General features: G+C 38.0%; 9 protein-coding genes across 21 annotated transcripts in view; 6 read left to right on the top strand and 3 right to left on the bottom strand.

Annotated features, from left to right (window-relative positions):
- Positions 1-8,300, top strand: part of lima1a (LIM domain and actin binding 1a) — a 21,492-nt gene extending 13,192 nt beyond the window's left edge. For all 3 annotated transcript variants that reach the window (XM_084428840.1, XM_084428842.1, XM_084428841.1), the window contains 7 exons: positions 466-529; positions 825-931; positions 2,399-2,476; positions 3,566-3,611; positions 3,968-4,011; positions 4,153-4,286; positions 6,723-8,300. In XM_084428840.1, coding sequence (XP_084284966.1) covers positions 466-529; positions 825-931; positions 2,399-2,476; positions 3,566-3,611; positions 3,968-4,011; positions 4,153-4,286; positions 6,723-7,662 — 1,413 coding nt within the window. In that variant the 3' untranslated portion in view covers positions 7,663-8,300. The remainder of the gene's footprint in view (positions 1-465; positions 530-824; positions 932-2,398; positions 2,477-3,565; positions 3,612-3,967; positions 4,012-4,152; positions 4,287-6,722) is intronic.
- A 308-nt stretch (positions 8,301-8,608) lies between these two features.
- Positions 8,609-57,991, bottom strand: spryd3 (SPRY domain containing 3). The gene is made up of 11 exons (XM_084428852.1): positions 57,843-57,991; positions 56,489-56,625; positions 51,288-51,363; positions 47,343-47,467; positions 46,966-47,101; positions 43,632-43,820; positions 27,031-27,180; positions 20,169-20,226; positions 13,011-13,130; positions 12,731-12,864; positions 8,609-10,822 (listed from the first exon to the last, which is right to left on the bottom strand). The coding sequence occupies exons 2-11, from the start codon at positions 56,614-56,616 to the stop codon at positions 10,688-10,690; spliced, it is 1,251 nt and encodes a 416-aa protein (XP_084284978.1). The 5' UTR covers positions 56,617-56,625; positions 57,843-57,991; the 3' UTR covers positions 8,609-10,687.
- A 3,030-nt stretch (positions 57,992-61,021) lies between these two features.
- On the top strand, positions 61,022-63,732 carry igfbp6b (insulin-like growth factor binding protein 6b). Its single transcript, XM_084428864.1, has 4 exons — positions 61,022-61,540; positions 62,359-62,393; positions 62,772-62,891; positions 63,413-63,732. The coding sequence occupies exons 1-4, from the start codon at positions 61,171-61,173 to the stop codon at positions 63,524-63,526; spliced, it is 639 nt and encodes a 212-aa protein (XP_084284990.1). The 5' UTR covers positions 61,022-61,170; the 3' UTR covers positions 63,527-63,732.
- A 3,966-nt stretch (positions 63,733-67,698) lies between these two features.
- On the top strand, positions 67,699-80,013 carry pip4k2ca (phosphatidylinositol-5-phosphate 4-kinase, type II, gamma a). 2 transcript variants are annotated; one of them, XM_084428848.1, is made up of 11 exons: positions 67,699-68,098; positions 69,280-69,377; positions 69,608-69,704; positions 70,964-71,110; positions 73,315-73,461; positions 75,806-75,844; positions 75,931-76,044; positions 77,967-78,231; positions 78,349-78,452; positions 78,549-78,665; positions 79,130-80,013. In XM_084428848.1, exons 1-10 carry the CDS (start codon positions 67,937-67,939, stop codon positions 78,627-78,629), a joined length of 1,254 nt encoding a protein of 417 aa, XP_084284974.1. In that variant the 5' UTR covers positions 67,699-67,936; the 3' UTR covers positions 78,630-78,665; positions 79,130-80,013. The 2 variants fall into 2 exon arrangements, with proteins under 2 accessions (XP_084284974.1, XP_084284973.1); XM_084428847.1 differs by having other exon boundaries at positions 67,702-68,098; positions 77,967-78,452.
- Positions 80,014-84,042: 4,029 nt separating this feature from the next.
- ackr5 (atypical chemokine receptor 5) lies at positions 84,043-86,749 on the top strand. The gene is made up of 2 exons (XM_084428855.1): positions 84,043-84,561; positions 85,112-86,749. Exon 2 carries the CDS (start codon positions 85,115-85,117, stop codon positions 86,189-86,191), a length of 1,077 nt encoding a protein of 358 aa, XP_084284981.1. The 5' UTR covers positions 84,043-84,561; positions 85,112-85,114; the 3' UTR covers positions 86,192-86,749.
- A 73-nt stretch (positions 86,750-86,822) lies between these two features.
- Positions 86,823-94,313, bottom strand: zbtb39 (zinc finger and BTB domain containing 39). Its single transcript, XM_084428839.1, has 4 exons — positions 94,083-94,313; positions 90,644-92,158; positions 88,348-89,765; positions 86,823-88,141 (listed from the first exon to the last, which is right to left on the bottom strand). The coding sequence occupies exons 2-3, from the start codon at positions 92,123-92,125 to the stop codon at positions 88,872-88,874; spliced, it is 2,376 nt and encodes a 791-aa protein (XP_084284965.1). The 5' UTR covers positions 92,126-92,158; positions 94,083-94,313; the 3' UTR covers positions 86,823-88,141; positions 88,348-88,871.
- A 987-nt stretch (positions 94,314-95,300) lies between these two features.
- On the bottom strand, positions 95,301-118,382 carry agap2 (ArfGAP with GTPase domain, ankyrin repeat and PH domain 2). 10 transcript variants are annotated; one of them, XM_084427264.1, is made up of 19 exons: positions 118,036-118,378; positions 109,394-109,452; positions 108,751-108,838; positions 108,551-108,636; positions 106,104-106,245; positions 105,894-106,028; positions 105,700-105,815; positions 104,602-104,745; positions 104,066-104,146; positions 103,816-103,920; positions 101,778-101,961; positions 101,585-101,692; positions 100,581-100,718; positions 100,175-100,234; positions 99,773-99,921; positions 98,664-98,754; positions 98,333-98,555; positions 97,975-98,242; positions 95,301-96,050 (listed from the first exon to the last, which is right to left on the bottom strand). In XM_084427264.1, the coding sequence occupies exons 1-19, from the start codon at positions 118,196-118,198 to the stop codon at positions 95,844-95,846; spliced, it is 2,547 nt and encodes an 848-aa protein (XP_084283390.1). In that variant the 5' UTR covers positions 118,199-118,378; the 3' UTR covers positions 95,301-95,843. The 10 variants fall into 10 exon arrangements, with proteins under 10 accessions (XP_084283390.1, XP_084283391.1, XP_084283383.1 ...); XM_084427265.1 differs by having other exon boundaries at positions 101,778-101,949; XM_084427257.1 differs by lacking the exon at positions 118,036-118,378 and adding an exon at positions 113,018-114,992.
- Positions 118,383-120,314: 1,932 nt separating this feature from the next.
- tspan31 (tetraspanin 31) lies at positions 120,315-129,976 on the top strand. Its single transcript, XM_084427174.1, has 6 exons — positions 120,315-120,506; positions 124,232-124,399; positions 124,533-124,613; positions 124,718-124,858; positions 127,268-127,378; positions 128,278-129,976. The coding sequence occupies exons 1-6, from the start codon at positions 120,444-120,446 to the stop codon at positions 128,350-128,352; spliced, it is 639 nt and encodes a 212-aa protein (XP_084283300.1). The 5' UTR covers positions 120,315-120,443; the 3' UTR covers positions 128,353-129,976.
- A 7,995-nt stretch (positions 129,977-137,971) lies between these two features.
- marchf9 (membrane-associated ring finger (C3HC4) 9) overlaps positions 137,972-144,179 on the top strand; it is a 10,637-nt gene continuing 4,429 nt past the window's right edge. The window contains exon 1 of the mRNA XM_084429044.1: positions 137,972-138,434. Within this exon, the coding sequence (XP_084285170.1) occupies positions 138,090-138,434 (345 nt within the window). The 5' untranslated portion in view covers positions 137,972-138,089. The remainder of the gene's footprint in view (positions 138,435-144,179) is intronic.

Genomic DNA, 144,179 nt, shown 5'->3' with positions numbered 1-144,179 from the left:
ATAGGCTACATAAAATGATAATGAGAACATTATAATTGTGTGTTTGGGACATGGCTTTTAATGGTGAGACCTTTGTTTTTGTAACCAGACTCTCAAAATTATATAAAAATTTGGATTTCAATTTATCGGCCAATATGTGGGTTATCGGCTTTCAAATCTAAAAAAGTATTAGTAATCGTATCGGCAAAAAAAAATTGAATATGTATTGAATAAAAAAAGTCAATTATTAGACTTGACAGTATAGAGAAACAGGAAATTATTGGGGAGAGAGAGGGGGGAATGGGATCAAATCTTTCTCATTGAATATCCGGGTTTATTCTGAAATGAAATACATCACAGTAAAGAAGTAAAATAGCTGGTGAATGGCACGTTAACTTTTTTAAAAGTTAGGACTTTTTAACGCTCTCTTTGTCTTTGTTCTGTGATCAGAACTCCTCATTAACACATGTTTCTTTGTCTGTTTAGGTGTCCAGAGAACCAGGGAAAACAGGAGACAGTGGATCTGAGAATATGGAACCAGGAGACAAAGGTACAGAATCAAACGCAACACTAAACACAAACATGCCAGTCTAATAGTTTGTGCAATATGTTTTCAGTTAAATGATTTCACATCTTGAACATCCTGCTTCCTTTTTGCAACACTGTAAGAATGAGCTTTCAGCAAAAGTGCTGATGGCAGTTCTGTGGAAATTCCTGTTTCCCATTCCCACTTTGACCTTGTGGCTCTCATTTTCTCTTGCGCATATGCTTTCTTTTTTTTTTTTTTTTTATTGTATGAGTTATCAGAAACCCCACTGACTCTCTTTTTCTTTCTTAATTCACAGAAAGTCTTGACTCTGGAGTCAAAATGGTGGAGTCAACCCCTCTCAGGGACAGAATGGCCATGTACCAGGCAGCTGTGACTAAGCACGATTTCCCTTCCTCCCCCACCGTGAGTTTCACCAGCCCGCCCCCCCTTTCACAATAAAACACTCCCTCAATTACTGTCACTTCTTATGATTTCATCAGATGCAATATGTCTGCTGACCCGACACTCTTTGTTTCTGGTTTAAAGGCATAGATCGCCCAAAACATGAAACGGATGTCATTAGCCGTTTTCCGACCGTAGGAACCTTTTCACAGTTCCCAGAACTATTGGCTAAAGTACTCGGATGTCGGCGTGTTCGCACCGCAGGAACTAAGAAAGATTTTAGTTCTAGGAACTCCATTTTGAGGAACTAATTTAGGTCCTACTTCAGAGTAGGGTCTAAACCAGCACTATAGGAACTACCCGTGACGTTAGTGTACGCTGATGACCCGAACGCACGCGGAACACCAGCACCCGCCATTTTTAAAACAGTTAACGTTATATGTAAATACACAGATTATAGCCTTTATATTTACTCCAGAAACTAACTATACAAACATGGAAAACAGTGATAGATGGGTCTCTAAACCTTTATGCTGAAGAGAAAATCCAACGCTTTGAGGGGACCATGCCAAACATGATTATCTTTATCTGTCCAGCTAGCAACACTGGACATCAACCACACGGCATAGGCTAATAACCTTTTTTTTCATATACTGTCTACTTTAACATAACATATTAAACAGTACTGTTAGACAGATCGCTAACTAATAAACACAGAGAATGCGAGCATTGTTTGCTCTGGCGTTCTCAGCGCCGCCAAAATAAAAGTCGCTGTGCTTGCGTCACTCCCTTACCCCTCCTACCAGTTCCTATGGCCACTTGGCCAGTGCAAACGCAAACAGCAAAACCGAGTTTGGGGGAGAGTAGTTCATAGAACTGTTTAGAAGTGGACAGTTCCTATAACTAAGTTCCTGTAACTACTTGGTCGGAAAGCGGCTATTTACTCGCTCTGATTTAGTTCCAAACCAAAATTACTTTATTGCTTAATTCAGTGGAAAACTCGATTTTTAAAATGATCAGGGACTGAAGCTTTTCAAACAAGTCATACGGACTACTTTTAAGTCGCTAAAAATCTCTGTAAAAATCCCTAGTTCTTCTTTTGGAGCTGTTACAAGTAGGGACGTACAATATGTGAATGAAAAAAAATTGAAAAGAATGAATCAATTCAGTTCACAAATCCCATCTGAATAATTTATTCATGGTTTGAGAGTGGGAGGGGAGGATGTCATGATCATCAATTATGTAAATTTCCGTCCATTTACATCTGTCATATGACTTTATCATTTCATTATATTTTAATAGTAATAATTTTGCAAACTTTTCTGAAGTTTGATGTCTTTTGTCCTCATTAATAAAAATGTTTTGCATGAGGAGCAAGTCATGGGATTGGAATGACTTCAAGATGCATAAATTATGACAGAATGTTCATTTTAGGGAGCACATGCTCACTGATAACCTTTTCCCTCTTTGTGTTCCTGGTTTTGGTAGAGTGAACCAGCAGACAATGAAGTGCGGAGTCACAGTGGGAAGCAGAAGGAAAATGTGCCACCAGTGTGTGCTGATGTGGTAAGAACTGTTAGGCTCTTTGTTACGTGAAATCCTGTGACTGAATTCACAATACATTTACATTTTTAAAGTGCCCCTACTATGCTTTTTCAAATATTACCTTTCGTGCAGTGTGTAAAAGCTGTTTGCGAATGTAAAAGGTCTGCAAAGTTTTAAAGATCAGAGTGCACGACAAATAAAGAATCGATTCTGAACTGCCGAATCGAGTCGTCAGCAATTCCAGTCTCACTTTCGTATAATTTCTACGTAAGTTTGTAACAAACAGGCCTATGGTCTTCATTGGCTGCCCGTGAGCAATGTCTACTTAGCTACAACTACAGTGTTTGAGGGCAGGTCAGAGTACTGAGAAGCAACATGTCGTGTCTTCGAAATGTGGAGAAGATGGTATTTTCTGTGCTGCGAATCGCGCTGGAAAACCCGGTGGTAAAACCAACGCCATTGTTGCTGTTCGTTTCACTGTGTATCAAGTGCTGAGGAAGATCCGGAGCTGAAATTCAGATATGCTAATTGGAGTCTTGTTTCCGACACGTGCTGTAAGCAGTAGACCAATCACAACAGACTGGGTCATCTGACCAATCAGAGCAGAGCAGGGGCGTGGAAAGGAGGAGTTTATAGAGACCGAATCCTTTATCGAACCATTTCAGACACTGTGAGGAAAAAAAGGTGATATGCAATGCATTTTATTTTTTTTTACCTTGGATGCATATAAACCTATTGTAGGAGAGCGCCAAAACAAAATTAGGAATGTTTAAAATAGCATAAAGTGGCACTTCAATACATGATTATTGTATTATTGTATTGTCTCTATAAACTTTCATTGAATAACTTGCTCCACGTCAACTTTTTTTATTTCTGGCTGACTTCCTGAATGCCTTTTATTTTTCAACCTGACTCTTTCACTCACTTTTCATGATTCAATCCATTTTTCTGTTGACAAAATCAGTTTTTATTTTTAATATCTGGTTTCACTCTGATATGTCACATTATGAAAGCAAAAAGGGTTGAAATGCAGTTTCATGTTAACACAATAACAGATTGTATACAGTTCTTTTTAGTAGTCACTTGCCTTACTATTCTTTGTATCTGCAGGGCTCTGAATCCAACACTTTGAAAAGTCCCACTACAGACAGGAATGGTGAGTTTCTGCTTGTGGTTGCTTGCATCCATAATGACATACTGTACAAATCATGAGTGAACAATTTGTACTTTTCACCCAAAAATGAAACTTCTGTCATTAATTAACCCTCATGTCTACCAAACACGCAAGACCTTTGTTCATCTTCGGAACACAAATGAAGAGCTTTTTGATAATGAATGAAAGTCTTTGGAACAACATGAGGACGAGTAATTAATGACAGAATTTTCATTTTGGGGTGAGGTATCCCTTTAAGTATTTTGACACAGTTTGTACAGTTAGTTACTTTGAATCCCAGCGCCACCTAGAGGTTATTTTGCTGCAATGTCAAAAATCACTGTTCTCTCCATTTACAGGCTCTGTTATAAGTCCGGATCAAAACCAGTCTAAAGCTGTTAGGGTGAGAATTCAGTTATTCAATAAATATCTATTACTTTATTTACCATATAGTTTTATCTCTATTTTTGCATTTTGTGAAGTGTCATTGAAAAATACAGACATGGCTTGTCACTTTGGCTAAAACATTTTTGTGCACTTGTAGAAGTTCCGTTTGCCTGTCCGTGAAACCTGTGTGGCGTGCCTTAAGACTGTGTACCCGCTAGAGAAACTTGTAGCGAATCAGCAGATTTACCACAACACCTGCTTCCGCTGTGCCTACTGCAACACTAAACTCAGGTGAGGGCAAGAGACTACCATGGCTCAGTAGTACACAAGACTGTTGGGTCTCACATTTGTCAATCTGTGGGGTGTTCATGAGTGTCCCCTTTTTGCTTGCCCAACAGCCAGTGTTACTTTTTTTTTTTTTTTTTTTTACTGGAGAAATTTAGTTGGTTTCATCATATTAATTTATTTTAGTCGTCTTCTTTTTTTAATGGTATCAAATTTTACCCCGCATAAGTAACATTTTAGTTGATGAGATGCAGAATTAAATGAATATTTCAAGCATTTTATATAATAAACATGTAAAACCTGTTGTTATAAAAACACTATCTTATTAAATAACATTGAGTAGGCCTACACAACTTAAAGCATGAAGTTTTCATAGCATTGCATTTAAATAAACTTAAAAATTCACTTGCGCATTTGTGATATTTTGTGCAGACGTAGTTGTTTGTTGAATATCCGATTATTGCATATATATATATATATATATATATATATGTGTGTGTGTATGTGATAAGGCTCTCTTTTTTACATTTCTCCTTTCCCTGTGCAATGTTTTACTTGAATATGTTGGAGTGTTTAGAGTAGTCCAATAAATGATTACATTTATGAGATCAGTGATCATTTTATTTAATATTTCTTCTGTGGTACACACTATATACTATCTCAACATCAATGTCAAATCAGTTTTTAACTTTCAAATCAGTGGTTAAACCGAATGACTATTTTGGTGACAAATTGTTTCCATCTTGTAAAAAATTACAAAAAACAGTGTTAATTGATTGTACAAACCACAAAATCTTATTGTTAACACTTAGGTAAACTAAAAAATGGTTTCAAATATAGGTATATGTCCATTCTTTTTTTTTTTTTTTTTTTTACACTTTTAAAAACCTTATTCGTCAATGACCCATATAAATATATATAAAAATATATATAAAAAGTGTTTGGTTTAGGCTAATTAACATGCTAACAAAGTGTAAATTCAATTATTTGAAGCAATAATAGGCTATTGGTTACGTCCATAACATCAGAATACGGTTGTCAGTTATGTATTTTAGTGCTTAATATGTTGACATAAAGTTACAGTTATACATGACATATAATTATTTACGAAATTGAGTCGACATAACCGTATTCTGCAACCAAACTCACAACCGTAAATTTTCAGCGAACCCCTGCTGTGTGAACAGAACAGTAACGTTACTGCACAACTTAGTTGTCGAGAGAGCCACTTCTAGTGGGCCTATGTTTATTTCATGTGTGTTCAGTAACTTACAGATAGAGATGGAGATCATCATTTGAAGGCTTCATATTCAGTCATTGTCGTCGTCCACAGATTAACCTCTCGCAAAAGCGCTTCACCTTCCCGCGAGCTTCTCCCGCCAGTTTTGTGGTCTGCGCGCGAAACCAAGCTCGTTCTCCAGTCAGGAATAAAACTCAAACTGCTGTCGGTTAATTTAAATTATATTGAGACTTGTGAAGAGTCAGCTGTGATGAGACTGTCTTATGGGGGCATCGGAATCTTTAGACTGTATTAGTCACAGCCGTTACTAATCACGCTTAGCGCGAGAATAAAATAGGGTTGACGTCGGTTACTCGTGTTGAGGCTCGAATACAGCATTTAACCTGTTGTAATGAATGAAAATCACAGTTTGAGAGTCACGCCTGTTACTAAAATACTATTAATAACAATAAATTGTTAAAAATATAGCTTATTTTAGGCTAACCCAGTAAGTTAGAATGACCCATGGTTCCCTAAACCATAGGATTTTCTATTGGCTTTTGGATTAATGGAGAAAATAAGCTCTGTGACCATCAAAATGATTTTTACCAGTTAACAGCATTTTTAAAAATCTGTCAAAATACAATCGGCAGAAGTAAAAAGCTAAATGTAGGCTATAAACGAACTACTGTGGTCGCATGACTTCAACCTCACCAACATTAAGCTTTCGTTTTGACAACTCTTTCAGTCATGTAAAAAAAAATTGTTTGGAAGAGTGTGATTTATAGACGCAATGAGGCTGTTAAAGCAACTAGTCATGAGTTTACCTGTTCAGTGTGATGATGTTTAATGTCTCTGTAGTAGACCCATTTAGCCACTTGTTGGCAGACACCTTCTTCAAGAGCTTAAAATAATCACTAGGGTGCATTGCTTTTGTATATTATGTTGTGGAATAAAAATTAAAATATCTTGAACTTGTTTTATACCACCAGCCATATTTCAGGCATTTAACCAAATACCCATTCAAAATCCCATTGACTTCAGGACGATGGAACCTGCTAAAATGCTAACTCATTTCCTGGTTTTGGCCTACAAAAATACGTCATCCCTGCAGCACTAAGATGGTTTAATTTAGGACATTTATGGCATTTAGGACAGGATTGATGCTCAGTTTGGTTTGTTTTCTAATCTCTCACTCTGTTTTGCCGCCCTCTTTTGGACAGTTTGGTGAACTATGCTTCTTTGCACAACAACGTCTACTGCAAGCCACACTACTGCCAGCTGTTTAAAGCCAAGGGCAACTATGACGAGGGTTTCGGCCACCGACCCCATAAGGAGCTTTGGGAGACTCGAGGAGAAGGAGCCGAGGAGCAGGTGAAGCTCTCGCCTCAAGAAACAACCTCCAGCCCAACAGTAGAGGAGTCTCCTCTGGTAAAGGTTAATGTGCTTGCGGCCACTTTAGAGACCCGAAAACAGGTCGACTCTGAGAGGGCGGAGAAGCCGCTGGAGACGGGACGACTCAAGATATCCTGGCCTCCACAGTCAGAAGGGGACGAGAGCGCGACCCATGTGTGTGGAGCTACTGACGGCAGTGGCATCAAACCCATCCGCCCGAAATGGCCTCCAGAGGGCGACTCTGTATCAAGCAACTCGGACCAATCTGATTTTCCAAAGCTTCGCAGGAGCGTCTCTCTCAAGGAGAGAAGCAAACCGTTTTCCATCTTCAGCTCTCCACCGGTCACTCAACCCAACATGAGATTCCAAAGATCTCCTTCAAATGAGAAGCCAGACTCCACGGAGGAAATGTCACCCGTCTCTTCCACCACAGACACGCTGATCTCTTCCGAGGACATGACTGAACACAACCAATCAGAAGAGGAGGAGGAACAGGGTGAGACCAATGAGGAAAGGATGGAACAGGAGGAGAAAGTGGATGTCCAGGAAGAGGAACTTTCCTCTCTGAAATGCAGCTCACCAGAGATCAGTCCTCCATCGTCGCCCGAGAGCGAGTCCGGGCTGGATCCCGAGGAGAACAAGGCCTCACAAGACGTCGGCTTCTGGGATGGAGAAGAAGCTGAGGAAGACAAAGCTGATGTCTCTGTGGAGGACCTCATTAAGAGGAACCGGCATTATGACGATGAGGACGAGGATGATGTGGTCTGACTGAGCGATAGATTAGATGTCCGTGGACTTTGATTTCCCAGAAGCACCAGCGTATTTTCACGTAGTCTGCGTTGTGGGTCTCCGTCTGTCTTTTGTGCAATTTTTCATGTCTTCAGCTTTTACATGTGCCTATAAATGTAAATGAACTAAAAACCAAGTAGTTGTCAGGTTATTCAGAAGGCTTCTCTAGTCTAGACGATACACTAGAGCTCTTAGTCATTTCAAGCCTAGGTTTATGATATTTTAATTTGGTACTTTTTCTATATTTTATATATTAATAGACTAGAATATTTTATTCTGATGCTGTTCAATTTCAAAATATTTGCATTTCCTTTTTTTTTTTTTTTTTTTACTTGATATTGCTTTGAGTTTAAATGTGATTCTTAGGCCAATTTTAGTATGTTTAGTTCAAGCACCCATCTTTTTGTTGTTTTTATCACTACTGTAATGCACTTGGATGTACTTTATATGTTAAACACGCCCTGGCTGTACCACATTTGATTGAATTGGCAACCTTTGAATGTTTTATTGCAAAATTGTATTTAACTATTTTAAATGTCACTTTTTTTTTTTATCATGGGACCAAATATCCTGAAATACTTTTGTTTTCAAATAAATATACTATTACAAAATCTTCAGCAAGTGAGCTTTGTTTTCTTACAATGACCCTACAATTAATTCAATATTTGTTCCCAGCAAAGTTGAGGATATGTATTGGCTAATGGCAAGCCTTTTATTAAAGATTTTTTTTTTTTTTTTGGTAGCAATTGTAAGAAGTGTGGAAACTACAGTGAAAATCAGTCTCGTAAAACTGCACATATGCATTTCATGATAGTAAAATGTGTGTTTATATGTACACAATACTGGTGGGCTCAAATGGGTTTAAGTTTATTTGAAATGTGCTAACATGAAAATGTATAAAAAGGAATTGCACAGCAACCCGAGTACAGTTTGTGTGGAAATAATTATGTCTTTATTATTTACACATTAGCAAAAGAGTGCATGCTACAAGTAAAACAACATATCAACATCTTCAACGCAAATCTCCATTTAGTAAGACTGTGAACCCAAAACGATCATCACCTATTTATGAGCCAAGCAACCACATTCCAGTCGAAGAATTCAGATGATCTTGGAGAGGACAACCGCTTGGCTTTTTGAATAAGCTTAACTGATAGAGGTATTTGGTTTTGGCTTCCCTGTGCTGTCAATTTATGTCTGGAACACAAGCAATTCTTTATGTTAAATGATCTGATCTGGAATATTCATTTCACCACTAAATGGAAGAGCTTTACTTCACTGCGAGTTTCTTCTTTTCATTAACAAACCTCATGATTCTCACAGAATAGATTTCCAAACAAATTTTGCAGAATAGTCCATGATAAACATGCAGGATTATAAACCACTGATAAATCTTTCGAATGAATAAACCAAAGCCCATTATTCAACGGTGCCCTTTGAAAACCAATGTGTCAGATATGATTATGGCTATATTCAGAATAGCATACTATTTCCATTTCTGCAGTATACTGTGCATAGCATTAACATTTATGCATAGAACACCCCTAGAAATGGCAAAACGTGCACACTGCACTGGGTGCTGTGTCCCATAATGCAATGCACTCATCTTGGCCTTCCATTTCCAGCACCCAATGAACACAATCACTTAATTATAAACAGAGTACACACTGCAGCAAGCAAACACAACCATTGTCCTGACATTCAGCTAGTGAACTGTAGGATGCAACTTAAGAAACCGAGGCACCTAAATTAGGGCAATATAGAGAAAAGTTTAATATCACGGAAAGATTCCATTTATATAAAACAAGAAGGAAAACCCATACTGAAAGGGACACAATTAAGATATTAAATTTGGCAACGCATGTAATATGAAAGCTTTTTGTTCCATAAGTGATATGTAACAGAACAGAAGAGGAAGCGCATTATTGCAACAGCGAGGTGTGCAAAATGCAACAAGTCTGGAGGGCAGCATCATGGCCGCTCGCCCATCCGACTACCAGCTTAAGTTGACATCTCTAAAGTGCTTGTGGCATTTGTGAACCGGACGAGTTCACATTACAGTGGACTGTGCCTGAATAAACAGCTCCATTGTTTTAAACCTGACTCCGACGTGGCGTCTGCCCTGAAACATCTGATAAAACGTCCACAAACTAAAGTAAAATTCTACATTTACTGATTTGTAAAGATGCATTCACAGACAGATACACAAAAAGTAGCCGATGCGGTGTGTTGTCTTCCGCTCTCTGGTCTGGAGCTTCTGTATGGCGTTTCCTGATGACCGTGTAAGATATACAACCGGAGACAATACAACTTGCCTCCGCTGACATCGCAATTAGCAATTAATTCATGCTATTTACTGGCAAGCTCATTCCCCTCAACCGCTCATTTTCAGACAGAAATTACAGCAAAAAATGGCACTTGATTAAATATGACATTCAGACAAATCACAATAAGAAAAGAAACGACCTTTCATCACCTTCACAAGTCATTTGTGAGAGGGAGTGCTTGTGGAAAACTGTGAAGTTATTTTAACAATATTATAATAATTCATAATTATGAACCCCCTCATGCCTAATCTTTAACTTTCTCTACGGTGTCCTTCTGTTTATTAATATTCATGATTGATTTAGCAAAATAAATGTTTGTGTAGCAGCCAATACATACATTTACATATGTACAAGTACATTAAAAATATATAATTCAATATTTTCTATGCGTTTTTAATAAACTAAATGTATCTTCGTACAATATTCTTTCAGTCACCATTTAAACAGTTCTTTTGAGGCCAAATATTAAACATTTGTGGTTTCACAGTAAACCGTTTTTAAGCCGAGGTGAACGCTGTAGATATGTTCTACCGTGAGACATGCACTGGAGTGAACGTGTTAGACAGGTTAAACTTTTTTTGAAGTGCCTTCAGAGATAAAGAAATAACAGAAATCTCAGCATAAGTTTCTAGCTCTTTTGTGGGCGAGTCTGGCTGATGTGCGAAGTTCCTGGTTTATTATCCGCTGAGTGGATGGAGGTCCACCTTCACCTTTTCCCCGCTGCTGAGCATCCCGATGGTGGGGTAGAACCCTCCGACCGGGACCACCACCTCCCTCCTGCCGATTATCTTGCCGTTCCGGGTGAAGAACACCTAGATGAGCACAGAGGGGCGACAGTGAGTCAGCATTTCCACAGCTGGAGAGGGAAGAGAGTGAGTCAGCATTTCCATAGGTACAGGGCTGAGACAGGGTATCAGACAGTCCTGGTACACACTAGTGCCAAAACTCTGGCTACTTCAGGACACGACATGAGCACAAGAAAACACTTAGCAAACATCTGTTTTTTTGAGGGTATCCTGTGTTCTTTTATTTCCAATAAGCCTTTCCAGGCGAGTGACTGAAATATCTACGAGCTAATTCGTCTTGACCACATCTGGGATATCCTGTACCCTCAAAAGACAGCTCTCATGAGAGAGTTTGACAGCGAGGTCATCCATAATCTTGCACAAGCATGGAAGCAAGCCTCACCCATTGGGGTGAAAACTGACCAGACGACGGCCGGAAACTGGGTGATTACAGAGTCGTGCGGTGCAATTTTTGGCACCTAGCGGTTTTAATCGTTTAACGTCCCACTGGGAGACCTTGGCCCTGTCTACACCTGGTATTAACATGTGTTTTGGTCGATCGGATCACAAGTAGACGAGGGAGACACATTCCCATTTACACACCTGGTGTTTTGATCCATCTCTTTTGTCCACTTTCAACCACTTCTGTCTTGATTTCTTCAATTTACATATGAACGTGCCCAGAGACGACAGAAAAATATACGGAGAGAAGCAGTTTTAGTTACTTCTCTGACAGCCACAAGACCAGCTGAACAGCTGAGTGTGTGTTAGAAATCAGGAATGGTGAGAGAACATTGTGCTTGGTTCGTTTTTCATCTTCAAACCAAATTTGGGTCTCCAGCCGACAAAGTTTAAATCCCGTCTGGCTAGCGCACTTCCCATAATGTTTAGCGTTAGCTCAGTAGGCGGAGAGTAGACAGTCTTTTGTGGCTGTTCGAACACATTCGACCACATGAGCTTTTACACTACGAAAGTATAATCCGGTCGAATGTGTTTTTGACTACTTCTGGAAGTGGTCAAAAGTGGACAAGATTAAACCGGTTTAGACCCCGTTTACACCTGTATTTAGCGCCATCCAATTGTGATTGGACTGATGAAAATGCTTCTTAATACCAATGTAAACAGGGCCCTTGATGCATAAATCTTCTTCGAGGTTAAAACACTGATGATAATTGAGCACCAAATCAGAATATAAGAATTTCTGAAGGATCATGTGACACTAGCCGCGTTTCCATTACCCTTCAAATTGCGCAAATTGAAATTGCGAATTGAAAATACGCTCAATGGAAACACGTCAATTTCGCAAAAACTCCCATTTATCGCAAAAAAGTTTTTGCGCTCGCATGAGGTGGTTTTTCAGGCGATTCGAAAAAGGAATATTTCGCAAACCTGCAATGGAAACAGTTTTTGCGCATTTACAGTTACCTGACTTAGAAGGCGCGGTGTGTTTGGACAGAATACGAGACAGTTCTTGAGAAGAAAGAATGACAGAAATACTGGATTCTAAACCTCAAAGAAATGCCACAATCAAGACCTCGGAGCAGAAATGAGTGAGAAAAACCCAGAAACACCTCATATGTGCCGCTCACAGTATAAGGGTCTTTCCTTGCCATTAATGCTTGGGTAACACGCCTACGTTTCCTTCCATTAATAATAATAACGTCTAGTGTGGTGCGTGGCTGTGATATATATAAACTTACCAAAGTCCGTTGCCATGATTTTTGGAATGACTTATCGCGAGAGAAAAAATGACGTTTTAGTCGCATAACATCGGTTAATGGAAACGGCGTCATTTCGCAATAGTTTTTTGTCGATATTAAAAAAAAAAGAAAAAAGTTTTGCGCAAATCTTTAATGGAAACGCACCTACTGCTGAAAATCCAGCTTTGCCATCAAAGGAATAAATATATTTTTTTAAATATAAAAAAATGCTCACCATAACCTTCCGGCCCTCATGTTCTTGTTCTGGGTCATCTCCCTCTTCCTCATCTTCATCATTCAAATACAGTAAGTTTTCGACACGCCCATGCTTTGGTCGTACATCAGCAGCATCCCAGTCGTCAATTTCATCTAACAGAGAAACACGTTGAGCTGGATGGACATCTAAAAAACTTGGACTACAGTCTTGACAAGCATGCTAAATGGATCAAAGTATGAATTGGCAGTAGGAAATTTCTTCTCATCTCCTTTATTGAGCACCACATGTGTATTCTCACCTTCACAGTCCAGCACGTAGTCGCGAGGAAACATAATTCCACAGCCCATGATGTCCCCTTCGAAACAGCGAGGGCCAAACTGGTCACCTACTCCACTTCCATGGAAGATCTTCCCATCATCTATGGCGCAGATAAGATGGACATTTAAAATGCGTCTCCTTTCATTAGTAAACCATGACCTTGCTTAAAATCTGATATGCAAATCAACTTTTAATATCCTGGGCATTAATACTATGAATATTTGGCATTCACTCTTTAGCAAAGTACAGGAACTGGACTATATATTTACACTACTGTTCAAAAGTTTGTGTTCAGTAAGATTCTTTTTTTTTTTTTTTTAAGTCATACTAGACATTTATAGTGTTACACAAGATTTCTATAAGTCACATGAATGCTGTTCTTCTGAACTTCTTATTTTTCAATGAATCCTGAGAAAAACACATCACCGTTTCCACAAAAGTACTACACAGCAAACAGTTTTCAACACTAATAATAAGAAATGCTTCTTGAGCAGCAAATCAGCATATTAGAATGATTTCTGAAGGATCATGTGACACTGAAGACTGGAGTAATGATGCTGAAAACTCAGCTTTGATCACAGGAATAAATTAGATTTGAAAATGTATCCAAATAGAAAGCAGTTATATTATATTGCAATAATATTTCACAATAATACAGTTGTTACTGTTTTGGTGAGCAAGAGACTTCTTTCAAGAACTTTCAAGACTTTTGAACGGTAGTATGAATAGTAGTATGCATGTGTATATACATAGAAATATATATATATACACACACACACACGTGTATATACATATCTTTTCAGACCATTAAATAAACAAATCCATGGTAAACACAGATGTCATGAGTCACAGGTCCAAAGGTGCCCTATTAATTTGAGTCCCACCTCCACCAGAAACATCATCTGCTGGTGTCGCTGTTGGACAAGCATCACTGTAGGTAAAATGAGTGCTTGAGCTCATATTTCATAATATTTGTTCCTGTATCTCATCTGATTATCTTTTTAAAGCCTCTTTTTTGGGTGATTCATTTATAGTCATTGACAGAGCTAACAACTCAACACCTGAATGAATTTTAGGACATAAAGAAGCAATGCTAAAGTTAGTGCTTGGCATCAGAGCACTGTGAAGACCTGAAGTGAATCTGAATAAGCAAGCACTAATGCTGCATTCCTCACACATTTGCTCTTAATGATCCAGAGAAGACTTATACTCTTCATCCAGACACTGACAGGATTGAAAGGAGATGTGCTTTCATGCCTCTGTACGTTTCTTTCTCCTAAGTCAAAGTTCTCCTTATATAAGAAGATAACAAAACAAAGAGACAACAACAATCAAGAGCAAGTGAAAGAAAAACACGGAAAGGTAGCCTGCAGACAAAAAAAAACCTTATTGCAGTGTGTGGCTGGTAAATATTTGTAGAGTTGTCATGGGACCCGTTCCCAGCTCAGGATACTGTTTAAACAATCCCTATCTGAACATGCGGAGGGAGATGAAAACACTGCATCATTATGATTCCCATGTGGGCCTCGGTCCCAACACCACACTCCGCAAACACCACGACCACTGTGGGAGAAGAAGGCGACTAAAAATAGACGGGGGCTTGGGCACACGCTCTCACCAAGCCAGAGCTTTCAGGCTCTCTGGCAGGAAACGCTACACCGGAGTGCAGAGAGGGCTTTCCTCGAATGTCAGAGCTGTTCTCTGGAAAAGACCGGGAATGTAGACTTGCTTCCGCAAACAAGAAGGCAGTTTTATGAGCCTGGGGGGCTCAGAAAGGAAAAACTATTTGCTTGTTCATGTCACAACATTTTAAAGTAACCTAAACAGGGAAAGGTCACGTACCCTATTGCATTACCAAACGTGAACTGAAAATGAACTGAAACCTGAAAATAGTGATTTGGGGTAAAGCGACTCTGCCAACTATTTTGACCCACTTGGCACGGTCAGCAGATTAATTAAAACAGGAATGGGGAACATATACGGCATAAAATCATTGTTCCAAACTAAAAAAAACAAAACAAAAAAAAACGTATCACACGACTTCCGACTTCATTTCTCAATCCAAATGAGATTATAATAGCCCTTCTGTCCTTGGCTATGATGCGCGTGAGGACACTGACCCTCAGAGCGACATATCAGAGGCCGTAACGCGTCTCTACGTGATGATTAACTGGATTATGAGTCATAGATGTGGGCCTCTTATAGATCAGGGCAGGACAATGAGTCATGCCCCCCTAATCTGACCCGCTTCTGTGGCAATGCCAGACCTCCATCAGCGGGTGCCGCAATGAGGCGCAGAAAAGATATGCCCCATAAATGCAGCTCCGCAAAAGCTGACAAGAGGGCTTGACAAACTGCATCGCCCTGATGCGAGTGATGATATGGCTGAATTCTTCACAGTAGAGAAGAACACGGGGCCTGGGTGAATTCGCTAGCAAATAAACAAACTTCAATCACTTCCAAACTTCCATCACTAGGGATGCACCCTTATGAAAATTTTGGATCGGAAGAATAATTGTTGTCATGTTATGGTCAACCAATAAATAGAGGATACTAATGCTAAGAAAAATGTGCTTATATATATATATATATATATATATATATATATATATATATATATATATATATATATATATATATATATATATACACACACACACACACACACACACACAGTTATTTTGATATGAAGTATAATATTTGTATTTCAAGTTTTATATCTTTTTATCCATCTATCTATATATATCCAAATTTAAAATGTATTTTAAACTAATTGAATTGAACGAATTTAGGCATCATGTCATTACAATGTGCTATGAAACTGGATATTTATTTTACGATTTGCTAAATACTATATTTAACAATGTTTTTATATTATTAGAGTCATTAAAGATTAATTAAGCATTAGATGCAAATAGGGATGTGCTCTAAGCCTAATTATGAATTCAGAAAGGCACGGAAAATGAGTAACACACTCTACGGAGCCCCTAAAGGGACAGGGTTAGGCTTGCTGCGGTAGTCGCTTATATTACAGTACATCAGATTTCACTTATCACGCAAAGATAGTAAGGAGAGATGACTGACTGGACGCTGTCAGAGGATTTAATGTGCAGCAGATCCTGAGCGTCATTGAGAAATATCTTATCTTGTAAAATGTGTGGTCAGTACTGACGCTCCCTATACACAGAGTATGAGTGATCGCGCATTTGAAAGTGAAAGTAAAAAGCAAGCGTGCATTCAAAAGCAATTTCAATATCCTGCATATTGATAGTGGCTGCCTGATACCCGCAGATTCTATACAATATACCCAATTATATAATTGCGAGAAAACGCAAAATCATTGAAATATAATTTTTCTTCCCCATCTCATATTTTTTTTCCATCACCCTGTTCCTTTAGGCCGGGGCTCCATACAATGCGTCATTTCCTTCCCGAACACAGTATTCGGCTTCAAGCACATCCCTAATGGCAAATGTAATCTAAACGTAAAAATATAAGGAATGGTAATGCACAATTAAATATTGAATATCGGTTGTTATAAATAGATACATACATAAAATGTATGTATATCCAGTATATCCAACTATAGAGTTGTGAAGTACTTAAAGTCACAAGAATTGCACAGTGATTTACACTGGTCTGGTAGTAGTGTAGTGGAAAACAGATCTATCAATGTCCAGTCTATCAAATAAGACTAATGAGTTTATTTTTATAGCATCTCTATTGTTGCAGCTACAACCCAAATAACACACTAATGGAAGTAACGTTGCCACATTACATTATATATATATATAAAATATATCAAAAAATCTGAACCGTCACTGTTTATCTGGCTTACAGGCAAAATCCCTCACCCTTAAACAATAGGCTCTGAGTCACCACAGAAGCACAGTTTCATTCAGGATGATACTCAGTGACTAATCTGTTATGTGGAGTGGCATGAAGGCATGAAGGGTTTGAGTACAAAGATTGCCATCTTTACATTGAGAGGCAAATCTTATCCGATATCAACTTCCTTTGAGCTGTTTTGAAAGATGGGACCTGTGGAGTGAGATAGGGCTATTTATCCTCATGCCATTTTCAAGAGGATTTTCTTCAAATCAACACACTGATCTCCTCTCTACACTCCTCTTATCATCATCCAGGACCTCCACACACTGTAGAGATGGTGCCCATAGATGAGTAGGCTTGAAAAGAGAAGAGGAGCCAAATAATAAAGCTTAAAAAAAAAAAAAAAAAAAATTCACCACCTGCAGGAATTCTGGGTAATCCATGCGTAACCTGTGATAGGAATACAACCAGAGATGACAAAACGGAGAAAACAAAACAAACTTTATGTAAACAGGATCTGTGGACTTGTGTGTATAAAAATAACTTTATGTGGGACTTTTTAGTACTTCTACATTACATGAAAGTTTCATTTCAGATTTCGGACTAAAACAGATAGTGAGCATGAAGGCATGAAGGCATGTCCTTAGTCTGAATTAAATCATGGCAATGCAATTTTTGCGATGTCGGGCTAACAGATCTACAGAATGTGATAGTAACCTGGCAAATGAGCAATAATAGCAACATTCAGATGGTTTGAATACATTATTTAGTGTGCAAGCACCTGAAAAAATTAAAATAAAATGCTCTACTGATAGTACTTTTACTCATTAATGAACAAGTCAAGTCAAGTCAAGTCAAGTATATTTGTATAGCGCTTTTCACAATACAGATTGTATCAAAGCAGCTTCACAGTATTAAATAAAAATAATACAACAAGGTTTGTTTCTAGTGGAATTTATTGATTGATAAAATCAAATTAAATATCCCCAGAATATCCCCAACTGAGCAAGCCAAAGGCAACAAACGTGTTTTAAGATCAACAAGTTGGCAACAAACGCAACAAACGTGTTTTAAGATCAGGGTGTCCAGCATGTGTTCATGTCCATCAGGCTACAATTGGCCTGGGCTTATGATGCGTTTAACTATGAACATTAGCTACGTTTACATGGACACAATCGGAATGAAATTAATAGGATTGATGAATCCGAACAAGGTGTTTACATGAATGATAAATAAAGTAATCGGGTTGATGTGCGCGTTTATATGTCACAAGTTTCAAATCTGAAACTTCTGATGTTTTGACATGCGCACACTGCACACATATACAGAGTTTCCCGCATTTCGCACATAAATATTCTTCTCTATTGGTTCTTTATTTGTTTTAAACAGCAGACGTAATATTAATTCGTCTCTGGTCATAATTTAGAGCACATTAACCGTTTTGCCGTGCTGCTTATTGATCACGCAGTAAAAATGTCTCTCCCCGCGGCCAAAACCAGACGTCTGTGGATGAGAATCCAAAACAAGGACTGGTGGGACGTTGTCCTGCTTCACTTCACAGACGCGCGAGTGAAATGAGAATTTTAGAATGATGGGAAACTTATTAATATGACACTTTATTCAACAGGAAGAACAGCTCGTTCCGCGCGTCATACGTCATTACGCTAGTTAACGTCATTGCACATGCGCAGTCTTTTCAGTTTAGGTTTTCAATCCGATCAAGTGTTTACATGTTCTCTCGATCGGATTACAAAAGGGATAAACCACCCCTTTCAATCCGATCGAAATTTCATTCGGATCGAGCTCAATCGGATCGATTAAGGTGTTTACATGAAGGTTTTTTTAGTCCGATTGAGCCGTCAATCCGATTATAAGTGTCCATGTAAACGCAGCTAGTGTTTTAGGCCAATCGGAGGAGAAAAAAACGGAAAGAAAGGGCCATTTCCCCATGTTCCCTAACAGATGCAGCATCTGTATCGATTGTAAATTTGTTGAAATTAATTAAATTAATAGTACTATACAATTATAGCCTGGGTACCAGCCCGAACCCCGCCCACAACATTTTTTGGTCGGGAAGTTCGGTCTGGACTCGCTCCGTCGAGGAGCTATTATGCCCGAACAAAAATTGTTCGGACCAATCAAATTGTCAGGGCGGGCTTTATACGATGATGGACAGATGAGCAACGGTAACGTAATCATCCACGTCACCAAAGAGCGCTTGATTTGAATTAGTTTACAACAAAGACGACTGCTGCTGGAGAATTGAGATTTCACGAGTTCACATTTACAAATAAGTCAGATAGAATAAATGCGTATATAAGATTTCACACAAATAAGTCGATAGAATAAATGCGTATATGACGTGCTGTCCGAGGAGAGGGCTGTGGGCTCGGTAGCCATACTCCCCCGTATTCCTGGTTGTGAGAGAACAAGACAAGAGTGAGGATTCGGGGTGGTGGAGGGATGCTGAAAAACTGTCAAGGAGTGTTAGGTAAGTTGACAGAGTGAATATGAGTGATAGGGTAACGTTAGACATGGTATTGTTTGATGACAAGTTGATATTGGATTGATTATTTGTACGTGCTCCTCCCGAACTTTGTTTATTAAAAATCATGTGTAGATTCCTCCATCGCGTCTGTTATAGAAGATATTCACAGCGCATTCATTTTAAAAGAGGAACAGAGAGCCGCGACATTTTGTTGGTTGAAAATATGAATGAAGAACATGTGTCATTTACTCCGTTGCTCTGATTGGTTGTAGGTCTATCCAATTGAGTGCAGAGTTTTTTTTTTCCTGGTTCGGTTGAGACACGCCCCATAATCAAATCTCTATGGAGCAGTCTCAGACTCACATTCTGACTAGAATCTGAGTATGACGACGTCAGGCTAATACAATTATGATGCTGTTCATAAATTAGTAAAACATAAAAATTAAAAACACTGCTTATGCGCATTCTTTATTCATCATTTTGTAAAGTTAAAAATCTTGCTGATTTTTTTGTAGAAAAGGTAGTACATTGCCATCTTCCCTCCAACCAAGTGACTTGAACTCATCTGATGTCGTAATTACGACTTCCTAACTCATAAATCCGAAATTTCATGGTCTTGAACACACCAATAGTGCGTATGTGATGAAAAAGGTGAAGCGCTATGTGCATTCAATCCTTCAAACTATTTGATTATGCATTTAGACAGATGACGACTAGCTTGACTACACACAAAAAATACTGTAGCTCGAAAATAACTGTGCATGTAAACATACTGACTGTTGTAATGACAAGATCTTTAAAAAATGATCAACAACTCACCTGCGTGATATGCAACAGAACCTCGACTCCAGCCCGGATGCCTGTTCTTTGGGTAATCCTGACAAAAGAGAGGAAGAATAAGACACAAATTCTAATAATTAGACAACAGTCAGGTTTTATAGATACCAATGATGGATTTACTGTGAACACATACTTGCGACGGTTTCACTTTCAACAATCTCACTCAACACTTTCATATTAATGTGGTGGAGAGAGAACTGAGTTCTACAGCCAGAAAACGATTACGGCATCACAGCTCATTGTTTTAGGTTTAAGAACTGAAGTCACAGAGCGGCAAAGGTTATGTTTTTTTATATACAGATAAACCATGCCAGCACAAACACAAGGAGCAGCCAATATTTTGATTAGACCTGAGATGCAATTAACATGCAAAGATATTTTTGGTATTTCTCTGTTGTCATTTGAAGAGACTACTAACAATTCCCTTGAAGCCTGTATATGTAATGCACTCTAAAAAGCATTTTTAACGCATTCATTATATAGCTTATAATCTTCAAAAGATCCAAATTGTTAGTCATAATGAAATTAAAATTGACAATTGATTTTTTTTTTTTTAATGTTATATTGCAGTATTAATTAGAAATGATTTATCTGTGCGTGTCATTATTTTATTATTTTTAATTCATGTGACCTCATAATCTTTAATTAAAATAACCGTTTACTGGCTCGAGGGCGGGACAACCTGTCACTCACATGAGATCCAGCGATAGCAATATCACAACCATCAAACCACCAATTTTCAATTCCCGACGGACAAAAGCAAGCCCCGACCTAAAAAAAAACGTCTTGTTCAAGAAGCCATTTCACTCGGATATACTTCACAATAAGGAAGAAAACACTATCGCAACTTCCATTTCATGCCGACTTGTATCATGAATAAACAATATTTTACAGAATTAATCCACCTATGCTAATGTTAATTCATGTTTGATTATAATACATTAAAATTAATTTATATAACTTAAAAGGTTAAAAATGCACATGTAGAAATTAACATTAACCAATATTAATAAATATTGTACGCGATATTATACATTGCTAGTTCATACCTAATGCATAATGAATTTAACCTTAAAAAGGTGTTGCTGAAACATTTGTCATCAATTCTTAACTGAAATATTATGTACAATAAGATATTATGTGACAATAGATAATTCATTAATTGTTTTAAAATAAAATAATTCCATATGCACAGAATTATTGCATTTTTTTAATCCATTTATGATATTTTTGTGGGAACCATCATCGATTTTCTTTCAACATTAGAAAATTCAAAAGAAACATTTTTAAAAGAAATATTTTGTAACATTATAAATGTCTTTACCGTCTCCGTGTGCTGGCATTTCTGTAATCTGGTCTAGAGGATTACATGGAGATCTGTTTTGGTTAAGGCTGATAGAGGGTTGTGTTATGGTTCAGGTCGAGATCTTTTAATCTGTTTATCTAATAAGGAAGAGGAGTAAACATAGACCAGGGGGGACTTAAAACTGATTTATTCGCGATCTAAGCTCGGACCCAAAACGGACAGATGATTTAAATGAGAGCCACAATAAGGTGACGCGTTTAACATCCCTTGGTCGCTTTCCACCCCACTAGTGTTGTGAAGCGCTATATCGGCTCCAGCGCAATGAAGTTGTGCAACAGAGCGCGCGAGGATGATGATGATACCTTAGGCGAATCTGACAAACAGATCTAAACATGTAGAGACAATAGAGTAGGGCTCTCTGGAACAACACATGAGAAAGTAAACTGTTTGTAAACATTACTTAATTTCAATTGAGTTTACATCTGCTCCCTGACAAGGTGAAAAATGATAGTGCATTCCGTGTATTCGTACGATTACATCTGTGCTCTGTATCAAGTACCATGTATAAACACACAAGCAAACAGACACTTCAACATGCCACGCAAAGCACACAAGCAATAAATCACCTCGCTCGCCCCAGCGACCCACATAACAGTTTTTTTTTAAATCTGTCAAATGAAATTATATACCACATACTCCTGTTTGAGAAGAGGAGCTATTCATGCATATAGTGTTTTGGCCCCCTGAGGAGACTGCAAAAGCCATTAGAGAGAAAGCATCGAGCTTCCAAGAAACACAAACAGTAGCATATGTGTCCGTGGCAGAGCCATATCAGATCCACCCGGGGCTTTTATGTGCGATACTCGAGCTGCCTGCATTTCCACACTGTGGCAAAGACAACAAGTAGCAGAGAGGCTGCCGGTGGAGGCAGATGCACATCTGCACATGACATACAGAGCAGAGATTAGGCCAAGAGGGTACCTGCCCCCAAACACCACAATACGGGCGCTGGAATGGCATCTGTGCAAGCTCCTGTCATCACGAAACCATGAACTATGAGCACTTTTAGAAAATTAACTCTTAAAACACTTTTAATTTGACCTCTGACAGTGTATATTCATACATCACAGGAGAATTGTCATTTCCACCACACTTGAAATTTAACATGTCTTATGTTTCAATATTCTGTGATGGAAATGATTGTAGAGGAATTGACTTTTTTTTTTTTTTGGACTAAAATTTAGACAAAATTACAGATTGGCCGGAAATGACAATAAAATTCTGTTCAGTTTTCTCAGTTTCATTCAACAAGGATGCATTAAATTGATCAAAAGTGAAAGTAAAGATATATATATGTACACAGACACACACACTCTCAACTCTCTCACACACACAACAGTTAGTTCAAGTCCTTGTATCTGATTGGCCTTAATAATGATGTATTTAAGTGCTTTAAAGTAAACACCCACACATACAGTAAAATGGAGCACTGGAATAGGTCAGATGGATTGGTGACAGACAGACAGATTGTGTTCCTTGCCGAACACTTCAAGAGTTGATCTCCACTTGTGAATGTTTCCAAAATAAATGAGGACACCAGGGTCAGGAACACACACTCCCTCAATTGCTCCATGGGAAGTGCTAGAGAGCTAGCAGAAACCGAAGCCCGCGGTGCCGGATGAGAGCAGAGGAAAGGGCTGGTGAAAGAAGGGAAGGTCAGGAGGTGATAAGGGTTGGACCCATTCACGTAGTCGTGGCCGCCGAGGCTCCGGTACGCACCTCCGCCCCTTGTTAGAACCCAGAAAATCTTTGTCTTGCATCCTAGCAACCCAGTGTATTCCGGATGCATGCGCACTAGCTCGTACGGCCAGGTCCAGTCCCCGTTCACAGGGGGTCAGGGTTCACTGATTGCAGATAAGAGCTTGGCTCTTCCTCTCCACATCCACCATCATCCTCAGACCGAAACCGGGACTATCAGAGAGCAGACTAGCTTATAATTCGGCCCATCTGATGTTCCCACCGCAGTAGAGATCAAGTCATTAACAAGGTTGGTCACCATTTTGTTGTTGTTCCTCAAACGGCAGAGGTGATGTGCGCATTTGATGTTCTAACAATTAACAACCACATTGTTTGCAAACATCTCTCCAGACACAGGATGCAGGGAACACAGGGTACACATCTAATGAGAGTAAACAGTAATTAGGCAGCTAAATCTCTCCGTTTCTCTGAGCAACCAAAGGCCTTTCCACGATTCGACACAGCAGAGTTGTCTACTTGTCTGCAGTTCCCAACCTGAGACTAATTACCCTTCACTTTCTTGTACAGAACGTCAGGAAGAGAGGAGAACACAGTGCGGTGTTCCTGTTCCAACCCTGCATGATCACTACATGACTTTTACTGACTACAGGAATAGTTCACTCAAAGATAAAAAAAAACTCTGCCATCATTTACTCACTCATGAACAAGGGTTATTATTGTTAACTATTAAAAAAAAAATTGTAGTCACTGAAATAACCCTGAAATAAAATATAAATAGTAGATTAAAAACTTAATTGTTTTAAGTTAAAGCACTAACTGTACTAACTGGAAATAAAAAATAAATCTAAACAAATTAATATGGAATAAAATAATTTGAACCTAAATAATGATATAAAATCTAATAAAAATGACAAAGCACATAAAATTACTAAATTAAATAAAAAACTATACAAATAAAAGTATTAATAAAACTATAATGGTATAAATACTGTAAATAATACTGTCATTATCTCTGTACGAATTTCTTTCACAAAGTTCAAGCTGCTCTTTTTCATACAACAAAAATGAACGACCAAGGGCTGTCAAGCACCAAAAATGACAAAAAGTGACGATTTGAGAACTATGCCAGAGGAGAGAATTTTTCTCTGTAAATAATGTAATGTTTTCTCTGTAAATAATGACTAAGAATTCTGGTCTCTTGCTCATACATGACTTTGACTTAACAAAGACTTGTAATACTGCACATGAGCCATCTGGACTCCATTCATAATGCATTCGCGGTGTATATATGGCTCAAACATCCATTTCGTGACAGACATGCGTGTTTATTTGAGCACTTCCGTCAGTGAAACATCACACTAAAGCCTGTAAAGCATTGAAATAAATATCAGTAAATAATATTAACTTACATAATATAGGCCTAATAGTTAAATATTTAAAATACATTAGTTTAATATTTCCATACAAAGATGTGTGATATATAGCCTAAGCCTACCGCTCTTCTTTTTTTATATATCTTCATGTTTTCTACTTGTTATAAAAGGTCCGAAGAGCGAATTTTATCTTCCACAAGGGCAAGACATTTAAGCTATGTTTGATTTTGCGCTGCCAGAGAAAGCGAAACTAAAAATCACCCGCGCGTTTGAAATGGGCTTTACAAATAAACTTGACGCGCCTTACCAAGTATAATAACAAGCACAAACGGTGTTAAAAAGAATTTGACGTGCAAGTAAAAAGGTAGGCTCTCTTTCCTACAGCATTTTTCTACTTTACCACAGTAAAGAATGCGGATATAATAGGCTTACTTAAAAGCGAATCAAAGGAAGACACGTTTATAGTCCCCTGCGAAAATGGGTGAGACGTGAGTGAAGATTTGGGAAAAGAAACAAGAGATTCCATGTCCAGTGGAATAATAACTAATGGAATATTGTTAAATTCGCTGATAATCGGGTGACCAGATCGCAAAACAGAATACAAAGCCGACAAAGCTATGCAGTTTCGGGAATTTCTTCGCTGTATTCTCGCTTTTTGCTCGCAGCTTTTTCTATAGAGCTCCCCCTACAGCTTCGGAATAGATATTTGACAACACTGTCGAAAAACTCGTTAGTGACTCTCAGATACCAGAGGCTAGTACATCAACGACATCAAAGCAGATGGGACATTCTTTAAAACGTCTTCTTCATTCGGGTTCGAACAGCGTGAGGGAGCGCAATAACGACAGAATTTTAGCAGATTTTTTTGCCGTAAAGCAATTCGTTACATCGCGAGACCTGATATCACGCGATACTTCCTGACGCTGCGGCTGGCGGCCCGCCGGCTCAACGTTGCAAGGGTGTTTTTTCCGCTCACAGGCGATAGTGGGGTGAGAGACGACCACCATTCAACCCGAAAAAAGTCATATAACTATTCCAATGACTCCGAAGCTGTTCGGTTAAGGTAAAAAAGTTACTTGGTTTTATGGGCTCACGCACAACTCTCTCATTCGTCATGAATCCAAACGTTTCCATGGCTGCGATGTAACATTTAATTGCTAACCTATTATTTATTTTGTACACAAAGCTTTGTGCTTCACTCCTGTCATAATATTCATGTAAAACAATTGTTTTGGCGGACCACCGCCAGTGCTACTCAGCCACCGCGGTGGTGCGGTTGTCAAGTTGACCGGCACAGCCCTACTTGACAGCCACTGGTCACCATAGGGGCTTTCAAACAGGGTGGTTATAGGAACTAGCTACCAGGGTGGTGCCCAAGGAAACTACATTTCCCCTAGAGCCATTTTCCTGGTTGTATTCGCACCGCCAGTAGGAACTCTAAAATGACGTAAGCTGGCCGACAGCGACGTCATTTAAGCGCGACATAAACAACATCAACAACTGTAGGATGGAGGACACTGTGATCAGAGCTGTGTTTTTGTTGTGTGTCGTGGGTTTCGTGATAACTGAGATGGAATGTAGTCGTTTAGGTTACGTGATTTGAAAGATTAAAAAGGAGGGCTAAAGGCCCTTTCACACTGAGCATGGCGTGATAAAGCGAATCACCGACGAACAGAGTTTTCACACTGAACAGGAAACAACTGATTGCCTTTTTAATTCACGCCTGTAGTAGGAGCTAATTTAGCCCCCCTAAAAGGCGTTACTAGAACTAAAATCTTTCCCAGTTCCTGCAGTGTGAACACGCTACAAAAAGCAGGTACTTCAGCCATTAGTTATAGGAACTGTGAAAAGTTCCTCTGCTGCGAAAGCGCCTCATTTGACAGAAGAAACAAAGTTATGGAAAAGTTATGACAGAAAAAAAGTAATGAGAAAAACTATAGGATGAGTAAATGATGACTAAATGATGACAGAGGAGTGAGTTATTCATTTGAGCTTGACAGCAAGGTGATTCTCTCAAACCACTGTTTTATTTGCATACTGTGCCTCAGGGCCTGTCAAACTGTAACTGTTATGAGGTTGCACTGTTCTGGAGCCGCATTTGCAATATTGGTGTATATCCAGAGCTTACTGTACACATCTATTCTTGTTCAGGCCAAAACCACTGGGAATTTGATCTAAATACTTTACCATTGCCAAAAATACCTTTAAAAAAAAACTACATGACATCTAAATGGCATTCGCAATGCATGATGAAATGTGATAAGTATTACAGGATTTAGGAGAATATAACGAAGGATGTGAAATGTCATGCATGTGTGCATGCACTTCCCTACATTAATCGATTTTGCGAACACTTTAATCATAAGTAACTTTTAAATGAGGAATAATAACACAATTGACTTACTCTTCTTGCCAGGCCCAGGGCGATGTAGCACTTTTCTCCAGAATCCACAATCTCCACTTCAAAGTAGTGACTTCGTGTTGTGAGGGGCTGCCGGGCCTGGGCCAGACCCACATCCATGATGCTCTTCCCTTTCCCAACATATTCCAGAAGCTGTGGCAGAACATATCATAGTCTTAATCAGACTTAATTTAGATACATTATAGCGTATTAGACATCATTACAAATGTTGTAATCTCGAAATTTCAACTGTTTGCTCATATAGAAGTAAACAGGATCTTGTTGGGTGGATTATCTGGTCAGTTTATAGCGTAACTTGGCATAAACCAAATTAATCTACAAAAATAGTCAGCCTGGCTGTGAGTAGTCCTTCGGATGAGACATTTAACCGAGGTCCTGACTCTCTATGGTCATTAAAAATCCCAGGATGTCCTTCAAAAAAAAAAAAGAGGTTTAACCTCGGCATCCTGGCCAAATTTGCCGATTGGCCTTTTCCCATCATGGCCTCCTAATCATCACCATATAGTGATTGGCTTCATCACTCTGTCTCCTCTCCACCAGTAAGCTGGTGTGTGGAGGGCGTTCAGGCGCACTATGGCTGCCGTCGTATCATTCAGGCGGATGCTGCACATTTGTGGTGGTTGAGGAGATTCCCCCCTTCCATGTAAAGCGCTTTGAGTACCTAAAAAAGTGCTATATAAATGTAATGAATTATTATGAATTATTAGTAAATGCTGTGCTGCAAACACACCTGGCCAAGCTTACATTTCAGATAAACTAGTGTGAAGTCAGTAAGATTTTTTTTTTTAAAGAAATTAATACTTTTATTTAGCAAGGATGAATTAAATTAATTAATTGTGACCATAAAGACGTTTACATTAATACAAAATAATTATATAACAAATATATGCTGTTCTTTTTAACTTTCTATTTATCAAAGGATCCTGAAAAAAAAATCAATCACCGTTTCCACATAAATATTAAGCAGCACAACTGTTTTCAACATTGATAATATTATTAAATGTTTCTTGAGCAGCAAATCAGGATATTAGAATGATTTCTGAAGGATCATGTGACACTGAAGACTGGAGTAATGATGCTGAAAATTCAGCTTTGCCAACACAGGAGTAAATTACAGTTTAAAATATATTAAAATAGAAAATGTTATGTTAAATTATAATAATATTTCACAATATTACTGTTTTACTGTATTTTTTAAATCTAATAAATGCACCCTGGGTGAGAGTAAGATATCTATACACACACACACACACACACACACACACACACACACACACACACACACACACACACACACACATTTATAAAGAAAAACAAACCCTGATTGGTGTTTTGAGACAAAGGCACTTGAGAATAATATAAGAAGAATATTTAGACAAATAATCTACAATAAATTAGATCAAGTATGGGCAAACACAGGAGAGATGACACATATTCTGACTGATTTTTTCCCATCAGGTGTGTTAGGAAAGGTGTAATAAGATTATTAGAGAAGACAAAAAGGTTGACATGTCTTCAATACGTTCATGGAATACCGAGGGTGGGGCAAGATCTTTCAATTACAGACATGCGAGTGGTATCGACAGCCCCACCTACGAAAGGAAATTCACCAATGGAACACTTTTGACATGGCAAGAGATCAAATTTCTGTCATATATTATGAAATACAAATGGAAAACATTTCATCACTTGCATGCATGAAGGTCTTTTTTACTGTTGTGACTGGATGTGGCAGATTAAGAGGATTAATTAGATTTTAAGATTGTGAAACTACTTTTAATGCCAGGTTGAGCCATCTCCTATAGACCATCTCAACCTTCAACCATTCAATTCAAAGGCCAAATCTTCAACACTTTAGGTTAAACCTTGAGAGCTGCCTACTAGATGACACTTTTAGGCTGTTCAAATGATCAAAGGGACAAATATGTGGCTAGGGATGGGACGGTATAAAAATTTCATATCACGTTTATAGTGACCAAAATTATCGTGATTATCAATATTATCACGGTTTTGTTAAAACGAGATGAAAGTGTTCAAAAAGAACTGATGCTCACACTAAAAACAGTTTAATATTTGAAAATCAACAAACAACAAATAAAACAAGCAGCTCTATGCCATTTTTTAAGCAAGATTATATTCTGTGGCATTTCCTTCCTTATAATGACCGTCGTCAATAGCAACGCATTATAACATAGCGCACATCCACATATCGCAATGGACGCGCTCTCTCGTTTCATTCAAATACAACTTGCCGTCTTGCGTCTCCGTTTTTGATTGTATTGAAAATGAAATCAGAGTTGATTTATTGTTTACAGAGTTTGATAATATTGTTGTGATCATCTTATCTGGACGATTGTTTTGTACGCTGCACAAAATGGACTTATAAACAGGTAAGATTTAAAACATTAATCTCAATTCAATATGGCCCTGTAATTATGTGGCAAAAAAAAAAAATTCGGTGTAATAGGCCTAAGTGTACAATGATATACATTATTATCCCTTAAATTTCATTCTTAATAGTCTTGTTTGAACTTGTTCGTTCGTCTTTGGCTCAAAGCCACTTGCTGCGAACTTTTCTTCGCGGAAGCTTCACGTTTATTTCAAGTGAGTGACATCAAATATTTCAACTCAAAACAACATTTTATGCCCAATTATTTCCCAGACGTAGTTTTGGTATTGAAGTCAAAGTTAACTTGCCTTGCGTTCGCTATGAACAGTGGGTGATGGTCACACAAGACGACTCGGCAGATCTGAAGTGTTTATTGTAGTGACCATCCTCGATTAAGTTTCACTCAGGACTTTTGTAAAAGTTAAAATATGACCACACCTCAGATTTGGTCCTCTTAACAGGCTGAAAAATATCCCGAGCACGGTCACTGCCTTCCGCCATTCCTTCTCGAATAAAAATAACAACAACATTGCGCGCTGCGCCTGCGTCAGACTGTTACTGGCTGGACAGGATTTACAGTGAGTTGATTATTACATTTTAAACGATAATACTAACCGTCAGTACATTTTATCGTGGTTTATAGTGAAACCGGTAATCGTCCCATCCCTATATGTGGCCAAACCTAATGAACTGCCAACCCAAATGGCTACTTTGGACAACATATGCACTTCTGGAACATTCAATTTAAAGCCCAAACCTAGACTGGTTATCAAATGCATTCTTGAACATCCAAAACTTCAACAAGTTAAGACTGTATTATTGGAGATTAAATGAACTTTTTAACTCGGGTTAAAACATGAACAGCAATTTTGGGCATGACAATTGTTTAAATGGTCAAAAAGGAGAATACTAGTGAGCTGCCTACTTAGACATCATTAAACTTAAGATTACAACCTAAACTAAATTTTTTGGCATGATATGAGTGCTACAGTTCGAATTAGAAACTAGTAAGCTGCCAATCTAGACATCATTTTTGGGCATCATGTGCACATTTCAAAGGTTCAATTTAAACTTCAGCTTCAGATTAAAACCTAGACAACATTTTGCCCGTCATATGACTTCTGAATGATCAAAAAGGACCCAAACTTAAGCCTAATGAGTTGCCAACCTAGACAGAACTTTTGGGAACCACATGACTATGATGCCTAAAAAAGCTACTGCCTTTCTCTCATGTTCTGTTTCTGGCCACACAGCTTCTAAACTCACAACACATCATCATGATTACTTTCAGATTACAACTGGTTGTCATTAATTACTTCAAAATTTCCGTTTGCATTGACAGAATCGGCACTTTGTTGGTCAGGTGCAATGGAAAGATTTCTCTGAACAGTCTTTGCTATTCTTGTTTACGCCGGTAAATGACTGCAGGTCAGGAGGAGACTCTGACAAAGGGCCTCGTACCGCAACATGCCGGTTATGACCACACGTTTTATAAAACACAGAAAAGTGCGTGCAAAAGACAAAAGCAGCCATTAAACAGGCAGGAAAAGATTGCTGTGGGTCGTCCAAGAATATCCCAAACTGAAATCAAAAACACTGATGAACTACAGAAAGTAAGATGCACAATCCTGCAAACAATCAGGCATCACTTTGATCAAAGCAAGCTTGATCATTCCAACTAAACCGATCAGTGTTCAATATGGAAGAATGTGTGTTTCACAAACAGAAGTTATTCTCTTCTCATCTCCTGATGCTCAATGGAGAATGCACCCACCGAAGGGCTGAAATCCATTAATCAGTATTAATCATGTGTTGCTTTTTATAGACGCAAAGAAGTGCTTTTTTTATGCCCACACCCGACTCTTCTTTTCAACATCAACATCTTCAAGTTTTCGTGCCAGGACAGTTGCCTGCTCAGTTGAGGATGGAGGCAAAATTGCACCTAGTCACACATTCCTGCCTCCTTGATGCTGAGTAATGGGAAGGTTGTCTACCTTTATACCACTCCTAACGGCTCTCAACAGCTCCCAGCATGCTTGAATGACAGCGCTGACAGATCTGATATGCTCTCGAACGTCACCATCCCCAGACCTGCGTGGAGGCGGCAGCTTGTTTTGTTGACCCGCTGCCCCGGCAACAGGTGCAACATTGCGAGCAAGCCCCACAACTTCCTGTCAGAGTACGGAGAATGTGGAAAAGGTGGAGGACATAAAGAGGGAGACGCCTACAATTGGAGCCACTGAGATGTTTGTCTCGTTCATCACTTGTCTTCAGCCTTTAAAATAAGATCTATGTTTGGACAGCATCAGATGATGTCGTTACAAGTTGCCTGTCGGCTAGCAGTTACTAACAGTCAGTCTAAACACAATTTATCCTTACTTCTTCATAGTGTTAAGCCTAACTTGGCATTCAGCTGCTTGTCTAATTGACACAACAATATATTAAAAGCCTCAACATGCAGATTCCTTTTTGTGGAGTGCTGGGAATTCCTGTCACTTTCCCAGACAGTCCTAAAAAGCAAAACAAAATGATTTCATATGATCTATGATAGAAAAGTATTTGGCATGTTTACATCATGGTATCCCAGTACAATTCTTAAATGTTTTTAGGACAAGATGTGGCAGGAATATCCCTATTCCTTCATTTATTTTTTAGATAAAGTCATCATCATCATCATCATCTCCATACTGTTCCTACACACAAAAAGCTACAGTTTGAGGTTGTTCAGATAGGACACAAGTTTTCAAGTTAAAAGAAGTTCAGCATGTCACGTCCACTCTGCTGTGTCTAGCTGCGAGAAAGCAAAAACATGTCAGTCTGCAACTGTTTTTAATTATTTTTCTACATAAATATGCACTTGACGGATGTCTTTGACCATTACTGTGTGCCTCGCTAGCACGTTTTTAAGACGCCAAGACAAGTTAAAAAGTTGTCGCTGCTGGCTGTGGAAACCAGCATGACTTTCTGAAGGAGACTCATAAGATTTCAGGATTCCCCATTCAAGTAGATAGGACTTGGTCTTGGATGGTGTTGCAAATATGGCCACAGAGTGAATCGACTTTCCTTAAAAAGGACTTTGCCAGCACCCAAGCCATAATGTAATGTAAAGCATCTGTTGATGGATATTTAATATTTATGGCTTAGGGTGCTGTAAAACTACCTGGGCTAGAAAAACAGCTACATGCAGATTTTATAAACCCTTCACTGTTTGACTGGATAATTTTAAATGTTGTCAGCATACTAATTTCCTATGCAAAGATATTAGCCAATCATAACAGTTGGGTGTTTGAGAAGCACACCAAAGCCACACGTTTAAATCGAGAAACAGAGTGAAAAATTTATTCATTACCAGCGTTGGGGCTAACGCATTAAAAGTAATGCGAGTTATATAATTAGATTACTTTTTTCATGTAACGAGTAATGCATTACAACAAAATATCTGAGCTACTTTTTAAAATAAGTACAAGTTATTTTGTTTTCTTATTTATTGACTGACAGCTCTCCTGTCCCCACGTTGAGAGAAATCGGGAGTCCAGAGGCATTGTGTGCGCTATGTAAAGTAAACATGATGGTTCTTGTAGTTTTAGACTAAATGTGAGCATGCTTTAACTCATCTCACTTCACAAAAACAGATTCAGTATTCCTCAAATAGAACTCTTTATGTTCTTATGAATATTATGTAATAAAAACTGAGCCCCATGCATTTCTTCAAAATAAAACTACTAGTGTTTAGCTGGAAATCTCAACGGTGGCCTGGTCTGTGGTGTCTTTCACCACCTTTTAATAGATCCAACTATCACTACCAGTTATTGCAGCAGGGAAGATGCTGCCCAACCATAATCATTCACTCCTGCCAAAGTACTGCTGCAACTGATGCTGTTGGACATAGCGTGATAAAATATATTTACATACTTAGATGGCTCTGCAAATCTCCACAAAAAAACAACAACAACAAAAAAAAAATCCGAAAAACAATATCAACCACAAAATTCTTTTGGTTTCCTTTTGATTAGTTCATGCTGAAACGACGGAGGAGTTAAAAATAAACTGCTACAAGGGCTCCAGACTAACATTTGAGAGCAGTAACACCGGTGCCACCAAGTTCTACAGATGGTGGCGCCAGCACCTGTTCGGTAGTGCTTGGTGGATTTTTAATCATAAAGATGATGTAAATCATAAAATAACTATTGTTTCGCATTAATAAGTGCAGCTAATAATAATATTACATGTTTGTTTGTGGAAATTTTATAGTAAAGCACTGAGCTTCAATTGAGATGCAGATGAAATTAAGTTTTATTAACAGTAACGTGCAAAAAACGAATTTTTATTAGCAAAATTTAAATATTATACTCTTATTAAATGTACTACTGTCATTCTAATCTATAGTATCACACTTATTTTTTTTTTACATAGAAAGCAAGTAAACCCTTGTACGTAAATTTCTATGTATAGAAAATAAGTGCTCGTCTGCCACCATCTACTGGTTATACTGGTAATTTCATGTCTTTTGTTTTTAAATAAAATTAATTGTTTGCTGGAGTGGAAAGTTCTGCGCGTGATCTACTGACGATGCGCAAATTAAAGAACACAGACGCAGTCAGATAATTCCCATAATGACGAACGCAATCTGGCAGGTAGCGTCTGGTTTAAGACATGCTTTTTTGGGCGGTAAATAATGGCGCAAACACCAGTACATTGACGAGCGCAAACCTTAGTAAATCACCTTGCGTGATTCATTTAAATACTCTCCTCCCATAAATTTTGCGCCTGAAAGGGAAACTCCTACAAATGCATATGCAATAAGGTCAGCCGCAAAAATTAATGTGTCCACGCCTTTTCGGCGCTAATTTTTCACTGCGTGTCTTTAGTAAATCCTGACAGTAGTTTTTTTAACGTCAAAAGAGGGTTCGCGCTGGCGCAAGCTGTTAGTAAATCTGGCCCTAAGTGTTAGTTTTCCTACATCTTTAAACTTTTAGTTTTACAAATAATTTTTACAAAATAATGATCAAATTGGATGTTATTTAGATCTTTGAAGTGCTGGAAAAAGTGTGAAGCATTTGAAAGCCCTTGAAAAGTGCTTGAATTTCACTCTCAAAAGGTTGAACCCTGAGATGAATAATGTAAAAAAAACGTTCAACTATTTCTGTCACAATACCATGGTTACAGTTAGCGATGTTACATTAAATCCATGGTGAATGTTGGTGATTTGTCGATTGAAAAGCCTTCTATAAATTGTTCGGTCATGTGACAATGTTTCTCCTGGTTTCCACGTCAGCGCTGTTTGTTCTAATATCTATGGTCTATAACGCCATAGTGTTATTAATTCTGCAGCGAATTCAAAAGCTTTCTCACAGGATCTTACAGCACAGTGTAGTAACAGTGTCGCGTGATCGAGATCGGTCCGCGAGTAAAACCTGTTCTGAGCTAGTGCTGCATTATTATTGCTCCGAAATGATAAACGGTCCATGCTGCGCAGCTAAAACGCGTAACGCGGTTTCGTTTCCGCTTTTTAAGAAAAATAAAATGTAAAAGTTTTTCAGAACATTTATTCACTTTTAACCCCAAAACCCCAAAAACTAAACATGGGTCATCAATGATTAAACTTAATGACATCTTAGTTGGTAACCCTTTCTTTTAAGATTCTATTAGTTGACATGAAATAACAAAGAACAGTACTTTGCCTCTACTTTGAACATTTTGAACATCAAAAGTTGCATCTGTTAACATTAGTTAATGTACTGTGAACTAACATAAATGAATAATGAACAACTATTTTAATGAACTAACATTTACAAGATTAATTGCATGCTGTAAAAAATATATTTTTCATTGTTAGTTCATGTTGGCTATAAGAATCGGACCTTTTTGTAAAGTTAACAGAAGTTAGAAACAAATCCACCCATAAAGTAAGTAGTCACAATTATTTCCTTTCCCAAAGATCTGCCGAAGTGAGGATCACTGTTAGGTCTGGAATTTATTTTTGCAATTTTCATGCGATTTCACAACAGAATGGTGCTGAGAACTTCAGGTCAACTTATCTTATTTTTTTATCAAAAAAGGATGCAAACCCTACGGAAATTACATGTTAAAGCAGGTTAACAGCCTCTCCCTGATACAGATAAGTCATTATTTCCTTTTTTCTCACACTTTCAAGTTCCGTTCAAGGGTTGAAGTGATGTTCCAGTGTTCTCACACACTGAGTTCATTTGAATGCGTCCTGTTGTGGGAAACAGATGAACTCAGGCTAACCAAAAAAAACGTCCATTGAAATGGACACTAAAGGTTCATCAGATGAACTCAAAACCAAATGGAAATACAGAAAACTGTATCCAACTGCCCTGTAGGGATGTGTAAAAAAGAAAAGAAAAGAGCAGGACAGAAACAGATTTCCCTGGTAGCTTATTCAAGATGAAACTGTGAAACACGTCTGACAGTGGTTAAGTGTTACAGTAATACAGTTAAAGCGGCCATAACGATAATGAATAATGTATTCCCGTCCAGACTTAATTGTTAGAGTGTGGCTCCAAAAGCCTAACCAGAATTAACCAGGCACATCTACAGCGCCAGAAGGCTTGAGGACTGTCATTCATTCTTGTGTACAACATTAAGATTAATTCATTTCTCTGACTGGGACGGGGGAACGTACAGTAATGGGCTGAACCCTTTGAGTCACCCCTTCAGTTTCAGACACTCAGCAACATTGCCAGGCCTGATGAAACCACAAACACTCTGAGCTGAAGTGTTTTTTTTAAAAAGACAAAGGGCCAAAGAGGCTATGACCATAAATCTTTGCTCTGAAGCCAGCATTCTTAGACGTTATCACTCCCAACCAGCTCATAAGCGTGCGTGTGAGTCAGTGTATGTGCAATGCAGGAGTATAAAACAGTATGTAAGGCCTTGGAAGTGAGTACGTGTAAGCTAGCACTGGTGTGGATGTGTATGCTGGGTAAAGCGAGCAGTGGTCCAGGTTGCTGTCTGGCGGCCACAGAGCCGTAGGGAGATTAGTCGGTGGGCAGAGGCTCTGCTGTAGTAACAGCTAAACTGATCTCTGCCATGCGTTCGCATAGAACCGCACGTACACAGCGGCGCCAGCCAAACGCCTCCTCATAACACGAAGACACATACAAAGGCAGGGTTGACCTATGTGTGACAATTCATTGCTCAATTTTGCTCAATGCGAGATTGCATGCTGTAGATGTTGGCTACACATATCAGGGCTAATCTAAAGATTTATGGTTCTGAGTAAATCATACTAATCCACCATTTTCCATATCATTTGATTGTAATTATCTCTTTCTGATGATGTGATTGTTTTCATGCATTAATTGTAACCAGAAACGGCGGCAGACATAGTACTGTTTACAAGTTGCCAGATCCAGTAAAACTAATGCTAAATTTAACCCAGAATTTCCAGAATAACCCAGAAAGACCACTTAAATGAGATGGAAATGGGCTAATTAGTGGCTTTACACAGGCTAACTGGAAAGAGAAGTGAAGGAGTCAGCAAGTCTTCAGTTTCCCACAATTCATCTGTGAAAGGGATCTTCCACCGAAACCAATAATCTCATCTGGACAGCACTGATCTGTGTGATATCCCAGATTGTGCAAAGAAAAAAGAATAATGTTTTTGAAAGAAGTCTCTTATGCTCACAAAAGGGGCTTTCGCACCGGAGGAACCTTTTCTAACTAATCGCGAAAATATCATGCTTTTTGGCGTGTTCTGTGCAGGAACTAGGAACGATTTAAGTTCTAGGAACACCTTTTATATATTGTCCTAACCCTAACCCTAACTTTCCAGGAAATGGAAAAAATTCTTTAAAAATGTTTTAACCCTGTGTTGCCTAAGTTGATATTGCGGCTTTATATATGGTCAGACATTTGCATGTGTCATCAATATTACTAACATTTTACCAAAAGTTAAGTTACAAGGTTTTTGACCAGTCCGTCATTAGAACGGCCGCATCTGAAGCAGTAAGTGCATTGCATTACATTTTCATCAACTACAGGTTATAAAGTTTACTGTAGCTATGTGGGCACTCAGAGGAAGTAAAGGCCATGATGAGCTGTTGTAAGAGACATCTCGCACAATCTATTATAACTGTGAATCACACTATTTCGCACATCAAAATAGTTCCATGTTATCACATGCATGAAGACGAATGACAAACCATAGACAGTAAAAAAAAAAAAAAAAAAAAATCAAGGAGTGTTTGTGAACACTATGACGGCGGTTAGCAGCGTGTCAGAATGCGATATTTTCTCATCTAAACAGGGGTGGCCCTGTGATTGTAATGAATGTAAACGTGAACAGTAGAAGAACAGAGCAAATTAGTGCTACTGTAATCAGATCTGCCGGCACTTCTGCAAGAGCACTTATGCCTGGTTCAGATTACATGATTTTAGCCCGATTTTGGCACGATCCGTTTGACGTAGGGTGTCGTGGGGATTCGTAACGACAACGGCCGTCGGGACGCAAGATTCGATCGTTTCATCTCGTATAGTGTGTCATAGTGGGCGACAACCTACTCTGTCTGCGATGCTTCACGACATCACGATAAAAAGACTAGCATGTTTAATTTTTTAACGGTCCTCCATGACAGGTTCCATCAAGAGTGAATGAGTGGGTGTGTGTGTGTGTGCGTGCGCGAGTGAGTGAGCGAGTGTGTGTGTGTGATTGTGTATGTGTGCGCGAGAGTGTGTGTGTGTGTGTGCGCGAGAGTGAGTGAGCGAGTGTGTGTGTGTGTGTGTGTGTGTGTGTGTGTGTGTGTGTGTGTGTGTGTGTGTGTGTGTGTGTGTGAGCGAGAGTGAGTGTGCGCGAGTGAGTGAGTGAGTGAGTGTGATTGTGTGTGTGTGTGTGTGCAAGAGTGTGTGTGTGCGCAAGCGAGAGTGAGTGAGTGAGTGAGCGTGAGTGTGTGTGTGTGTGAGTGAGTGCGTGTGTACATATATGTGCGAGTGAATGTGTGTGAGACGGCTCGCGATGACTGGTCGTAAAGCAACGTGTAGTCTGACATGTTTCTTGTCCACGACATGACAAGATTTTTAGGAGTCAAATTCGTGTAATCTGACACAGTGACTATCGTAACAGACAAAAAAATTGTGTAATCTGAACCAGGCATTAAAGGGATGATTCCCCAATAAATGAAAACTCTGTCATCATTTACTCACCCATTGTGTTATTCCAAACCTGTATGACTTTCTTTTATTTAAGGTGATGTCCTAAAATGCTAATTTCCAGTTTTGCATGTTCATTCTTACCATGTCACAATCACCAATAGGACCAATAGGGTTTGGTGCCATTGACGTCAATCCCAGGATGACACACCAACTATAAATGAGCAAATGTGCTAATGTCTCATTTTGTATTCCAAAGAGATTAAATGATGACAGAGCTTCCATCATTGGGTGAATTTCTCCTTTACCTTTACCCAGGTCGTTTAAGGTTTGTCCCTGTAATAAATTCACTGCATAGTTCTACGGTGACATCACGTAAAAGTTCGTAAAACTCAGCTGGCGTTGTTTGATAAATAAACAAAGATGGTTTAACAAAGATACTGATGTTGATATCTATACTGATATACTTGTTTTTCCAAAAGGCTTACTGAAAGACAGACATTTCGAATTCATTTTACCACAGAATGAGAATGTGTTCCTACTAGAAACTATCACCGAAAGACAAGAACTGCTCCATATATGGAAGGAATGACTGGAGGAGTTCTGAAAAATGCAGACAGTATGTTGGATCCGTCAGAGACAGACCACAAAATGGACTCTTGTGACAGATTGCTAAAGAACACTTTAAGTTTTGGTTTACATTAGATCGTGCCCTAAGACTAGGAGATGAGTATCGTCAAAAGCTGCCTGACGAACCTCAGGCTATTAGCATACTGCTGATGGCGAGGAGTGCTCTGCACAAAATCTATCTTGTAGGGAGATCGCCAATCTCAAAGAAACTTACTTGATGCTGACTAATGTGGAAACTAAACCATGGGGCATTAGGACTTGGTTCCATCTTGTCAAAACATGCCCTTATCAGCAGAGTCTATAAGTCTTGGGACACCTTCTCGCCAAGCCAACAGGACTCACAGAGAAGGCACACAGCTGAGAAAACCTTCAACCACATTTTAAACAGGCAAAAAGATTCCTTGGCACCCCGTAAGTCCTCTTATTGAGTTTTTACAAGCTGGTCTAGTGCCAGTTCTGGCCTACGCTGCCCGGTTCGTGCCATCAGCCCAGTAAAGCATAACGACAGTGCGGCACTTTATGCTGTATGCTTTCATGACCTCAGTATAGCATTCATGTGCCTCAGAAGGTCCAGGGCATCAGATGGGAAGGTGAGCATGATGGGCGCACAATCCTTTCCTAGAAGAACATCTGTACCCTCCACTTTTTGGTCTCTTGGATCCCAGAGTCTCACTCTATTGTGAGGTTTTTACTCCATAACCAACCCGAACACAAGACTGCTTGTTCCTTTTAACTTTATCTAAACACTACTCTGAGGAATTATGGGTGAAAAAACGTTGCCTCCAGCAAGCAATTCCCTCCACTCAGTCACAACAGCACACACGCTTGAGTTCGGCAGACTCTTCTATCACTGTGTTCCTCCAGGTGTTTCTTTTTTTTTTCTAAGAATGATAATGTCAACTTAGTAAATGGCTGACAGGAAGTAAAGTAATGTGTGGTTTTTGGATTCACATCATTCATGTCAGAATTTATTGGGGCAAACCTGTGAGGTATGATGACTCAAAATACTTCAAGCAAGGATTACATCAAAGTAACACTAAAAGAGTGCTGAGAACACAGACCTTATTTATCGCAATAACACTATCATTCAAAAGTCTGGGGTCAGTATTATTTTTTTTATTTTTTTTTAAATGTATGCTTTTGTTTAACAAAGATACATTAAAATTAATCAAAAGTGAGAGTGAAGACATTTATAATGGTTTAAAATATTTCTATTTTCATGGTTTCCACAAACATATTTAGCAGTTCTGTCAAAAACTTTTAACTGTTTTCAAAATTGATAATAATATATTTTTTTAAAGGATCACATGACACTGAAGAGTGGAGTAATGACTGCTGAAAATATTTGTTTTTAAATACATTGAAATACATTAAAATAGAACAGTTATTTGTAACAACATTTCATAACATTTATCGAATAAATTCAGCTTTGGTGAGCATAAGAGACTTTAAAAACATTAAGGCCTGGTTTCACAGACAGGGCTTTGATTAAGCCAGGATTAGGCTTTAGCTTAAATAGGGCATTTAAGTAGCTTTAATAAACATGCCTTAGAAAAAAACATTACTGGTGTGCATCTTAACACACAACAAAACAGCTCAATTGTGCATTTTAGACTGGGACTATGCTTAAGCCTTGTCTGAGAAACCGGGGGTAAAAAATTACTGACCCCAAAATGTTAACAAGAATCTGAACAAAAATAGCAGGACTTGATTTTCCAGGTAAAAGCAAACGTGGGTGGTAATCAGAACTCTACGGCAATGGCCATTATCCTCTCTTACCAGGAAAACAGGTCATGGTGCTCTGGTTGACTTCACTGCCATGTAAATATGTGGTGGAGTGCAACGCCATGTAATTGGCGCTAAGAAATAAGCTATTTTGGGACGTTTTATTAGCAACTGTGGATATAGTGCAGTAACATGGTATTGCAAATGTGGCTGGTACTTCTCTGTGCAAAACATGCCACCAAAAAGTCTCTAGATATGGCTCATATTCCTCTTTCATTGCAAATCAATGAGCCAGCTTCATCATACACCATGCAGAAACTGTACATTCAACTGCTTAGAAACTAGCCGCAAAACGTCATCATTCATGTCCACGCAAATGTTGCAGGATTAGTTCCACATCAATCAGGGATCAACGCGAGGGATTTTTTCAACTGGTCTGGCACCACCACAAAAAAAAGTTATAAATAAAAAGAATTACTAAAATAAAATAGGCCTAGTTGTTAATTGTTTTAGTTGTTTTTGATCCATGTAACCTTAAAGGTCCCATTCCATGGATTATTTTTATTATTTAATAATGTTTCCAGGGGTGCCCTTATAATGTTAGTATGTTTTTTAGATCAAAATTTTTTATAATTTAGAAATAAAAGGCATATTTCCTAGCCTGATTTCATTCCCTGGTTTGAACACTCTGTTTGAAGGGGCGTGTCTGCTGTGAGACTTCAGTGTAAACGCCCTCTGCTGTGATTGGCTGACATGCTTGCATATGAAATATCTGGCATTAAATGTGGAACTATCTGGAAAACTTTTACTATTACAGCTATTATACGTTTTTACTATTACAGCTATCTGGATTAACGAATCGTGAGAAGTTTTTTAAGTATTTAGATCTATTTCAATCACATAAAAGGTTGCAGTTATGAGCATTGAGCAGATGACAGCCTGTTGATCGCGTGAAAGATCTTATCATTGCAACGCAGTTTCTGCACTCACTAATGATTTCACCAATGCAAACATGATAAATACAGTAAGAGCTTCGTTGTGCAGTGTAACAGCGTCATTGATTTCATAACGAGTTTTGGCAAGTGTCCAGATAAACTCGCGCTGTGTGATTGATAGCTTGGGCGATTGGAAAGGGATTGTTCTTTGATCACTTTCTGTATATTAATCACAGTTTAAGTAAGATTATTTTCATCCTACTAAGAGAAACGAACGATGTGAAGAGTGATCGCTACTTCCATATTAAATCACTACTTACCGCTTGCTGGAATATAGTTGAAATGAAACGCTGAGAGAAGTCTGCTTGATATTATTCCAGGTTAGAAAAACAGTCCGTGGTGAAATGGACAGAGCAAACTAACAACTTCGATTTAAACTTTTGCGGTATCCGATTATAGATAAACATCAACCACGTCTGTTGACATTTCGCCATCAATACGCCTGTGTTCCTGTGGGCGGAGGTTACGGTTCTAGTGACATCACTAAAGCAGGATGTAGAGGGGTGTAGTCCAATCCAGCCATTTTTTGTAGTCAACTTCTGTTAAATAAAATATCTCGCTTGGCATTGAACTTTGAGCTTTATAATTTTACAGATATTATTTATACTCTAACAACAACATTACACACTAACTAAAGTTTGAAACATGGGATCACATAGAACGGGACCTTTAATAAATAAGGTTATGACACAAAAAACTACTAGCCAAACTCATTTAAATGTTAAATATTGTTACATGCCGTCAGAAATAAAATAAGAACAAATAATCAAATTACGAGCAACAGCACGAATAAATACAACAGAACAAACATATACAAATTAAATTCTTTGGCTCGAGATCATGGTGCAAAGGCTGATTTTACTCCGAACCATCCCTTTAAATAAACAGTTCTTTACAGGTTTTTCATGTAGGTCTAAATTAGATTTTCAGGTACAGAAATGGTAAACAAATGTAAAATATCACTGCATAGTCTTCTTCACTGTATAAATATAGATTAACCCTAATTACAGTTATTCAGTCAAGAGCAGTGAGCGATTTTTTTCTGTCTTTTGTTTGATTAACGTATAAAAACAGACAGCAGCAGGAATATAGGCTGCTGTCACTTTAAGAGCTGCGCGGACCCAATATGCCATCACACATGCATCTTATCTCACATGTTAATGTTGAATGTTGAAAGAGTATTCTGTGAGGTGCGTCACACAGCGTTCTGGGCGCACACTTTGGACTTTGGAAACGTATCATTCTGCGCGCGAGTACCAAACTGAGAGACCCAGGTACTTTCACATCTACATGCACTTGAATATTTAAATTGGCAAGGCTTAAAAATGCACAAATTATAAACTTCCGTGAAGATGCAGCACTGGCCCGATCGGGCAAGTGACTGTTCCGTCAACTGGTCCGAGTGCCTTTCACGCTGACCGACCCCGGGCCATCGGGCAGTCCTTATTGTCGAGTCATGCACCAAGGTTCAGTACTTGAGATTTGAGGCCTGTTACAATCCCTAACCCTACATATGGCAACAGCAATCGTCATTCTTGCCTTAGCAAGCACCACTAATTCCTAACATATATGACTTCCCATTAACCCAGTGTAAAATATGGTTTACTTTAGAGTCTTTCACCATGCTTGCACTCAACCAGTCACACTTTCCAAGGGCCTGTAGATTAAAAAATGATTCTGAAACTAATTGGCTACACATTTGGTCTGGTTTTCGATAGCCCCCCCACACTCACCGTGCCGCTGACTCTGACATCATACAGGCGTGCCCATTCATCCTCATGGCTGTCCACCATCATGACGCTGTCCTCCTCCTCTGAACCCCATTCCGCCTGCAGGTCCAACCGTACCTCTTCGCCGAGGGAGTGCATGCCAATGGCAGGGAAAAGCCCATCTGGAGCCACCGGCACCACCACTGACCCCACCTTCCATTCACACATACACATAAAGAGAGCTCTGTTAAAGCATTCCATAAAGCTAACCACTATTTTACAGCACATTATAACTGAGAATAAAGACTGCTCATTGAAATGATGTCTGTATCACTCCTGGTCCTTCTATCAGGCCTGCAGGAAAACCAGTCATCAGAAAACAACCCTCAATTAGAAGACTAGACTATTGTGTGTTCAAAGACTTCAGCTCTACAGATTCTTGTAACCACTATAATGGAGTAATAAACAAAACCATTACACACAATGGTACATAGAATTCATAGTTTGATGTAGATGTTATGTAATTTGTGAAAGAATGCGTAAATATATGGTGTCTGATTATATTTACATAGTGCTGTTAAAGTTTACAATTGTACTTAATTAACTGTGTTTAACACTGTAAATGCATTTATTCAACTTGACATTATAATAGTTTATGATATATTACCTATACATATATCACACGGTGATATGCCAGTATGAATCTTAATGTATCTATTTGATCAAAAATACAGTAAAAACAATAATATTGTGAATTTAAAATGACTGTTTTCTAAAATATTACCAGATGTGATTTATTCCTGTGATGCAAAGCTAAGTTTTCAGCATCATTACTACAGTCTTCAGTGTCACATGATCTTTCAGAAATCATTCTAATATGTTGATTTGCTGCTCAAGAAACACTTCTTATTGTTATCAGCTGAAAACAGTTGTGCTACTTTTTCAGGATTATTTGATGAACAGAAAGTTTAATCATTTCTTGCACATAGAAAAATCTTATTGAACCAAAATTTTGAACAGTAGTGTGCATCAGAGTGACTGTGCTGTAGTGTTGTCACCATACTGGAATTTCTAACTCTTGGACGGTGACTGGTCCTAGTATAGGTCATAAACCCCGCCTCCCCGTGTTATTCAACGGGACTTGAGACCAACTAAACAATTTAATTACACTTCAAATATCTTTTTTCCGAAGGTGGTTTCTGTCATTTACTGTAGTTTTTAAATCACGCTGATGTAAATTCAAGTGTTTGTTTTTAAAATAAGTTTGTTTTTAGTTAGTTATTTGATGCTATAAAAACGGTGGCGTGACGTCATGATTGACAGCTGTGATTGACAGGTTCTCTGAGCGAAGTAGTCACTGAAGCACCAACAGACTTTTTTTTGGGGATCTTCGGAGGACTGAGGAGATTGGAGCTTTAAATTTAATATCTAAATTTCTATAATTAATTATTTCACACCGAGAGTGAAGGCGGGGCCTTGATTTCGCGGCTTTACTTCCTGCTCAACTACTGCGCAGGTCTGGTCCCGAAATCGCTACTGCACAGACTCAAACCCCAAGATGTCAGCACCATATCGGGACACTGGAGGCTTCACTTCTCACCAATGGAAAAGAGCGAAGGGGCGTCGTCCATATTGTTTTACAGTCTATGGTCCAACCATTGAAAGTCTAGGAAATCAATTTTAAGCTTCAAATGAATATGAATGGAGTGGTTTAACCCAAGTCTTCTGAAGAGACACGGTCGCTTTATATTATTTTACATAATTTTAATGTAGGCTTTTAGTCACATACAAATATTGATCAATTACCATTACAATTATCTCACCTAAATGTTTGCTCACTCAATGTATTTGAAATAGCTTACATGCAGCACAAGGAAGCTTGATCTTTAAACTTCAAATTTAATTTACAAAATAAGAACAAATAACACCCCCCTTCTTTTTGTTTGGAACACTGACCCTCAAAAAGTCTATTCAGTTTCTGTCGCAGGACCTTGCACGGAGTAGTTAAATGTAAAATAACACTGGATAGTCTTCTTTGTAAAAATTAAATACACATGAATCCTTTCTTTTTCTTTTGTTGTTTGATTAACATTAATGACACAAACTGCAGTAGTATTATTAGGCTTCTGTCACTTTAAGGCTGAATGTACTGTTATACATGTTTTCTTTGTTTGCATGTTTACATTCACTTAAGATAACTGATTGTGTTTACATTAGGGATGGGAACGACACGGGATTTGGGAAATCGACTGTCGAGGCCCATGTGTCGACTTTTTGTCGGATTGTCGGCCTTTTTTTTCTTTTTTTTTTAAAGAGCAGCAGCAATGCGGAGGGTGGAAAATATTCTACATCAGGGTCCGAAATTAACACCCGCCAAGCGCCAAATGCGGGTAGATTTTCTGTTTGGCGAGTAAATCTCAAAAGGCTATCCGCCACACTGGCGGGTGAATGTTCATAACAAAATATGAAATTTTAAGCGCGCACGCACGAGCAGAGAGAGAGAGCGAGTCCCGGCCGCGCGCGCGCGCACTCACCATTCAGAGCGGTCAAGCTTCCCCGTACTTTTTGACAAGCGTCCTTGACAGGGCGGCCAGAGCTTCTTTGCAGCTCAAGTCGGCGGCGGTGTGTGTACGTACCTACAGTTAACGCTCTTTCTGTTGACGGCGCTGAGGAAAAAGCTCCCGCCACTGTAAGAAGCTGTCGCCGCCCATTTGTGTCCTCCTGCGCACCCATCAAAGCCGTGCAGAACGTCTTCAGCACTCGCGGATCGTGCATATTTCCGCTGCTGCTTCTGTTTACACACCATGGTCGTTCTTTTCTCGAGAAAAGGAGTTTTCTCATAGCGTTTGCAACGCAATACTCGTTCCCTTATCTCTCAGGGAACCGAGGTTAAAGTAACCGAGGAAATGTAATAAATTAAAAGCCAAAAAAAAAAAAAAATGCAATTTGGAAATCCCACAAGCCCCGCCCCCTCGACATGTCGACACTCTATTTTTTTTGTCGAGTGGAGCATGTGTCGAATGTCGGTCGTTTTGTCGAGAAAAAGTCCCATCCCTAGTTTACATAAATACTTGCAAAGATGGGCATTTTACATAATTTTGAGTGTATTTGGCCGTTTAAGAGCAATAAGCCAAGAAAATTATGTGTATTCGGGAAACCTGCAGGAATTAGTAAAATTATGTGCAATAGAGAGTTAACTCTGTAAAGAAAAGAGAAAGTGGGAATGCACAACTGGTATCGGTGTATCCACACTGCTGGAAATGAGTATTGGAACCAGATATTTAAGGATCGATATGTATCGAAACATTTTGACAACATTACTGTTCTGTGACTTCAGTACCATGGCATGGAGACTCACCTCCTTGCCATTCTTTGTGAAGAACACAGTGATGAGTCCGGCATCAAAAGTGTCTGCATAGATTCCGCAACCGATGCGGTCCCCCCGGTTACATTTAGGACCGAATTGCTGACCGACAGGGTTGCCGTTGTACAGCCTGTGAAAAGGAGAGATAGTCATTTATGACTTATAAACTGGAAAGGTAAATGGAAAGAGGAAGTGATCTTTAATAAAAAGGTAACCAACAAAACAAAGTTTACAAACTAACGCATTTTGGTTAACGACAAAAGCATTAAATTATAAATATTGCAAAATATTGCAGTATATTGACACAACAGCAAAAGTAGGCATTTTCTAAATAAATAAAAAATAAGTACCAACTCTTAATGTGAACTTACTTCCCATCATCAGCATGGTAAGCAATTGAGTGCGGAAGCCAGCCGGGCTGATGGTCAAGTTTGTAATATTGAGGAACCAGCCCGACAGCAATCGTCCCTCTCACTCCAGTATCCATAATGGTCACCTTGAAATATCATAAAAACCATTAAAAACACATGAGCTTCAGTATATGTGCAGTACAGCTGAGCAATTCTGTTTTTTATGACAGTTTATTTTTAAATGACTAAAGGGCAAAAGATGTCTTTCAGGGACTTCTAAGCAAATGCCAACGGTTATGTGCGTCATGAGCAGCACTGATTACAAAATAACAGACGCTGTAGGAATCAAGAGTTAACAAGAAGCGTTCGGCTGAGTCACAGGATGGAAATGTCAGGTAACCTGTTATTAAGAATTTTAACGTCTCGGCTACTACTTATCTCTCCCTTGTATGCAAAGCATCTCCGAACAACTTCCACACCCTCTCCTCTGCAACCTCCTCAACGCTAGTAAATTTCCAACATACAGCTATGCAATGTAGTAGTAACTGCCAAAGCCCATTTGTTAATTTTCTCATGCTCGTTAATCAAGTTTTCAGACAGACCAAGCGATTAGTTTTATTGAAAATTCCACATGGAATTGGATTTGTTGATTTTGAGGGACTATCATGTAAAAAAGACGGATTACTCCTGCCACGCATGACTCAACTGTTGTAGCCGTACCCTTGGAAGGGGCAAGCATAGACAAATTAATCCAGTTATTGCACCACAAACTAAACTTAACTCGGCACACTCATCCAAAACCACAAACGGACTTAGAAAGCAACCCCACCACTTCCAAGAGGTTTAAGTCCAAGTTTCCTCATCTTCTTGTCGTTTCTTTCGAGGATTTGCTTTCCAAGCATTATAGTGCTACCGTAAATCCTGATAAGCCTATATACGAATGCTTGCTGCTGGTTCCAAGCCTTTTCTGCTGTAAATTCAAAGCTGCACAATGATTAATTTAAGGGCACTCAATTATATTACCGCAACTTCAACAAAGAACCGTGCCATGAACCTTGTGGCTACAAAATTCCACGTTGAAGCTCCAGGCAAAATAATCAATTGCACTAATAGAGATATTTCCACTTGACTAAGGACAAAATTGATTTGCACATGCACATGTGAGCACACTGAGAAAACAGAGCAGGGGTTAATCACTGTATGGCACTTCAATGTTGAAATAGGCGGTGAAGGTGCAGCAACACAGTCCAATTGTGATGGAGCGTTGGCTTCCCTGCCCACAGGGGCTAAAATGAAACCCCTGTGAAAGAGTAATAAGGAAACATGAGGACGACGCTGACGCATATCCCGACTGGCAGATGACCTTTACGGAAAAGAAGAAGAAAAAAAGTTCCCAGACTTTGCAAATCTGAATGATTCTGCGTCACAATCAGGTGATGTAGAGCGAATAAAGCAAGAGCGAGTTCTTTATTGATTACTCATAGCTCACTGCTGCAGATGTCACATTCATTTCTACTGACTGCAGATATTCCCAGGGTGCACACTCACGCATGGAGTGACGCTTTTGGTCAATAAGATTGCAATACAGTTTAGTTTGAGACATCTGCTTTAAGAAATAGCCTTTTTTTACAAGCCAACGTTATTATTAAATTAGAATAAATGTTGCAGCCTCAATAATTCCTTCAAAGCTGGGCAGAACCAAACTAAACACTCCTAGATTTAGGGAGACAACAAGGAGGATGTGCAAAAATACATATTTTCAAAATCAACCAGTCATGGATGGACTATTTAACTGATGAAAATGAAGAAAAGGCAAAAAAAGCATTGTGACAATTAATTTTACTTTAAAGTGTTACGAAATTAATTCAACTAAATGGGTTAGTTCACGCAAAAATGAAAATTCTGTCATTTATTACTCACCCTTTGTGTCGTTCCAAACCCGCAAGACTTTCGCTCATCTTCGTAACACAAATGATGAACTTTTTGAAGAAATCTGAGAGATTTCTGTCCCTCCATTGACAGTCTACGCAACTACCACTTTGACGCTTCAAAAAGTTCATAAAGAGATCGTAAAACTAATCAATATGAATTGCGCAGTTTAGTCCAAATTTTCTGAAGAGACTTGATCGCTTTATATGATGAACAGACTGAATTTAGGGCTTTTATTCACATGTAAACATTCATCAACACACATCAGTTGTGGTAAACAGAAGCTCAAGCATGTTTGCTTGACGTGCGAGAACCAATGAGGTTTATTCTCATATGTTACGCATCATGTTTGACCTTCCTCAAGAACCAATGAGGTTTGTTCTCGTGTGTCAAGCAGGTTCAGTTGAGCTTCTGTTTATGTTCACTGATCAATGTTAAAATGTGAATAAAAGCCTAAATTCAGTCTGTTCAGTGTATAAAGTGATCGAGTCTCTTCCGAAAATTTTGACTAAACCGCTCAATTCATTTATGCATCTCTTTATGAACTTCTTGAAGCATCAAAGTGGTAGTTGCGTAGCTGACGATGGAGGGACAGAAATCTCTCAATTTCATTAAAATCATCTTCATTTGTGTTCCGAAGATGAACGAAAATCTTACAGGTTTGGATGGAACGACAAGGGCGTGAGAAAATGATGACAGAATTTTCATTTTTGGGTGAACTAATACTTTAAATATTACATTATTAAATAGTCTAAATGCACACCTCTCGTTGTGGAGTCACTCCCACAACATAGCATGATGAATATAATACAATATCCTAAACGGTCTCTAAAACAAGTAGCTAATACTACATACGTTTATGTTGATAAAAGTATGTTTAGTACAAGTTTAAATTAATGCATAGTAATTTATTATTTTCAGCAATTAGAATTATATGCATTTTAAATGGCCTAAAAAGGACAAAAATGAATCAATATGACAAAATATTTACCAAATTCAAACTATGACACAAAAAACACTGGCTGTATGAAGGACTCATCAGGGTAACGTACAGGGTGTTACTTTCCCGCTCCAATCCCCCAGAGAGGAAGTTCATCACACCAGCTCAATCTGCCAGCAGCAGAAAACCCATCAGAGCTGTCTCCCTCCTCAGATACACAACCAGACGGCTTCTACTGAGCTCCATAAATTAAATCACGCTTGCCCTCTCCCAAAGACTAATTTATAGCCCAATCCCTGCAAGTTTTCCGGTACTAAATCACCTGGGAGCTTCTTTTTCAAACTGTGTATTTTATAGCAAAGTTGCTAGAGAGGCAGCAGTAATATCGGAGTACATCAACTCAAAGGGCAGTGTCTATTTTGACGTGGAGGGACACAGGAAGCATTAAACATTTTAAAAACAGACTAGTCTGTGAGCTGTCTAAACGACTAGGAGATCTTGAAATTCGTTGTTGACGACTATGAATTTGTAAGTGATTTTTAACTCATTCAAGCGCACACAACCTTGCTTCACTCCCACCTTATAAATCCTGTCCAAATCAGATAATGAAATCATCCAATGTAAAAACTCAAATGTCATTTAGAAAACTAATCCTGTCTGAAGTCATCTACAATAGACAGTAACAAAAATTCAGAGACAAAAAGACATAAAAGTGTCAATGTGTCATATTAGATCTTCATTATTAAGATTTCCAAACAGCATTCACTTTAGAAAGCTTATTTTCTTTGCAGAAATGTTATGAAAAATGGCATGTGAAAAGGCAGATAATCAAAGACCAGATGCAAGACAAACATTTGGAAAATTAAAAACATAAAAAAATTTATAGAACTGACTACAGAATAAGACATCTACAAAATCATAATGAAATTGAAAACACTGGTTTAAAAAAGTTGAAATAACTCGACATCTCCGAGCATACAGTTACAAAAAAAGTTATTAGTACGTATGTTACTGTTTTTCTTAACAAAGGCAACAGAAAGGATGTTGAAATGATTCTAATGTTTTTAGCAACCCGACAACATAGGTGTGCTTCTTACCTCGAAGTAACAGTTTCCTTTTGATAAGGGGCGTGGAGCCACGTAGCAGCCAACTTCATCAGAGTTCCCTTGGTAACTACAGCAGGGAAGTAATAAAAAGCTTAATCTTTAATAACCAGAGCACTGTTGCTATAGGTACGTTATTAAAATGGCCAGTGATTAGTGGACTAGCTGCTGAAATCAGGTTCAGTTGTGTTTCTACATGTTTCACACTGATATGGCTGAGAGCTTCTTTTGGAGACTGTTATAACCTCTTCCACATCTTAAAGGGTAACTCTCGCCAAAATGCAACCTAGGGTTCTTTTTGTTAATCTACCCGAGGCAAACTTTCGTTTAAAAGCATAATTAGAATGGAAACGGCACTTTTAAGTTTGACCGTATTTTCGTTTTCGGTCAAATTGCCTTTTGAATGGGAGTGCTTGGGGCACGACTATGATAGCATCAAAAATCGCTATTTTTAAAACACTAAGGCGGCTCGACACAACATGAAACTGTGCTGGAAGTATCACCAGGGGCTCTACACGTGAACTCGAGCATTGAGAACATTGTTTGTGTACAACAGTTTAAATATTGCATAAGGCCATCCTCAACCTTCAGTGTTTCCCACACATATTCCCAGACTAATTCGTGGCGGTGCGCCACAGAATCAACACCGGCCGCCACATATTGCGCTATTGTGCTAAAAAAAAGGGGGGCGTTCCGCCCATTCAGCTGACATAATTTTTTTTTTTATTAAAATAAAAAAAATACTTTTCCAATGATGAAATGTTTTCTGTGTTGACAAATCTTGTGCGATGTCCTAAACTGCCGGGATAATCACACAACGCGTACAAGTCCGCTTATGACCCGTCCGATTCACGAACTAATGACTCCTTTGAACGGATTCCATTTAATGAATGGTTAAAACTGACCTGTCCAACACTGAATCGGTGTATAACAAATGAACGTGCCATAACGGACATGCAATACTAACATTACATTATCACCGCTGTGCTATGACACCCATTTATTTCAATGGCTTGCAGACGTTTGTTGCTGCATCGACCAAAGCGGAGCGCAGCATTGGCGAGCTTGCGTGCACGCTGCGGTCAAAGTTAAAAATAGTTCAACTTTTGCCACTGCGCTCTGTGACGATTACCCGCGCGGCCAATAAAAACGGGGCATCCAAAAAAAGCGCAGAAATCAAAATGAAAACTCCGCCTTTGTGGCGCCTACTTTTGTTCAGACCAGCGTAGCGCAAATCGCTCTGTATCTGAAGGGCTACATTTTATTTCTCTATTTAATAAACTAACTATTCAGTCAGATAGGTATTTGTTGTGAAAGAAATACAGTTACAATTTCAAGCATTTTATCCAAAATTTAAACACTTTTCAAACCTTGAAAACACAACATCAAAATTCAAGCATTTTCAAGGATTTCAAGCACCCGTACGAACCCTGAATATTGACCTTGTATTTGAAAAAGGATCCTCATATAAGAAACAGAGGCACAGAAAATTCAGAGTCAGTTCTTTCGCATTCGGAGATCGACTGTTTTTGACTGTCAAAATGCCGGCGGACACAGCGACAGTGAGTTGTTCAAAATCTTTCTTTCTAGTAAACTCTGTGTACACAAACAATGTTCTCAATGCTCGAGTTCATGTGTAGAGCCCCTGGTGATACATTGAGCACAGTTTCATGTTGTGTCGAGCCTTCTTAGAGTTTTTAAAATAGCGATTTTTGATGCTATCATAGAAGTGCCCCAAGCACTCCCATTCAAAAGGCAATTTGACCGAAAACGAAAATACGGTCAATCTTTAAGGTGCCGTTTCCATTCTAATTATTGCTTTTAAACGAAAGTTTGCCCTAGGTTGCATTTTGGCGAGAGTTACCCTTTAATTTGAATCTAAATAATATTAAGGTGACCACCCGTCCCTGTCACCTGACCTCTTGGGAGCTTAGCAAGACGTAAGCAGTGGGATAATGTAAGCATTTCAATTATGTCTGTATTGTTACAATACCACAATAAGAAATGTGATAATAAAAAATGAGACTGCTGTTTAAAATAACCAACCAACGCAATCATAGAGAGGGATTTTTTTCGCAGATGACGACTGCGTGGACGGAGCAAAGAAATCAGTTTGGACCTCATCAAAAGATGTTAACTACAGCTACACCAGCCACGACTTCATCTAGACACATACTGGATAAGAACATCCTGATCAAACCTGCCAGATTCAACAAAGAATACAAGTCCAGGATGCACTGAATCCAGTAAAATGCATTTAATGATAAAGGATAATAAACCAGTCGCTACTTTAGTATAAAATGTGATTTTTACCAACTAGCCTGTTACTCAATTTATTATATTTAGCAAACTGAATAGGTCCTGGAGAGTAAATTACACTGTAGGGCTGTGTGATTAATCGTAACTGATTTTTGATTTTGGCTTCCAACGATTATGAAAACAAGATAATCAAGGTAAAACGATTATTGTTCCACTGCCGCATTCCACATTTTCTCCCTTAATGGCCAAACTTAACATTCAAATCAGCCAAATAAGTGAGTGTTGTAAAATTCAGTCTACTGTTGCAAAACTGCAGGACGTTTGATATTAAACAGTGTTATTAAAAGCGCATTAAGCCGCAAAAGAGACTCTGTTCCCCAGGCGGCTTTCTGTGCGCGTGCTCCGAGTCAAGAGTCGAACGCGGATCATCAAACGGGCTTCGGGTATGCGCCTAAAATCGTACATTTTGTCTTAAGTGAATGTACACAGTTGAGTAAGAAGCCTAATAAGCAGCCTAATTTTAAAGTTTATGGATAAGACTTTAATGCGCACTTCTTATACTGTGTTTATTCAGCTCTTACAGTGATTTTCTGGAGTAAAACTAACGCCTCATCTTTTGAGTGATATCTGGGATTCAGTATCGGCCGATACCGATCCGATACTAAAATAAAACCAGTGCTGAATTACCTAATAAACAGTATGCCTCACTGTGTGGAAGAGACTGGGATCATTCTTTTGTGAAAGGCATCAGGCAGGCTTGACTTAAACATTACTTTCTTAACTTTATGGGATGTGCTGGATGGCAGAGGCATCTAAATACACATTAATTGCGCAGATATTAACATAAATAAATACATGATATTCAATCAAAAAAAAAAAAAAAAAACATGGATACGACTTATTCATGTTTCTTTTTTATTTATTTTTATCGATTGCAAAAATTAACTAGCTTAATCACACAATTTTTTCTGTGATAAATCACCATTAAAAAACCTTTTAAATATTTGTCTGACAGGTAGGAAATGTAATAAAGTTATCAAACAGTTTGCACTGCATACATTTTAAATTATATATTATATATCGGTTACTCCTTATTAAAGTTACAAAAGTTCTTTTGTAACGATATGCAATTTTATTCCATATCGGAGCCGATATCCGATACAAATATCGGATCGGAGCGTCCCTAACCGCTACTGAGAGTTTGTGTTTTGATATTATTATTCCGTGAGATGAGATTTTCCTGACGGAGTGTGAGCTCGTGAGGCTCCGCCCTCTGGGCCGGCAGCAACAGCTCATTTGCATTTAAAGGGATACACACTAAAACGGCGCGTTTTTCTGAGCCCCAAAAAGTGACAATTAAAACATGCTGTAAAAAATGATCTGTTGGGTATTTTGAGCTAAAACTTCACATACACACTGGGGACATCAGATACTTATTTTACATCTTGTGGAAAGGGGCATAATAGGTGCCCTTTAAGTAGCTTTAATAAGGATTAATCTACAGTATATTTGTAAAGTGAGACTATGCAGTGTTATTTTACATATGATTATTACATTTTTGTTGTAGGCTATTACTTATTTGAATACCACTGTTAGTATCTTCCTGTTAAACTTAAAACACTTTATTTAATTTGTATTTTCATTCTGTTGTATTTATTTGTCTTTTTTGTTTGTAATTAGTTTCTTTGTTCTTATTATATTGATGACTGTTTACTTGTCTTATGTAATGATGTTTGAGGACCTTTTGCTGAAATATCGATTATTGTGAAATTTCACAAATATTTAAAATGACTCGTATTGTGAAATAAGAATCTGATCATCTCGCAAACATGTTATCCAATGTAATGGCAAATAGGCTTTCCAAAGAGTGTAAATAAATATTTACATAGTATAATATTAGCAAATGTATCTCTCTCATGCGTGTCCCACGTTTTATCTCGCAAAATCACATATACGTCCTGCAACAGAGCAATAACCAGGTGGTCACACAAAATATCATTATATTTCAATTACATGCTGTTCTTTTGAAATTTTTATTGATCAAGAAATCCTAAAAAAAAAAAGTCTATCATGGTTTTAAAAAAAATATTATGCAGCAGAATTGATCACTGATCACTGAACTGATACTGAATTGATAATGATAAAGAATGTTTCTTGAGCAGCAAATCATCATATTAGAATGATTTCTTAAGGTAATGATGCAAAAAAATAATTTATTTTTAATTAATACATTTTTCCATTTTTTTTATATAAAACAGTTATTTTAAATTGTAATAATATTTCACAACATTGCTTCTTTTACTGTATTTCTGATCAAAGAAATGCAGCCTTGTTGAGCTTAAGAGAATTCTTTAAAAAAACAGAAAAATGTTTTAAAAATCTAGGCTAACAAACCCCTTAATATTTTTGCGTGAACTGTTCGTTTAAAGTCACTGAACACATGTTTTGCACTGTTTGACTCCTCAAACTGGACAAACATAGTGATACGAATTAATTCTGAAGAAGCTGGAGACTTCCAATATAAAAAAAGGAATCACAACATCACATGTGGGAGAACTATTTATTTTTCCGATGGATCAAGTTTGCTTTTCATCTTTTTTTCTGATCAAATAAAAACAAGTAGCCACTAACTTTCTCAGAAATTATAATTGTTTCAATAAGTGAGGTCAAGGCTGATTACGTCTTTAGTACAGATTTACGGCTCAAATACACGCACTCCCAGCGCTTTGCGCTCGCAAGCCCAGCTCACTGATATCGATGTGGGTGGATGGTTGTGCAATTCAAAATAAACAAATAAATAAGGATAAATGAAAAGCAGTGCAGAATTTTTCCATACAAACTAGGGGGGTCAACACATGAATTCCAGGCCGGGAGCTGATTTCCAAACAAAGAGGAAAAAAAGAACAGGGAAAGGGTCAAGCGCTGGGCAAACCTACCTTAGCGTGTCTCCGTTCTTCAACATTCGTTTGGATCGCTCTTGATAACGAACAGCGCGGACTTCCCTGATTTCTCTGATCCTGCGGCGCCAGTTCAGAAATCTGTAGTGTAAATTGATGTCATCCATCTCAGAGAGCTATGGAGCAGAGAACAGATGGCGTAAGGTTTAAAGGTTTTAGATTGAGGATCTGAGATATGCTATTCATTCAAGACATGAGAAGAATAAGTAATAATAGACTTGCTGTTCACAAAACTGCGTTAATGCCTGTGCACATTTGATATAGACTTGTACTCCTTTTTCAACCCCTCCAACATGGTTAGGCTATGTTTTCATTTTTAGTTTTTTAACCTTTAGAGCAAGGTTCTTGGGTTTGTGAGGAAACCAAATATTTAACTAATTCAATCGAATATAAAATTAAAGTGAACAAATAGGGTTGCACATTTAATTGGAAAATAAGTGAAATCGCTCTCACAAGCTCAATCCCTCTATGTGTTGCGAGTTAGCCTAAACGTGCATTTGGGAACACAATGTACATAGGTTCACTTTAATTACAGTCATATAATTTCCAACATAGCTAAACTCTACAGTACAGTGGCCCTCCAGGAACTTTTGCACCCCTGACCTGACAAAAAAAAACAAAAAAACATTGGGAATGCCTACTCTGGAGAATGCAATGGTATGGTTTAAAAAAATGCCCACATCACTAAGCACAAAATACTTTATAATCTAACGAGTCAACTGTTACATCAGTCACACACAAACATTTTTTATTGTAGGGCCTCATTTTCATATTTGAGCTTTATGGGCATGCAATAAATTCCTTCTATGAGAAGTTATCTAAGAGTCTCAAAGGCCTCAATAGATAATTTAACGTGTCAGCTGTCATTCATGCATCCAGGACATGACAGAGGAAAATTCCAGATTGTCGTTAATTGTCGTGTCATTTAGCAACAGATCACAGATATTATTAGTTTTTCATAATCAGTTTACAGTCAAGTTAGACAGAAAACTACAGGGAAAACACCACATACAAAGTATTTAAACATGTAAAGACTGACTACATAAATGATGAAATAAAGTATTATATAACTTATATTATAACCGCATACTATTAAAATTACATTTGTATGTTTAAAGAAAATTCAGAAACGAAATAATTACTAAACAAGAGATGCAATCGCTCACACTAGCTGTAACGTTAGCAGTATAGTTTCAATCACTGCTAATCACCTTGCATAGCTAACAAATTATTAGCTACTTTGAGGCCTTCTCGAAATAAAATACAATAACCGCTACATGCCCACAGTCTCTAAAGAGTAACGTATCTAAATATGATGACGTCACATACGTACCTTATGTACATCAGTAGGTAAGACGTTATAACATTCTAAGGCCACTTGTGTTTACTTTTAGCTATCGACTCCATTAGCTAAGCTACCTGACAAACTTCGCAGAAGTGAGAGCGATTCTTCCTGGATGGCGTCAGTGGAGGAATGAACGCAGCGCACCAATGAAATGCGTCACAGAGTTGATTGACAGGCGCTTAGCCAATGAGAAACTTAGCAGCGTGTCGGACTGTTTTCTTTAAGCTGGGCTTCAAGAAATGCCGAGGACACATGCACAGTACGGTATCATCACAGAATCATGCAATTTTTTTTTTAAAAGACTGTGATTGTGGCAATATTTAAGGGAAAATATACAGTCAGATGTTCATTATCGCAAATAATCAGGGTTTAAAATACATCATCCCTTAATCACATTTTTGTTAAATTAAAACCAGACTGTACATAATTTCACAGCTAATTAACAAAATAAATAAATAGACAGAAAACACTGATTTGAGCTGAATTTATTTGATTATTTTACTTATAGAGACATCAGAGAGACATCCATCCTGGAGTAGTGGCATTATTCTTAGATATTTGACCATTGAATACAGTGATTGACCAATCAGAATCAAGTATTCCAGAGAGCAGGGTAATGAGGTAGCATTATGAAGTGTTGACACAACTATTTCCATTTTCTATTCACTATAAATACCTGTTTCCAGTCCACTATAACGGTCTGGCATTTCATCACCTCAAATAGTTGAAAAGTGGGTTACAGAACATTTGGCACAATCTAAGGGCACCTTATAATCATGACTCATAATGACTGCAGTAGAATACTGTAAGCGTATGGAGCATAACACCAGCAAGACAGGATGATGCATGCATCTTATTTTTGGTATAAGTTACACCGAGAAAATGCTGACAAACGGATGCAGCAAGGTTTAAAAAGAAACACTGCATTGGAAGCATCTACTGTAGCTAAGTCTGACTTCTAGACAGAGATGAGGAGGAAAACCGTGTAATCTGGTGAATTTGGAAATGGAGAGACCCCATCGGTTTGGCACACATCTTGGAACATTCTCCGGCCAGAACATGTGGAAACAAAGAACGGGCCGTGCTGTGGTGCGGATGGGAATGTCAGACGGCAGGTGATTTTTGCATTCTTTGCCAAGAGTAGTCAACTCTAATAAGAGAACATCAGCCAGTCGACATCAATCCAAACAAGGAATGCTCCAAGCTTTTGTGATTTGCAGAAGTTGAATAACTAGTAGGCCTATGATATCGGGACCGTTCAATGCTATTCGTAACCGATAAAGAGAACTGTTCCACAGCACAAACAGACACTCTGAAGGCAAACATGTTTGTTTTAAAAAGAACTATGACCACACATGTCAATACCATAAGATAATCATCTAAATCCTGTTTGCCTTCTGCACTCATCCCAGCCCATCTTTGATATCTTGACTTCCATCATGCTTCATGACAACAACAAATAAACACAGCATGTAGAGACCCCATCAGACACGTCTCTTTGGTGCATCCTGATGGTATAAATAGTTAGTATAAAGCCCCTTGGCAACTGTATGGAATTTTTATCGTCTTCTACGAAAGCACTCTGTGACATCTTTGCACTAAAAGACAACTCATAAACTCTCGATTAACGGTATCTGGGCCAAAGGACGACTAAACCTTTATGAAGTCCTCCAAAGAGATCAGATTTATCTGGTTGAGTGCTGATGGATTGCATTATTAGTTGCTGGCATTTACCGTCTTTTGTACATTCCAGTGAAAACACTGCCCCATTTATCCAGATGGTCCCATCTCCAAAATAAACGATTAAGTGGCAGAATCTCCCTTGGTTGAATCGCTCCAACATAAGGCAACGTTCTCGATGCAATGCAGGTGCTCATTCAATTAGGTCAACGCAGGTGCCTTTCTGAGTTCACATTCACTTAAAGTCACTATATATTTTCTAAATGCATGTTATTGATCTTATACGCTTGCTAAGTCATGACATAAGGAATACTGTTTCCAGGTCCAAGCCTCTACTCGTTTCAGTTGAGAATACAATCTCAACAGCCGTTTATTCACTATTTATTCCTATCACAAGTTTTAAAAACTGAGTGTACTACTGTCTCCAGGCTCACGCGTCCATTCATTTCAGATGAAACAAAGGACATGTGACATTTCGGCATTGAGATAAAGGTTAGGATCATGATTGTTCAGGAAGTTTTACAGCACACCATGAGTGTATATTAGCTCTGTTTGTTCTTTGCTTTTGGCACCTGATAGAGAGTTTGGACCTGGAAACGGTGTCAGACTTAACAAGCAGATTGTGAACGTTTGATCCATGAAAATGTTTCATTTTTTTTTACTTTTTGGCCACGTAACGTTTAATCAAAATGTTATAATCTTCCAGTAAAAAACGGTAGAGTTCTCTCTGGTGACGTATGCCAATCATTTACTCTGAATAAAACCCGCCCCAGCAAGATCACATTCATCACAAGCCAACAACCCATTCATTGAACCAAGTCCACGCCCTTCATTACGATAATACGGCGCAATATGGAAGAAAAGACCTGTTGCTAATTCAGTTTCATCACGACTTTAAAAAGACCTTTTTCAGCATCTGAAATATCATAAAACCATTCAAAAAGTTACTAATACTACGATGCTACATTAAAAAGCTTGACTTCTAAGAAGTGGCTGAGCTTTTTAGCATTCTTAGAAGCAACAGGGTTAATGGAGCGACTCTCCCACGAGCAAATGACCGTAGTCGCATGTAATCACCAGAAAAATGGAATCTTCATTGTTACCATGGAAAAGATTACTAGAATGCTCTAGGATTTTCACAGATGATGCAGAAAAAGTAACCATCATAGCCAGAGTAAGTATCCTGGGCAAAGGAATGTTTCCAGATACAATAATGGGTGAGGGAAAGCTGGATCAGTGCTTGATGATTTCTAAAAGGAAAAATAATCTCTCTCTCTCTCTCTCTTTCTTTCCACCCCCCCCCCCCCACACACACACACACACACATTCTCTCTCTCTCTCTCTCTCTCTCTCTCTCTCTCTCTCTATCCCTCTCTCTCTCTCTCTCAGTCCCAGCCCCTGAAGGTGTCATAACTGTGCTCTCTCCCTCTCGCTCTCTATCACCGCCTTTCAGATCTTTAAAAGCCGCTGCTTGCCGTTTCTCACTCGTTCTCGGTTTGTATCCTCTGGCACTGCAGGGGACTCCCGGCTTGCAGCCTCACCAAGCAAAGCTGAAAAGCGAGCAAAGAAACAGAGAGGGGAAGAAAAAGAAACAGACTTCCAGAAATAGCATCAGCCACGTACGACAGAACCGAGCATGGAGAACCTGAGACCCAGACGCAAGATGTCTTTCCTTTCCAACTTGACACCCGTTGTCCTGTTGCTGATCGTCCACTGTGGGTCCTGGTCCCTGGCGGGTCGCTTGGGCCCCCACAAAAACTGCCTGACCTGTAAAGACGGGCACTCCTCGGGCGCGGGCCGGGCCTCCAGGGACCCGGCCGGGGCGGCCAGCGCGACCGTGTTGGCGTCGGGGGAGCCCTGTGGGGTGTACACCCTGAGCTGCGCCAGGGGGCTTCGCTGCGTGCCCCCTCCGCGTGAACACAGCCCCCTTCAGGCTCTGCTGCAGGGCAGAGGCTTCTGCGCCAAACAGAGCAGGATGAGTCCCACCGAGAAGCCCCGCCCCACAGGTAAGAGTTTCAGCCAACGGATGCCTTTGCGGTTCCTTCCTCCGCGTTCCCGGCGTGCTCTTTTTCAGCGGCGTCGCGCCGTGCCGCATGCGGTGAACGGTAATCTGCTTTAAGTGCCAAAGCAAGATAGCTCGAGGATGCATTTCAGGTTCCACGGATGTGCTGCAAGCCGCTGTGCTGCAGTGTCCATATCAGAGGCTTGGTAGGATGACAAAACTGTAACTGAACCAAGGACATGTGCATAAAGTGCCGGGAATAGCTGCTGGTTTGCATGTGATGGCTGTAAATTCCTGAAGGGTGTAAAGGCATTTCTGTGATTTGAGGCTTTCACACATCATAAATGCACACGATGAAGATCACTTGTAATTATGGTCATGGGTATGAATGTGAAAGGCTAGTGTGCAAGTACAGATGTGTGTCTGTGTGTGTGTGTGTATTTGCAATTGTGCACGTATGTCATGCATATGGGCATCAGAACTATTGAGAAGAGCAACAGAGGAGATGAAGAGCGAGAGTAGTGTGTGTGTGTGATCTTGAGTATATGTGAGTGTCACCCACATTCAGACAGTTTAATTTTATGTCTCCATCTACTGTTTACTTTAGGTCATTACAATTTAAGAGAGCCTATATTGTCAATTCATGAGAATGATTTGAGGATCTATTCCCTAAAAATGTGGGGGGTTTATAGTTCAAGTAACCTGAATCAAGCAACATATATACTCTAAAAAGTACAGCCAAATATATTAATTCAGTCAAAGCACTGTCTTTCTCTCAAAAATGCAGTCATTTTTCAGTACTGACGTCCTTTTTTCTCACAGGGTCACATCCTTCACACGGTGGTGAAATAGAAAAGGTGAGTCTATCCTTTGGTTTTTGACTTCTCTAATTAATGCTTACTATCTCAACTGAGCATGAAAAAGTCCAACAACAACAACAACAACAACAAAAATACTGGAATAGGGTTAATTGTGTTTTATTATTAGACAGGTCAGATTGTGGCTGTATAATTTAAATGGAACTTAAATGGTTTTAAAACATTCTGTAATCCTGAAAATCCAAATCTTATTTTATGATTTTATTACACTAAACTCTGGGTTGTGTTGTGAAAAGAAAAAAAAATTGCCAAAATAGAATGGAATGATCAAATTGTCTCTTAGAATGATCCATAATACAAATTCAAAGGTATGAAATGCAGTATTCCAATATGTAGTTTTCAACATTTCCTCACCAGGCTCCATGTCGTAAGCTGCTCAACACTGTCTTGCGAGGTCTTGAGCTCACCATTTTCCAGTCTGATCGCGACATCTACATCCCGAACTGTGACACACGTGGGTTCTACAGGAAAAAGCAGGTATTGGTTGAATAAATTAGGCTGGTATTGTTTGACCTTGCGGAAGTTCAGAAGCTGGTTTTGCCGTTTTAATGAACTGAGGAGGTTTTGAAATCTGAAGGGTAATAAAGAGACTTTTGTGAAGCTAAATTAATTTTGTACATCCTGAGAGACTCAGTGAAGAATTAAGACTGTCATGTTTCCTATATGTTTGTTTAGTATAACATTTGATTACATTTATTTTCATCCACTAGTGGGCGTATAAAGTTGAACCATAACTAGTTTTCATTCACTAGTGGTCATATATAATTTTGTTTAAAGTTTAACCATAACTATCATTTTTTTTCATTCACTAGTGGTCATATATACTATTTTGTATAAATCTTAACCATAATTATCATTATTAGTATTACTTTTTTTGATCATGTGCTTTTTGATATCTGAAGGTCACTGTTTGTATTGCGAATGTCAGTGTGACAAAAGGGTAGTAAAGCACAGAAAAATGACAAATCAGAACAGAACAATCTCCTGTGGTCTTGCAGTGTCGGTCCTCTAAGGGCATGCAGCGCGGGCACTGCTGGTGCGTGGACGAGCAGGGCAACACCTTGCCGTCACGTGCCGGGGAGGATGGCAATTTACCATGTGACGGAGAGTGAGGGGAGCGACGGCCCCACAGCTCTGAGCCTGGAGGAAGAGGAGGGGTACAGGGAGAGGGGATGACTTCAGCTCGGTGCAAGACACTGCCTGACCAGGACACACCAGGGATAAACCACTTCACATGGGAACGGGCCCTAACTCAGAACGCCCAGAGCACGTTCACTGCCATAAACTCGACCATCATGAGCATCAGCATCAGAACACAGAAATAATGACCACTACACCACATGAGCTTAAGTCGAGATAGGTCAGCTCTTACAGAGAGATCTTTAATTCCTTGCCCTACAGTAGAACTTCTTGTGTGTGTGTGTGTGTGTGTGTGTGTGTGCGTGCGTGTGTGTGATAGCTACGTTTGCTTCTCAATGGGCTGTTATACTGTTAAAACCGTCCCCTCTCCCCTTCTCCAACGATACACTGACTAAACTATACTTAAGAAAACGGAATATACCTTCTCGTCTAATTTATTCTGGAGTATTACTAAATTTCCTTGAATACTTTCCTTGAGGACCTGTACACATTGTCATGTAATCGACATCTAAACACTATCATAATGTGCACATTCGGAAAGTACTCCTTTTTCATTCATACGACACTGACTGCAAACACACATCGTGGATTATTTGTACATAAGTGAGTTTATTGTGGTTGGTTGTGTCATGAGGTGGAATATTCTTGAATGCTGATGGCTGTTACCTTTTTTGAGAAGTTGTTAGGCATATTTTTATATATTTCAATATGCTATTTTATATATATATATAAATATATATAAATTGTGGATTTATTTAATGAGCTACGATGCCATGTATTTTTATATTGTCAGCAGTTTTTCATTGTCAAAACAGAGCTTATTTTATTCGCTAAGTGAATCAGTGCCATATGTTGGTGACACCATACAAAGGGATTAAAAACAAAAACACAATTTAAACATACCCTTTCGAGAGCATTTACTGCTGTACATGTGTTTTTTATATTATTATTATTATTATTTCTTGTCAGTTGTTTCATTATTTATGTTGATCCTTCAGTATTGGAAAGTGTTACTATATCGCTTAATTTTCAATATTTCAGATTGTATTCTGGGTAATTTGTTCAGAACGCGGTGTTTTCTCATTTCCACAATGCATTGAGAAAAAAAGTGCACAAAATAATGTCTGATCAATGTACCTCACAATGATTTTGTTGTATCAATATATGTGCCAGTAGTTGTGGGCCCTTGAAAAGGAGCCCATTGCAAAAATTATAACGTGTGCAAGAACTATAAAAAAAAATAATAAAAAAAACGGACACAGAGAAAAATAAATGCATATGTTAATATAAAAACTGACTCTTTGCAGAATCTCATTTAGAAACTCAAACGCATGAAATTGAATGTGAAAACTACTATCAAACCATATACATGCACCACTGAAATAGATGATAGAAAGCGATGAATTAGCAAAAGCAACAAGAAAGAGCAGATGCTGCTGTTGGCAGCAAAAATACAGCCATATGGTCATACAAATGTCATCATTCAAATATTGCCTTGTGCATATTGAGCTATGGTGACTGTGCATTTCTGTGAGCCTAGAGCAGATTTTGCTTACTAAGAATGACTGTATGCTGTATCAGGGTTTAATATCTTGTTATATCAGCCAAGTAGATACATATAATGTTATTTATTCAGTTTAATTATCATAAAAATTAGACAGTAAATGTTTTGAGTGCTGGAGCTTTTGTGCCAAGACAGATTCATGCACATGTATACTCACACAGCAATCCATATGCTTGTTTCCAAGGTAACAACATGGCCTATAGCAGAATATAGCATATGTCTGTGCTTTCATCATGTCCTACTTTCTATCACTGTCACTTGGAGAGTAAGAAACATTTTTGTATGCATGTATTATTCGGGGCAAGGGTGATTTGGCCAAAAATATAGGCCTAAATGACATTTTACCCACACATATTCATGACATTCGATAAAGTCAGTAACTCAAAAAAAAAAAAGTTCCTTAAATTCTTAAAATGTAAGATTCCTGCGCACATCAAAAGGATAATGAATTTTCAAAAGACTACTCCAACTGTCTGTTAATACACTTTGGGCCCTATTTTAACGATCTAAGAGCGTGGTCTAAAGCGCAGGGCACAAGTGCACTTAAGGCGTGTCCGAATCCACTTTTGCTAGTTTAACGACGGGAAAAATGGTCGGCGCGCCAGGCGCATGGTATAAAAGGGTTGTCCCTATTCTCGTAATGAGTAATGGGTGTGTTTTGGGATTTACGTGTGTTAAACCAACCAGTCTCTAATCTCCCATTCCCTTTAAATGCCAGTTGCGCTCGCGCTATGGCAGATTCGCTATTTACATGATAGAATTTGATAGTGGAAAGACCGAACGCATCTCCAGAGCGCAAACGGAACTGCTCGTGCGCGAGGTAAAAGTGCCACTACGGGACAAGCCACCATATCTTTATGTACACAATAATAATAATCTTTTACATTGTAATACTTTAATTTTAAATATTTGGCATGTCTGTGTGCTGCTGTGCGTTTAATAAGCAGAGTGTACGCGAGTTGTGGACTCGCCACCATTGACTTTAGACCAGGTTTCAGTTGGCCAATGGCGCAGTCTATTTCTGTTGCCTCAAAATTAGCAACGTGCCAACAATGCGCCAGAACACACCTCGTTTTCATACCAGCACGCCCATGGGCGCAAATGCATTTGCTATTTAAACAACGAGGGCAAGGACGTGAAAATGATAACTGCGTCGGACTGAAACTAGCGAAAAACACTTCGCGCTTTGCGCTGCATTGCGCCGGGTGTAAGATAGTGTATTTGACTGACAAAAAATAAATATACTAATTTACTGATTTCGACAGCTTTTAGGAAAATGTGAATAGTGCTTAGGCCTACCTGTGCAAAAGATGCATCAAAGATGACATGGGTGGTTGTCAGGGCATTGCAATTACTATAGGAGTAATTCAAACAGTCCTCTGAGTGACATTTCAGGCGTTGTTATGCAGGTTTTCGGTAGTTGCTTACTGGCCAGAGTCAAAAATCCACCCCTAAGTCTCTATTCTGATCTCCAAACGCCTCAAATTCCTCCTTCAATCATGAAAAATCGCCCTCTGATTTGAGTTTTCATTCCAATGACTGGAAGTCCTACTCAATTCCGCGAATCGGTTCTTTCGAACAAATCGTTGATTCTTGATGTCATTACGAAGCACCTGACATATTTGCGTATATTACATTCTCTAAAACATTAATTGCAACAGTAGCCTATTATTTATTTTATCATACAATGTTTTTGTCTTGGAAAGTATCATATTAATGTGAGAAAATGGACTAAAGCTGCTCCTTAGCTATACGCAAAAATACATTTCCTGATAGGCCTATGATTAACAACCAATAGCCAATTTAATTTTTAATAGGCTATATTGAATATTCATAATATATTGTATTAATATATTACAATATATTTAATAATATATAAGTAATTGACACTTTTGATATATTGAAAAATATGACATTATGAAATGTGTAGGCCTACCTATATGCAAACAATAAAGTGAGATAAAAGTGTGAATATGTGTTTAGCTTTATGCGTTAAGTCATGAAAGATAAATTAATTAATTTAAAATTCTAGTACAGTTTTTAATATATATATATATATATATATATATATATATAGCCATATATGGTTCATGCATATATTGCAGTATATTGAAAAGTATAAGCACTAGTTTCATATGGAAATGTATTATGTAATGTATAGCATTTTATTTTCCAGTATATTCCCGTAATTTTATGTTTTGTAAGGGAAGCCATCTTTTAAAAAGTTCATAAACAAACGTCTCCTTAGAATGACATTAGAAACCAAAAATCAAGAAAGACACATGAGTCACTTTAATATAATATAAATAAGGTCCGATCTAGTCCAATTCCTGAACGAACCGATATTGTGAATCGGTTCAACTGAATCATTAAAAAGATCCACTTCAAAATTAACGGTTTGTCATTCATGTCACTAGCAAGAACGAGTTTAATAGTTATGGTTAGATAAATACTTATATTTTTTCACTGTCTCATCTCACCTGTAAAACCACATGACGTAGCCTACACTCAGGTGAGATCCTGCCTGACTCACATTCCTGCTGTCACAATACATCAAGATCTGTTCCTCTGAACTTGTGGGAGGAGCATCTGGATCACTGCCACACTTCAGCAACCTAGTGTTGTTCACTTCCATGGAGAATCGGTCCATCTGGGCCTGCAAAACACAGCGGAAAACCGGCCCCTGCGGCTTAGCTTAGCGCTTGTGCGGTTCGACCGTTGATTGTCAGTTAGAGGAACCGGAGCAGGAACAGAGGGAGGCGGATCCGAGAGGAAAACAGACCGCTGCTGCTGCGTTACAGGGGAGTGACCGACAGTGATGATGGCGTCTCTCGGTAACACCGGCAGCGCCTCCAGCCCGATGGTCATGCTCGCCCCCAAAACCAAGACCAAAAAGAAACATTTCGTGCAGCAGAAGGTGAAAGTGTTCCGGGCGAGCGACCCGATGCTCAGCGTGTTCATGTGGGGCGTTAATCATTCGGTAAGGTGGTTTTTAATTCACTTTACATCCTACATCACTCAACTGCCATTTTATGAGCTAACAGTTAGCTGCAAGCACGTATATTTGGGGATATGAGATATTTAAAGCATTGTCTATAGTAATATTAATAAAATACATGATTAGTGTGTACTGTTATTGATATGGTATTGACATATGAGGTCACGCGCAAACCGGATATACATTGTTTCAATGCACGCGGCGGATTTGCAACTGTTGCTAGCGAGCGACGTCCGATCTGTGAAGGAATCGTTCTTTTGAGTCGAATCTTTGAAAGGATCAGCTAACAGTCTCGCTGTTTCCTGAACGAATCACAGACTGAATCGGAGTCCGACAAGTTCATCCGATTCTAGTCGGCTGTTTAGGACATGTCTGACTCGTATTGTTAATTTGAGTATAGTTTAATTGAAATACAAATTACAATTAGATTCTAAACGTATTTTTTGTGTGTGATCTGAATCGCGGCTTCATTGAAATGGCACACATGTAGCCTAATTCCAAAAATCACCCATATTACTAAACGTATTAAACATATGTGCCTATATATGACTTTATTGTAACGTTTTAGAGCATGTAATATGCCACTCTGGAATGACAGGGACAACGTAATGTAATAATAACTTCATGAGGTAAACGAATCACTGAATCGTTGCTTTGAACGGTTCATTGTCACTGTTCGAAAGAACCGTTTGGCAAGACTCCGATTTATCATAAGTGTTTCAGAGAAAGTCAATATTGTGAATATATACATTTATAATATTAAATTAGTCTTTTCCATATAATATTTTTCCCTATTTATATGAAATAATTTAGTCGAAAATACACTAATCATGCAGTCGATCCAAATTATTTAAATGCAGTACAAATTATGATTGAATTTCCAACAGGAATCCTGTACACATTCCTTTAAGACTTTCGAGGGATTGGGAAGTAATTGCCTATAGGTGCAAGTTTGTGTTATATGAAGCATTTGGTTGTTGCATAATTAGAAGACTGAGAAATCTTCATGCAGTGACTTGTCAGAAGAAGGGAATATACATGGATTGAGTCATTCAGTGTTGGGATATGGATCTCAAATCTGCCAGTGCAAAATTAATTTCAGATGCAACATTTTTTTTTATTTATATATAAAAAAAAATTGTTTTACCCACTCTGTTTTCCAGATAAATGATTTAAATCAAGTTCCAGTGCCCGTCATGCTGCTCCCTGACGACTTCAAAGCCAACACCAAAATTAAAGTGAACAACCATCTCTTCAACAAGTATTTATCAAAAGCACATCATTATTTTACACACATTTTCATTGCACAGTGTGCACAGGAACATGTTTACCTTCATTTCGATGTAATGACAGACAGTGAAAGGTTGTAATTGGAAGCTTTTCTGCAAAACAGTAACATCAATGCAGCATTTTGCCTTCAGATGATGGGAAATGCAATATACTGAAAAGGCTTTCAATGCAAATGTAAAATGACCGTTCTGTGCCTTACAGGGAGAATCTTCCAGGCCATTTTAAATTTAAGGAGTACTGTCCACAAGTTTTCAGGAACCTCAGGGAGCGATTTGGAATTGAAGATCTTGACTACCAGGTGACCTTTTTTCCTTTAATTAGAGTGCTCAAGTATGCTATTTTAAAGGTTCCTAGTTTTATTTTGGAGGTCTCCCACTATGCGTTTACATTACATGCATCCAAAAAACACTTTAATTTTCTCATAACATACATTGCAGCATCACCTATTTTCTCACTGTGTTTGATAAAGAAATCGGTCTCTCTAAACTCCTCCTTTCCGAGAGTCTACTCTGCTCTGATTGGTCAGATGACCCAGTCTGTTGTGATTGGTCCACCGGAAAAAAGAAAAATCTCCCATTACCATATTGAAACTTTGCAGACCTTTAACATTCACAAACAGCTATATTACACATTACATGAAAGGTATCCGAAAATGTCCGAAAAAGCATAATGGGTGAAACGTTTTAAAAACTATGATGCAATGCAGCCCTTAGGGGCTTTCGCACCAGAGGAACCTTTTCATAGTTCCTAGAACTATTGGCAGAAGTACCCGTTTTTTGGCATGTTCGCACCGCAGGAAATAGGAACGATTTTAGTTCTAGGAACTCCTTTTGGAGGAACTAATTTAGTTCCTACTTCAGAGTTGGTCTAAACCAGCACTATAGGAACTACCAGTGATGTTAGTGTACGCTGATTGGCCGAACGCACTCGAAACACCAGCACCCGCCATTATAGCCTATATCTCTACGAACATTGATAAACAGTGATAGATGGGCCTCTTAGCCTTTACGCTGAGGAGAAAATCCAATGCAACTTTGAGGAGACCAAGCGAAATATGATTATGTATTTCTGTTCAGCTAGCAACACTGGACATCAATCACACGGCATGCGCTAATACCTTTTTTCATTTACTGGCTGCTTCCTATGTATAACAGATCTATCTAATAACGTATTAGACAGGACTGTCAGATCGTAAACTAATGAACACGGAGAATGTGAGCGCTGTGTTCTCAGGCTCTGGCATCCTCATCGCTGTCAAAATAAAAGCAACAACAGGCACTACGTCACCTCAGAGTTACTACTGGCGGTGCGAATTCAACCAGGAAAATGTTCCTAGGGGAACCATTAGTTCTTGGAGAACCACCCTAGAACTAGAAGTTCCTAGAACTACCCGGTGCGAAAGCCCCTATTGATAAATCAGCTTGTATTTGAACATTTTAAACTTCTCAAATATACACAAGCTGTTGTTGTCACTTGTCAAAAGTATTTTATTATTTATTTTCTTGCATATAATATTACGTCTGAAGTTTTTATGTGTGCATGGATGTTTTCCATCAGGTGTCCCTGGCCCGCAGTGCGCCCATGAAAGGCGATGGACAGGGAGAAGGTCTTCTCTTCACGTCCTATGACCGTACGCTGATCGTGAAGCACATCTCCAGTGAAGAAGTAGCCGACATGCACAACATTCTGTCCGAGTATCACCAGGTATCTCACAATGTTCTGGTCAGGACATTCATGCTTCAGTTAAACCATGAATCATTATTCCAACATATGCAGATAATTAATATCTGCTCAACTGCTGTATCTTTCATGAAAATGTGATAGCTGAGTGTCTTAAACACATTGGTATTTATGTAGGAAGTGGTGTCAGATCAGGTCAGGTAAGACTGCTACAGTCCAATCATCTGTTCAAATTAAATTTATAACTTTTCCACCAAAACCTAGTATGCCAACAAAACTGTCAGGAGGCTTTGTCTTATTTATTAAGCTTTAGCTTCAAAAATTAAAAGCTGGTTGTAAAAAAAGACATATTGTATTGCATTTGTGTTATACTTTGAGCTTGTTTTGCTGTCCTCTTTCTTATTCTTATTTGTATATCATTATACACTGCCCGGCCAAAAAAAGGGATTTAAATAGGCAAATGCTTAAGAGTCTATGACTGGATCGTTATTGCAGTGATTATTATGTTTCTAGAATGTTAAATGTTTGGCAACAGTTCTTCTAACCCTAATTGATGGAGTGTGTAGCTTTTCATTTCTTAAACAACCATGTAGGAAGACACATCGTGGCCATATTCCAGGATGACAATGTCAAGATTCATCAGGCTCAAACTGTGAAAGAATGGTTTTGAGGGAGCATGAAGAATCATTTTCACACATGAATTATCACCTTTGAGTTCAGATCTTAAATTCATTGAGGGTCTTTGGGATGTGCTGGAGGAGACTTTACAGAGTGCTGGAGTCTTGCATTGGAATACAAGATCTTGACCAAAAACTGATGCATCTTTTGATGGAAATAAATGTTGTGATGTTATTTCCATCAAGAGGTGCATGATTTTGATTTTTTTGGTAAAGATCAAGATCCCAAAGACTTTCAATGAATTTAAGGTCTGGACTCAGAGGTGATAATTCATGTGTGAAAATGATTCTTCATGCTCCCTCAAAACCATTCTTTCACAGTTTGAGCCTGATGAATCTTGACATTGTCATCCTGGAATATGGCCATGATGTGTCTTCCTACATGGTTGTTTAAGAAATGAAAAGCTACACACTCCATCAATTAGGGTTAGAAGAACTGTTGCCAAATATATAACATGCCAGAAACATAATTATCACTGCAATAATGATCCAATCAAATACTCTTAAGCATTTCCCTATTAAAATCCAAACAGCGACTTTTTTGTTTTTGGCCGGGCAGTGTGGTTTACGTATTACACAATTTTGCTTGTGTTGGAGAAATAATCTGTCAAAGAATTCAGACTCCAGCTATTTTTATGTTTTGTTTTTCCCAGTTGGGATCCACACGCCCTGTCGTTCATTTCCTCTTTACATTGTCATCCAAACTTGTTCAGTCACTGAAATCATTTTCATGTTCCATCGCACTTCCTTGATATAGGTAAATTTCTCTCTTTATGATTGACAATGAGCTTTATTGTTCTGGGTGCTTATTTAAAGGTGTAGTAGGTGCAGTATGTTATGTTTATGTTTATAGTGGATACAGCGGTGTGTATAATGACACATATTGGCACGCATATGGCATCGTGATAAAGTTCTGGGTTACCATTGTATAATTACATTTTTAGGTGTGTTTGTCATGAATTGACTTTTTTTTTTATAGATATAAAACATTTTAAGAGCTCTTTAAGACGTCAATCAGCCTCAGTGTGGCCGCGTTCATGTGAGTCATAGGTTAGTTTAGCGTTTGTGTGCTTCTGGCTTGTTTACAGTGCCGTGACAGCCATGAGAAAAGTATGTGTGAACTTGTTTAACAGTTTCCATTGTAGCTGAATGAGTAGATTTTAATCTAGACTGTGCTTCTGCATTTGCGCTGCCTTTATATTCACGACATGTCCTGAGGGTGCACACTTAGCCAGGAATCAGTCTCAACAAAATTGCTATTCAATTATAAGCTGATATTTGCTTTTAAGTGCTATTGGCATGCTTTTCCCTTCATATTTCATGCAGCTTTAGTGCAGCACAGCGCTGATATCAAGTTATTTGGTCAATGATGCAGACAGAGAAAAACACTAATGTATTTTGCCTGTGGGCTTGTTTTAGTACTGGATACCATATGCCACCCAAAGTTCATTGTTTATGAACTATGTGCCATTGCATGAACATTTTAACCATAAACTTTATGGGTGAAGCTCACGAAATGTAACTCTTTGTGTTTTGTGTTGTGTCTCACAGCATATAGTGAAGTGTCATGGCAGTACACTTCTCCCTCAGTTTCTGGGCATGTACCGTGTTACGGTGGAGAGTGAGGACACGTACCTGATCGTCATGAGGAACATGTTCAGCCACAGACTCGTTGTCCACAGGAAGTACGATCTGAAGGTAGGGGCAGTTCCTCGCAGCTGAGATGTTGCTGAATCATCAGGATGGTTTTGACTGATGCTGTGGGACTTCACTTTTCATAGCATGACTGATATTTGTCGTTGCACATCATTAACTTCTCGAGCAATAAGCAAACAGCACTTAAATCATGCGTCGCATCCCCTTAGACCTGGTTTAAGAGATTTAGGTGGACATGATTGATGAGCAGTTCATGAATAGTATCTCTGTTATGTACCTGTTATTGAGGAACTGAGTGCTGGATTTCACTGTCAAAGCTGTGAATTGAAACATTGCGTTCCTGTGGAGGAAATTCAACAAAAAAAGGACAAAAAACTTTTGCATATATATATTAAACCTATAACATTTTACATAGATAAGATCTAAACCTATATATATTCAATTCATTTCAATGGATATTTTTTGAACATATTTTGCATTTAATGTTTTTAATCAACATGGAAATAGTGGCTGTTTTGTCAAAATTATGGAGCATGTGATCACCAATATTTATGTATTTGCTTTGTGATATATTTACATTAAAGTTCAAAAGTTTGGGGTTGGTAAGATTTTTAAAATATTTTTGAAAGAAGTCTCTCATGCTCACCAAGGCTGGATGTATTTGATAAAAAATACAGTGATATTGTGAATTATTATTAACATTTAAAATAACTTCTATTTGAATATATTTGAAAATATAATTTAGGCTATTCCTGTGATCAAAGCTGAATTTTCAGCATCATTACTCCAGTCTTCAGTGTCACATGATCCTTCAGAAATCATTCTAATATGCTGATTTGCTGCTCAAGAAACATTTTTTATTATTAGTTGTGCTGATTAATATATTTGTTTTGTGGAAACTCTTTGATGAATATAAAAAAAGAACAGCTTTTATTCTAAATAGAAATCCTTAGTAACATTTTAAATATTACTGTCACTTTTTTAAGCAATATTACTGAATAAAATAATTAATTTCATGAGTAAAAGCTTACTGACCCCAAATAATAATAATAATAATAATAATTATAATGCTATGTCAATTATCAAGTATGTGAATGGCAGGAGTGTCTTTGTTTTTGCTCCTGGTTGAACAGACCTTAAAGGTAGGGTAGGCAATTCTGGAGAGGCTAACAAATATCAAGCTAGCTTTGAATATGAACACAACTTTCATGAATTTTGAAGCCTAAATGCTGTCGCCAGAAGTAAAAAGCTAAATGTTGGCTATAAACGAACTACACCATGGTCCCACGACTTCAACGTCACCATCACTAAGCTTCCGACAACTCTTTCAGTTTTTATCAAAAAACATTTTACCAGAAAGTTTGAGTTAGAATAGTTTATAAGAGCACAATTATAAGCATAACAAGGCTGTAAAAGCGGACTAAGTTTGCCTGTTCGCCGTGATGTTTACTCTCCTCGACTGCCTCTGTAGTCCCATTTAGCCACTTGTCAGCAACCACCTTTTTCATTACAATCATGTAACAGCTTAAAAAAATCACGAGTGGGGTAATACTGATGTATTTTATGTCGTAGAATAAAACATGAAAGTGTCTTGAGCTTGAGTTCACCACACACCTTTTTTTGCCATTTACAAAAATTCCATTCAAAAAACCCATTGACTTCAGGACGATGGAACCGGAAGTGCTAAAATGCTAACTCGTTTCCATGTTTTGGCCTACAAAGTGATGTCATACCTGCACCACTCTATTGAATCAGCTACTTTAATCTCCTGAATTAACAAAACATTTCAGGATTCACACTTGTAAGCAGTTGCTGCTGTAAATCCCAAAAAGTGACCGTGAACAAGCCATAGTAAATACCTTTCCTAATTAGGCCTACACTGCATAAACCTTATCTTTTGTGATAAATAATATCATTCGATAAAAGTTCATACATAGATTAGTTACAGTTATTTTTTGGTAAATTAACCAAAGGATTAATTGACCATTCAGAAAATAAACACTAGATTAACCATAAAAAATAATTGATAGATTAGATTAATCCATTTAAAAAAAATAATCGTCAGTTTCGGCCCTACATAAATCCGAGTCCGAGGACGTGAACAGATCCGGGGAGAATGTCAGGGTTTGCCATCTCGTATAATTACGGTTACGACACGGCGTGAATGCAACGTAAGCTTGTTGTTTTGGTTGAGGAGGAACTGTAAAAATGTTTGATTCTGAGATTTCCACAGAAGATGTATGTACATGTTTTAATATTTACCACTTCTTTTATTGATTGCTATCATCAAAAACTGTCTGTTAGTTAGAGCATCTGATGCTGATACATTTAATGAAAGACACACTCAAGACTGTCTTGAAGTGTTTAACTCTTGTGTGTTCTTCAGGGATCCCTGGTAGATCGTGAGGCCAGTGACAAAGAGAAGGTAGGACATCAGTCCAGTTAAAGTTACCTGATACAACATTAGACACAAACTCTTCGGTCTTGACATTCTTGTTTCTTCTAATGCAGGTAAAAGAGCTGCCCACTTTTAAAGATGTGGATTTCAGAAATAACATGCAGAAGGTGTATGTGACAGAGGAACAGAAAGAGAAGATTATGGAGAAGCTAAACCGAGATGTAGAGGTAAAGATATACACAATGAAAATTTGGACTTTTTAAAAATGTATATTTCACTCTAGCCACGTTTACATGCACTCGAATAATCTGTTAGTGATTGGGTTGATGGGACTGAACAGACTTCGTGTAAACGCCTTGATCGATACGATCAGATTCTAACGGTACACCTGAAATAATCCGTTCAACAGGAAAAAATTAAGCATGTAAAAGCTTGAATCTGACTCGTCTCAATCGGACATGTGCAGTGCTGATGCATTTGTTTACCTACATTTTACATCATACAAACAGGCGTATGATTATTTACATCTCATGTCTTAAGAACTAGTCACTGGATGAGACTGAAAAACTCAAGGAAAAAACAACAATTATACTCAGTATCAATTGGATTGCAACATTTACCCCTGGTTTCACAGACGAGGCTTAAGACCAAGACTAAAATGCATGTTTGAGCTGTTTTAACTGAAAGCAACTTGCACTGACATATCTTAAAATATGTCAGAGCCATGGTTTTGTCTCAAGATGCACACCAGTAATGTTTTTTTTCTAAGGCACATTTATTAAAACTACTTGAATGTCCTAATTGAACTAAGGCCTAATCCTGGCTGAATCTAAGGCCTGTCTGTGAAACCAGGCCTTGGGGTTCATAACAAAGTCGCTTTAAGGCAAGTCATATCACTCTGTGGCCATCTTTGAAGCGCCTTTTGGGCAGCTATTTCAGTCATGCAAGTGCAGCTTCTATCTCTTTGAATTGGAAAACATTAAATTCTCCAAAGCTGTTGACAAAGCTTACAATTAAATATTTTACATTTTGTTTCTAAGCTCAAATCATGACAAAAATCTGCATTTTCAAGGCTGGTCCAGCTGATGAGCGTGACTGCAGTTAGCGATTGATGATTGGTTCTGTTATTTTCTCACTTTCTCCCTTTCATAGTAATATGAGTGCACTGTCTTTGCTTACCTAAAGTCTTTGGTTTATAAAAACAGAACATCCAGAATCTGAAATTAGATTGGATTCATTCCAATTGATGAAAATTAGTGCATATAAACACACTTTAGATTAGGATCCAATTCTCACTATTAAATAACTATTAACTATGACTTTTGCCTTAATAAACTCCTAATTACTGCTTATTAATAGTAAGGTAGTTGTTATATTTAGCTATTGGTAGGATTAAAGGGATATTTCACCGCTGCAAAGATGAATGCGTATTTAAATTGGGTCATTTATATAGTAGAAATGTGAAATTATTTTAGAAGTTGGTGCCTTCTAGACTGAAAAAAGCCAGAAAATGTATTTTTGGCTCATGTGGATGAAAGACTGCAACTCCCAGAATGCACTTGCTTCGCCGCCCTATGAGGCCACTCCCAGGCCACGCCTACCGGTTACAGAGGGCAGTGTCGGAAGAAATGATACAACTAGGCTACTAGTTGGCTCGAAACTGAAAAAGCGCCGTTTTATCGTGAGATCCCCCTATGGGCGGGTTGAAAACATGCGGAACGAGCTCCTACTACTGGCTGTAGTCTCTCGCCTCTGGACGCAAAATGACGATTTTTGCGACATCAGAGGTTTTTTTTCAGACACACAATACAGAAATCTCTTGTATCAGGGGGACATGAGGGAGGGAAGCACGGTCATTCGAAAATACTACCGGGTTTCTACTGATACAAAGCTTAATGCTAATCGGTGAAGTATCCCTTTAAGGGATGTAGAATATGGTAATGCAGAATAAGGCATTAATATGTGCTTTATAAGTTCTAATAAACTGCCAATATCCTAGTAATATGCATGCTAATAAGCAACTAGTTAATAGTGAGAATTGGACCCTAAACTTCAGTAAAGTGTTACCAAACTAACTACCGGAGGATGAACCGCAAGAGGTTATAAAATGGTGATGTTAATATTTCCATTAATCTTTCTATGATGATAGTTCCTGGTGAAGCTGAAGATAATGGACTACAGCCTGTTGCTGGGCATCCATGACGTGGCCCGTGGCGAGCGGGACGATGAGGATGCCGAGGAGCCCTGCTGCGAAGATGACGCTGATCCCGAGAACGGCCTTGCTCCGGCTGTGCAGGTCGGCTCTTACGGCACGTCGCCGGAGGGCATCGCCGGTTACATGAACTCCTTCAAACCCCTGGGCCCTGGAGAATTTGACCCTTACGTTGATGTATACGCTGTCAAAAGCGCAACAGGTAAGTTCTGGCCTGTAAAACGGAGGGTGGGGGGAACCGAAACCCACCCTGTGTCAAGCATGTATGGAAGAGGGAAATGGGAAAGGATGTTACATGTGTGCTTGTGTTGGATTCCAGGAGCGCCACACAGGGAGGTGTATTTCATGGGCCTCATTGACGTGTTGACACAGTACGACACTAAGAAGAAAGCTGCCCACGCGGCAAAGACCGTTAAACATGGCGTAAGTGGAAAAACACTTTTAATGCGCACCTGTCCAATATAATTCTGAGATATGGGAGGTTATAATAACATGACTCATTCTTTTCCTTCCTTTCAGGCTGGTGCTGAAATATCTACGGTTCATCCAGAGCAGTATGCCAAACGATTCCGGGAATTCATCTCCAACATTTTTGCGTAACCACCTCTGGGTGTCCTTAACCACACTTATCACAAGGTCACATTTTACCCCAAAATCAAAAGAAAAAAAATTAATAATATTTTGCATTGAAGAAATTAGGCCTATTTTTTTTTTTGCTATATTTCATTGGGACATTATTTTTATGACAATAAATCACATTTGCCCCCCTCCCTGTTTTTTGAGAATCTCATTGCATGCATTCGTACACACACGCACACAAGTACATATACTTTTTAATAAAAAATTACTGTTATTGCCATGAAAATTTTATATATATATATATATATATAACACATATATAAGTACACACACACATACTCATTACAATAATACAGTGCATATACTATTTATTTTTTTGCATTATAATGAGAATTTGGAGGGGAAATGTGCTTAATTGTAATGAAAATAATTTGTGAATAGAAAAAACAAATTAAATGGACTTAATAGGCTTAATTTTTTAAGCAAAATATAATATCTTATTTCTTTCTTTTGAATTTTAGGATGAAATACGCCGGACATGTTCTTCACACGCTTTGTCAGATTCAGTCAACATGTTTCTGCAGTTTCTATCTACTGTCGTCATATTGATTAGTTGATATCTTTTAGCGCCTGTTGGCTGTGCTTCACATTTTCATATAGTTTCATAACACGATATTTAAGCATGACATGTTGACGGACCACTTCACATTCTCATCCACACTACATCTACATTCATTAAGTGCATCTTCACAAATTAATAGAACTAGATTCACACGAATTCACAACCCATGTGACACAACCCACAAACATGGGAACATTGCCTAATCTTTTAAGGAGATATGACTCCAAACCTGTAGCAGTGACATAACTTGTTCTTAGTGTGCTCTCTCTCTCTCTCTCCCTCTCTCTCTTTGGACTTTGGATTGGCAGAGAGAGAATCCACCGCCTTAACCATTTGCTGAACCGATTCTGGAGGAATAGCAGAAACTCATGTTGTCTGATGCTTTAAGTGCATGCTAGCTTCACTTGATATGCAGCACTAGAATGTTGTGAGGAGGGAAACGAGATACTTTGTAAAAAAAATAAAGAAAAAAATAAAGAAATAAAGAAAAAAGACCAGCTGGGGACCCTAAGTGTACAGTAAGGGTCTAGATTAAAGTAATATTATGAATTGAATGCTGACTGTTTGTATGACCGGATGGAGCACACACTATTATTTTCTCTTATTTGAGCTATTTTATGCAGTTAGCCTTAATGCCGAAAAGAGGAATTTTGTAGTTTGTAGTAGAAATACTTTAGCAACACTGAGCTGATTTAGTATATAAAAAAATGCCTTATTGTTGCATTTTATTTATTTTGCAAATCAGTGTTTGGACCAAATATATTTTTCAGAGATTTCCAAAAACATGGTTTCTGTTATTTATTCATTTTAGGTTTGTATGGCACAATTATATCCATAACAGTTGTAATTTAAACTGTATTTTTAGAGCTGTTTTAACACATTAAGATGATGTTACATTGTGCTCCCATAATGCACATAACGACTGTACTTACAATAATGTGCATTCTTAAGTACAATAAAACTTTTTTTTTTTTTTTTTTTGCTATATATTGGGTGAAACAGAAATTGAGTCCACATTTACATAGAGAAGATTTGTATACAGTTTCAGTCAACCGTTTATACTGCCTATTCATTAATTATTACTATTTTCTACATTTTAAAATAATAGTATATACTTATAAAATAACAAATGGATGTATTTGCTCTTTTAGATTAATACTAGGGCTGTGAAAAGATTAATCGCGATTAATCGCATCCAAAATAAAAGTTTGTGTTTACATAATAAATGTGTGTGTACTGTGTATAATTATTTTGTATATATAAATACACACACATGCATGTATTTAAGAAATATTTGCATGTATATACTGTATATATTAACATATAATTTATATAATATATAAATATTTGTATATATAAAAAACAATTTTTTCTTAAATATATACATGCAAGTGTGTGTATTTATATATACAAAATAATTATACGCAGTACACACACATTTATTATGTAAACACAAACTTTTATTTTGGATGCGATTAATCGCGATGAATCTTTTCACAGCCCTAATTAATACGTAATTTTGGAACTAAAATCAGGTCGTAGTTTAACCGGGGCCTCCGTGATGTCTGAACCCGCACATGAACGGGGTCAAGGACAGGATCCACCTAGGCCTTTCCAGGAGCTGTGATTGTGCTGACAAACTCTTTCCTGTCTCTCTGACAAAAATATATACTCTAAACAATGGGGAGCATGCAGCGGGGGAAAGCCAATCGTCTAACAAACTGCTGACGGTTTCTTGTGGTCGTAGGAGTAGCTGGAACACGGAGTTCAGAGCGTCACATTATTCTCCTAAAGGCTTTTCATACTGAGCTGGGTCAAGGCCAATTTTTAACCCTCGTTTAAAGGGATAGTTCACCCAAAAATGAAAATGTTGTCATTAACTCACCCTCATGTTGTTCCAAACTTTTATGAGCTTCTTTCTTCTGCTGAACACATAAGAAGATATTTTGAAGAATGTTGGTAACCAGACAGTTGACGGTAGCCATTGACTTTCGTAGTGTTTTGTTTTTTTCATACTATGGAAGTCAATGGCTACCGTCAACTGTCTGGTTACCAACGTTCTTCAAAATATCTTCTTAATGTGTTCAGCAGAAGAAAGAAGCTCATACAGATTTGGGTGATGTCTGTATTACATTCATTATCATAATTGAATATTTAAGTGTGAAAAGCACTAATAGGCCTCATTTGGAGCCAGTTTAAATTTTGACCTCCTAAGTTTCAACTCCTACTGATGTTGTTTTTTTGTGCAGATTTGGGCTTTTCAGAATAGCATACTATCATATTCATATCACTATCATACTTCTCTTAAAATACTACTCGTAATATTACAAATGCTGTTTTGAAATGGATTTATTAAAAATGGCATCCACTGACAATCAAATGCAACCTACAGTAGCAATGTCACCTGTATGACGATATTGTAGCATACAACTGTTTCAAATGTTAATCTCTATGTCAGGGTTCACCAATCTCGGTCCTGGAGGGCCGCTGTCCTGCAGAGTTTAGCTCCAACCCCAATTAAACACACCTGAACCAGCTAATCAAGGTCTCACTAGGCATACTAGAAACTTTCAAACAGGTGTGTTGGAGCTGGTTGGAGCTAAACTCTGCAGGGACAGCGGCCCTCCAGGACCGAGATTGGTGAACCCTGCTCTATGTGTTGTTTCAGATTAAAAAAATGTTTTAATAGTAAGCAGTATGCAGTGTATACTGCATAATATTCAGCAAGCAGTAATCAGTAATCCATTCTGAACAGCCGTACACACAGGAGTCCATACGAGCGTAAATTGAAGCACATTGAAGTGACTTGTTTTATGTATAATTCAGGCAGTAATTTGTCCTGGTCACATTTCATGAATTAGGCCCTTTGTTGCTAATGGACTTGCTATAAATGATCATTTTCAAACGGAAATGTCTAAACGCTAAAGTCAACCCAACTACAACATTTCAAACATTTGTTATTTGAAGCCATAAGAAATGGTTGTCTGTAAAGGGATAGTTCACCCAAAAATGAAAATCTTGTCATTTACTCAACCTAATGTTGTTCCAAACATGAATGGGTTTCTTTCTTCTGTTGGAACACAAAAGATGATGAAGTGAAGAATGTGAGTAACCAATCAGTTGACGGTAGCCATTGACTTCCATAGTAGGAAAAAAAATACTATGGAAGTCAGTGTCTACCGTCAACTGTCTGGTTCCCAACATTGCTTAAAAAAATCTTCTTTTGTGTTCAACAGAAGAAAGAAACCCAGGTTGAGTAAATGACAAGGTTTTCATTTTTGGGTGAGCTATCCCTTTAAGTCAGATTAGGTAAGTGATCGTTTTGTAGTGTTCTCAACCTCAAAGTAGCAGTTGCTGAAATGGTCAGTGGGGGATAGTGGGGGATGCCGGGGGTGTTGTGAGGGAGTTTGATGTACGGCTGGCTTCCTACCTCTCTCTTGCTCTGCCTGCCACTCACTGCCCCTCGACCACCAAAGCATTTCCTGCTATTGTCCTGCTGATGGTTGTGTTTTTTCAGCATGTCAGGCGCAAACCATCTAATATTTCTTTTTCCTTTTAGACTTTCAGAACTGTGAAAAGATAATCTGGAAAACTTCCAGAGGCCCCAGGGCCCCAACACATTTAACTCGTGTTCAGATAAGAACAAAGTAGTCAATCCACGCACATCTAAATAATTCACAGTTGAACTGTGGCGTTTATTATGGTGTGCAGCAATTGGACACAGTACATTTTTGATTTATTTAATTGATTTATTCATTTGTGTAGAGACACCCTGCAGCAAGCACCTAAATTCATAATCATAAAAAGCACTTTTTTTGTTAATAAAATTGGGACTGAGCTCATTTAGACACTCGAACAACCAATTTCTGCTATAATAATCATGCAACTTATCAAAGGTCGTTAATTATGTTCAAAAATGTGTATTGTAGTATTGCTAATATTGCTTCTTAATTTTAAATTGCTTGGTTTTGCCTAATTTGCATGTAGATAGTGATGTAGTACTCGAGACCGATTTCTGCTTTCTCGGACTCGTCTCGGACTTGTTCCTCCAAAGACTCGGTCTCGGACCACAGTGGGAGGAGAAGGACTCGTAATTTCAGGCCGAGTCCTTGAGATTTTTTTTTCCAATGCATTTTTTTATGTTCATATAAAAAAAAAAACACACAACACATATCAATAATAATAAAATGCAATGTTGACGGGCATTATTTGAAAATGACATCCCATGGTGCAATGCCGTCAGAGCCGTTTATTTATCTCTATTAAATTCGAATAATGTGTTCGAATTTAAAAGACGTGGCGCTGGATGTCCGGAGTGCGACCCCCTTATGGCTCTGCTGCCGGTGAGTGCCAGTAGGTCAGTGTCAGTGACTTCACTTCAGCATAGTCCATATTAAGACGTTAAGACTGCTCCTCTAAACAATTCCCAATCTAGCTTAGTCTGTAGGCCTAACTGTTGATTATTAACTGGGGTGATATTAAATCATGAATATGAAAACTGACATGTTTTTATGGTCTTGGTCTCGACTCCTAAAGACTCGGTCTTGCCTTGGACTCGACTGTATTTGAAAACCAACGGACTCGGTCTCGACCCTTCAAAGACTCGGTCTCGACTCGGACTCGGCATAGGCGGTCTCGTCCCCATCACTACGTGTAGATCTCATTAATATGCTAATTAGCACACGTAAAAGCTTATCTTATATACATATAGTATCCACTGTATAATAATACTGCTTAATGATACGTGCAAAATTTTGGTTATTGAGAATGCAAGAGATGTACTGCAATTGTTTTTAAAAAAGTGAATCTTGCTCCAAACACATTAGCAGGCAGAATTCATAATGTGTTTAGCTACCAATAAGAGTATCATATGCCTGCTCATTAGTACAGATTTGGTGTGCTTAGGGTAACGTGTAACATATACACCCTGGGGCTTGTGCATAATCTTATTTTGTTGTTGCGCCACACCCTGCTGCAACCACTTTAATTCCATCTTGGCTACACACATTGTTTAGACCAATACTCACAGAAAAACAAACATTCTCTCTGGTTATATGGATGATACTATCTGCTGTCAAGGGATTCTCGGAGTCCTTCCTGTCAGATTCAATCCCCTTCTGTCCTGTGAGGATGTCCTGTCAGTGTGACGGTGGAGCAACCAGGCGCGTGAGAGAGAGAGGGAAGAGCTTATTTTGCCCCACAAGCCAATGTATGGCTAGATCCCACACAACATTCCAGTCAAGCAAAGCCTCCAGTGATATTTTTCCAGGACTGCTTCTACAGAGGGGTCGCCGAACCTGAGAGCCTCATCAGCAGCAACTACACAGCAAGGTAGGTCGCCTAGCCCTGTAATTTAGGAAACTATAATAATTTGATTAGCATTGATCCCCGATGTAGTTACTCGGGATATGTTGGCTTTAATGTTCTAATTGGGGAACAAAAAACGTAGGTAATCTTTCATATATTTGGTGCCAAAATACTTTTAGAGCAGGGGTGGGCAACTCTTGAGGTCCAAACTGGTTAAAAACTTGCTGAGCTGGGAAAGGGCAAAAGGGACAGATTTTAGGAAAAAACATCCGAGGCACAATTCTCTAAAAGAAGGGACAGGCAACTTTGGCCCTCGAGGTCCAATTTAGGGTTTAGCTCCAACCCCAAAATCTAGCCAGAGTCTTCAGGATTGCTTGAAAATTACAGACATGTATGTTCAATAAAAGTTAGAGCTAAACTCTGCAGGACAGCATATATTGTGGGCCAAAGTTGTTCTGCCCTGCATTTAGACAAAAAAAATTCCACTAAAATCTGTCCCTCTTGCCCTTTCCCAGCATAGCAATTTTTACCCGTTCAATAGGTCAAGTGAACAACTGTCTGTTTCTGTATGCAGAACATGAACTTCGATCTACACAACTCGTCGTACGACCTCTACAATGACACGCTGTGGTTTGTCAACGAGTGCACCATCCACCTAGACGAGAATGGCCGACGGATTGCTCTTTTCCTCCTCTACCTGGTGCTGTTCATGGTAGGGTTGGCTGAGAACACTGTGGTGGTGTGGGTGAACTGGCGTAGGCGGCATTCGGCGAATGGCGTGCTGTTCTGCATCATCAACGTGAGCTTGTCCGACTTAATGGTGATCTTCACCATGCCCTTCTTCATGCTGGAGGTGACCATGAACAAGGTTTGGCTGTGGGGCCGCTTCCTTTGCAAGGTCACGCACCTCGTGTACGTCATTAACTTCTACAGCAGCTCCTTTTTCCTGGCCTTCATGACCCTTGAGAGATACTTGTCCTTGGCGCGTCCTAACTCACCCGCCTGCTTTCCCCCAAACCAAAAACGCCGCTGGTTCCTCTGGGCCGGGATCTGGCTCTTGTCGTTTGTGCTGGCCTTGCTGGAGAACGTCCACGTTGAGCTGTTGGAGTGGGATGAACCGGGCTGCTATATGGTTCCCGAGCACTACTACACGGAGTGGTTCGTCTCGGTTTCCTTCCTTTGCCTGATATTCCAGTTCCTGGGCCCGGCATCAGTCATCGTCACCTGCAACGTCTTGATCGCCCGAGCCATCCGCTCATCCCCGGACATCCAGAATCGCCGGGACGTGTGGTTGGTGCATGTGTACTCGCTGGTCTTTGTGGCCTGCTGGCTACCGTACCATTTGGTGTTGTTCTTGTTGACAATCGACGACCTGGATTGGCACCTGTTCTCCTGCAACATGGTCGGGGTGCTGTACTTCTCGTTTAGCCTCGTGCAATGCTTGTCGCTCTTTCACTGCATCGCCAACCCAATCCTCTACAACTTTCTCAGCAAGAGCTTCCGCAACAATCTAATAAATACAGTCATCAGCCGCATCTCTTTACCGCCGGCCAGCACGCCAGCTAATGCGGTAGCCGACAACAGAGGGACGGCCGCGGTGAAAGAGCGGAAGCTCAGCAACACAAGCACGAGCCACTCTGACATAGACGCGTGAAGAGGGAAACTCCTAAATGACGATTTTGTGAAGCAAAGCACATGAAACGGCCTTGTTGAGGCAGATGTTTTTGGTCATTTGCTTGATAACTAGCCATATTGTCTCCTGTTTTTCTCACCTCAGTATTGTTAACAGTGCAAGGAAGGAAATATTGTCAACATTTCGTAACCTTTATTTCCACCGGTTCCTTTTATCATATCTAGGCACTCAGTAATAAAAACCCTAACCACATGCCAGTGTAGACTGTTTTGATTGTTCTACTCGACAGAAACTTTCACTTAACTGTCCATACTCTCAATAACAACACCTATAGTGATGATTAAATGGCTTTTTTTGAGCTCAGCAACTTGTTTGTACATATTGTAATGGATGTGATGTCACAAAAATTGTATACAATTTATTTTAAAAGTCATGTTTATGTGAAAGGAGGAGCAAATCGTGGAGGTTAATGTCATTTTGTTTTTGAGCATGTCCTGCACCGATGTCTGGAAAATTATTATCCATCATAGTAATGTTTGTTGAATATAAATACACTATAAATACTTTTAACATTGATAATCTGTGGTCTCCAGTTCAAATTCTGTGAACATGATCCTAACTTCACTGTTAAAAAAAGACAAGACTCCCTGACTAGTTTTGTAAGTACCGTTTTTTATTCAGAAGACAAGAACAGCTGTAGTAAAAGATAACAGATTTCTGATCATGACACTGAACGTATATAAATTATATAAATAACACTGAAGTTATATAAGGCAATTGTTTCATGTTGAAAATAAAATTCCTATCACACGTTCAACATCAAAGAGAGTAGCAAAGAAAGCACTGAGCATATGCATTTTCTTCCTAAAAATAAAACTGACTGATTGATAAAGGTGAAGTAGTTGATAAAACTAAGGCCATTCTCTTCAGACATTATTTTTCTGTGGTACATTGCAAATAAGGCTATATAACAAACACAACGTACCAGCAGCTTTGAATACATACTTTGTGGTTTGACCAATAACATCAATTATCAATGGAGTGGACCATATATTGATGTGAACAAAAAAATGATTTCAACGAACTATGTAAAAGTGTCCCATATAAGAAAGAAGTGTACTAAACAAAAAGACATATAACTGCTGGGAAAACGATACAGAAGAACATTGCAGCTTTCAGAAAATAATTGTTTTTATTCATGACAATACCATTTGCACAAAATACTGATATGTGCCGACTGCCGAGCGAAGAACGTGAACACTGCCATGTGAGCCGACCGATATATTAGCACCTCAGTCTGACTCACTTCTCGTTTCTTAATTTTCCGAATGAAATGAATGAACAACGTATTAAGTGTTTTGCTTTATGCACAACATACAAACTATATGATACTGCATCTCGTAACTATTTCTAATTTAGTCAACGTCAAGTGATACACTGCACAACTATAAAAATAACAACTATTCTGTAAAAGAAAAGTACCTTTATTTAAATTTTTTTGAAAAAAGGACCTTTTTATTTATATTCTTGACCTAGAGCACTGCTTTATCAGAAAACGTAGAAACAAAGTCTTGGTTTATTCTCAACTCGCGCTTGCGTCGTGAAAGAACAAAGGTTACTTTGTGCTTTTTTAGAATAACCAGAGACATATAGCTTATTGTTGCCGGAACAGTAAATAGAGGTAATCGCACATCAGCACTTGGAACAACATCCTGTTAAAAATGACTTTGTTATTAAAACACTATAAATCAAATGTTTTTTTTTCCTACTATGGAAACCAATGGGTCCATCAACTGTTTGATTATCGTCATTCTTTAAAATATCTTTCTTTGTGTTCAACAGCAGAAAGATACTCATACAGGTTTGGAACAACTTGAGGGAAAGTAAATGATGACCGCATTTTCATTTTTGGGTGAACTATCCCTTTAAATGGCTGAAAATAATCATGTGTTTATACATGGTTCTTCAAAACTGCATTTTTTGTTAATTGGTCATTTTAAACGTTTGATTATCGTCATTCTTTAAAATATCTTTCTTTGTGTTCAACAGCAGAAAGATACTCATACAGGTTTGGAACAACTTGAGGGAAAGTAAATGATGACCGCATTTTCATTTTTGGGTGAACTATCCCTTTAAATGCCTGAAAATAATCATGTTTATACATGGTTCTTCAAAACTGCATTTTTTGTTAATTGGTCATTTTAAACGAACAAGTTTGACCAGAAAAGTGCCAAACAGTGCTCAGCACATATGTAAACTCCTTCAACAGTGTTCAAACACCTGCACCTCATGAAGTTCTTGGCAAAAGTTTGAAGAAGCTACAATATAAGATTTTTTTTTTTTTTTTTCATAGCTTTGATGACTTTATTATTATTATTATTCTAAAATGTAAAAAAAAGAATGGAAATAATAATTAAAAATGAAGAGGTGTGTCCAAACGTTTGATCGGCCGTGTAACTTTGCTCAGTCTCTCTTGCCATCAAGTGGTCAAGAATCAGCACTACATTATTAAAATAAAGTTTCACCCTTAATTTAGTCTTTAAAAAACAAGAATCAATCTCATTCTGAATACAACAACACAAAGACGATCACATTAAACACTTCATTACATTCTAGGTCTACGGTCACTTGTCCTCGACAACTTACTGAGTAAGTAAACGTGGGCACACAGTGTGACGGAGCGTTCGGAGGGCTACGTTGTTCAGGTGTCCAGGTTTGGGACGGGCTCTTTAGAGTGGTCGTTATACATGAAGGTCTCCTCGATGTTAAAATCGGGCGGCAGCTGGTCTTTATGAACCTCCATGTGTGAGGAAACCATTTTAAGCGTGGAGAAAAACAATCCGCAGACGGTGCAGCGGTACATGAGGGCGCCCGAGTGCGTCTTTAGGTGGCAGATCATGGTGGATCGGCCACGGAAAAAGCGCAGGCATACTTTGCACTGGTAGGGCTTCTCGCCCGTGTGGATGCGGAGGTGGTAGGTGAACTCACCCGAATGTGCGAAATGCTTGCCGCAATACCGGCAGCGATACACTTTTTCCCTAAGCCCCGTGCCAGCACCGGAGTTGCCATTCAGTACGAGTCCGGCCGGAAACGGGACGCCCCCGTGAGCCATTTTGTCCTGCAGGTTGAAGCCCATGCTCAGGTTGAAACCTGCTTTACCCGAGCCGCTCGCCTCCAAAGGCGAGGAGGAGGATGAGGAGTATTCGATGAGCTGGTCTGCCTTGCGCTTGGCCGGCCAAGCCTGGCTGCCCTGGAGCTCGTTGGAATGCACGCTGAGATGGTAATGAAACGCGGTTTCGGAGGGGAAGGTCTGCGGACACAGGAAGCAGCGCAGCTCGGCCTGGCCTTCTCCGCTGGTTTCCGGACTGCCGTCGCCTCGTTTCGCTGACGCTCCTTCCTCTGCGTGTACAGACAGGTGTCTCTCCAGCAGTGCACTCTCCAGGAAGGGGTTGGCGCATTGTGGACAAGTGTAAATTGGAAAAAGGTGTGTTAGTGTGTGCCACAGGAGGGCGCATCGAGAGGGCTGAGACAGCTGGCATACGCCACAGCGTAATGTCCTCAAGCATGCGTGGCTCTGAACGTGGTCCCTCAGCGCCTGAAGAAAATGAACAAATCCATCATTAATATAGGCAAATCAATAAAATGCATTGACATATTAAAGTAAAAGAAACAGAATTCTAATATCTTTCTACAGTCATGAAAATATTGCAATATTACACACTAATCTATGAAAACTTGATAGTTGTGAATCTCACTTAAGTAATTTTCTTCCTTTACCATACAAGTTAGTTAGCAGTATGATGCTGCACACTGGTGGTGGACGAGGAGAGGTCCCCTGATATGATTGTAAAGGTGTACAGTAGTACATATGAAAGTGCTATATAAATGCCTAATTTATTCATAACTAAGCTAGGCCTATATGAAAAAATAATAAATAAAAATAAATAGTTTGGCTGCTGTAATATTTACTCTATTATCTGATACAGCTGTTTTATTTGTTTACTGTCTACTTGAGTAGCTGAAAAACTGTGAAGAAATGTTTACTTAGAATATTTAGAGTTTATCTATTTGTACATTTTACTTTTTAATATTATATTTATATATTTAATAATAATATAATGTGTGTATATATATATATATATGTATAAAAACATAAATATCATGTTTAATTTATTGATAATTGTAAACTGTAGCTTTTTAAAACGTGTTACTTTAGTATTATTTATACTATTTGAGTATTTATCAATATTTTGAATTTATAATAGCTTTTATTTTATATTTTTTAGTTTATGTTTTAATAATTTTCTTGGGTGCTTTTGTCATTTGTATTAGTTTTTATATTTCTATTCAGCTGTAATTTATTTAATTTAGCTTTTAGTTGATTTAGTAATTTTTATATATATAAAATTTATATATATAGGACATAGTATAAGGCTTATATATAAAAAAAAAAAAAAGGTATGCTCCACTAACTTTGAAATCATTTGCCATGGATTTAGCACAAATGGTGCACTGCAGTTCCCCTCCTTGCCCTTGGGAGGCTCCATTCAGTTGGTCGGGATTTTGAGGGACGCATTTGGCTGCTGACTGACGTCTATGGAGAATCAATGCGGATTCGGTCCGGAATTGGTGCTCACAAACGTCGCAGGAGAAGAGCAAGATGCCCACGTGTGTGAGGGCGTGTGCGACACCAGCAGAACGGTCCGAGAAGGAGGCGCCACAAACTAGACACGAACCCGTTTCCGAGAGGTGCGTCTCAGCGTGAGTTCGTATGATGTCGTTTTCCACCGGAAGCAGCATCCCGCACGATTTGCATGGCTGCGATGACGCCAACTGGCCGAGAGATGCCCCGTTTTCACCGTTCTCAATGCACATCAAGTCCTCGTCGTCCTCTTCCTCCACGATGAAGTGCTCCTCCTCGTCGCTCAGTTCAATAATGTCCTCTGAAAGTGCTCGCCACTGATCGCCACTTTCCGTATGCTCTTCCTGTAGGCGGAGCCTCTTTCTAGCATCATCTTCCTCAAAAAAATCGGAATCTTTAATTGGTCCTGTAACAGCCCCAAGCTGCAAACTGTCCAAGGGGTCACCGGAGGACGACGAAGGGGCGCAGGTTTCACCTCCAAGCTGGGCTGAAGAATCAGGAATGGAACATGGTTCCTGAGACCCAAACGTTGACTTGCTACCATTAACAACAAGCTGGTCCACTGAGTTGCTTCCTGCATTTTCTTCTTCATCCTCCTGCTCAGTCTTGAGCTGCAAAGCAAGGCAAGGAAGAGCATCTGCAGAATGGTTACTGTCCGAAGGACTCAGCTTGTTGGTCACCTGCTGGTTGTAACCCAAATGCACCTGCAAGTCTTCGTTTTTAGGTGACTGGGTGGCCAGGTGGGAACGATTCAACCTGCCGTTCTTGCCTTGAGAAACCGGAGACGGAGTTACAGGTGTGGGAGCGGCTGAAGAAGAGAGCGAGGAGCAAGATGTTGCGGAGGATGAGCAAACGGACACAGCCACGGCGTTGGCGGACACCATATCACTTTCCGTATCCCCATCGGCCACCGGGTCTCTAGAGCTGGAGCTCTGCAGGTCAGGAAAGGTGGCATGGCAAGCGCTCACCAACTCCCTCACGCCGAGCCTTTCCGCCAACTCATACAGCACACCCACATTGATCAAATCCGTGAAAATCTCACCCGTGTAGATAAAAGTCAACACCTTCTCGAGATTGGCGGCAGAGACAAAGTCCAGAGAGAAGGTGGTGGGAATGCCATCCTGGTTGCGGGAAGCTCTGGAGAAGAGGCTGTTAAAGTGCGTGCAAGAGCACGCCAGTACTACACGATGAGCCGGGAAGGAACGGCCCCCGACCTGGAGGATGACGTCACACAGGAGGCGAGACAGACGGCAGCGGTTGAGCTCGGAGAGGAGACGGGCCGCGTGGCCAGAGCCCTGCAGCCTGATCCGCATGCCTGGCAATAATGACCAAAGCCAGGATTTGGACTGAAACAAAGAGAAGTGAATGAAAAAGGGTTACGACATAAGATTCAGATATTCAGTACTTCAAGAGGGAAATATCACTGTACCACCTATATGCTATGTTCACCGTAATTACCTAAGTAATTAACTAAGAGAGATGACAACACATGACGGTGTACTTGGAGCTGTTCGCGACACGTCCTTGGATTCGGCCACGGTCACTACACTTCGCTTCATTGACTTCCATTCATATGCATGTGTCATGCGAAAAGTCTTGCATTTCGCTGCGTAAAAAATGGAAAAGTTTTGCTTAAAAAAAAGTTTAACATATATGTATATTTCATGTTTATAAAAAAGACGCCATATCACGACCGTTGCAGCATCCGAACAAATTTCGCATGCTCAAAGTCTAGTGTGACCGCAGCTTTATACGTTTCTCTTGCACTATTAACTCCAAAATAAATCTGCAGTTGTTCTGTGGTACAAGGCGTAGTTTTCAGAAATCGTTACGTAATTATGACATGGCATGAAGACACACTTATAGTACAGTATAGGTAGGGCATTTCCAAGTACCAACACTTGTGGTCTTGGCCACTTGAGAGCGTGTACACACGACAGGAAGTAAGTGCGCAAGACTGTCCCATGTCTAAAAAATGCCAAAGTGCAGTGCCCTTAATGCACACTAATGCTGTATCAGAGTGGTATTCAAGGCTAAGCGTATATCCCATCATGCATTACGTTCGATTAGATAGAAGCACCACAATTTTAAATGGTGTCTTATGTTACACAGGGACTACTGACCAGACATTTATTGAAAATCAAAATTAAGCTCTGTAAACACTTGCATTTTTGCAACACTATAAGTGTGTCCCATGACTCCCATCGGGTAATAAAATGTTCTACACACACTTGCAATCTTCACGCCTACTTGAACACTTAGGCCAAATACAGGACATACGTCATGTAGGCTAAGTAGACAAATGGTCAAGTGCAAAGACCGCAAGTGTGGGTATTTGGAAAGGCAAAGGCCGTAGTATTTATGGGTAACGTTAGTACACTACATTGTTGTCATATTTTACCTAATCACTCTGCCCGTCCGATTTATGTTTGAAACATTTAGTGTAGAATAATGGCTACTATTTTATTTATTTATTTTTAAACAGTATCTCTTATTATTAGTATATACTGCACAGAATTAGTAAAGTAGTAGGCCTATTGCATTAAGATCATCACCGATATGTCAGACAGTTGCTTGAAAAATAAGAGGGCTTGGTGACGTCAGCCAAATCGTAATGTCGTTTCACAGTCAGTTATTACTGAATCAATTATTATAGAATTATTGTGATGAAAGATTATGAAGACAAACATTCTTTGAAATAAAGTGCACGTCTTATAAAACATGCCCAATATCCATCTAAAATAAATAAAATATATTTATTTCCACTACACTTGAAATTACACACTTGACTTATGTTTACATTTATCACCAACTAGTTTCAACACAGAAAGTCAGGATAGCTTTAGATATGTAATATCTAATTAAAAAACATTACACAAACACACAATTCATAAATACACAAATGTAAAAATAAAATTCACACATGAATGATACAATTCCTGAACAACTGGTGTCCTAACAAAGACAGTCCACACACAAATAGGATTTGTGTTTTGGGGGTTAACACAACATTTGCCACCCTTCCGTAACAAAAATGTAACGTATATTTAAATATGTGCAGGACACAATCTAGGGTGCAATAAAACTGCTCAATGTATCTTTATTTAGTACATCGTTCGTTTAGCCGTAGCTAACCGGTTACCGTTGGATTCTATTAGCATGTGTGGCTAAGTAGCACGTAAACATCATCTCTCGCAGTGGAAATAAAACAGACCGATGTGCCACTAACTAATACTCAGAAACCATATAACAACTCAAATGTTTGCTTACCCAGAGAGTGCTGCTAGGTTGCGATAGATAAATAATCCAACTCGGATACTGTTAGCCCAGACAGTCGTCCCTGCATAGACAAGGCGATGTTTCAAAGCCTAGTAAGCTGCCTACCTAGATCACTCGGTTGTGTCACAACCTATCTGTGATGCCCAAAACTACTGTCTAAGGTAAAGTGCTCACTATATTTTTAATACACGGCCATTGTGCCATGAAGGACTGAACAAATTCAACACCGAACACTGAGAAGGAGCGCCTCCCATGGAAATACATGTAATAATCTGGCTTGCTACTGTAAAACACGTCCACATTCCCTCAGCAAACATGTTTGTGTTAAAAATTGCGTTTAGCAGTTATTAAAACTAGTTAGTTTTACGATCATGTTTTTGTAATATCATGATTGTATTTAACTATAACATCGAAGATCACAAAGATAGCAATATCTGAAATTGGGGGACATTTTTTTGGTCCCATTAAGAAAAAACGCTCATAAATCATACTAAGTGATGTTTTTTTGAAAATGTAAAAATGCAGAAAGTTTTCTGTGATGGGTAAGTTTAGGGGATAAATGTACAGTTTGTAGGCCTACAGTATAAATAGGCTAATTGTCTATGGAATGACCCCATAAAACATGAAAACCCAATATGTGTGTGTGTCCAGTATCTTTCTTCTGATGGCCCAAATTGAAATTGATTCTGAATTTTAAGGATAATGTATAATTTATGCCGACAGATCGATGGACATATTTGTCCCCATAATTTAGGGAATACCCGAACCACACATACACACCCATACAAATAAAATTCACATTTTTTTCTGCACAAATGTGTTCAGATGTAATTAAAGGCATCCAATCTGCTGTTGTCATCCAGGTTTCGTGTTTAAGTCACAGCCACATTTTAATGTGGTCATTTGAAGGAGTGGTCTAATTTAAGAAGTGGTCAATTTAGCAACATTTTGGAAGAGTGGCTGCATGGTGATTATCAGATGTGTAAAGAATTCAAAATGCAGATATGAGATAAGGCCAAGAAACATTATTCTATGAAGGCAATCTTGCATTTATATGCATGAGCTCTGTCACTTGCTCTTACACATATAATAGCACAATTTATATTTTAACCAGCGGGATTCTCTGAAATCAAACAGGCCTTCAATGACAGTGAAGTTTTGAGGCATTATAATGTGGATGGAAACTTAACAAGCAGTACCAAAGAGAGGTTGAAGATCAGAGTTTATTGTCTATAGTATTTAGAAATGATGCACAATGACAAATACTATTTCTTCTGGAGTCTGGATATAAACATGTTCTTACATTACATTACCCTCAGCCATGATTTCTATTTTAAAGAACAATGGTAATGACAGTCATAATGGTAAATACATTCCCTCAGATTGCTTTGGGAAACTCTCAAGCTACATTTTTCCATGTAATGCATCTATAATACATATATTAACCAGCATATTATAAATAATATTGCTTTTTAGTTGGTAAAACAGCTTCCATTTTCTGTCAAAAGGCATGTTGAAATTTTGTAGCTGTCATTCTAAGCCTTCTAATAAGGACAATTAAGAGTTTCTTTTTTCTTTTTTCTTTTTCCCTTTTCTGAGGAATCCGCAAGGATATACGTACAGTATATAAATACAGCGTTGTTGTCAATATTCTGGGGGGGGGATTCACAGACGCATGGAACACACAACTCTGTATGAAGAAATAAAAATGGCCCTGGTGAAAATGTTTATGTGATCATGAACGTTCATGGGTTACGAGACCCTCCTCCTGGAATTGACACGTCCGACACTCGTGATGCTACTTTTGCGGGAGAGAACGGGAGTCGGGGAGGTGGGTGACGTCTCACTGGGACAGCCGTGCTGGACGAGAATCTCAGCACACTCTTTGCTCCCGGCTTGGCGCGCCAACGTCAGTGCGGTTCGACCTTGTGGATCCTTTGACTTCACATCACTGCCGTACTGTAGAGCACAATCAAGCAAAAAACAAAACAAAGAACCTGTTATAAATGCGCAAACAATGCAATACTGAAAGTGCAAAAGCTAAAAGGAATGGTTCACACAAAAAAGAAAATTCTACAAAAATGACATTTAACACTATAAGCCTACAGTATCTCATATTTGATATGCACATTTCTAATTATCAACATGATTAAAACTTTGCTAAAAAAAAACTGTTGTACACAAACTACATTCTGATTGATAGTTTCTATTTTTTAGCAAGTAAAGGGCCTTTTAATGTAATTCTAAAAATGTCCACCTTCAGGTCGCGGTACATGTGACTTTCTGCTGTGAAATCGAATGATTTTTATAAAGTAAACGTAAGAATAACTATTATATTGTTATCAGTATTTTAAGATGAACATTTACTGGACTGAAGCAACTTAGGTTTGCTTGATTACCCAAACGTAATTTTTCAGAAAAAGTATGTTAAAATGTGAGTCTCAAATATGATCCATCAGGATTTTGAGGAACATTTATTATTTCTCTCAATCATTGCATTGCATTATATGTTATGTATCTTACTTTTTGGCCATATAAATAGCATCTGCACCAAATTGCACACTCTTGCTGAGTTTGGGCCTCTGAATACTGTTTATTTTTTATTTTTTTTAATACATTTTATTTTTGAATAAAAGTTTAACCTTCGAGTATGAGCTCCATATTCTCCTATATCATACTATCTGAGCCATAAAAGCCTGATGTATCAAATATGATTCTCGACAAAAACACACACTCATCCTTCCCTCGGGTCATTTTGACCCGAAACTAGATGTATATATAAATATATATATATAAACATTATTTTTTAATGTAATGTTCATTGGAGTGGTCCAAGACCTTTGGACTCTTGTTGAACCATGATTATACAAAAAGAGTGATAAAAGATAAACTCAAGAACGGACTTTAGGACCCAGGGGAACAGCTCATTTGCTCCATATAGAGCTATAAGGCCATCTAGCGGCAAGAGTCATGAATATCATGTTATATATTTTTTTCCACAAGAGGTCGATAGAGACACCCAAATTGACACAATGTGAGATATTGTGAGCTGATTTGAGCTGGTTATACATGTTTTGGAGAGTTGAATTAGATTATATTATTTATTGATAAAATCTAGTAATTTAAAGGGTACATTAAATAAAAAATAATAAAATAAAAAATAGAAAAAAATATTATCAAAATGAAATGATACAAGCTTTCTGAACAAAAAAAAAAAGTATAATTCTATGGCTTCGGGTCATTCGGGTTTCCCCATGCTGCTATTTTATTCACGCTGCTAGGCAGCCTGGACACCATGGACCAGATTTTCCCCTCAAAAAGGGAACCAATCACAGAACAGGGAGGGAGCAGCAAGACGATGACGATGTCTATGCGACACACCGAAGCAGTTTGTTTATATCTATGGATCCAACATGGCAGCAGACGCGAAGTTACCTTTCGATGCAGCCTTACATAGTGTTCTAAGTAGTTTAGTCGCTGAACGCCATCGTGTACACATAAATCTCTGACCCCTCGTCTTCTTCCTCGTCGAATTTCTGTCGCTCTACATACGTCATCTGGTATAATTGAAACGATTGGCTATGAGCTACGTACAGGCGCATTTGATAGACATTCGTAGCGCCCAATAAACGGCTCTGGGCATTCGTAAAACCACGCCTCAAATACGAGAAAATGAACATGTGGTTCCCAGACCACGTCTCAATGAGACGGGGTCTGACGTTAGCCAGGCTAATTTTGACCAGCGAGGGAAGGATTTGTTACAGAATGCGAGGAGAGGATTAAAAAAATGTTGTCTAAAGGTTCAATAAACGGTTCCAAAAAATCTCTTATTCAAAAAGACGTTTTGGGCTTTTTATATCACATGTCAGGCTCAATAACTCACCCAGACCAGCAGCTGTGTCATGACCACGTCGCCCAGCTGGCAGGACGCATGTAATGCGCTGTGATGCTGCTGCGCTGCTCCTTCAGGCGGGATGTTGATCAGTTCCTTGGTGCTGTGCGCGAGGAGCAGCAGAAGTCTCGGAAGGTCCCTGTCGATTACTGCTTTAAGCAGCCAAGTCGACATTGTGTCCTCTGAACACTGAGCGGGCAAGGGCGACACAAATGCCCGCTGTTCGTATTTGGCACGGATCCACGACTCCCTCTGCTCTCTGAGACAAACACCCAGCAAAGGTCAAATTATTACCATAGTGGCTCTGAATCATTGTCCACAATGACATTCACGGTCAAAGCCAGCTCACCTTGTTGCCTCGGGTGTCAACTTCTGGCACCCTTGGGTACAGGTCTCCCAAATGCTGTTGGCCATATGATTCCCTATAGCCGAAAGCACTTTTGTAAGTTCACTGGGCCAGTCGTCCAGGTCTAGCGAGCGTACACGGGACAGGTGCGTCCCCAGGTTCCGGTGTATCCCCGAACACTCGATGCAGATCAGAGCACCAAGATTAAGACTCGCCCATGTTGGATCTGCAAGGAGAGCGTAATGTTCTCATGCACTGAACAATGACAGAGATCTCAACATTTATATTTTGTGGTTTATATTTTCATAACAAGGCATCATTTCAGGACACTTACTTGGTGCTGCACAGTCCACACAGAGGTCGTTCCCTTTGGCATTTCGAATGGCCTGCAAGGCAACAGCTTCACTTTGGCTGTTCCTTCGAGCCTGAGAGTTAAAAATTAAGTCCATTATTTTGTGATATTACACAGCAAACTGTTAATATGTATAGTACATTGTTTTTTTTTAACATGATTTATGTATATAGAAGGAATCAGTGTCCTCTAATGATTTTATTAACCAATTATTGCTCTTCGATTTTAGGGATATGGAAAAGGTAATGCTATTTATGCTATTTTAAAGGTTCCTAATTTTGTTTTGAGGTCTCCTACAATAGGTTTACATGCATCCAAGGTAAAAAAAAAACACCTTGGCATCACCTTTTTTCTCACAGTGTTTGATAAAGGATTCAGTTTCTCTAAGCTCCTCCTTTTCGAGAGTCTACTCTGCTCTGATTGGTCAGATGACCCAATCTGTTGTGATTGGTCTACCGCTCACAGCACGTGTCGGAAACAAAACTCCCATTACCATATCTGAATTTAAGCTCCTTCAGCACTTTGATACACAGTGATATTGAACAGTAACAATGGCATCAGTTTTACTGTATCAATTCCAGTGCGAGTTCTCATTCTTTGGAAAAGCAGCAAAGTGGATTTGCTTTCGCAGCGCAGAAAACATCATCTTTTCGACATGTCGACAACACGAACTAAACTCTTCCACTCTCAGCTACAACTACAGCGCTTGGGTCAAAGTAGACGTGGTTCACAGATGGCCAATGAAGACCATTATGCAAATTTGTTACAAACCTACGTAGGTACGATCAGTAAGTAAGACTGGAATAACCGATGATTCGTTTCAGGCAGTTCAGAATCGGTTCTTTATTTTGGGAGACAATAACTCAATTTATTGTGGAAACTTTGCAGATGTTTACACTCACAAACACTACATGAAAGGTAATATCTAAAAAAAAAGATGTAATGGATCTTTTGATGCATATAAGTGAACATAAAAGAGCTCTCAAAAGTTTAGGTTTGTGTTGCAAATCTTTAAAAGATGTTCCTGATAATGACAGACGGATAGAGATCAGATTAGAGCTTGTTAGATAATCATTTATTGCCTTCTGTACCTTATTTCTGCTCTCACAGCTCTGTAGACTTGCAAGGATCTGGCTTTCGATGGCCTGAACCCAGGCGTCCCTGTCCTCTTGACTTTGGGCTTCAAAATGCCAGCTCTGTCCTGTGCTCGATATGATGATGAAGTCCGTGCTCTCTTCCTCTGTTTGGGCGAGAGCAACAGTTATTTACACAAGAGGAAGGGATCAATAAAAACACCCATTGTGTCCACAGTCTAATGTATCGTCTCAGTATAATTATGTGTTTCGGGAGACAGGAACACAGACAGAAAGACTCAGATCCATTTGCTGTAATCTAATGATGTGACATGAGATGGACATAGAGACACATACTGCAGAAAAGACAGCAAGATGGAGTCAGCTCAGCCACTCACACATTTCATACATTCAGGTTACCTGTTTTGTTAATGTTTCTCAAGCTACCAAAGCTTTTTAATTTCCACATTTTGCGCTTGGCTTGCGGTGCAAGAAATTAGTCCAGGGCAGCAGAGGATAAGAGGAAGAAAGGAAAGAAGAAAGTAAGAAGTAAAAGAGATTGTAAGAGGACCTTACAGAAAGCAATTAATCAGGGCCATACTGGATTCATAAAGGAAAAGAGAAGAAAGAAAAATTGCAAACTCGTCACAGTAATACATCTGATTGCTTTAGCAGTAACACTGGATCAAGTACGAGAGAGCTCAACGCGTTTCTGTATTTGGTTGTGATGTGTTGTGAAACTGATTTGCAGGTGTTTTTCTATTTGCATGCGTTTCCTTCAGTTGCAGCGCGTTGAGCTCAATCTTTCATAAATCTGATCTCTTACCCTCAGCCTGTCCAGCCGCTGCGTCTCCTTTCAGGTTAATACTTCTGTTTCGTTTTTTCTTCTTCCTGTCAGTCATCGGAGAAGACGGGATGTGTTCTTTTCCTAAGGGAGGACTTGTAGCTCCCTCAATGCTTGATTCTATTAAGATAATGCAAAAAAGAGGACAGCATTTTGTCAAAACATTTCCTGAAAAAGATTTGTAACTATTCTGAAGATTTAGCCAAAAATCTAAACAATTATATATGTATTAAATATATTGAGTATATTTAAACATATTATAGTAAAATTAAAATAATACTATTATATAATGGAATTTTATTATATATACTGTATATATATATATATATATATATATATATATATATATATATATATATATATATATATATATATATATATATATATTTACATTACATTTACATTGAATCATTTAGCAAATATATTATATACTATACACACACATATATATATATATATATATATATATATAAAACAGTGCTACATATTATACTATAATAATATACTATATAATATATTTTTTTTAATATAATTATATCATATTTTTATATTAAGTATTTCCCTGCAACAAAAAGAAAAGAAAAAAAGAATACGTCTCAATTACAGTTACAGCATTAAACACACACATTAACACTAAATGTAAGTAATAAAACTAAGAATATTGAATCAAACAGGAAAATACTAAATCGAAACACCGTCATGGACTGGTGTATTTATTTAACTAAATATTTCAGTGCAAAACCGGACAAGTAAATAGAAAAGGTAACACCACTAAGTGATATGAATCTTTAAAATGAACGGTCAAAATGATCAGATTTGCATATGAACTTGACATGAACTGAAATGAATCACTACACTTTGCGGTTGGAAACCAATGCTGAGCTACCTTCATTTCCAGGTTAGTAGCATTGCTACTTTTAATTTATAATTCTCCAAAACTGTTATAGAAGGAATGAATGGAAGGTGCAAACTAAATATTTACGCACCCACGCTGAACCCTTTATTAGACACAGATGACGGGCAACGTTTCACCCTTTGATCATTATGAAATGACAAGCCAGTTCTGGATGTCTCTTCTACAGTCAGAAGATTTGCTGGAAAGAGAGAAACCATGACAGTGAGAAACCGTTACAATTATTTTATTTCATTTGTGAGTACATTTTAAAAGATTTCACTTACATGTAGCGCCCCCTTCAGATGACTGCTTGTCTTTACTAAGTCCATTTACACCTGGCACAGGGACAAGAGCCGGGCCGGGGGACGGCCCGCCGGGAGTGACAGCGCGATGAAGACGCTTTCCTGGCACCTTTACTGTTACTCGCAATAAATCCATCTCTTTCCCTTGAGCGTTCTGCATAAACTCCTAAAATCATAAATATATGCATAATACTGGCGTATTTGTGAGTTAGGTCCATGGATTGTATTGCTCATAATATAGTATGTCAACACTATATTATGAGTAATACAATGCATGGACCTAACTGACAAATACGCCATTTCTCTTCCACAGCCAAAAATAGCAAAACATTCAAGCTTTTAGATTTTGTAAAGGTTTTGTAAATTTATCAGGCAATTTCATCAAAGCATTTGACAAAACATTTTCTGCGCTGGATTTTAATCATTACAACACAGATTAGCTGTAAATCCACACCCAAAATATAACGATATAATTTTGTATTAATTTGTAAAAAATATAAATCACACTGAGTACTATATAATAGTATTATATAATATAATAATATTGACAATTAAAATTGTCTGGTTTAATATATTGTTTAATTATAATTTAATTATATAATATGATATTTAAATTGGTATTTAAATATTTCATTAGTGCAGTCAAATCGATTAATTGCATCTAACATAAAAGTTTTTGTTTATATAATATGTGTGTGTATACATTATTATATTTATTACATATGTGTGTGTGTGTATCTGTGTGTGTGTGTGTGGTTTGTACACACATATATGTATACTGTATATTATATATATACTATATTTAATATAATTATACACTGCAAAAAAATATTTTCATTACAAATATCAAAAATTCTTAAATCAAGATACATTTACTTGAGAAGCTAAATCACTTAAGATATTAAGTCTTGTTTTTGTTTTTTTTATCATCTTCAAAATTAAGTGAGTTTATGATTTAAAAAAATCTGCCAGTGGGGTCAGAAAAAGAAACTTAATTCAAAGGGAAAACAAGATTATTTATCTTACTTCACTTTCAGATATTTTCCTTGTGTAAAGCATAAACTCGCTTAAAGGAGAACTCCGGTCAATTTTAACATTGAGCTCATTTTTTTTGTACATTTGGAGTGCTGTCAGTACAGAGAACAACGACAAAAATCGGTGTTGCCTACACCGTGTTATCCTCGTTTTAAAATTTGCACCCTGTTGACTTCAATGGGGCAAGTTTTAAACCTGCTTTTAGCCTCTTAACATCATTGATGTGTCATTACAAGTGCACAGGTCATGTGAGTGATTCCTTCTGAGTGAACGCGGGTGAATCTGACTGCAGTAGATGTGAAAGAAATATATAAAAAATGATGTTTATTCAGCCAGCGCACATGCCTGTATTTACATCCTGTTTTCGGTCGAAGTCCACAGTAGTCAATTGTCGAGTTCACGCACATAGGTTTAGTACCTATGATCACGCGCGTGAACTCGACAATCGACTACTGTGGACTTCGACCGAAAACAGGATGTAAATACAGGTATTTTTTATATATTTCTTATAATATATATATAGCACTCCAAATGTACCAAAAAATGAGCTTAATGTTAAAATTGACCGGAGTTCTCCTTTAACTCTGGTCCATTTTTCTGTAAACAAGACTTAATATCTTAAGTCATTTTGCCTCTCTACTAAATATATCTTGATGTTTATATATTTGTACTGGAAATCAATATGAAAATACTGAGTAAGGAAATATATATTTTTTAAAGAGTTATTTTCCTGGCAAAAGGCAATAATATTAAATACAGATACAGCATCACACCTGAACACACTATTTTATAATAAACTAATAAATCAAAAAATACTAAGTCAAAAACACAGTGATGAACAGCAGTATTCATTTTTTGTACAAAGAAGGACAAAACACAAAATGTGATTATAAAAACAGAAGCACACAGGAAGTATTTGTTAATGAAGGATGTGTAAAAACACTGCTCTGACGAAAACAACGGATTACAAGAAAGCATTACTCACATTTAAATTTGAATGATACATCAGCATGCCGTTGTTTGACAGCGTCACGTACTTCTTCTTCCACTCCTTATTTAAAGAGCGTTCACTGCGTTTCCACAAAGTTCCCTAACAAAGAAAAAAAAACATAGCGGTTTATTTCATTATTCTTCTAATGCAATGAGATTCAAAGATGTCCAAACACTTTTCGGGGCCACTGCATTTCACAGAAGCCCCACGACACACATCCTCAAAGCTGAGATCTCACGTGTACCTGTTTAATAGGAACCGACCGACTGCTCATGTCACCTCTGCTATCTGATGCTCTTTTCTCAGAGTCACTTCCACGACGGTTCTAAAATAACAGACATGTTAGATAAAGTGCAGATGAGAGGAAGGTGAAACACGTAAAGGAAGGAAGACAGATATGACTCATGAGATGAAGTGAGTGTTAGAGTGACAGAAAGTTCACAAACAGAATCTCAGACTGAAGATGCTGTCATACTTCAGTTTTTTTTTGTAACAACATTTGAAGGTGACGTATGTAATTTCACTAGTATCACCAAAACTTTCTCCGAAGAGGTTTCTCCATCTGCCACAATTAATAGTTATCTTCACATACTAAATTTGGATGGAAGAAATTATTTTACTTTAAAAATATTACACACATCACCTCAGATTACTATAATCATTCAGATATAAGGTCAACTATGCTTTAAAATATAAATAATACAGTACAACATCACTGGTGTTGCACATAATGTAACTGGCAAGATTTGACACTCTTTGTAATGAGCTCAAAGAACTAACCGCAAATAAAGAGGTCCGTCGTCGGGGCGGATTTCGTTGCGAGCCCCCGTCTCCACTTGCCCCACCCCGTATGTCTTTGTGACTTATCACAGGGGTAGAAGGCAAAGAGGAGGGGTAATCACTACTTTGACCCCCATTACTGGCCTAAGAGAGGATGATGGGACATTAAGAAGAATGAGACAGAGGTTTGGTGGAATGGTTAATGGTGCAGACAGATTGATGAAGTTTTCCATAATCCTTTAAAACAGTCAAATACTCAACAACAGGGGTATAAAAATGTGTAATGCATCAATCTGAAATTAAAATGTATTTATTGATATGGAATTTTATCATTTATAATTCATCTACAATAAAATATAAGCATGTAATTTGAACTTTTATTCATTTTATTATAATGATTAAATTGGTAAATAATACTGACATAATATTAATACTGATTTTGAAGTAAGCAAAGGATATCAAACTAATTAAATTAGATATTTTACACCCCAACAATACTCAAGAACATGATGTTGGAATTTAATTCCTTAAAATAGGTCATATTTCAAAACAAAACAAAAGAAAATTTGAATAAAGAAAGTAGGTATACTATATTTAATAATATTTATAATATTTATTTTCAGTAGAGCCATTAAGATGTTTCATTGTGGCATTATTCTCATCAAAATTTTCTCCCTAAATTCACAATATTGTAATGAGAAAATAAACTACTTTTGGTAACACTTTACAATAAGGTCTCATTTGTTAACATTAGGTAATGTATTAACTAACATGACCTAACCATGAGCCATACATTTGTTACTGTATTTGTTAGTCTTTGTTAACGTTAACTAATAAAAAAAATACTTTTTGAAAACTTTTGATTTTAATAATGTATTCGCAAAAAGATGAATAAATGCTGTAGGAGTGCAGTTTATTATTAGTTCATGCTAACTAATGTAGTTAATGAATGAAACCTTATCGTAAAGTGTTATAAATGTTTAAATTCAATTCATGGCAAGAATTAATGATAACTTACAACTGCACTTCACACATTTTTTTGCATAATAGTAATGAAAATGTGATTTTCTTTGACCCAGAATTGACCCAAACAAATACCTGTCCGGGCCCTGACACTGGAGTCGAGGCCCCCGAGTGACTCGGGGAGTTTGGGAGAGATTTACAGGAGGCCAGAAGGGCGGCTTGCTTCTTGGCAGCAACAATCTTGTGAGTCACTAAGAGGGAAACAAGTTTGTCCAGTCAACACTGTCATCCTGTTTGGAAGTAACATGTTATTTTGAGATGAAACTCACTTTCATTAAACACTCTGTCCACATTAAGTCCATATGTGGCACAGGTCTCATAGTAAGTGCAGCGACGCACATCTATACACAGCTGCTGGACCCTCTTGTCCTCAATCACACGGGCGTTAGTGCTACTGATCTTATCTGCAGGAAGAAAAACACTCAACACCATATTGATAAAAAAAACATCCCTGAAACCAAGACGAGTGTATCTCTTACCTTGCGTTCCTACCGCTATAATGGGGATTTCTGCTATGTTCCGATGTGCACCTAGCTCACTGTAGTTCTTGTACACATCCTGGAAACTTGCTTCGTTTTCCAGACTAAAAACCAGGATGAGACCATCGAGCCAGTTGCAGATCTACAATCACAAATGTAGGAATGAAAAACAGTGGGATGCCGGAAGAGTATAATGCAGAATACACTACTGTTCGAAGGTTTGGGGTCAGCCATTTTCTTTTGGAATTGATCAAACGTTAAAGTGAAGATATTTATAATGTTACAAAAACAATTCTATTTCAAATAAATGTAGTTCTTTTGAACTTTCTATTCATCAAAGAATCCTACATTTTTTTTAGCATGGTTTCTACAAAAAAAAAATTAACCGGCACAACTGTTTTCAACATTGATAATAATAAGAAATGTTTCTTGATCAGCAAATCATCATATTAGAATGATTCTGAAGGATCATGTGACACTGAAGACTGGCGTAATGATGCTGAAAATTCAGCTTTGATCACAGGAACAAATTACAGTTTAAAATATATTCAAACAGTTCTTTTAAATTGTAATAAGATTTCACAGTATTATTGTTTTTACTGTATTTTTGAGCACATAAATGCACACTTTCAATAACATCATTTCTTACAGACCCCAAATGGTAGCGTACATACAAATATATTCTACGCAAGTACGTGCAGACAAATGCTTCTTGTTACAAGAGTCTCAATTTCACGCATCAGTCCAAAATGTGTAAAAAGCATAAATAAACCAACATGAGAAAGCAGCATTCTCAATCTTTCCACAAGGGCGTAATTGCATGACCTGTCTTCTTCTTCAGTTTCTATTTAAAATTATTTAACCACATCTGTGGTTGTGTTTAAGTCCATTTTTTATGCCCTTCCTTTGCTAACTTCCCTCTGTCTCATTCACTTAGACGTACGTCATTGGTGCTTACGTTGCTTAAGTGCCCACTGCGGGCAGAACCCTTGCAATGTGTTTAAATGGAACTCCATGATCACTTGGAATCCGCTATGAAGCTGATTTATTATTTACAGCTTTTATCCATAAGCACCATTTTATAGGCCTGTATGTATGCTTAGGCTGTTGGAGAAAATATAAAAATGTACACGAATGAAAATATTAACAATACAATAAACTATAACGGTGTAAATAAGTCAGATTAAGTATTATGCAGTTACATGTCAATGACTTGTACAAATAACTCAAATATCAGGTGTGGGTAAATTAAAGGGATAATTATGCCATTATTTACTCACCCTCATGTCGTTCCAAACCCGTACAAATTTCGTTCATCTTCAGCACATGAAGATCTTTTTGATGAAATCTGAGAGATTTATGTCCCTCCATTGACAGTCTACGCAACTACCACTTTGACGCTTCAAAAAGTTCATAAAGAGATCGTAAAACTAATCCATATGAATTGCGCGGTTTAGTCCAAATTTTCTGAAGAGACTCGATCGCTTTATATGATGAACAGATTTTATTTAGGCTTTTATTCAGAAGTAAACATAGATCAGCGAACATAAACAGAAGATCAACGTGTGAAACAAAACAAACCTCATTGGTTCTTGCTAAAGCTCAAACGTGCTGCGTAACACGAGAATGAACCTCATTGGTTCTTCCTGAAGCTCAAACGTGCTGCGTAACACGAGAATGAACCTCATTGGTTCTTCCTGAAGCTCAAACGTGCTGCGTAACACGAGAATGAACCTTATTGGTTCTCGCATGTCAAGCAAACATGCTTGAACATTTTTCCGTTCGTGTTTATTTATGAAAAAAAGCCTAAAATCGTCTCTTCAGAAATGTTTGGACTAAACCGCTCAATTCATATGGATTAGTTTTACGATTTCCATATGAAGTTTTTGAAGTGTCAAAGTGGTAGTTGCGTAGACTGTCAACGGAGGGACAGAAAGCTCTCAGATTTCATCAAAAATATCGTAATTTCTGATCTCAAAAGTCGTACGTGTTTGGAACAACTTGGAAAGTAAATAATGACAGAATTTTCATTTTTGGGCGAACTATCCCTTTAAGTGTGATTTTGCAAGCACAATCGTTTTGCATTTTGGTCTATGGATCTGCCTGAAGTGTACATATTGAGTAGACTCGCTCTCTCGGTCAAAATTAAGGGGTCAAGGGTCTGTCCAAATAAACTTCCCTCGACTTTCGACGAAGTTGGACGCAATTTAAAATTGAGGCGGGGATTCCCCCAAAGGGGAAGTCCACAAGTGTAAAACGGAATTAAATACAGCTCGGTTTAATGGCATGGACAACTTGCTGTAGGTTTATTACCGCTGTAGGTTTATTACGGCCACACTAATGTTAAGTATGAAGAGCAGGAGATGCACACTTGCATTGGCTAAATATTTTTGTTGTGCAGACAGTATGTTCCTGACTCAAGTGTTCACAGGGAAATACTCACACACCTGTGCACTTGGTGGACCAGATTCCTCTCGAATCAGCAATAACTGACTCTGTCCCTCCACCAACACTTCTTTTTTATATCTTCCCCCTTCCAGAGAAGAAAAAGAGGACGAAGTCAAAAGACAAGAGAACAATTATAATGCTTCTAAACGGTTAAAATGACAGTCTTCGAAAAGGAGGCGAGAAAGAACAATGTTCTCACCCTCATGCGATTCAAGTGGAAGGTAACTTCCTGTGATGAATCTGTTTACCAGAGCAGATTTTCCACTGCGAAGGCTACCCAGAACCCCCTGCATGCGGCAGAAAGAATACAAATTTTAATCATCACTTCAAAAAAACTGAATATATAGCATCTGACATTGTTGAGATCTAATCTGAAACTCCAGAGGAGACACATTTGAGACCAAATTGAAATTATAGCAAAAGTCTTTATTTGTGCTCTTTTAATTTTGTTAAAGTTTAGAAACAAATTCAGATCTTTTTTTCTTTTTTCTTCCTACAGTCAAAGATGTATCCTTACACATCAGCGTGACAAAAATTCAAAATAAATCACGTTACATGTAGTTTCTATAGTAATTACTATAGATTATGCATAATTACATGCAACAAACCCTAAACCAAACCTAATCTTAACCCTATATAGTAAGTACATGTAATTAATTAATATTAATCAGTACTTAAATGTATAATTACACTGTAACAAGGACACTAAAATAAAGTGCAACCATCTTCTTTTTAGTGCTCTTAACCAACTGAAATATTGTTTTTATAGATGTATGCCTAAAAAAAATTTACTTGTTGTTTATATGCTTAAGGAATAAAAAAAACTGTTTAGGTTATCTCACCAATCGCAGTTCTGGAATAGCGCGAGTTAAGGTCCATTCCTGGCTATTGGCACATGATGCTGAAAAAAGAAAAGTCAAAGTTAAGTCTTAACTTCAAAACAATGAAGACAATTCCAGGGCATTCCTATGCAGTAGCTAAGATGTTTTGAGTGGCTATTAATGTGTTGCTAGCTATCCAGTTGAATGGCTTTTAATGTGTTGCTATGCAGTTGCTAGGGTCTTTTAAGTGGTTGCCCTAGTTAAAAGAGCCCGTCCCCAAGTTCAATATTTTATATTAAAAAAGATGCCCCCTTCTGACTGAAGTGGTGGGGTTAGTGTTACCAAATTCGGTACATATACTGATCTCAACAAACTGAACAACTTTCTAAATTACATTCATTAGCTCTGCCCAACAGGAGGTCAAATATTTTTGATTGAATGTTGATTTTTTTTTTTTTATATACATTTTTTTAATACTCCTCCAAGGCGATTCATGTGATCATCACCAAACTTTGTCAACATTAGGCCAAAACATTAAAGATGCTGAATTGCTAACATGTTTTTGATATCTCGAACAGAGTTGCCATGGTGTGGGATTAAATGAATAAAATTAAATGTATTATATCTCCATAAGCACATTGTCTCATTTAGATCACATTAAGGTTTGGTCATATTCTGATTTGAAGTGATTAGCAAGCAACCACTAATAAAAGTACAACAGAAAAATAGATGAATCAATCATACAACAAAAAAAGAGATGGAATATGTGCTGATTTATTAATGTCTCGGTACACTAGTGGAAAAAACGTATGCAAAAATGTATTTAAAATATATTTATTCATACTAAGTATACTACAAACCATTAACATATTTACTGAGACTTACTGATATAAATTTTATATTTAAAATTTACTTGGAGTACTTTATTGAACAATGCACATTTCTTAATATTAAGTCACAAATGTGTTTTAATATCACTATTAGTAAGAATAGTATGATCTCTGTATAATATCAGTCTTTAAATGCAAGATATTTAAAGTGTACATAAAGTATACTTGCAATAGTTCCACTTTAGCACAATCAAATATACTTAAGTATATCTTTAGTTGGACCTCAGCACTATTTCCGGATAACTAAAGTGCATTAAGGACAAAATTAGTTGTTCCAATTTAGCAGACTTTAAGTATACCAATTTAGTACATGAATGTGTGAATGTATTTGCAGTATACTTAGCATAAAATAAATGTAATTCAAATACATTTTGGCATATTTATTTTTCACTATGGGTGAGCCAGCTACTGAATTTGTTTTCTAAAAAAAGATCTCTCATATTGATCTACAGCTTAAATCCCCTCGTTCTGACCCTTGATGTCAGTGACGTGAAACTTCAGATGACTCACTTACAGGAAGAGCGAGTTTGACATGACCGAATGATCATACAGTGATCACAACATTCAGAACCTCCAAGCACTGAGCAGCAGAGTTAACAACATTATCACCTCCCTTCACGTCAAGCCACATTATCTAAAGTACAGGAGCAATGGTACTGTTGGTTTCTTACGCCAATCTGTGACCATTTAAACACAGATCATGCGTTGCCCTTTTGTTGCACATTTCTATTCTGCATCGATGTGAAATTTGATTGCACCTTCGCCTCGGATGACAGTTCATCTGGAGGTGTTATAAATCTCTGGTAATTCACAGGGCGTGAAGGACTGCAGGTGTATCCGAGCAGCAGAGAGCACCCACACCCCTCTCCGCTTTATATTGGAAGTCTTAGCACACTCTCACTATTTTTCACCAGCGGCTCAGACCCGGCACCCAGTGATAGACGGGCCTGTCACCTTGTTTTTTGTGTAGCTGCACAGCTGTGGGTGCATCAAGCGGCGGATGAGAGGCAAAAGATGCTTTTGTTAAGGGGGGAGGATCGGTGCGATACACCCTTGTGACCGGTGTGGACTGATTAAAGCAGCTCACGACGCACAGATGCAGGAGATCGGCGTACGATCTGAGTTGGCACTCATGCCGTTTGCAGTTTCCTCTCTCACACGCCACCCACGACACAAACGGAAGAGGTTTAACCCCCTCCGAATTCAGCGCAATTCTATGAGGTCATTGTACGGCGGGGCACATCAGGAGTCGAGCCAGTGCGGTTAGACAGTGTGATCCTTATGTGCCATATACAACACGCCACCCCCTCCATCTAAACGGACGCTCTATGTGACACATTCTGGTCTCTCTTTTTTTCAAAAGGACCCCTCCTCGCATACCCTCACTCCCATTCATTTCATGTGTGGCTCGTTCCCTCGCATAACACAGCCACACAACAGGCAACTCTCTCAGCCCTCCCTGTTGCCATGACAACCCCACCTCCAGCCGCTGCTTCTGTTCACTCGGAGAACACATACGTAAATATTTTGTGTGCGCATGCGTCGTGTGTGCAGACACATCAGACCTTTTGCTCGTAGCATTTTGACCACACACACACACCTATATCGAGTTCCACTTGTGCAATTATCAATCGCATCCTACAAAATAGGAAACCTAATTATCAAATCTATATTGTCGAGAAATACAGACGTTTGAAAAGAAGCCTTTGTTCAACAAGCTCCGCATATAAATTAGTTGAACTTGAAGGCATCTCTGCAAGATCATAGTCGATCATTTGAAGAAAAACAGACTTACTTTTGCTTGGGTGGATTTAAAATGCATGTGGCTAAATTTAAGCTCATCCATCCAATTGCCTGTTGATTCAGATACTGCTTTATGTCATTTAAAATGTTTTTTCACTACAGAAATCAGTGCTTTCCCTTCAGTTTAGAGTGCTAAAATTCATGGCTGGATATGGCTTTAAATGAAGAGACTGGTGATGAAAGAACTGAAGCTTCCGTGAAAGAATGAGACCAGAATACAGGAAGTGGGCGGAACATCAAAGATGGGATTAGGATGTTGGGCAAAATTATGCTGCCTGTGGCATGGGTATTATCAAATTTATTTCCCATTCCAATTTTTTCAGTGCAGAAACAGAAACAGTAGGGGGTGGTTGTAAATAAAAGACCAGTATGCTTTCAGCATCTTAACTCCACAACCCTAGGCATTAGAATTAATTACCAGAATTCCTTAAATGTGTGTACAGACTTAAACATGTCAATTTTTTTTAAATGAATGCAAACTAAAACATCAGGATTCTTCACTTTAAAGGAATAGTTCACCAAATAATAAAAACTGTCACCATTTCCTTAGACTCATTTCATTCCAAACATGTATGTCTTTCAATTTTCTGTGGTTCTCTTTTTTTTTTAAGACAAGAAAAGTCAATGGGGTCCAATGTTGTTTTGGACTTTCATTGCATAGACAAAAAAAGATAGTTAAAATATTTTTCACAAGAAGAACGCAAGTCATCCAGGTTTGGAATTACATGAAGGGTGAATAAATGATTAAACCATTTCAATGTTTGGGTGAACAATTCCTTTAATATAAACATAACATTTAGAAAACATTACGCATTCTTTATGCAAAGAATTCCTCATTTTCTAAATGTGCAAGCTACCTAGTGTGTCCCCTTCCCATTTTCAGAAACAATCCTGCTTCTACTTATCTGAGAGTTTTGAGTTGTGTATGGGTGAGAAAGCCATGTTCTCCTACCTTCCTCTTCACTGGATTCCCTCTGAATGGTGCTATAGACTGGGGTCACAATGGTTGCACTGGTTGCAACTGGAGTGCTCTTGGTAAAAATGCCACTAATAAATCTTAGCATCTTGCGGTCACGTGCTGAAGCCCCCTGGGACTGAGCTGTTCTAAAGTCAGATACCATTTGACCACCTTTGCACTTAAGGAGGTCCTCAGACAGACAATTCAAGTCGCTGTTGTCCAGGGTGCGACTCTTTCCTTTGCGTTGAGGCTTGGTAATCAAGGCGATAGGGGTCGGAAGAGATGTAGATCCTGCCTTTAATCTCTCGGCTCGAGGGCTTTGGGTTCGCATGGCTATGATGTCCCCTTCAGTGGGCCTCTTCATCCCAATAACCCCTTTGAGGTCGTCATCGCAAGTTTTCACCTCGCTTACAGCCCATGATGCCCGGAAAGATCCAGGAGTCGGGCTGGTTGGGGACTGAATCCTGGTCCGACTGTCCTTACGGTCAAGGCTCTTTGAGGAGGCATGGATGCTCTCTCTGGATTCCTTAACTTCACGACCACCGCCATGAGCTTTAAGGAGAGACACGGGACGCTGAGTCGCACGGACCGGGATGTCACCCAGATGTCTGGCTATATCTCGGGGAAAAGAGGTTTGGGACATCCCGGGGGATTCTCTGGCTCTTCCATTCTCTGTGGTGGGTGAGATCATTGATTTTTGTCTATCACCAGGGTGAACACCATCTGCAAAATGTGCCTTGTCCTCCCTTGGGCTTTGGAGTATTTCCTGTTCCACTGAGAATTTGACAGATTCTCCAGCTTCCAGCTCCACAGCCTCACCCATTTTCTGGCGTTCCTGGCCCTCATTATTGGATCCAGGGTGCTTGAGATGTTTCGCTCCATCAGCATCGTACACCGCTCCCTCCACAGCTGGCCTGGACTTCTCCAACTCATTTTCCTCAGTGGTTTCTACCTTCACCAAGGTGAGGGAGATAAGGTAGGTGGTTTTTGACTGTGACGTCCCGCTTCGGTTCATGTGGTCCAGAATTTCTCAGCAGATCAAGGACAGAAAATTAATCAAATAATCTTGTTATTCACTTGTTCAATGGCTTCCACAGCAGGAAAAAAAAAATCACGGAATTCATAGAAAAAAAAAGACAGTTCAAGCGAGTGTGTCAAAAAGAAGTAAACCGTGACCTTGTTTCCTAAAGTGGGAAAAAAAATTAGCTAATGTCCTTTGTGCTCTTTCACACCATGTTTCTTCCCAGACTTCGTATTGCTGTTCTCTGGTCCTCTCACACCTATTTTAAGCATGCAGACATGTGCCCAGCTCTCCACACCTGCATGAAAAGCATTCTCACGAGTCCATTGACTACATTCAACAAGAGGCAGATTCAAAGGCAAAAATGACAATGCACAAGATGGAAACAGGATCGAAAATTCCTTCAAGGATGACAAAGAGTAAAATTACATCTGTGAGACATGCAGAGCTGTTAACCTCAGATCAAGGCACATCGTTTCACCAACCTGCTCCACAGCGTGTGGAGGAGACGCTGACAGACTGAAGAGTCGAACTGAGGAGTCAGTCTACATGCCACATGGATCGGTGGAAACGTTTACAGCAAGTCCACAGAGAGAGATCCTAGTGTCCCTAAACAGAGTCTATCCATCACGCCTCCGGTGATCGGTGCGTCAAGCAGTCGGGGATGTCAATAATGCAAACGCGCGAGACAATCATGCTTCATTCTAGAGAAGAAGGTGCATCTCACGCTAAGGGTTTCGACGAGTCACGCATCATGAACAAGGGTCTCTCAGATCTCTCCAGTGGAAGGTCTTCTTCAAACCCACGCAGAACGGCACCGTGCAGGAATACCCTGCTTCTCTCTCCATCTCCTGCTTCTCTCTCTCTCTCTCTCTCTCTCTCTCTGCCCTTGTCACCAGCCAGACAGCTCCCAGCCCCTGCTTTCCACAGCCTGCTACCCCCTCCTCTCATTCTCCCTCCCTCCCTCCCTCGCCTTCTCCCTCTCTTTTCTCTCGCTCGCACGCTCTCTCCTGCTTAAAAAGCGAGAATCAGTGATGTGTTGAGGAATAAAGACAGACTGTAAAGCTTGCAAGGTTCTGACAAGGAAAAGAGGTCAACGCAGCACAAGAAAAACACAAATATGAGTGGTTATGTGCAAAGCTAATCAAGACTGACACATCAATGAGGCAAATTTTGCACTCGATACAGCGCTGTATCAGGCAGCAATGTGCCACATATCACAGTCACAGTCAGTACAGTGATTCAAGAGCCGCCGTGTCCCCCACCTTTCCTGTCCTAGACACTGAGCTTGCTTGTTACCAAGGTATTCCGAGGCTAAACTCCTCCTCCTTCATGCACTGATTCCATCTAGTCTCCCGTTCGCTATCTCCATATCTAAACCCCTGCTATGTGTACCAACTGTCCTTGCAAAGGTGTGTATGAATGAGTAGGTGATTGAGTGAGGGCATGCAATATTATTGACAATTTATTGATTGATCTGTTCAAATGTGCTTGATTGGAGTCAATACTACACTCGAATTCATTCAATAACTGGGAAAAAAAAAATCAATGTGTCCTACACAAAACACAAGACTCTCTCTCTCTATATATATATATACAGTATGTGTGTGTGTGTGTATATATATATATATATATATATCACAAAAAATTATCTTGTAAAGGGAGGAGTTTAATGTTTTTTATGTTAATTAGCAGTCATATAGAGTTCACAAATCAATAATATATTACATTGATTGCTATCAATCATGAAGACAGGTGCCATGCAAAACACAATTCAGCAACATTTAGGAAGAGGGCATGCAGTTACTTGTATGTGAACGTCTCTCATTTGTTGTTCTTTTTATTGATTTGCTACTTTATTGCATATAAAGAAGATTTTAGTGACTATTACTATTGCTCATACTTAAGTTCAAGAGTCAGTTCACTCGAAATGTTTAATTCCATCATCATTTACTCACCTTCATGTCCTTCCAAACATTACTTTCTTCTGTGGAACACAAAATTATATATTTTGAAGAACATTTGGAACCAAACATCATAGAACTCATTTCAGCATATGATTTTTTTTTTTTTTTTTATATATCTTATTTTTTGTTCCACAGAAAAGCAAAATGCATACAGGTTTGGAATGGAATGAGTAAATGATGACAGAAATTACCTTAGCTACCAACCAGAAAACCCTAGTAACCACATAGCAACACCCTGGCAACCACAGGCAAGCGCCACTCATATTTTTATCAGAAAATGCAAAGCTTTAGTTTATTTATATAGTATATATTCTAATATTTCATGGTAGACATTCCTTGGACTCTTTCTTGGAGAACTCGCACTCATAAATATATTTTCCCCTTTCTCTCTCTCCCCTACATCGCTGTCACTCCGCCTGTCTCCCACTCTCCTGGCTCCCTGCAGTAATCAACATTTAAATGTGTCAGTCCTATTCGCAAATCCCAATGCTCAGAAGCCAACAGCAATGACTTCCCCTTTACAGTTTCCTTCACTTTTATTTTATTCCCATCAAGCATCATTTGAATCATCACATGACTATGTGGGCTAAATTAATATATTCAAAGATCATCCATACTATTTCATCTTGTCTGTTCTGCAACTTTGTTTACAGAATATTATTATAGATGCAGGTTAATGCAAGTGTGAACAACCTTCTCCAGGAAAATGATCAAATGTGTGAAAAAAAATCAGAGCAATATCTAGGGACTGCAATACCATAGAAACAAGAAATCCATATAATAAGCATCCAGAATGCCATAGCAATCATCCAGAATACCCTAGCAATCATCCAGAATACCCTAGCATCATTGTGGAAAGTTTTGCATGGGTAAGTACCATACAAATCTTGTTTCATTTTGGTTTCGGTTTAAAGAGACAAAATGTCGGTGAGATTATGCCGATTGATTGCATCTTCATATTGAGCTGAAACCTAGAGTGACGGATGCATTAACGCTCACAAGAGGAAGTGTGAGGAGGAAGTAAATTATAAGGAGCATCGACAAACACTATATTAAAGATGCATTAGTTTCTGTTCCAACCTAAAAACATGCACTGCGCGGATGTTTACCGCTAACACGATTTATAAATGTTGCATCTTAAAATAACTGCTTAAACTTTACAGCCGGCTCATTTGGCTAGAGCTTCAATGGATTGCAAGATTATTTAAAGTCAAACAAAGAAAAGCGGAATCTTCTGGAAAACAAAAAATAATGGAGTCAGATAAGGAGAGTAAGAGTATAGCACTGTAGACAGGTGGAGACTGACTGAGATGAAGAGGATGTGGCTTTCGTGGGCAGCAAGACAGCGTCAGACAGGAAACGGACCAGCATTTCGTGTTCAAAAGCCTGCCACCATGACGACGTCTCTAAGATGGTGCTAATGTTTCAACCTGGGCCTCTTTAAACTAACATCCACCATTCTGATTCAACATCCAGACTGTAGTAACAGTTCATCATCACAGTCTAATGGTGGAGCATGTGCATTTGCAGACGTCCTGCTGGTTATATAATCCAATTTAGCACGAGTTAAAGCATTTATATTCCTTTTTATATGTCTGCCTTCTCTAAAATATACAGTTGGGACATTTTAGAATTTGATATTATTTTAAAACTCAAGATAATGCGCATAATACTGCAAAAATGGAACAATCATTAGCAGTCAAACTATGTAAAAAAAGCCCAATTCCTTGATTTTTTTTTTCTCACGCAAGGAGCTGTGATTAACTCATTTCCAGAATGATTAGTAAACTTGTTCTTCTCTGAGAATTATTTAGATATGCCTTTCTATCAACATAGATGTTCAACTCGAACAACATGCTGTTTACGTGCAAGTCAGTCTCCTCGGTAAGTAAAGGACCCCTAAGGACCTGAAGTAAACATCACACTTTGCAAAATGATACGGGAATCTATAAGCAAGTTTTCTAGGGGACAAAATAAACACACACATGATATTTCTGAGACTTTTCCAATTAACTCAGGCTCACCTTGTATGCTGTGAAGGAAAACCTTTAGTCCTATCTTGAGCTGCTGGTCCTCAACCCTCTCCAGCTGTTTGAGAAATTTGTTTAGAGTTTTCTGCAAGCTTTCATGTCTTCTCACCTCAGCTCTAATTGCAGTCGAGTTAACAACTTTATTTGTGCTATTCATATTTAGACCAATGTGACTGCTTAAAACGCATGGAGTTTCTCCTGTAACCCATCAGCATTTCCTGCCCGTTCTTTCATGTCAATGTCACGAACAGCAGCAAAACGTTGTTCAAACTCTAAAGCATGCAGCTCAGAGCAGAAGTAGTTTTGCTTGCACGAATTTCCTCTCTCTCTCTCTCTCTCTCTCCCTCTCTCTCTCTCTTTCTATACGAAATCACTTCCTGATTTTTTAAAAGTGTCACCATCTCATAGGCTGCTCTCTCACAAACAGGATTTTGTGGTAAATTCAAGACAACCGTTTCAAAAAATAGGGTTTCAAAAAGGCAGCCTCAAATGTTTTATCATTTTTAGAGCTGGAATGGTAAAACCTCAGCACTGATAATGAGAAATAAATACATTATGAGGAAACTGGGGCTAGTTGTCACATGCTGTTTGACAGACAAGTGAATTTTTCATAAATGTCACATTTTGTCACATTAATACTGGGGGCAAAAAGAAGTAATTTCATACAATTAATTAAGTATAATAAATGTTATCCTAATAATGCTTAGATTTTTATTTATTTATTTTGATTTCATATTACAGGATTTTTAATATACGGTTCTCATTGAGTGTCAACATGTGTTTATGTTGTAACAAATTCTTTAATGTATGTGCCTAAACATAAATTGACATTCAAAAATAAACCTATCCTGAGAGATATTGACTGAACTGGGAAGTGTGACAATTAGTCTCAGCCTCCCCCATACAGTTCCATAAAATATTAAGATATTTGGCATTTACGGGAATTTGTTGCACGAGATGAGAATACATACATAAACAAAAATGTCGTAGTGTCTAGTTCAGGCCTTCATAGTGTCTGATGTAGAAAGGGCCTATCTTCATCATCAGTCCTCAATGCAGCATCCTGTGTCTCACAAGCCCGTGACGATAGAGGGCGGGGCGAAGAGTGACGTTGTTTGTTGCTACTCTGCTCAGCCAATGAAGCTCAAGCAGCACGCACGTGACGCTTCAGCGCTGGTTTAAATATCAGTCCACAAGGTTCAGTATTTACTATAATCATTAAATCAGCGCCCTCTTAATATTACATTAGAAACAGTAATATTCAGAAGCGTTATTAAACAAATTCACGTTAAACATGAAAATGATAGCTTTGTGTATTAGAAAATACTTGCCTTTCATGAAGCACGCATGTTTGCAGACAGGTGAGCAAATGTGCTATAAAATCGTCCCTGATCATGTCTCTTCTTAATATGCTTAAGGTTTTCAATTAAATGTCTTTAACTGAGCATGTTGGCCGCTCTAGGCTAATTAACTTGGAACTACAGTATGAAAACATGCGCTTTTGCTATCGTTTGCTATCGCGAGATTTAATGATAATTTAGTGGGATGATAATTTCGTGCTTAAAATATTAGAAAATAATAATGTAATTAATAATTTATTTAATAGCTTAATTGTGTGATATAAAACATTGATATAAATGACAATTACATTATAGACACTTCCTTGATTTAAAAAGATGTTAAGATTAGAAAGGGAAGAAAGAGTTTTTTACACTCTCGCTGTTGTTTGTAAAAATCTTAATATAGCAGGTTTTATTTCAATAAAAAAATTATGTTTAAATTGTATGCTTTGGACATTCCTACAAACAAAGCACATGAGTGAAAGTTCTGCCGCTAGAGGGTCTGCGGCTCCGGTTGACGTCACCGGCTAGCTCAGCCCAGGTGATGGGAACCATAGACAGGATGGGAACCGATTTCCGCGAATCAGTTCTTTTGAAAAGTCATTTCGAAGAATCAATTAGAAACGATTCAGTGATTCATTTCTTTCATGACCCAAATTCGTCATCATCACGTTGACGTTAATTCCAAAAACGTTTATGTTTTTTTTTACGTTTCATTTGAGGTTCATTAACAAGGCTATCTATTGTGAATTCATGTGTCTTAGTTTGTTGCAGCCGTGATTCATCTCATGAAACATAGTTATTTATTATAACCAAAAAAAAAAAAAAAATGTACATTGGCATTAAACAAGATTCATTCAGTTGCTGACTGAATGATTCAGTTCAGTCGGTGTTGTGAACCGGTTTCATTGATTCGACTGAAATGAACGATTCGTTCACGAATCGGACATCGCTAATGCTCACCACAAGAGAAGAAGAGCAGTTTATAGCATACTCACATCAGCGAAAACAACATCAGCAGCACATCATTTCATCTCACCGGTAAATGCCTGAAGATTCAACATGGTTTGCGGAGGATTTACGTGCTCGAAAAACGCCCTCTGTTCGCTAAATGTAGTTTATATGGTGAGTCGCACGTACATGAATATATAGCTCAGTTAGCCTGTTAGCAACGGCTAATCCTGGAAAAAAATACTTAACATTTAGTTCTACATTTATACTGGATATAAGGCGTGTTATGGACTTTTTTCCTTAATATTTACTCTCTTGGTCTCTATTATTGCTTGGTCGTTGGTGAGGTCTTTTATTTATTGCTAACAATAACGTTAACGTTAGATGAATCAGCTAGCTAACGTTACTTTTCGTCATAGGCTGTAACTTACTAGTTAAATAAAATCTTGTTTTGCTGTGATAGTGAAAGAAAACATCGGTTTTATATGTTAATATTAAGATTTTTTTGTAGTTTGTTTTTTGTAGGCTCTCCTTAATGATGTTTCGCCATCCAGTGTTGCATAATCGTCCCTATGTTTGTGTAATCTATTTTTCATTAACTCGTTTTGTTTACTTTATGGATAAAGTGTATTTTTGAGTTATATAAAATATTTGTGTATTTATGTCTATTTCACGACTGATTAGCCTGATAGCTCTGAAAGACTTTGGTCTGGCAGCTTCATGCATGTATCTGTCAAAACTCAAATGCCATTTCAGATTCTGTTGATTTAATGTTCATGCTTGCTTAATATGATACACACAGTACTGAGTCACCGATCACGTATCTACAATGCCTCTGACTCACATGTGTGATGACAATACTGGGTTAAGATCACAGTGGCACAGTCACACTCACACTCAGCCAAAAATAAAGGACTTTGCATTCAGCCAGAGCTGTAAATGAGAAGTGCTAAATGACTTTGGGTGGTGTAGTGTAGTGGTTCAAGATCTGTGCTAGTAACCCAAAGGTTAAAACCCTTTAAGGTAAAGACACTTAACCTCAGGTTACTTCACAGGGGCTGCTTTTGGTTTAAGTGTGCTGTACGTCAAGGTTTTTTAGTCTTTTAGATGTCACAGAGCCCCAGATATGATCAGCCTTGTGCTAGGGACCCCATTCTAAATTTTAAAAGATAGCTATATATTTTCATGTATAAAGAACCAATTTATACTGTGAAGTTGTTGGGGTTTTTTTTGTAAAAATGTGTAAAATAGCCTATTATTTATGACAAATATTATTGTTACATTATAAAAAAATTCTATTCACTATAGTACTGTACTGTACTGTTAGATCATTTACATTTCTCTCTATCTTTACATTTTTGTTTGTTTGTTTCACTAATTTATTTTATATATATTTTTGGATTAATTTGTTGTTTTACGTTTTATATATTTTTGTTCCTAGCAGACCAAATTTATAGTATGAAAAATTAATATTATAAACATGCAAAATATTATTTTGACTAATTCATGTCTGTTATGTAACATTATTACATTTATTTCTACTCACTATAGTGCTGTGCTGTTAAATTATTTATATTTTGTTCTTTCTTTTGTTCTTATTTCTTTCCTTTCTTTAAATTTATTTATTTAGTTTGTTTTACTAATTTTTTTAAATCTTATTTTTATTTATTAATTAATTTTTTTTACATTATATGATCTCTATTTTTTTTTCTACAGACCCCCTTGTATTCCCTAGCAGACCCAATTTATACTGTGAAAATTAATATTATAAACATGTAAAATATTATTTTGACTATTTAATTTCTATGACTATTCTTTGACTATTTCATTTATTTTTTGACTAATTTATTTATTTTGTTTAATCTCTTATTTTTATTTATCAATTAATTAATTTTTTTACATTTGATCTCAAAGATTTTCCCATGGACCCCGTAGTATTCCCTAGCAGACCCAATTTATACTGTTACAAATTTATATTATGTATGTGTTTTATTATTTGGAAAATATTTAGAATATAATTTCCATTGTTACATTTACATGTTCTCGACTCGTAGTACTGTACTGTTAGATTTTACTTAATGTATTTATTAATATTTACTTTATTTATTTGTTTAATCTTATTTTCATTTATTTTTTTACAGTTTTACTCTTAAGTTTTCCACGGGCTCCCTAGAATACCATTGTGGACCCCGGTTTGAAAACCCTTCTGTACTTTACAATGAAGTAAAATCATTCATTAAATATGCAGTTTGCACAGAAGCCATCACTCAGACCATTTTGTGGTGTATTTGACTTGGTTTTGGTTCACAATGTTCTCCATAATGTCATAATCGTACCCCTCATGCTGGCATTTAAGGAAGGGACTGTGTGTACACTGTGTACATTGTTCGGCATTGGGTTTGGCCCGTGATGTGCTGCCCATGTGCTGCTGTTTGGTAAATATGTTGCTCTCTGGACCTGCAATCTTGAACCTGCTGCCCTTTGCTTTGGGTTTTATAGATTCCAGGCAAACCCTTGAACTGTAGATTGACACTAGTCGCAGTTTAGCTTGTAGAAATGAAGTGAAGTAGAAATGCTTACTTTAGAAGCGTAACAACATTTGACTTGTTTCATGTTGCTGTCACAGTAGTTGTAATGAATTGAAACACCATATTAGGTAGTCTGAGGCATACAAAACTGTAGACATCACTTAAAGTCAACATGAAGTCAACTTTGACCATATTTACTGGTCTGATTGTGAATGCATTATCGGAGCATTACGGAGTAAAACATTTGTCATCTTAATTTTTTTAATCCTCCTCTCCAACTACCTGTCATATGGAGACCACGCCCAGCTTGCATTCGGTTAACATGATAATATGGTGCTGGTATTCATGACTACATTATCTGTGGACAAAAAGCATTTTTTTTCCATTGATGACCATTCATAAGTTGCCATCAGTTCTTGCCAAATAATTTTTGCAAGCAACAAATGAATTTATTTTGTCTTGCCAGTGTACATTTTTATTTATTTATTTGGTTATTCTTTTTGTTTGGTCTGGTTTTATTTATTATTTTTAATCAATTGTAGGTTAACCTTTTAAAGGTGCAGTGTGTGATTTCTAGCGGTATCTAGTGGTGAGGTTACGAATTGCAACCACCAGAAGTTACGGTGGCCGACAGGACGTCGTCGTCTGAGACAGCAGAGAGTAGGCAGTTCAGTTTCTTTTCAAAGATAAATGAAGAAATTATGTTTACTTTATTATTCAGTAAAACGATATGTTGTTGTGAATATAATTGTTACTTGTTCATCATTGTGTTAGTGTTTTATTCGCTAGCTTCTTTGCATGAAGAACAACATGCATGACGAAATGCGTTTGTCCGTTTAGGGCCACTGTAGAAACATGTCGGCACAAAATGGCGCATTTCAATGTAAGAGGACCCGCGGTGTATGTAGATAGAAATAGCTCATATACAAACATAACGGTTCATTATGTAAGGTCTTTATACACCACTGAAAACATAGTTATGTGTATTATATTGCATTTCTGTCTACAGATCCTCCTAAATATTACACAATGCACTTTTAACTTACAATTGTGAGTTAAATTAAAAATGTATAAAAAATGAAATAAATTAACTGAATTAAAATGAAAGTTAATTGTAAAACACTTATATGTCTTGCCAGTGTACTATTTTTATTGTACTTTGTTTTGTTTTGTTTAATTAAATTTTTGTTTTATTTAAAAAATCAAATCTATGGATAAAATCAAAAATCAAAATGTCACATTATGGAAGTAAAATGGGTTTTGAATGCCATTTCATGTTGACTTTAAGCGCAATATAGTGTTATTTCTGACATTGTAAATGGTTTGTACTGTTGTGACGTGTTTCTGATTGGTCTCTTGTTTCATCCTCAGCTGGTGGGTCTTCTGTTGATTGTCGTAGCAGCATGGGGCAAAGGCTTTGGCATCGTCTCCAGCATCCACATCATTGGCGGCGTGATTGCCGTGGGCTTCTTTCTGCTTCTGATCTCCATTGTGGGGCTCATTGGAGCCGTCCACCATCACCAAGTCATGCTTTTCTTTGTATCCTTTAGTAACCTTGTACTGCGTGCTTTTTGTAGTTCTATGCCCATAAAAATGGTGTTAGAATTGTAAATATTTTAATAGTTCTCCCATCCGAATGTTAAGTCCTTGACCACAAATGCTTTTTTTACAGTACATGGTAATTCTCTTCATCGTCTTCCTCTTCCAGTTTGGAGTTTCCTGTTCTTGCCTGGCCATGAACCAGGGTCAGCAGGTAGGCCTAATTCATTTTAAAGCACACTTGTTGTTTTTGCACAATTGTTTGTTGAGAAACTGAGAGTGATTCATGGTTTTTGTCATGTCCCATTACCAAAACAGGAGAAGCTGCTGAACTCGTCCTGGAGAATAATGAGTAACGATACAAGGATAAGTCTTGAGAAAAAACTGGACTGCTGTGGCCTGTTCAACAACACTCTTCACCAGACAGATTTTGTGTCTGACTTAAACCTCTGTGATTCCGTAAGAATACCTCCTTTGTCTTCTTCTTTTTTGTCTTTCTACCACTTTTTTGGATAGATAAAGTTGAGAGAGGACAGGATTTTGAGAAAAGGGAGATGCGATGAGCATGAGTCACAAAAAAAAAGTCATCTGATCTTAAGTCATGTCAGAAAGATTGTATTTACGAGTTGAATGCACATGAACGCCATCACAATGTCGTTAATACGAGTGGGAAGCTCAGGATTTTCTTGTTTTCTAAGTTGATTCTTAGCAAAAAGCACTTTGTTCTTTCAAAATATGTGCTTATTAATGTGTAATTACTTCTACCAACTAATCAAGTATTCTCGTAAGTGTAGAATCTGCCATTTAGAATACATACGACTGAGTCGCTCGAATGGCGGCAGCCATGTTGCGCCTCCATCTTGAAAATACATTAGCCAAAGAGGGACATACCTGGAAATTCAAGCTTGGCCTTTCGCGTTTTTGCACTCAGTGGCACCGTGACGAATGCGAGGGGGAGATTACTCGCGACTGCCGGCAGATTTGAAATAATACGGCCACCGTAGGAGTTAAAACGCCCTCGGAATGGGAGGGGCTAGAAAGTAATGTTCAGTTGGTAGTCATAAACAATTTCACCGCTAGATGGGAGAAAATCCTACACAGTGTAGCTTTAAGCACCGATGTTTACAAGTTGGGGGTGGGTCAGTGAGAAACATGGCAGAATGCCACAATACTTAGAGAGAGTTCACCCAAAAATGAAAATTATCCCATGATTTACTCACCCTCAAGTCTCCTTAGGTGTATATGACTTTCTACTTTCAGACAAACACAATTGGAGTTATATATATAAAAAAAACTTTGCTCTTCCAAGCTTTATAATGGTAGAGAATGGCGCTCCTGATTTTGAAATCCAAAAAAGTGCATCCATCCATCATAAAAGTAATCCATACGGCACCAAGGGGTTAATAAAGGCCCTCTGATGCGAAACGGTGCGTTTTTGTAAGCAAAATATGCATATTTAAAACTTTATAAACTAAAATAACTAGCTTCCTGCAGATGGCCTACGCTAGTCGACTTGCGCTAAAAGAGTAACTTCTGATGCGATGTATGACATAGGAGTAGCGTAAGCTTTGACGCCGTTCAAACAAATAGGGCTGGGCAACAAAGTCAAGCATATATTAAAATCCTCTGATATTAATCTTAAAAAATTCTCGTTTTAGACTTCTAACTCGTGGCCGGTGTTTTGTTTTGCTCTATCCTCTGCGCTTCTGCATTCATCCATGCATCATGTCAGAGGTTACTCTTTTGGCGTAAGTCTATTTGAGGAGGCCATCTGCCGGAAGCTAGTTATTTTAGTTTATAAAAAACTTTACAAAAACTTTTTGTACGTTTATTTTTCTTACAAAAACGTTTCACTTCAGAAGGCCTTTATTAAGAAAGTCATATACACCTCGGATGGCTTGCGGGTCAGTAAATCATGGGATCATTTTTGGGTGAACTAACCCTAAAGGTATTTAGCGTTGATATTGTCAGGCTTTTCTATTTACAACGAAGTAAGCAAGAGTTAACTGCATAAAATATGAGAACATTGTAATATAACAACAAAATATGCTAACGATAAAGTTTACAGTGGCTTCATAAATTAATTAAAAACATAAAAAAGCAAAACACATCTGATGCACATTCTTGTTCTTTATTTTCTCGAAGTATAGAGTTAAAAACCTTACTGTATTTTTGTGTAGTCAATTAAGTGTACACCGCCATCTTACTCCGACAGAAATGACTTGAACGCACCTGGCGTCGTAAACACGACTTCCCGCCTCGTAAATATGAACTTCCCATGAGGACTTGAACGCACCATTATTCTAGCGAAGAACTGTCACTTAAGCCCAAAGTATACTTTGGGTTTCGGCGTTCTGCGACGCTCCACGTGACATCATTTTCGTCATTGTGATGTACTGTGCAGTAGCCGAAAAAGAGCGCGGTACAAATAGTGATACAAAACAGTAAACACAACCTTATCCTCCATAATCCTTTTGGTTCTTGTTCTAAACTTGTGAAGGATCCGCTACTTTACTTCTATCCATCCTTACACGACTCTGCCGTCTGGTAGAGTATAAAAAAGCAATTGTACTTCGCATACGTGTAGAACTTGTGCGTCCCTGCTCATCCGTGGTTGAGTAAACTGTGTGGACACAAGACAGAGCAGAATGCGGAAAATGAAGTGAACCCGGGCCTTTAGACAGGATAGAAATGGTCTGACCCAACAGTTAAAGGGTCCAACTACTGTTTTGTTTTTGTTTTTTTGTTCTGAGATGAACAGTGAATGGACCATTTATATGTGATGATGACCTGTAGCCTGGATGATGGATGTTGAGGTAACCAAATGTGAAAAATGAGAGAAGAACACCCTGCTTTCTTTTCCCGCAGCCATGTGTAGGAAAGAAATCCTGCCTCACCTGCGGTGAAAAGATGCTCCAACATTCATCAGAAGCTCTGAAGATCCTGGGAGGAGTCGGCCTCTTTTTCAGCTTCACAGAGGTTAGTTCAGATCACATGCTGTGTGGGCCGCATGTGAATGCCACAGAAAACTGGAGATCTGGACTTCTTTTGTATCCTGTTTTTCCGAGGTCTGGGCATGTTAGTTAGAGAATAAAGCTTGTTGAAATAAATAGTTATTGATCATAAGTAAGTTGTAATTAAGAAAGTGGCATCCTACAAAAAAATCATTAGAAGGGTAAAATACTGTACATAAAAAGTATCAATTACACATCTAAATTCTAAAGCTCATCCTTCATTCTTCATTTTAGTTTATTTTCTATTTTTATTTCAGTTTTAGATTTTTTTTTCTTGTAATTTAATTGTATCTCAACTTTATTTTATTTCAGTAAGTTGCCAAGGTTTCGTTTAAGTTAATGCTACTCATCTAATATTTGTTTTATTTTGCTTCAGCTTTATTTTTACTAAAATATTATTAAACATTATTTTTATCTTTATATTTATTTTATAACAATTAACAAAATTGTTTCTTTATTTCTAATAACACATTTTTTAAATAGTTTTAGTTAATACTAACACACAAACATACTAACAAACATATTAACTAAAACTATAAAAATAAATGTGTGTGTATATACAGGTGTGTATATGTGTGTGGGTGTATATATATATATATATACACATACATACATACACACACATATATTTAAATAATGTTAGAATATATATATAATGTTACTGAATATATATATTTATTGAACATTGAACACTGATCTCTTTATAATATTTCTGATATATAAATAAGTCACTTCCAGTCATGCATTTGTGTTAATTTGTCTGTAATGATAAAATCATTTTATCACATTGACTTTTTCTCATTATAGTTACATATTATACTCTAGTACTGTACTTATAATATTTTGTCCCCCTTTTTTCCTCAGATCTTAGGAGTTTGGCTGGCCATGCGCTACAGGAACCAAAAGGACCCGAGAGCGAACCCCAGTGCTTTCTTATAGTCTCTCAGACCGTCTGTCCTAAACTACGTTTAGTGTAGTCCAGCTATTCCAGTTCCCTTTTGCACAGGTAGAGTGGAGCGCACCAAGAGACATTGCAAGCATTATACACAGAACACAACCGCAGATCCCCGACACCGCGTTCAGATCACACGAGCTAACGCACCACACTCCACATACAAACACATCCATTTTGATGATAAATCTGACCCATTTTCCACACAAGGTCTGCAGAGGGCTAATTTAAACCAGCAGGAGGAGGGGTCATGTATGATAGGATGCTCGTTCTGGCACTCCCCCCCCATCCTTGATGTGAGAAGCTCTTCCTGTTCTGTGTATGCAAATCGAAAATCTGCAATGTAAAAGCCATCGATGTTCATAGCCTCAGAATAGTTTCCTGTGACATGGTCAGCTCACTTATGGACACATAACCAGGTATGTAGTGCTGAAAGTTATCCCACATAAACTATATTAATGTTTAGTATCAGTCAGGGTGAAATTCTGTCGCGTATCTCCCAGGAAAACAGCATCCAGGTCTGCCTTGAATGAGTGCAGACCTGATGAACACCGGTGTTTTGTGCAATGCTTTATGGAATCCGTCTCAATGAGGTGACCTGTCCAGCCAATGGGGTGTTAGTTTAGGAATTAGACGTAGAACGTGAATATTTAAAAAGTAAAATTGAAAACTTGTGTAACTGAGCCATGTGAATAGGAGGATTTACCCTGCCGACGGACTGCAGCCTTCCTGTTGTACATAGTCTTTACAGTGACAGGGTCGACGTTCACTGATTTACCGCTTCTTTTCCATCCTTATTTAAAACACAGAGACCCTACCGCCTCAACCGGGTCTCGCTGTTCTCACTGGACTTTTTAAGTTCTCCATTTCCTTTGAAGCTTAGTATTACTCAAAGATATAATGTTTTAAAATCGTATGCATTGTTTTGTGGATGTTTGTGTTGAAATAATCTCGGCGTGCCATCTATTTGCAATCATATATCGCTTCTTTTTTTAAAAGTACTAACCGCACTAGGTCCATAATTCTAGCACTGAATAATGTGCCATTTCAATTCATTCAATTCAATTCTATTTTGTGTTTTGCCAAATCTCTTTCTCTCTCTCGTTTTTTTGTTGCGTTTCTAATTTTTTCTTGTTTTGCGCTAAAAGTGTTAAGTTGCCATTTAATTTGTGTGTTTTTTTTTGCAATGTTGAACATTGTTATTGAAGTAGATAGATCATTTGAAATAGCTTATGCGCACATGCATATGTAGATTCCATATGTCCAATATGTTCTGTGTTAATTTGCTTACTCATATTAATAGAGGAACATATTGGCTAATACTCAGTCTTAACCACTTTGGTTTCCACCCCGCATGATCGAGAAAATGGGAACACTGAACCATCACTCAGCACAGCTCAAATGTGTTCTGCTTCACTTGGTCTCATGGTATTATGAGTGATTCACTGATGAATTTTGAAGAGGTGAAATCAATGTCTGTGCTATAATAGTTATTTATTGCCATTGTGAGAAGGCCACAGTACCCGACTCAGTGAGCTGTAAGCACCCTTTTCCCTGGATTTGCCTTGTATTTTTGAAACTGACTTTTCCAATTAAATATTCTAAGATCAATACCTGTGCAATTCTTTTTTCTTCTTCTTCATGCATTCATCTTGAGTTGTGTTTCTCAACTGGTTTTGCTTCCAAACCCGAGATTTTACATTGACCAGTTGGCGACCCAACATAATACCAAACCTGTATTTCAGGGCCATTTAAGGCCCTTTAAACGTCTTAAATTCAGTTGTATCAAATTTAAATGGCCTTTATGTAATCATTTTCATGTATTAATCACCTCTTAGTTGTCGATGTGTGAACAGCTTGTAACTAAACAAGACTTACATGATTTTTATGTGAAGAAAATCCAAAGGACGTGAAGTTTACACTCCCGAGAGCCTCCGTTTTACGACATATGAAACGAATGCTTATACAATGTTCAGGATAATGCCGAAAAAGCTATTCTGTACTATCATGTCAATGTGTCATGCAAAGAAAAGATATTCATTCAAACTATAGTCTCACATTGCCAGATCTACATAGTCTATCTATAGATACTTTACAGTATAACCAAACTACTATAACAGTGTAATTTTTAATTAACTTAACCGTCGACATAATGCCTGTGAATCGCAGAGCTGGTGTGCAAACATCCACATCTCTATGATCATTTAACTGCTATTTTCTCACCGATATCGCTTTTGTTGAGGTTGAGAGAAAAGCGTGCAGAACGTAGTTACACATTCATCTAAACTTCGCTCTCAGCAGTGTGGACGGCGTATATTGCTGCAAAGGTATTTTCAAATTCTTTTACTTAAGCGAATAACGAAAAATAAATTTGCCGTGAGTATATTAGGGCATTGAATCACGCCGCTGGCAAAACCAGCAATGCAGATTTGAGAGGTGTCGCCCCGACAAATCTCGCGAGAATCACGACTTGCTTTACGGCACGACGTCACATACATCAACAACATGTGAAGCAGCCTCTATGGAAGACACTAGCACGCATTTCAGACGTGAATCATGGCAGAGTCAACGGAGAAAGTGAAGAAAACGCGGTCGAAAGAGTTCAGAGATGGCTCTGGCGAGTGGTATTTACGACAGTACTCCACAGCGACTCTAGGGGTCGCTGTTTGACAAAAATGGAAACTGCATAGTGTGCCTTTAAAATCTGAAATATCTTAAGTGGTATAAGAAATGTCTTAATTATGAATTCAAGAGATCTTAAATTTAGAGACAGAAAAACAGAAATCGTGATATGGCTTAATGTGATTATTAAAGGAACCGTATGTAAGATTGTGGCCAAAACTGGTACTGCAATCACTTTCAAATTACTGTAGAGTGGCGTATCCCCTCCCCCTCCCCCTCCCCCTCCCCCTCCCCCTCCCTCTCCCCCCTGACTCGAGGTTGCCAGATAGGCTGCAGGATCCAGCAGGAACGTAGGCTGCTACAAGGAGCTTCCAATGGCAAGTGACGAGTCCTACACAGTAAGTTTTTTTTCGGGTTTTGTCACAACGTATTTCGGATTCATAATGAGGTCTTTTAGGTTTCGTAACGTTAGACATTTTTTATCTGACACGTTTGTAGCTGCAGCTGTGGTAACTAGAGCAGAGCTGGCAACCTGGCTGCCGAAACACTACTGACTTCGTGATTGGTAGATAGGTGGAGGGTGGAGCATCAGACCAAAACACAACATCAACATCAGTTGAGGGCTGCAACTATCACTTTTAAATGACAATATCCTGGCCGGACTACTGTTGTCAGTGATATAAGTATTTGAAATGAACATGATTTCTTAATGTCTAGTGACATATCAGGGCCATTTTATGATTAATTGAAATACGTTTCTTATATACGGTTCCTTGAAACTTCAAAAGGCGATTTAATGGTTAGTACTGCATGTTTCAAAGTAAAAACCAGCGCTGTTGTGCATTCGACAAACTTAGTTTCAGAGCAGTTTGCACTCAATGAATAAGCTAATTATGATCTACTGTTGATGAATTATGACTATATTTATCTTACAGTGTTTATATTATACTTTAAAAGTCGCATTTCTAAAAAGCGAAGCTGCTTTATACATTGCTTTGACTCATCGGTTTTCTTTAATAATGGTTTAAAGGCTGAAATGTAAGTATTTTTGCTTTTGTCCTACTTCTATCAAGTGAATTTGATGGGACACACAGCCTTTGATGTCAGCAGCAAAAAATATGGGAAGTGTTTCTTCTCCATTTTAAAGGTTTTATTTTGCATTTATTTGAATTGCACAAGATTAATGTGCATTGTGACATTTTATTATTTGTGTTTAGCTTCGTCTCCCCTGAACGGTTGACAACCACTGGATTAGAATATCAAAGCAAACTACCATTTGTTGTCATTTACTTTAGCTGGAAATCAGTTTACAGTTACAGATCACTTCCTTCCTTTGTTTTCAGTGTTAAGCTGCTTATTTTCTTGCAAACAACTTACACTAAGCTATTTTATATAGATTATGCAACTTGTTTAGGATGAGTGTGTAAAATTATTCATACCGGGCCTGAAAAATATATTGCATGTGGTTATCTTTCAAAATGTTCCCCCAGTGAGAGACAAAACACTGTTAGTTTGCTGTAAAGGTGTTTTCTTGTTGCAATGTCTCTCAGAGACAAACGATTTCTTTGTGTAATAATACTCCACTTCAACTCTCAGCATCAACAACAAACTCCCTGCTGTGTGTCTGCTGATTTATATTGTGCCCATGCTCTGTGATTTTACATCATGGGTGAAGTCATTATAAGGCGGTTTATATTTGTATCTCAAAATACACTGCCCTCGTGTGGTGCCCACTGGAACATCAAGCAAAAGCAACAAACCCTATATGCGACCACAAAACCAGTCACATGAGTCAATTTTTTGAAATTGAGAATTATACATCGTAAAAAACTGAAAGCTGAATAAATAAGCTTTCCATTGATGTATGGTTTGTTAGGATAGGACAATATTTGGCCGAGATACAACTATTGAAAATCTGGAATCTGAGGGAGCAAAAAAATCGAAACATTGAGAAAATCGCCTTTAAAATTGACCATTTATGTTCGCGATTGTGCTGCATTCACTCACAAATATAAATGTTTTATATATTTACAGTAGGAAATTTACAACATATGATCTTCACTTAATATCCTAATGATTTTTGGCGTAAAAGAAAAATCGATAATGTATTGTTGGCTATTGCCACAAATATACCCGTGCGACATGTGACTGGATTTGTGATCCAGGGTCACATGATCAAACAAGCAAAGCCTGGACTTATATGTAAAAGCTTCACATACGTTTTCAAAAACGCTGGTGGGGAAAGATACAAAGGTCAAATAAATGTCTGCAGTCTCATCACTGCAAAGCGTTCCTGTACTTGTTCAATCTTTGAATCTTATGATTTGCAAGTTATCTCCTCATTTGCACTGATGAGCGTCAGCGCATCAATAATCATTGCCAGTGGCCACAACAAATAGATCGAATGCTTCACAGCTGAAACCATAAGCACATCAGCTGGATTTATAATGGAAGAACGGTGCATTTTAATGTTGGACAAGTTTTGTGTTCGAATTATATGCAAAATGTCTAATGTAACTGCTTATGTTTTTGTCTTTCTGTGCTGCTGTGTGCTTATGTTAGTAAAATATGCACTGTGCAGTGTCTGGTTTCCTTGAGCTTCCGGTCAACAGGACTTAGGTCATGCTCAGCAATGCGAACCCCTATCCTGTCAGCACACTCAGACTCCAGGTTGGGACACGTGCCAGTTCCTCCTTTCCATGAGTGTCCATATGCACAAACCAGTCTGACCACCTGTCAAGAGACCGATATAGCAAACGGGTCTATGAGATGTTTGAGAAGCAAGGGCCTAAATGTAGAACCAGTAATGGGAAACATCTCTGCGTCCTGACCTGGTGTTGTTTTCTGCTATGTTTGTTGGCTGAGTTTGATGATGGAGCTGATCGTGATTCCTCGTGCAGATCCAGTCGGATAAACAGGAAGAGTGATCTCTCCCATCAGAACGGGGGAGGCAAGCGGGTCAATAGCAGCATAAATAATGGAACGCACTAGATGCATATTGTTAGTACAAATGAAGACGGGCCTGCTCGGCTCTCTCTCTGTGACCAGCATTGAGTGTGTGCCGGACAGCATGACCTGTTTGGAGAGGACGGTCCTGGGACAGTGTTTGGAGCAACAAGCCAACCTGTGCACTTTCTAAACTCTCCAAGCTTCATTTGAAATGTACATTCCAGGTTCAATACAAGTTAAGCTCAACCGACAGCATATGTGGCACAATATTGATGACTACTAAATGACTCGTACCTCCTTTAAAAATAAATAAATTGTTGACAGCAGCAAAGTTGTAAAATTTGATATTTTGCACAAAGGGTTAGTGTTTTTTCCCCCAAACTGAAATTATAGCACACATATTGTTTATATCTTGTGGCTATATATTGAGTATTTTAGTCTTTATGAATTGGCCCCCTTTACTTCCATTGTATCTATATCTATTCATTTTATCTATCTATCTTTTAGTCTATCTATCTATCAGTCTGTCCATCATCTATCCATCATTCAGTCTATCCATCCATCTATATGTCTATCATTCAGTCTGTCTATCTATCTATCTATCTATCTATCTATCTATCTATCTATCTATCTATCTATCTATCTATCTATCTATCTATCTATCTATCTATCTATCTATCTATCTATCTATCTATCTATCTATCTATCTATCTATCTGCTTTTGATTCTCTAAAAATGTCCAGTCAATTAGATTAAATGATTTAGAATGTAAACCAATCATGTACTCGAACATAATTTTTACTGAAACTGTAGTTCCCAGCATGCTTTGCTTGGGACTTGATTATTGTAGTAAGCTAATAGCTTGTTAGCTAGCTAGTACAATCTTAAAATTCAGTCATGTGACACAAAAATATGAAATTCAATAAATTATTAAATACTGTCAGGGATTGAGTCACTTCAAATTAATTAATTCCTTGATGTTGAAATTATGTGAACAAATAACTTAACTGATTCATGTGGGACCGATGTACATTATTAAATCATGTTAATCCAATACACCTTTTTTGTGTATACACTAAAAACGGGTGTTGAATTTACATGATTAAATCATTTACATCCATATGAGGCACAATTACCCCTGATTCATATGTATATGAATCAGTGGCGATTGTGCTTCATATGGTAATATATTTTAATAAATTGTTAAATATAATGCAATTTGAATACATTTTTAATAAAAAATAAGTTTTTTTTTATAATTTTTATTCAAAAAATAAACAATTTGCATGTTTAGTACCATGCTAAAAACATTATATGTTACACACACACACACACACACACACACACACACACACACACACACACACACACACACACACACACACACACACACACACACACACACACACACCACACATATTTATATATATATATAATGGTTTCAGTTGTGGAAGCCCATCAGTTGCATTGCATCTTTAGTGTCTCTTTAGTGTTCACCAGTGAGAACAAGGTATTAAAACTTCATCATATAAATATTTCCCAGGACGTGTCTGTCTGTATTAAAATGTACGTGTGTGCGTCCACTCACTTTGTTCCAGTTCAATTATTGATGTGCAAAACGGACACACTATATGCCTCTGTGCAGCATAGTCATGCCATAACAATAAATCAACAATATGTCTGTGCTGATTTGTGTGAGATTGATCTGCACTGCCAGAGAGGACAGCTTTGACAGCTCAGTCTGACTCACTGTCCATTATAACTGATGAGGATTCATCAAAGTTATGTAAGTATGTTTATGTAAAGTATCGCCCCATAAGTATTTTGTGTTCCAAAGAAGAAAGAAAATCATATATGTTTGGAACGACATGAAGGTGAGTAAATGATGACAGAATTTTCATTTAAAAAATTTTTTGAAGGCCATTTTATTAAATTTCAAAACATCAAACCAAGTGACATCTTAGTGAACTAAGCTTATTACTTACATTTTTTATTTGGGCTTTTAATTAACTGTGGCGGTGATTTTTAGTGGATGAAGTCAGTTTCTTTGTTTATCATATTAACATGTTCCGTAGTAATTTATAACAACAAATTACAATGTTTTTTTTTTATGTGCTTTATAATAATGTCTTTAAAATAAATGCAACTTGGTTTGATATTTAGCTGTTTAATAATATTTAATGCATTTTGATAGGGCTGTCAAATCATGATTAATCGCATCTAACATGAAAGTTTGTTTTTATATAATATATATAAAACACATATTTTATATCTATATCTATATATATATATATATACATACATATATAATATAATTATAAATATATAAACAAACTTTTTTAGATGCGATTAATCGCGATTAATCGATTCGACAGCACTATTATACACACGTATTGTATATACAAACGTTTATGTCAGATGACTAATTTTGATATTTGTAAATGTACCTTTACGAATCACAGTAGTTGTAAATCTGTATCAGTATCAGTACATCAAGTAGGCAGTAATGAAAGAAACAATTGCCATTTCATTCTTCTAGGTCCTAGCTTAACACAGTATGCAATAACTGTAATGGCTGAGTGTGAAAGATCAATTTTTAGGGCTGCCCTGGTAAGGCAAAAATGGACAAGAATCTCAATCAATAAACTGCATTAGAGTGCTGACCCTTCAGCTAAAGCCTATCTTTATGTCATGGGTCAATCCTGTTACGCAGAGCTTTTTTTTAATGACCCTTTCATATTTAAAATTTTTATTTTATTTAATTTTTTTTATCTCCGGTAGAGTTGCCTGAGCTTGATCAGAGCACATATGAGTAATCATGGTTTAATATTTATAAATATTCTTCCATTTTGTGTTGCATAGCAGGAATTAACGACCCATTAAGCTCATTTATATTTCCCGCGTCTCTTTGACACGTAGAGGAAACGTCACGGCTAGAGATCAGCACCTTGGACAGCGGCGCCCGTCAAAAATCAGCACACTTGGATTCTCCCACGGGAGAGTCGAGCAGGAGCGCGCACGGCAGCGAGACGCTTGTAAATGAATCATTTTGATTGGGCGAGAGCGCGCCTTGGAAACAAGGGCCGTGTGTTGATGCGCACGGCAGAACGTCCATTTCGAGGATGAATCAGAGGGGAGCAGCATCAGCATCAGCATCCCCATCACATTACGATCCACAGCATCAGCCGCTCCGACTGGCTATCACACCCTGCGAAGACGGAAAATAGGCGAATCTGCGCACGGTGCCTTTTATTTTTCCCTTTCTGGAAGCTCCATCTTCCTTTGAACGTCAACGTGGCGAGGAACCATATCGGGCCGGGAGGGGGATGGTGATGAACTTCAAATGGAGACGAGATGCTGGCATTTCCCCACTGCTCCTCAGCCAAAACTCCCTTTATTATTATTGCTGTTTTTAAAACACCAACCGAATGGATTCTTCTGAGCTCTGTGTTCGGGATGGGAGGTGGCGTTGGAATATGTCAATGGGGAGATGCACAAGGAAATTATGTGAAAGCTTCGTCATGATGCCTCTGATGAACAATAAACAAAACTATAGGATTGCAACTGAATCCCACTTCCAGCTCTTTTGGATTATGTTTTTATGCTGAAGGATCCGCGACGATGACTGTATGTGGCAGTGATGCTCTGCAATAGATAAATGCCATTTCGCATCTTCCTCGTCTCTCATCCGTGCATCCAGGCTTTGGGTTGCTGGGAGTTTATGAAAATTACATCTCTTTAGAGCTGAAACAATGCATCGCTGGCTATTCATTGCAATACCATAGGCTTATTATTGTCGACCTGTGATGATTGTAACAGCATTTAGAGAAGCAACATCGGCCATAACAAGCACATACATGCCATCAGACGGAAAACAACAAGCACAGAGATTTTTCTGACCAATTACCTTTGGTTTGGACACTTTCCTCTGAGGCTTTGGGGTAGCAACTGCATTTCTGCCGAATAAAATATTAACAATAGGCCTAAACGAATCAATAACAACAACAATACCAATAAAAACAATAATGCATAATAATAACAACAATATATAAAAATAACAACAATAATATAATCATTATATATAATCATATTTTTTTCTGTTAACAATTAAACAATTTCGTTTCAGCCATATAACACACACATGTAGTCAAACATGTTCAAGAACCGGATCCGCATGTTTTTTAACGAACTGAAGGTGCTGGTTTTCATGCGATCCGGTTCTTCTCGACGCTCCGACAGTGACGCAGAGCCGAACAGACGCTCGGACAGAATGAGGGGGCTCGGGATGGGCGGCTGCGGATGGCCGCCCTTCGTTGACTGCTCCAGCCGCGACGATGAGGAAGAATACTACGGGAGCGACCCCAGGCCCAGGAGCCTGGCGTTTGAGGAGAAAGACCCGAAACTGCAGGCGGGCCTGGACGCGGTCAGCCTCACCAGCAGCACGGCCAGCGGCATGAGGACACCCCAGTGTCGAATCTGCTTCCAAGGGCCCGAGCAGGTATACCTTTATACCTTTAAGGCCTGTGTGTGTGTTTTCTTTAGTCTGTTATTGCCGTATTTGCTAAATGTAAACGTTGGTGGTTGCTACACCATTTTGCACATGCGGCTTGTTATTGTTACTATAGTGAATTACTACAGCTCCACAAAGTACGTTGTTCATCGGCATTGCTCATTTCGGTTACACTTTATTTGAAGGTGTCCGTGTTACAGTGTAATTATACATTAAAGTACTGTGTAATAGTAATTAACTACATGTACTTACTATAGGGTTAGAGTTAGTTGCATGTAATTATACATGATTTATAGTTATTACTACAGTAACTACATGTAACGTGTAACAGGGACACTGTAAAATGAAGTGTTACCCTCATTTGTTGTTAATGCACTGATATAATTATGCACTTGTCCAAAAGGAAATATTTTTTAATGTTGGCTAAATACGCTTACATGAACACTTGGTAACACTTTATTTTACAGTGTCATTGTTACATATGTTACATGCAGTTACTATAGTAAAACTATAATATATGCATAATTACATGCAACAAACCCTAATCCTAACCCTTTAGTAAGTACATGTAGTTACTTAATATTATTCAGTACTTAAACGTATAAGACACCTTAAAATAAAGTGTAACTGAACACTTTAATATGATTTCTTACAATAATAATAAATAAAATAAACTATTATACGTAGAGAAATAATTTGGTATTAAGTATGTGCAGTCTAAAGACAACTTTAACTTGAACACGACTTAACTATTTGCGCAAATATGCATTTAGTTCTACAAAACATGCATAATATTGTGTTTATTAATATTGTTCTGTAGTTTTGCTTGCTTACAATAAATATAAAACATGAATTGTTGGTGAAGTATTGGCAACGTGTTTAGCTCACGGAACAAAGACCATCGGCAACACGTCGTAACCTAATAATGCATTTCTCTTTTGATGGGATACAGGTATGCCATTGGAGCATGTCGATTTACAGGTTCAATATGTCCACACAATTAACCTCTCTATTGCTTTTTTATGAGCCGTGGAACTGTGTGGAAATGTATAGATCCTAATGTGGATGTTAAAGCCCCGGACAGCCTGAGGCTGATTCACTTGCGATGCAAAGACAGTTGTACATACAGCCTATAAGCTGGATTCACATGATCTGGAAGAAATGTTTGGAAAAACAATAATAATTGCATCTTGCATTAGTTTTTTTTAATTGTAAAGATGGTCAGGAGCAAAATAGATGTGCAATGTTTTATATCGCATGATGGATGACCTGCTTGATTTGTCATCCGATGAGCTGAACGTCTGTATTAGCGTAATCAGATTCTCATGGATAAATCAGCGTGCGTTTGTATTTGGATCGTATAGGCGGAACACGGGATGGATGTTTGGTCAGCAGCCAAGCTGCGAAACAACAGATGTGCGCAACCTGTAAAGCTCGTCTGCTGCAAGTTAGCCGTAGACATCAGCTAATATGGAGAGATGTTAGTGATGTACCAACACAATCCATCTGGCAGTCCATCTGATTTTGTCAGCCTCGGTGTGTTTTTCAATGCGAGATGCGTTTGAGTGTAAGCCTGCCGCTCAGGTAGATTGTTTAGTGAGCTGTTGAAAGTGCCGGACTGACAGAAGAAAAACAGCCACTAGAATAAAGACATGAGGAGTTCGCTGTCAGGATTTTAGTCTGAGTCATTCATTGTTATTGTTTAGATGGTCATAACTGCACCAGTTGGCAGAATTAAAGCGATAGGTCAACCAAAAATGGCAATTCTGTCATTTACTTACACTTAAGTCGTTCCAAACCTACATGACTTTGTGCAACAACAAAAAAAAAAAAGCAAAAAAAAATATATATATTGAGGAACACTGTACTCTAAAACAACATTGGACCCCAATGACTTTCAGTAAAAAAAAAAAAGTATTTAAAAAAAAAATTAACCGCATATTTCTACATTGGTGTCCAGTTAAAATAAGCTGTAGGCCTATATTTTTCTGAATTTTTTATCGTATTACAATATTTCACTATATTATTGTAGATATTTTACCAATGCCTAATTCTGTTTGGGGAGGTTGTTAAAAATGTTGATCACACTAGTCTACTTTAATGTATATGTGTACATGAACATAACATGCTTCTGAAAACGAAATATTTCTCTTATTTTCAGTCTCTCCCATTCACTTTCAATGGCCGTCCATTTTTGACCGGGAACACCACAAGTATGACTTTGTGCCATTTTGTACAAAATAAAAGTTTTTCAAAACAAACTTCCTTGTGAAACATTAAAGTAGACTAGTGTGATCAACAGTGCAAATCTTTTTAATATTTTATTTAATATTGTGAAAATTATTCATAAATAATGCTTTTTTTACTCAAAAAATTAGATACCTAATCTCAGATAAATGAGGCTCAGATGCAAACAGAAATATAAAACCAGTCCAAATTGAAAGAGAACAAGTTGACAAAAAGATTGAATCCAATATTGGATGATAATATAGCATAACAAGTGAAATTTATAAGCTATTTTTTGTAGGCCGGTCATTTTTGACCGGGAACACCACAAGTGTGACTATGTGCCATTATTTACAAAATAAAAGCATTTCAAAACAAACTTCCTGGTGAAACATTAAAGTAGACCAGTGTGATCAACAGTGCCAATTTTTTTCCCATATTTTTTTCCATATTTCCAAAATTATTCATAAATAATGCTTTTTTACTAAAAAAATAAAATAAAATAAAAGATTCCTACTCTCAGATAAATGAGACCTACGATTAATCAGATTGCAAATAAAAATACAAAACTAGTCCTAATTGAAAGAAAACAAGTTGACAAAAAGATTGAATCCAATATTGGGTGATAATATAGCATAACAAGTGATTTATAAGCTATTTTTTTGATGACCATTTTCTCCAGCATGATTGTGCCTTAATGGAAGCAAGAAAACCCATAAATTAAATATTTCGTATACATTTTATGTGATTAACTTTAAAATGTTCAAACTTAATATTTATTTCCACAATATAATTAATTACATTTATTTATTTATTTTATTCAAATTAAAATGATTATTATTTTTTATTCATTTAAGTTTATATATATATTTTTTTTATTATTATTATTTGTATACTTTTTAATTGATTTATTTTTTTTGCAGATTTTTATTGTGGACACAGTAGATCCAACTGTTTGTTTTTCACGTACGGGACTGACTCAATAGTGCCGAGTAAAAGTCTGATCTCTTTACTGGCCTGCTTCTGTGTTTAACAGACAAATTGAGATGAACACATTATAAATCTGTGTTTCTTCTCAGAATCAATAGTGATTATTAAGCTTAAAGTGGTTCTGATTCTAGTCACACCTCAAAATTGCATTTAGACACGCTGGTACCACGGTTAAAGAATCGATGCAATTAATGATCACAGATTGCTTTCCTCCTTTTCTTCTTTTATGCCGCAGTACTTCAGAAGCCATTCAGTCTTTCTCTAAAGATTATATCATTCTTACAGTCCTTTATCTCTGCCCCACAGTTGGACATCCTGTTCTTTATCCTCCACTTGTTATTCACATTGGATCTATTGTATGTTCTCTTGGCAGCTCTCTAAATGCTGTACTCTTACATGTGTAATGTTAGTTGATTCATGGTTTCTTCTTGCTAAATATACCTGGCACAGTCATTTTCAGTGGTTTTGCTGGATGCTGTATTATTAGTGGTTCTTGCTCATACTTAGGGTTGAGGATTTGAACAAACCCCTCATTTTAGATATAATTTTTCTAGAAAATTGCACATGCCTAGTTAGGGCTGCAAAGTCTAGATAAAAAAAAAGTTTTTTCTCATAAAAAATTACAAATGCAATAAAAAGCTACTGGTTTGCTGTGCTTGTTTGTAGGGCTGCACACTTTGGCCAAAACTGTGTGATTATATATCAATATGAAAATATAATAATATTAATAGTTAATATAAGTACCTTTTTTTTAAATACCCCATTTTATTTTACAGTGAAATATTACAATAGTAATATTTATTATTTTGATTAATATTATTATATCAATGAAAACACAATAGTAATAATAATAACAATATTAATAATATAATTATTGTTATTATTATTATTATATATTATATATTTTTATTTTACAGTGAAATATAACAATAGTAATATGTATGATTTTGTTTAATATTTTATATCAATATGACAATAATATAATTATTTGTGTTATTATTATGATTATTATATATTTTAGATATTAATTTTACTGTGAAATATTACAATAGTAATATTTATTATTTTGTTTATTTTTATGTCAACATAATGATAATATAATTATTATTATTATTATTAGTAGTAGTAGTAGTAATAAATATTCAATATATTTATAAATATTTTTTATATACTCAATTTTATTTCACAGTGAAATATTATAGTATTTATCATTTTGTTTAATATTTTTATCAATATAACAATATAAGAATATTAATAAAAATAATGATAGCAAAAATAATAAATAATAATAATATAATATAATTTTTTTTTCTTAAAATACTAATACTTATTTTACAGTGAAATATTTCAACATTAATATTTATTATTTTGTTTAATATTTGTATTTAATAATAACATATTTATAGCTGTCTTAATTAATTTTAAAACCATCAAGCTTTTATTTTGGCGGAAGACTGCAGAGAAAGCTTCTTAAAGCTTTTCCTTTGTTGACAACAGCCTAGCAACCGCATAGCAACCACAGAATGCACCAGAGTGACAGCTTGCAAAAGCTGCTGCTAATTTCTCAAAAGCTTTTTTCCCAACAATCCTGGAGCTGCAGGACTTTCAGAGGTGTGTATTGATTGAGTGTCTGGAGCAGTAGAGGAGAGAATAACTCACCCGTCGTCTTTTAACTGCACACTCTTCAGATCCTCCACACGCTCGTAAGTCTGGAGTCCAAAGCTCACGTCAGCAGCCGCATGCACACTGTGTCACTGATCGATTTATCATTTGTAACGGCGGACAGGTTCATGAGTAATATCTCATTTACGTAAATCAACTGGACCACAGCACTGTCCTGGTGGGCAGTCCAGTCATGAGGATCGTTGGTTCTGCGGCTGTAATGCAGCTTTAGAAGGCAACAGATGTCAGCTTTCAGCAGATGTGTTGTGTCGTGATCCCACTGGACGCTCACGTGATCATCTGAGACTCTGGAAACCAACGTCTTTGTTTGGAAGCACTGGACGAAATTAAAGGAGAACTCCGGTCAGTTTTAACATTGAGCTCATTTTTTTGTACATTTGGAGTGCTGTCAGTACAGAGAACAATGACAAAAATCGGTGTTGCCTACACCGAGTTATCCTCGTTTTAAAATTTGCACCCTGTTGACTTCAATGGGGCAAGTTTTAAACCTGCTTTTAGCCTCTTAACATCCTTGATGTGTCATTACAAGTGCACAGGTCATGTGAGTGATTCCTTCGGAGTGAACGCGGGTGAATCTGACTGCAGTAGATGTGAAAGATATTGATAAAAATGATGTTTATTCAGCCAGCGCACATACCTGTATTTACATCCTGTTTTCGGTCGAAGTCCACAGTAGTCGATTGTCGAGTTCACGCGGGTGATCATAGGTACTAAACCTATGCGCGTGAACTCGACAATCGATTACTGTGGACTTCGACCGAAAACAGGATGTAAATACAGGTATGTGCGCTGGCTGAATAAACATCATTTTTTATATATTTCTTTCACATCTAC

The sequence above is a fragment of the Rutilus rutilus genome (genome assembly GCF_951802725.1).
Source record: "Rutilus rutilus genome assembly, chromosome: 13".
Classification (NCBI taxonomy): Eukaryota; Metazoa; Chordata; class Actinopteri; order Cypriniformes; family Leuciscidae; genus Rutilus; species Rutilus rutilus.
The sequence above is the reverse complement of the archived record's forward strand: the minus strand, read 5'-3'. Positions and strand labels throughout refer to the sequence as shown.

What these genes read in the sequence shown, in the direction of transcription:
- zbtb39 (XM_084428839.1), bottom strand. Translation starts at nt 92,125, where the DNA reads ATGCGGATCAGGCTGCAGGGCTCTGGCCACGCGGCCCGTCTCCTCTCC. An exon ending in CCATGGCAAATGATTTCAAA is followed by an intron (nt 89,766 to 90,643) that starts GTTAGTGGAGCA and finishes CATTTTCTTCAG; the next exon opens with GCGCTGAGGGACCACGTTCA.
- tspan31 (XM_084427174.1), top strand. Translation starts at nt 120,444, where the DNA reads ATGGTTTGCGGAGGATTTACGTGCTCGAAAAACGCCCTCTGTTCGCTA. An exon ending in CGCTAAATGTAGTTTATATG is followed by an intron (nt 120,507 to 124,231) that starts GTGAGTCGCACG and finishes TTTCATCCTCAG; the next exon opens with CTGGTGGGTCTTCTGTTGAT. An exon ending in ACCAAGTCATGCTTTTCTTT is followed by an intron (nt 124,400 to 124,532) that starts GTATCCTTTAGT and finishes CTTTTTTTACAG; the next exon opens with TACATGGTAATTCTCTTCAT.
- ackr5 (XM_084428855.1), top strand. Translation starts at nt 85,115, where the DNA reads ATGAACTTCGATCTACACAACTCGTCGTACGACCTCTACAATGACACG.
- igfbp6b (XM_084428864.1), top strand. Translation starts at nt 61,171, where the DNA reads ATGGAGAACCTGAGACCCAGACGCAAGATGTCTTTCCTTTCCAACTTG. An exon ending in ACGGTGGTGAAATAGAAAAG is followed by an intron (nt 62,394 to 62,771) that starts GTGAGTCTATCC and finishes TTTCCTCACCAG; the next exon opens with GCTCCATGTCGTAAGCTGCT. An exon ending in GGTTCTACAGGAAAAAGCAG is followed by an intron (nt 62,892 to 63,412) that starts GTATTGGTTGAA and finishes GTGGTCTTGCAG; the next exon opens with TGTCGGTCCTCTAAGGGCAT.
- spryd3 (XM_084428852.1), bottom strand. Translation starts at nt 56,616, where the DNA reads ATGGATGACATCAATTTACACTACAGATTTCTGAACTGGCGCCGCAGG. An exon ending in CCCTGGGCCTGGCAAGAAGA is followed by an intron (nt 20,227 to 27,030) that starts GTAAGTCAATTG and finishes CTCTTTTGTCAG; the next exon opens with GATTACCCAAAGAACAGGCA. An exon ending in CTACGTGCTGGACTGTGAAG is followed by an intron (nt 12,865 to 13,010) that starts GTGAGAATACAC and finishes TTTCTCTGTTAG; the next exon opens with ATGAAATTGACGACTGGGAT.
- pip4k2ca (XM_084428847.1), top strand. Translation starts at nt 67,937, where the DNA reads ATGATGGCGTCTCTCGGTAACACCGGCAGCGCCTCCAGCCCGATGGTC. An exon ending in AACAACCATCTCTTCAACAA is followed by an intron (nt 69,378 to 69,607) that starts GTATTTATCAAA and finishes TGTGCCTTACAG; the next exon opens with GGAGAATCTTCCAGGCCATT. An exon ending in TTGAAGATCTTGACTACCAG is followed by an intron (nt 69,705 to 70,963) that starts GTGACCTTTTTT and finishes GTTTTCCATCAG; the next exon opens with GTGTCCCTGGCCCGCAGTGC.
- agap2 (XM_084427257.1), bottom strand. Translation starts at nt 114,038, where the DNA reads ATGAACCGAAGCGGGACGTCACAGTCAAAAACCACCTACCTTATCTCC. An exon ending in TAATAAAGGGTTCAGCGTGG is followed by an intron (nt 100,719 to 101,584) that starts GTGCGTAAATAT and finishes TTATCTTAATAG; the next exon opens with AATCAAGCATTGAGGGAGCT. An exon ending in AGCGGCTGGACAGGCTGAGG is followed by an intron (nt 100,235 to 100,580) that starts GTAAGAGATCAG and finishes TTGCACCGCAAG; the next exon opens with CCAAGCGCAAAATGTGGAAA.